The sequence below is a fragment of the Sturnus vulgaris genome, chromosome 9, assembly GCF_052056855.1.
Source record: "Sturnus vulgaris isolate bStuVul1 chromosome 9, bStuVul1.hap1, whole genome shotgun sequence".
NCBI lineage: Eukaryota > Metazoa > Chordata > Aves > Passeriformes > Sturnidae > Sturnus > Sturnus vulgaris.
The window spans coordinates 28,043,277-28,154,061 of NC_142251.1; the positions used below are offsets into that span (position 1 = coordinate 28,043,277).

The 110,785-nt window shown below is 45.8% G+C and overlaps 3 protein-coding genes across 18 annotated transcripts; all 3 read right to left on the reverse strand.

The window, feature by feature from the left end:
* Positions 1 to 1,134: 1,134 nt before the first annotated feature.
* PRRC2C (proline rich coiled-coil 2C) lies at positions 1,135 to 69,779 on the reverse strand. Of its 14 annotated transcripts, none has more exons than XM_088170268.1 (36): positions 69,642 to 69,779; positions 53,530 to 53,697; positions 52,220 to 52,397; positions 48,836 to 48,942; positions 45,781 to 45,912; positions 43,689 to 43,864; positions 43,252 to 43,331; positions 42,523 to 42,656; positions 42,354 to 42,441; positions 41,948 to 42,089; positions 40,889 to 40,963; positions 39,568 to 40,177; positions 38,592 to 38,758; positions 37,763 to 38,009; positions 36,492 to 36,705; positions 33,524 to 35,890; positions 32,703 to 32,911; positions 31,976 to 32,130; positions 31,198 to 31,537; positions 30,643 to 30,728; positions 29,528 to 29,716; positions 26,751 to 27,002; positions 22,093 to 22,182; positions 20,290 to 20,391; positions 16,120 to 16,327; positions 15,118 to 15,321; positions 14,434 to 14,555; positions 13,761 to 13,897; positions 11,885 to 12,119; positions 11,379 to 11,501; positions 9,689 to 9,907; positions 8,833 to 8,907; positions 7,615 to 7,718; positions 6,267 to 6,393; positions 5,063 to 5,287; positions 1,135 to 2,967 (listed from the first exon to the last, which is right to left on the reverse strand). In XM_088170268.1, the coding sequence occupies exons 2-36, from the start codon at positions 53,642 to 53,644 to the stop codon at positions 2,701 to 2,703; spliced, it is 8,301 nt and encodes a 2,766-aa protein (XP_088026394.1). In that variant the 5' UTR covers positions 53,645 to 53,697; positions 69,642 to 69,779; the 3' UTR covers positions 1,135 to 2,700. The 14 variants fall into 14 exon arrangements, with proteins under 14 accessions (XP_088026394.1, XP_088026398.1, XP_088026395.1 ...); XM_088170272.1 differs by having other exon boundaries at positions 31,976 to 32,049; positions 38,592 to 38,761; XM_088170269.1 differs by having other exon boundaries at positions 14,434 to 14,546; positions 38,592 to 38,761.
* Positions 69,780 to 70,623: 844 nt separating this feature from the next.
* On the reverse strand, positions 70,624 to 76,447 carry LOC106852250 (dimethylaniline monooxygenase [N-oxide-forming] 4-like). 3 transcript variants are annotated; one of them, XM_014874738.2, is made up of 8 exons: positions 75,921 to 76,447; positions 75,476 to 75,664; positions 74,998 to 75,160; positions 74,395 to 74,540; positions 73,506 to 73,705; positions 72,969 to 73,321; positions 72,530 to 72,599; positions 70,624 to 71,344 (listed from the first exon to the last, which is right to left on the reverse strand). In XM_014874738.2, exons 1-8 carry the CDS (start codon positions 76,050 to 76,052, stop codon positions 70,975 to 70,977), a joined length of 1,623 nt encoding a protein of 540 aa, XP_014730224.2. In that variant the 5' UTR covers positions 76,053 to 76,447; the 3' UTR covers positions 70,624 to 70,974. The 3 variants fall into 3 exon arrangements, with proteins under 3 accessions (XP_014730224.2, XP_088026406.1, XP_088026407.1); XM_088170280.1 differs by having other exon boundaries at positions 74,998 to 75,217; positions 75,921 to 76,195; XM_088170281.1 differs by lacking the exon at positions 75,921 to 76,447 and having other exon boundaries at positions 75,476 to 75,914.
* Positions 76,448 to 77,776: 1,329 nt separating this feature from the next.
* On the reverse strand, positions 77,777 to 84,646 carry FMO1 (flavin containing dimethylaniline monoxygenase 1). Its single transcript, XM_014874741.2, has 9 exons — positions 84,369 to 84,646; positions 82,840 to 83,010; positions 82,527 to 82,715; positions 82,277 to 82,439; positions 81,818 to 81,960; positions 81,336 to 81,535; positions 80,514 to 80,869; positions 79,885 to 79,957; positions 77,777 to 78,755 (listed from the first exon to the last, which is right to left on the reverse strand). The coding sequence occupies exons 2-9, from the start codon at positions 82,963 to 82,965 to the stop codon at positions 78,413 to 78,415; spliced, it is 1,593 nt and encodes a 530-aa protein (XP_014730227.2). The 5' UTR covers positions 82,966 to 83,010; positions 84,369 to 84,646; the 3' UTR covers positions 77,777 to 78,412.
* Positions 84,647 to 110,785: the final 26,139 nt, after the last annotated feature.

A 110,785-nucleotide genomic window follows, 5' to 3' on the forward strand; every position in this document is an offset into this window, starting at 1 on the left:
TGGCCTCAAAGGCAGCTGGCGTGGTTTGGGTTTTTGGAGAGGCACACATCAAACCCAGGTTATTTGGAGGCACATAATGCCCAAGCATTTACTTTTAATTAAACTTCTGCAGAAACACTCCCCTTGTTCTGCTCTGAGCACAAAATAGTCCAAAGCCTGGTACATTCCCACAGCCAGCTGTGGGAAATTCCTCTGACTTCCCAATGGCTTTATTGCTACAGAAATAACATTAATCCTTTCAGCAGCATTTCTTTAAAAATAGAACACTCTGGGGAGTGAGTTCCCATTTTTGGGGTGTCCTTTTAAAATGCAACAGGCTGAATACAACCTCAAAGCAGGGAAACATCACCACAACTGTTACTTTTATAGCATATTTCTATATGGAAGCAGTGTCCATCCACATTCAGTCAGTCCCCCATGTCCACCCTCCTTTCCAAGCATTTACTGCAGCTCCCAGAGATCCTTGTGAAAAAGGTGATTTACCCTGAGTGTTACCTGCTCAGAGGTTCCTTCTGCCCACGGCTGCATTGTGGACCCCAGAACCTTGGATTTGCTCCATATTACTGCAGTTTTACCCTGAACAAAACCAACCTGGGCAGGAAAGGACTTCAGCTCCTGAGGTGGCCCTAAGCAGCTTCCCAACCGGCCCAGGGTTGGCAGTGACACCTCTGACCAAAGGTCATCCTGCCCAGCTCCTGGCGGTGCTTGCAGAGCCACCCCAACACTCCTGGCTGCATCCTCCCTGTCCTGAGGCAGAGCCAGGCAGGAATTGCTTCTGAGAGACCAAGACACCAAAGGCTCCTGGTGTTTGTGGGAAGCAAGTTCCCTGCAGTGGCCAGCTGTGCCCACAGCCTAGGGGGCAGGGCAGGCTCAGGCCAGGGCTCCTGTGCCTTTTCTTGGTGCTGCCACTCACCGGCGTCACCCCAGCTCGTGCCTGGAACAAGCCCCAGCTCCACCAGCTGGACACGGAATTCCCAGCAAGCCCCCGCAGGTCCTTCTGCTCCTTCTGGCCACGTGCTGCGAGCCCCGGGCTGGAGAAGGGTTGGGAAGTGCTGGGATACACATCTTCCTTCAGGTGCCTTTCCCTGGGAGCTCTGCTCACCTCCTGCAGCAATCATGAGAGCAGCCAGGGGCTTTATTTAGAGAATACTTTATTAGTTTCTGTAATCAAACCCATGTAAATAAGACCGTACATATTTCATACAGTGCGTTACCCCTGTACAAATGGAAAAAAAATTAAGTTTAACATTTCTAGACCAATATGGCTGTTAATTTCTGTACAATGCCAACTCACACTACAAGTGGGATACTTTTTTCCAAAGTTGACATCACAGCTAGTTTCCAAAAATTCAAATTATATATATATTTATATAAAAAGATAACCAATAGCAATTCACTAGGCATCAATAGCAGCAACAGCCTTTCCAGCTTCTGCAGTCATTTGAACAAAATTATACACATTAGACTTTCAACTCTTCCTTCCAAAAAACGTAAAAAAAAAAAAGAAAAAAAATCCCAGAAAAAACCAGCAAATTCTGCTACTGATGTGGTACCTGGTGCTTTTTATTAGCTTTTTCAATCATTGTCTGGAAAAAAACCTCTAGAATAACATTATTAAAAACAGCTCCAGTATAGCACAGTCACTACTACATATCATAAGCAGGTACAGGATATCTTACATTCACAGAAGTATCATACAGTACTGTCCTACAGCTAGAATACTAGAGGATACAATTAAAAAGGCATTTATTTGACTTGATTCTACTTTCCAGCACACTGTGGGCAAGGAGGTGGTGCGATGCAGCTCTGATATAAAGAATGCACCTTTGAGATAAAACTCTCGTTAATCTGATAAGGTTTCTTTTATTCTTGTGGCACAGTTTAAGTGCTCGTTGCTGTGTTACAGACAGAAACTGGAAACCGTTTAGGGACCACTCGCATCATCTAAAGACAGCTGGACAGGGGTGAACGGAACAAATCTGACTATTGATGCAACGAACCTTCAACTCCAGGGGTGAGAGCCACTGAGGGGGCAGCGGGTGGAGAGGACACAGGTGGCCAAGTAGCTTTTTCATATGGTGAACTAAATGCAGTAAATTGTCATCCAAGCAGCAGCAGCCAGCAAAGCACTGCCTTCAGAGGGAAATCCGACACTGCCAGTGTTACTCTGTGTTAGGTTAAACCTCGTGTGGCAAATATGTGGATCCCTCTGTTTATACAAGATAGAAGCTTCTTAAGTCACTAAAAACTTAGCACACATTACTTGGCCCAGCACCATCTTCAGATCTGCATGTTCTCATACTCATGGGTTTAGAAAAAGATAAATAGCAGCTGAAGATAAGAGCCTGAAGAAAGTAAGAGAAGTCATTGTGTCAGCTAGGAAATGCCTCCCCACCGCTGCTGCTTCTCCGTGCTGTGGCTTTGGGAAGCAGGCGGGTGCGAGCCAAACGGGGCACACACGTGTGGGACATGCACACCCCAAAGCAGCCTTCATGCTGTTAGAGCAGATGGGAGCCCCGGGAGCCTGGGGGCTCAGCTGGACACACAGCAGCTGCCACACAACTGCTGCTGGCCTCTGTGCCCCGTGGGGCTGCTCAGAGCCCGGCACGGAGGGCAGGCTGCTCTTCATCCTTCGGGCCACCAATTGCTGACACCTCGCCCACCCTCCCCTCTCCCCCCACCTCCACGGGAACACAGCCTCTAAGATTTTGTTTCCTCGGTTTTGATTGCCTGAGGTTTGATTGGTCCAGTTCGAACAGGTTTCGGTGTGGCAGCAGGAGCAGGGGTGGGCTTTTCCTCGGCTTTGTCCTGGCACACTCCTGCAGAGTCAGCAATTGCCTCGCTGGGTTTGCTCCCGTTCTCCTCCACTTTCGGGGCTTTGCCTCCTATGGGTTTGTTCTGCTGCTGCTGCTGCTGCTCAGAAAAGAATCTCTGGGTGGACTGAAGGACCTCTGCTCTTTGCTTTGCCTTAAGAGAGGGAGAAAATAAGTTTACTGAAGAGAGGGCACTGGAGTTGGAGTGACTTCACAAGTATTTCCCACATGAAAGGGGAAGGACTGATTGCAGTGACCAGACTTTCCCAGAGAAGCAGCGTCCATCCTGCTGCTTCCCTGGTGTCACCACGTCTGGCTGCCTGGCTCCTCAGCAGTAGTTTAACATCTAGGCTTCCCTTGCTCTTTCTAATCCTTGCCCACAAAAGAGGATCAGGGACAACAGTTTGAAGCATTACCTAACCTCTCTGTACAGCATCACCATTGCAGAGCTGTACAAGCACGAACACCGCTGACAGCAGCTGCAGCTTCCCCAGAGCACAGGTCAGTCCCCAGAGCACAGGTCAGACATGAACTGTGTCTGCACGACCCTACCTGGGCCCCGAGGGCCACTCCAGCTGCCCCTGCCCCTACTGCCCCTCTGAAGCACAGGGCCCCTCCCAGCAGCACAGAGAGCATCCCTTCCTCCTGTGGCTCTGGGCACACACTGAGCCTGCAGCTGGGATGGGAATGAACCAGGCTCAGAACTTTGCTGTGTGTTAACTGCAGCCTCATCTGCTTCCCACTGCAAGCAGGCTCTCATCCCAGCCAGCACCAACTGCCTGCTGCCTCCCCTCCTCTGAATCCTACCAGCAACCCTGACCTGCCCCTGTGGTGGAATTCAGCCTCTGTGAACACATTCCAGTTACAGTTTTGACACTGTGCAGATCAGACACTTCAGAGCAAGCACTTGGCTTTCCTGCCCAGACTGCAGAGACTCCATTAAGAGTTCAATCATTTGGAAGCAGAACAACAAAGCCCAGTGCAATCAAACACCTTTTTATTTTAAATTAAAAAGGAGTATCTTAACACAACCAACCCCAACTACCACACAGGCACTAAGCCTCCATGTACCTCTCTGAATATTTTCTGCTTTTTTACAAAAAACGGGGCTAGGACACACAACAGGGAGACAGAACAGCAGAAGTCTGGAACAAGAGGCCTTGGCTCTTATACTTTGTAGTTGCTCCAAGTAACTCAAGCAGCAACAGAACAGAAAGCAAACCTGTGAACTCTCATTTGCAGGACTGCAGCAATAGCCTGATTTTACTGGAGCCAGATGGACACCTGAAACCTTCTGTCCAAATTTCAGCCATCCCCTGAGGTTAAGGCTGGATGACTTCATCACCAGTAACCAAGTGTGACAGAGTAACTCTCACTGCTCTCAGCAGTGTTTGCAGGAGATTAAACACACCAGAACTGGGTCAGTATTTGCTCTGACTGGCTACATTCAATCCATACTGCACACTCAGGACAGTATGTTAAGCATCACCTGGTAGGCATCTAAAGGCTGCATGAAATGGTGGCAGGAAATGAACCAACCACCTGGAATTGAAGGATAATCGATCCTCCCCCAGCCATGCATGACCAGAACAACACTGTCCTGCTCTGACACCTCAGTGCACAGGTTACAGGAATGGCAGCAGATGGAGGAGCCCCTAAGCACCATCTATTCAAGACTCAGTGTGCAGCAGTGTCCCCACACAGACGTCCCACACTGCAGCCTTGCCTTGGAAGAAGTTTGCCTCGAACTGAAGGGTCCCAAAGTGCTGTAAAAAGTAAGGGTGGCTGTCATCACCTGCTACTGAAATGCAGCTGCCTCTTCTGCAGAGAGCACCAGGTACTGTACTCTAGCCCACAGGCACTTCAAACCACGGGGAAAGGACTCTCCAGAGTCCCCAAGGAGTGAGGCTGGCTGGAACAGGGTGAAAGGACAGCTACCAGCCAGGAGTGCAGCTTCACTGCTCATTCCAAGCAGTGCTCCTGACAACTCACTTTGCCTTGCACAGCAGTGGCAGCTCCGCAGCTGCTGACCACAAAAGACCACTTGAGACAGGAAGCTCCCTACAAACATTTTAGTCTAAAATCCTTATTAAAAAACACCAGGGCATAGAGAAGGTCTGTGTTCAGCTGTTAAGGGCCTGGCTTGGGGTCCAGAGGCACTTTGTGAAGCCATGCCTTGCAGACACATCCCTGCCCTGGGGGCTGTCAGACTGAACTGCTGGTAACAGCACTGCTGTTCACATACTGACCTTCACATCTCGTTCAGCCTTGGCCTGAGTGCCTCTGGCTCCAGGTACTGATCCACAAGGACCTCTGGCCACACGTGGTAACTGAGGGTGGCTCATAAGGCCTGTGCTCATCTGATTCGGCATCTGACTATGCAGAACTACTGGCAGCCTCTGAACAGGCGCTGGGAAGGTGTTAGTAAATGGGGCTCTTACCAATGGAGGGAGCAGGTTAGGCTGAGAGAGGATCTAAGTGGGGGAAAAACAACAAAAAGAGACATTTCTCAATTAGAAAACTGCCAACTTGACTGCACGTTGGCGTAATATTAAAGGGGAAAAGTTGCTACTCTGCTACGAAATGAATGTCAAGGAAACAGGCTTGAACTGCAAGAGCAGAACAGCCCTGCAGTGCTGCTGGGCCTGAAAGCAGCACCAACAACTCGAACCCAGCTTGTGAGCAGGGAAAAGACCCTCACAAGGCAGTGGAGCAGTCACTGGTGAAAGGCAGCCCCGGCAACGTGAGGCAGTTTCTGCCAGTGACAATCCAGAAATCAAATCTCAAGTCCTGCAGTCAAACACTCCAAATGCTCAATGAAAGCCAGAAATATCTTTTCTGTCTGAAATGAACTTTTAGAGAGGCTACATTTCCCTAGCAGCCTGGCTCCAGTCACCTGCAGCAGAGATGCACCACCCTTGTAAGCTGTGCTCCCTGGAATGCCAAAGCAAATCAAGCCCTCTGCCATCAGCCTTGCCTTGTATGGACCGTGTGACCTCAGAGATCCTTCCTACCTCAGCTGCTCCTTCAATATTTCAGAGCTGCAAATCTGCTTTGTCTTTACACATGTGAAATATGCACTGGGACCCTTCTGAGACACGAAGCTTCTCCCCTTCCCCAAGCAAATGATCTGTTTCTGCAGCATGAGGGGCATTACAGCTGCCTGGGGAAGGCACCACATTTTCTGTTCTACATCACTCACAACCTGTATTAAATTCCTCAGCGTGCACAGAACTCAGAATTAAACACCACAAAATCAGCACTACTTGCAAGCAAGATCAGAGAGGTAATTTTTTTTGCTTTGATCTTGACATGGTGTTTCTTACACCATTTCATTTTCAGGATTCCATTTTGTATCTCCCCATGATAAAGCCTGAGGAGACACAGTCGAGTCAGAGCCACCAGGTCATACACAGGAACAAATCTGTCTGTAGGAAGCCACCAGTCACCTACCTGTGGTGCAAACTGTGCAGGAAAGGGCTGTGTCATTCTCACAGCTGCAGCTGCTGACTGGAACTGCTTCTGGTAGACAATGCTGTTCATTTTATTGGACTGATTGTTAGGACTTGTAGAACTGGCCCTAAAGGAAAGAACTCCAGTTAAAACCAACTGCTTTCATTCAGAGGATGTTTCTGCCCTTAGTTACAAGTTAACTAGAAACTCAGCACTGAAGGGGGGAAGAAAGTTGGTAAAGCTGGTGTGAAACTTTTTCTATATAGAAGCTTCTACGTGCAAGAAGACCCAGAACTTCAGAATTCAAAGGGACAGCATAATCAGAAATATTCAGGCTATGAAGAGATTCCAGGGCATGTCTGTATGAAAGGCTCTTTTTCCCCAGGTACTTAGGACACAAACACTCACGTTAGATTTGTGATGTTTGTCATGTTAGATGCAGTTTCCATCCCTGCTATCTTATGTTCAGCCCTGCTCCTCTTCAGTCACTCTTTGCTCTATCATGGCAAGGTCAGAGCTTGTCACAACAGGCAATGAACATGCAGCTGCTTCTACTCTGACCTGTTGTCAAATGTTTCAAAACGCACTTGAACAGACTTCAAGAATTCACAGAAAATGCTCTCCTTGTTTTATTTGGCTAAGAACGTGACCCTCTGTTAAAGCTTCCACGAATTACATGAAGCTTGACTGATTATCTGGGGGAAGGGCAGCAAGCAGCCCTCAAAGAGAAGAGTGAACAGAAAAAGAAAAAATAGTGAACAGCCTTCCTTAGGAAACAGAGCTTGCCTTGCAGAGAGCTCCTGTGCAGAGGGTGTGGGTGATGCCCTCCTGGCAAAATGAGCACAGGGGCACCAGTGACAGGGACACCAGCTAAGCTCCACACACCAGTACTTTGTGAGCTTAAAGGAGTCTGCTTTGTTTACTCATTTCACTTGTGAGCAGCTTAGAGACCTTGCAACAACACTTGTTCCTCTAACAGAACTGCTGCCACAACTGCTGTCTAAGCCTTGAAATGTTCTTTACTTGGAACAGATCAACTGTCTTTCAGTTTACTTACTTATCTTATCCCAAATTACATCTTCCCTGCCACTTCTTGTTTAGTTTCATTTACCCAAAGAAATATTTTTCACCTTTTATTTCAGAGCTATTTCCTTTAACTACACCTTCTGCTGTTTAACTACAGCAGATGTGGTGACCTACTGGAATGCTGCTCATGAGCTCAGATTAAGGATTGTATTGTGTATCAGTGGCCCCTCACCTCATACCTGCCAGAAAAGGCTGCTCATGCATGACTAGGTACATTTTCTAGCTCTGGTTTTAAGGAATTTTGAGCTTAAGGGAGATTTACCGGAAGGGACTGGAGGTTGGGGTAGTACTCCTGCCAGAAACTGGTGGTGTTCCAGGTTTGACATCAATGCCACCTCCAAAGGCCTTCAGGTCCATTTCTGATATCTGAAAAACACAGCAACTGACATGTTAATTCTAATTAAAAAAATTACATTTGCTGAGCAGTTGTTAGCTTACCTCAATGAAAAGAGGTCACTTAAGTGGAGATGAAAGCCTGACTGCAGAACAGCCTCTTATAATTAGGACAGGCCCAGCACCACAAGCACCTCTGTGTACAATTTTCCTGCCCTATCTGGCACTTGCAGCAATGGCATTGGCTTTCTAACTTGGTCCTCCTGCATAATGACAGGGGGTTTGAGAGTCATTTCATCTATTTGGCCCTAAAAAAAGGAAAAAAGATATGTTTTGGAGTTGACACCTCCAAGACTCCCATCTCAGGTACCACATGAAAATATTTAGAAATAATCCTGAAAATGCCGAGAAGAAAAATACCATAATAATCCAGGTCTATAAAATAAACAAATCCAAGGCACAGCAAAATGGAGCTGTCATTCATGCCAATAGAGCTCCAGACTAACTGGAGCAATGACTCTTGAACGCTGTTTTGCAGATACACTCAACAGAATAAATTAGTCTTGGGAACAGTGTATTTCCACACATGGCCATGAAGCATAACAGCAACAATAAATCACTTTAAAATGAGAGGCTGTTTTAAGTTGACTTTCTTTAGCAGTAACATGATGGGAATCTTAGAGCAGGGCAGGAAAGTCATCTAAGGCCAGCAATCCACTGCAGCTCTTCCCTCATTTTGTGCTGAAATGAGCGATCATTTTCCAGCGACAACTGCAGCAAGAAACATTTTTGCTGCCGCTTGCAAAATGGGGCTCCTAACAACTGCAAAGACTTGGCCAGATCCCATGAAGCTGGAAAAACCACCATACACACTCTGGGGGTGAGGAGATGGAAACTTCCTCTAGGTGGTCTGAAATTCTGGTTGCCATTCCTGTCCAAGACGTGGAATTAACACCTGAGATTTTTATTATCGCAGCTGTAAATCACCGGGACTGGGGCTTTTTTTAACAAAGCATCCTAAAATCTGGGCCAGAAGCTGCAGGGATTTGAGGTGCAAAGGTAGATCAGTCCCTGAGGTGGGAGGGCCCTGCTGTTGCTGCCAGTCAGCTGAGCTGTGTCCATGTGCAGGGTGTCACCCACTGCTCACCTGGAAGCGGACTGCAACTGCCGAGTGCTGCACACTATCCGAAAATCCCCGGTGCCTGTAAAGCTGGGATTCCATCTAAGACAAGAGACCTTGTGATTGGAAGCCAGCTCCACACATCCCCTCATCAGCAATTACCTTAGCAGCTTCACATAAAGGAGAGGAGAGAATTCCCCCCATGATACTCGAGTTTCTTGCACTGTTTAAGTGTTACTTCCTTACTGTCCCTCAGTTTTCCTGAGCTGCAAGACCAGGCTTTTCTTTTTTCATTACAGAAAGAGCCTGTCTTGCATACAGTGCTACTCTTAATATGCACCATGCTGTGCTATTCAGAAAGGAAAGGCAGACCCCCAGCAATAATGGTAGAGTTTAATTCTGGCTTAAGGTCATGGCTGATACAGAGTCCACTGAAGCCCCTAAAATTCCCCTTTTTGCACTGGAAACCTTTGAACCCAAAAAACTTGCTCTGGTTTGAGTCCAGAAGCAAAGCAAGGAACTCAAGCAGGCCCAGAATCTGCCACCAGCCCTGACAGAGTGGTGGTGCTGCCCTGCTGCTCTAACAAAACCTCAGTACTGTTTTCCACATGGCTTCTACATGAAATCCCCTGCTAGTCCATGGTGTCACTATCAAACCAGGCATTCCTGCAGGGCGAATGGGCCAGCACCAAAACCTCAGCTAAATGCACAGACCCAGTCCCTAAGGCATTAACCCACACTGGGTTCTTTATCTTTTAAAGCTGAGGCAGATTTTTAAGATGCAAGAAGTCAAGGTGAGTTGCTGTGCTGGTTATAGAAACCAGCAAACAGCCGTGCTCCACATGAATTTCTGTGCTGTAGCTGTGGCAGTTTGTGCTGTTACCTTTCCAGTTGCAGCAATCATGCTGTGCTGAGTTCCTGCTGGGATCAATCCTCTGAAAGGCTGGGTCACTTGGGCAGGTCTGCTCAGGTTTTGAGCCTGAGCTTGTGGTGGGGTGTGCTGTAGTGGTGGCTGTAAGGACTGGGGCAGGGCAATCAGTGGCTGTGCTGTGGATCCAAAGTTGGGCAGAGAAATCTGTGATCCTGGCAAAGGTACTGTCACCTGGAGACAGAGCACAAAACCACCAGTAACAGAGACATGTCACCTTCATTACTAGCTCTATTTCAGCTTTATCCCAGACAAACAACTTAATGAGTTCATTTATTTAACCAGAGAGCCGCCAGCAAATAAGTGAATTTATTGCTCAGTTTGCCTTTATAATCAGTTCTAATGGCATTTGGGTATTTGGTTTTCAGAAACAAAGGTGCATGAGATCTCCTACCTCCATCATCATTCAGCATGATTTCACTGTGTGACAGGGAAATTTAATTCAACCCAGAAAATAAAAGCAGAACAAAATAACCAGTTTGGGGGTGGGGGGACAGGACAAGATTTGCTTATTTGTTTACTTCAAATAATTTTAGTCATCAAAGAACACTGGGATAAAAATTAGATTTTACTTCCCAGGAGTTCCATCAACCAGCAGTTTGAGCTTAAAAACAATGCCAAAAATACACAGCCTGTCTCTTGCTTGTGTTTACCAAGGTGCTGTGGGCTGAAAACAGAAGAGAGTGGTAGTGATAAACATGGAAATACAACAGCAGTGACCTGACTGGCAGGAGTTACTGCATGTCTTGGTCTGACAATCCACTACCTGCAAAATGATATTCTGAGTGTGACGAGGAGAATGAGCTGAGACTCCCAAATGTGAAAGGCTTGCTAGGATTCTGCTCTGAAGGGAACAGATTAAAATCAGAGAGACAGCCAGAACTGAACACGCTGAAAGTACCAACTCTTCCAAAAGGTCCTTAAAAACTGTGCTAGATTTCCTACAGATAAGATCCAATCTTTTGCAACTCTTCTAGATTCTATCTTGACAACTTCTCCTGTGTGTGAGGTGGGCTATTATAATAAATCAATTCATCACAATCTTTTTTTTGGAAGCCATTTCAATAAAAAAACGAATCAGATGTCACTAGACAGTATCCTGTGAATATGACAGAATGCTGGCACAGAGCAATTTAGCAGTTCTTTCACAAAAGAATGAAAAAACCTTCAAATCAGTGCAGTTCTTTTACTGACCTGGCTGATCACCTATCTGCTGACTTCTCAGTTATTTTCTGTGAGCACTCCTGGGTTCCAGTTCAGTGAGAACTGATGTTAACATTTAGTGTGCACTAAGCACCTGGAATTTGCCCCCCTCTCTCTCCAGCACTCCTGGTATCTGCTTCCATAAAGGCATCACGTGCCTCACTCAATTAGCAACAGCACTGTGCCAATTAAATATCTGCCCATCACTGACAAATTCAAGAGAAGGATGCCAGGGGCAAATGACAAACATGAACTACAGGCCATCCAACTTCTGAGCCATTCAGTTTGTGCAGTGCTGCTGCTGCAGCCCTCCTTCACTATTAACATTCCATTTTTATTTTGGAAGAATTAAAGGTTGTCTCAGCCCTCCCTTCTATTCCCAGCCCACAGACACCACCAACCACGCCATGCTTTTAGGAAGAATACAACGCAGGAAATTTACCATGCCATAGTTTACCTGCTGGAGAGCACTGGGAGACTGTGCAGTGTTGTAGAAATTGCTCTGGCCAGGCTGCTGAACTTGCCCAGAGTAGAGATTGGAAGCCTGAGTGAGAGTAGCTCTGGCCTAGGAAGAGCAAGAGACACCATCCCATCAGGAGCATGCAGGAGAGCAGTTCTCTGGTGCATCAAGCAGTGCAGGAGAAACCCCAGCATGGGAAGCTGGCAAATGTGAAGGTTTCACTTTGTGATCAAGCTCTGATTTTGCAGGTGGTGGAACAGCCCTTTATCACCATTAAGAGAAATTAAACCTGAGCTCTAATTAATGACAGAAACACAAGGAACCCTGTAATTTGGGGAACAAGCCTCAATTCAGAGATTATGCTAATGTACATTTATTAAATTAAAAGAACATTCTCCTCCAAGTTTCCTGCCAAGTTGATCAAGACTTGATTTCCTGTATCAGCCCACTGCAGAAGGTTTGCATGTGGAAATGTGAACATTTCCTACCTGCAGGATGTGTGTATCAATCAGCTGAGAGCCTCCCAGTCCTGAAGCCTGCCCAAGCTGATGCTCATACAGGATAGGAATAGGCTGAGTATTGGAAGTCTGCTGGAATGCCAGGCTGGACTGTGCCTTAGCCAGCTCCTGGTGTTGCACTGCTGGGAAGTTGTGTAAGGCTGTGCCAGACAGAACCACTGGTGATGGCTGAGACAAACCACTCTGCATGAAAGCTTGCTGGGATCTGCAAGAGATTAGAGTGTCATTCATAAAAATTCTGACAGAGCTCAGCAATGAGCCACCAAAAATGAACACAGGATGCTTAGCTCTACTGGACATATTTTCACCTGAGAATGTCAGATTTTTTTTTTTCAATTTACTCTGCACACAACAAAATAACAGCTGCTGCTAAAGGCCACAGGAAAAAACGACGAGGCTTCTTACTGTTTAGATGTTCATGCTGCTATAATCCTTGGATAACTTAACTGCAACATAGAAAAGCTGCCAGTTCTTAGTTCCTGTGCTACAAGGTAGGATGGGAAAGCACGTGTGAGTAGCCCCACTCAGTCAACTGCTGTGTTCTCTTGACTCCACAGAGCTCCACAGTCCAACTTCTAATACAGTTTAAATCACTGGATGCTGATCATGGTAGCTTCCAAATGAATGTTTTGGTTTCAAAAGACTTCACAGCCTTTAATTTTAACCAGCTATTCAATTCCTGTCTCAGCAGCATGGGGAAGTTGCAGTTTGTTTAAAGCAGACCGAGGCCAGTACAGCAAAGCACCACAGACAGGTTTAGTCCAGCAGAGTATTTATCTGAACATTCCCATTTGGAACTTGGTGAGCAGCCACCTTCAGACTGAAGAACCAAGAGGTTTTTAAATAAATGCTCCTCTCAAAGCTTTTGAGCTCAGAGCAGAGTGTTTTTGATGTGCAAACACCTTTTACTTTACCTGCTGCTGGCTGTGTCTGAGCACAGCACTGCTCCTGTTCACCTGCTGTGTGGTGGGGTTTGCTTGTGCCCACAACCTGGGGGAGTTCCAAACTTATCCTTTTCTGCACATTTTCTTTGTGGGAGAAGCACTCACACTGTTAGAACTCCATTAATGCCATGTTTGGGTGTGATCAGATTTATTTAAGCTGGACCACATGCCAGCCTGATTGTGTTTCTGCAATTAGCCAACTGTTTGCAACAGCTTTTGTCAGCTGTAGCAGGACAAGCAATATTTGGTCCCATAAAGTCAGCCAAGCACCAAAGTCAGGAGACAAATGTGGTTAATTAAACCTTATGTGGCCTCAGCCTTCTACATTGCAACAAGCAGATTTAACTACAGCCCATGCAAAACTCTCTAATTAAACTCCCAAAGCAGCTTTCTCAAAGTGGAACTGACAACATTTGTCAGAATTATACTGCTGTGAAGCAGTTTTGATAGGAAGTGCAAGGAAGCTTTGAAAGCCTTATAGTAGAAGCCTGTCTATCAGTGCCATTGGAGATACTGGATTTACAACCTTTTGCAGCAAACAGAAAATATCCTAAAACACACCATGCAGCCCCTCTACATCTGCCATGAGGTTTTTACCATCTGCAAGTTCAAACTGGAACTTCACAGTGCTTCAAGACTGCAATGTTGGTTTGATTAGGAAAAACAAATTGCTGAACTAAAGGGACAGACATTTTCTGTTCTCTTAGTATAACAGACTGCTGCTTTCAGCTCTTCAGCCTGGGTTCCTAAAGAAATAACTATCATGCATCATTTTTTAACCCACAATTTTACAACTACATCTGTACAAGGCAGACAACCTGCACACAGAGTAAGTCTGCAGGGAACCAAATTCAGTAATTCTGACACTAAAAACCCCACAGAAATCTGCATATGCTACCTACCTGTAAGGTTGTAAGGAGGAATTGAACAACTCTTGGGCTTGTGAAACAGCTGGTGCTGCTCCTAAACTCAGCTGAGCTTGATGCTGTCCTTGCAGAGGTGCATAGATGGGGATGGGGATCTGCTGAACTGAAGCAGGCTGCATAAAAGAGAAAACATTACCATGAAGTTAGAAAAGCAACAGTTAAACCCGTGCTAGGATTTGTGTAGCATTATGAAATGTAAAATAAGAATGTCAAATCCCAAGGCTGCATGCAGAGCTAGTATTGCTGCCCCCATGAAAATTGCTTTCTAGTTGAACTTTACACTTTTCCTCACAACCAACCAGAAGAGACTGAGTGAAATATTCAGATCTGTATATAAAACAACTGCCTGAGATTGCATATAGTTTTGTATGACAGAAGTTGAGTAAGCCTGCACTCACATGGCCACAGAAACACCTCCCAGGAATATGAACTTTCCCATAAATTTGTGAGTGGAAGCTTTTTCTCTCAATTTTCACAGCAAACCATCAAACACTGCCTGCATGCACCACAACGGGCAGCATGACCTCATTTTTTGCAATCTTTAATCTCACTCTCCCCTGCCCCCATGATCTAAGGATCATTAGTAAAACTTTAAAGGCAGCATGGATAGGGAGAGAAAAAAAAAAGAGAATTAGGAATGCCCAAATACCTGAGAAAGGCCTGGCTGGAAGCCTTGCTGCTGGGCCAGGGAAGGAGGTGCCAAACGGGCATGCTGGGTATTGAACAGGTGACTTGTATCCATATAAAACGCTGGGATTTGAGCTGTAGTACCTCAGGAAGAGCAATACAATTAGTACCTGATTCCCAACACCTCCCAGAAAGGTTTCCATCATGCAGCTGCTGTCAGCCCCTCCCACTGTACCAGCTACCAGAGAGCCTGGGAGAAGGAGCAGCACTGGAGAGCTGAGTGCCTCAAAAGCTTTGGTGTCTTTTCCAATTCACCCCCAGAATCTTGCACAGGTATAATTAATCTCCCACAAAAACAGATTCTGGCCAAAAATAGGCATTTGGGTGAAGGAAGGGTAAGAACTTGTTATACTGTCATGTAATTTAACTAGGTTGTTAACTAGATGTAGGATTTTCCTTAAAGAAAAAAATGTCAGTAGCATTTTAAGAAAGAAATTAAAACTAAATCATTCCTGATCTTAAATAGCAATTTACAATTCTGCAAGAAAAAAATAGTACATGAAGAGTCTCCAACTTAATTTCTTCAACAAACTAACACAGCACTACCTTTGTACTTCCTGATAAGGCACTACAGATTTAGACTAAGACTCTCCAGCTTCAAAATAAAAAAGCAGATGTGTGGCCTCTCAGCCACAAGCACCATTACCTGCTGCAGACTGAGACACATAGACCTGGGGACTCTGCTGCTGCTGGGCAATGAGGGATGGCATGCAGCTCAGCTGGGAGAAGTGGCTGGCAGAAGCCAGGCTGCTTGTCTGCAGCTGCTGGGGTTTCACTTTGCAGATATTAGGAGGGTCTGAGGTGCTTGCAGTCTTTGTACTCAGTGAAGAGGTTGTGTATGTTCCAGCTCCTAGGAGGAGAGAAGCAAAGGATGCATCAAAGACATTTCAAAGCCTCATCATTCACAGGTCAGCTGGGACAGCTCTGTAAGCACAGCCACAATTGGTAAAGAACACTGAAACTAATGCAGCTGTTTCCACCAACACAACAAAAACATGGAGCCAGTTGTGCTGAGTTCACTGTGGGAAGTGCTGCAACCCTGATACACGTCCCTTCTCAGGCACAGGAGCACAAAGAAGTACTGAGGGAGGCAGCTTGGTCAGTTTATGCAACAAAACATTGCAACCCACAGTGGCTGTGCCTCTCATGGAGATGTATTCTAATATTCCAAGGGAAGATTTAACCAGATTCAGCATCTTTTGTTTGCTGCCAAGAACCAAAGTGGCAACCAGCACTGCTTGTGAAGAGCAGCTGGACATTTGCTCTGCTTTTTGCAAATAGGTTTTGGTGGTATGAGTTCTTGAAGCTTTAACTTAAAGGAAGTAAAACTTAGCTGGACATCAGAATTATTCTCTGCCACAAAATCTACGTGCTTGCCTCCATCTGGCTGAACAAAATGAAACCAGCAGACAAGAGAAGTTCAGCTCCCCTTTCAATGTAAGTAGCTTAGGCAGAGACATCTTACTGTATTCAGCTGGCTGAAGTCAGTTAACAGCTCATTTGGGGAGTTGCTGTTCAGCTCTGCCATTCCATTTCTAGCACAAACCTTTTATTAGCTTTGCATTAAAGAATTTCAAAGGGAATCAAATCCCTCGAAACACAAGCAAGGAACAACACAACAGGACACTACAGCTTTGACATGTGGTACCTGAGAGGGATGTTGTGGGGGTAACTGAGGCCACAGGAATAGGAGGCATTGATGCACTCGAGAAAGAGCTGTAAGTGCCACTGCTTGGCCCAGTGTTGCTGCTGCTGCTGCTGCTGCCACCAGCAATGGGAGACGCTGCTGAGGTCACTGGTGAACTCTTCTCCCCCATGGTTGGGGAATTCTCCCATGCTTTGCGTGCAGACTCCATCTATTTAAAAGAAAAAAAAAATTTCCTCATCTATTAGGAAGTTTCAAGCAATCCTCCCTTCTCTTTTAACAGTTCTTTTTAGTCAAAAGGCAATTCAGGCTTCATGCCAGCCTCTTTTGGAAGTCGCTGTAATCGTGCAACTCTGTTCATGCAAAAAGCAAACAGCCTCAAGTTGGAGCTGCTCATCTCTTCCATGTGCACAGCTCATCATCTGAACATCCAATGCTCAAAAGAGAATTCACTCACGCTAATTTGGCTTGGTTTTGTTTGACATGAAGAGCAAAGACACAGTGAGCAAAAGAAAGGGAGAGCCCCCCTCTAAATATTTCCATCAAGTCCTTTACTTCCAGGTTACTTGGGCCATTTAAATGAAGCAGCCCCTTGCTTTCTTGGTCCATCATTCACTTGGAGTGACCACACAGATAGCTACTGCACACTTCAGTGAACATGACAGCAGTCAAGTTTAGATTTCCAAAGCAACTGCTGCTCAAGAAGCAACCACAAGCTGGCACAGCTTGTGTGTGCTGCTTTATGTTAAAGCTAAAAATGCTTCGTGCTCCTGTATTTCTGTAATTATGAGCTTATGTCTTGCACAGCAAGGGAGATGAAACTTTAAATATTATAGACACAGCTACCTTCCACCAGAAGTGGAAAAAACCATTGTTTTACTGCAGCCAATAAAATCTAATTCTTGCTACATTAGACATGCAATGCAAAATCTAAATTGAGACACTTCTGAGGGCTCAGTGAACAAGAAATATTAATATTTAGACTACACTCACTAATTTATAAGTTCAAACATGGTTCATGGACTTCTGCACAACCTTCAGCTGTCTCCAGTAGAAACACAAGTTTTGCTAGCAGAGCTGAAATTGCTCACTTGGAGGTTTCTGGAGACCAGGTGCTGTCTTTAGTGGTGGATATTAAGGGGCAAATATTTATTCACCACACACCTGCCCTCACTGCCTGCTCAAGAGAGCCCCCCTAGCTGGGACCTGCAGTCTCTCAAAGCCACACATGTAAACCTGCCCTGCTTTACATGAGTTAGGCAGAGTCTGGACAGACCAAACATGACTTAGGTTATTTGTCTAGATGCTTCAGAAGTGATACAAAAGCAGAGCAGTATCAAAAGAAGTGGGTCACAGGTGATCAGGACACACCTATGTGGAAAATGGGGTTTTGGACTCCTGAAGAGAATGAAGGGGAAGGAGGGAAACTTAGTTACACATGAAGTCCTCTGGGGGCAAGTCACCTATTTTCATTTTTGAGACCATCCTCCCCAGCAATCATGCACTGTTTCCCCTCCACATCTTCTTCCAAACTGGTTCTGATTCTTACAGACAAGGCAAACTTCACTCACCACTAATGTGCTGGAAATGCTTTTGTTTAGGTGTATTGCACTGGCATTGAGAGAAAGTGAGTAAGTACCTGTGACTGACAGACTAGAGAAGGTGTAGAAGGTTCTATGTTCACTGGGTTTCATGATGCCCTGGAGAAACTACTGATAGCAAAAGCTACACACTGCATTTTGTCACATCTAGGGGGCATGTAATAGAGTCCTCAAGTTTCCTTTTGGAAAACAGCTTTGCTTTTGGAAAGCTTCTTAGCAACCTCTAACTTCTATAAGCTAGAAAAAAAGATGCAAGAGAGATTGATACTCTAGGAATGCCTGTGCAGCACCACCTACAGCCCAGATGTGGAGGAATAACAGGCTCTAAACTGAGTGAGACTGGGGACAGTGCTGAAGTTTCACTGCTCAGAAAGGGCAACAAGGAGATCATGGCTGCTTGAGGCTTCTCTTCATCACTGATCCACTGGGGCCTTCACACTGCAGTAACAGTCCTGCCCATATTACCCAAAACCTCCACTGGAGACAAACCCCAATGTGCCTCTCCTTTAATACACCAAAGTCAGAAAGAAAAGTCCAAACGTGTCAGATTCTGGACCAGATGCCTACACAGCAATCTTACATGAAACCTTGGACATGAAGAGAACCAAGCAGCTCAGTCTGGGATTGCTCTGGACTTTCTTCTGCTCAGCTCCTTACCTATAACAGCCCTAAGAGCCAAGTCCTTAAGGGGATGACTGAGTAAAGGACTGAGCAAAGTTACTCCAAGGAAATGAGATCTCAACAAGGCTTCCCATATGAGCACCTTGTACCTCCACCAAAGAATGATGCCAAGCAGTGGGAGCAATTGTGGCCAAGTTCCCTACAAGTGTCTTCACAGACAGCTTTCTGTGACAGGGGATGGAGGGAAGAGGATGTGCAAGGATTCATCCTTTATGCAGGCAGAACCTGGACATTTTGCTCTTTTAAGAAAACAAAGGAAATGCTTTCCTCTCTCCTGCTCCAGAAGTACCTTTTGAAAGATGCAAGGGTTCTACTGAAGAGGATGACAAAGAGCAGAGCTGTGCCTGGGCCAGAAGGCCTGCTGTGACAGTGACAGTGTGTGCTTCAGAACAAGCCTGCTGCATTCTGCATTTGTAAAAAGGAGGAAGAGCTCCAGTGGCTGGAATAAAGAAATCAGGGACAAAGCTGCTTCCAAATAGCTTTCCATCTAGATTTTGGTCAGAGGGTTCTTCAAGGTAGCCTCAAACCATGGATCTTGGACCTATTTTGTTAGCACACATCCAAAATCTACCATCCCCTGAGAAATCAGCAACACCACAAGAGCAGGAAAAGAAATGCAGGATGAGTGAGACAGACACCACGGTCTGCTCTGTAACTGGGCAGTGTCCCACCCTTTGAGGTACAGCCCTACCTGTATGACATGGGATTCCATCTCCAGCTGCCACACAGGCAGAGACTATTTGAGAACAACACTTTCAGACGCCAGAAAGTCACATCAGGATAACTCATTACACAAGAATGCAGCAGAAAACCAGATTTTTTTAAACTACTTGTCCCTCCACAGTGCTCTCCCCATTTCTGCAGGTCTACTGTTTGCAAGAGGTGTTATACTATTTTTAGGAAATAAAAGTGTTAACAGAAGAAAAGCAAAGATTCAACAAGAGAACATGAGTATTTTTCATCTGTAGAGAACACAAGCAAGCAGCTGTCAAACTGTGCCAGTGAGACAAGTCTCACTGGGATTGACAAGCAAGTTCCTCCAAAGCATTAGTTCTGCATCCAACCTCAAGTTTCATTTCTTCTTTTAAAAACTTAGACTAAGGTCAAACACCACTAATTCCTTAATACCAGAAGCAGCAACAACACTTCTACTGGCTCAGTCACCTGCAGTCACAATCACAAAGCAGATCTAGGACACCAAATGAAGAAAATCCTCATCAACTTCTAAAAATATAGTAGCAAAGCTAGAGCCCAACTCTGTGTTAGTGAGTTATACAATGCACACAGTCCAAAATCCAACAAAACGGGAGAACAGCACTCAAAATATTCTCCATACTTGCTCTGCACTGGAAAGCAGGAAACAACAACATTTACAACACAACAAAACACGTTCTGACTCTGATCTAACTGCCTTTCACAGACACCAACACACCATCTACATGTCACTACCTGGAACTTCAGCCATCCAACTCAAAACCACACTATCACTGCACTAAAGTCAAGCTTGGCTCACCAAGTAAATCCTCCAAGCCTTTACACCAAACCAGGCAACTTATTTTAAGCTCAACACTCAAAAAACCTCAGTCAGATTCTGATGGTTTGCCATGAGCACTGTGGTCCAATGCTAAAACTCTAGGATCTTGGTTTTTCAGGGCAGTGGGAGCCAAGATTGGTTGAGATGCCAAGTGTTAATGCAAAACGGGGTTAGAAATTTATGGTTTAAATGCATCCTTCGATAGAGTCTCGTGTTTCAGCCATCCATTTATATGCAAAAGCAGTTCAGCAGAGGAAACAAAGGAAGGCTCTAAAAAAAGGTTCACCAGCAAGTTCTCCAATAACTTTTTTTCCCCTGCATGCAAGAAAATGACCCTTAGAGGGATGTGGTACATACCTTGAGGGTGAGGTCGACGGTAGCGGGAGAAACTGGAGTTAGGCTGGAGCTCTGTTGTAAAGTCTCCCTCCTAGGGAGGGGAAGGGTGTGGGGCAGGGGCACCTGAAAGGCAGGCAACACACATCACATTCTAACTACGTCTACTAGAAAAGCCCCAGAAAGCAAAGCTCAAGCTTTATCAAGTGAGCTATAATTTCTTCAAGGCTTGAGCATTTGGCAGGGAGACTGGTAAAATAAGGTGAAAATTTGGTAGGCAAGGAAAGGCCACTCAGCAGGTGCCAAGATGCTTCTGTGCTCTCTAAGAGGCTGAAGATTAAGGTTTTAAGGTGTCCATGTCCTCTGCATAAACACCAACTGTCTGTTTGGGGATTTCATGTCAAGTACCATTTCAGTTTACTGATATGCAAAAATTCTTCCCAAGCCAGGTTTGTCCCTTTTTGTACCATTACAGTACACAGGGCTTTGTGACCTTGAGTTCTGGGATGCAGTTTCTGAAAAGAGGAAGCTTTTATAGACCTGCAAAATCACAGGACCATGAAACAAAACTACAACAGATTTGCCATCCAATAATTGAATTCAGTTATTTTCTCTTTCAAAAGATCAAAGATGTGATACTCGGGGAAATAAACCTGACATAATGCTACTGCTATCTTTGCCTATGAAAATTCCAATGGATTTCCTAGAAGTTTTAAAGGAAATGAATCACAAGTACTGCAGTGTCCAGTCTGTTACTCCTAACTATTCCTCTCTCTACTCATAGCATAGCTAATAGACTTCCACTGGATGAGATAAAGCTAATCCAAAAGACAGATCCTGAAGCTTTGAAGCAGGGGATGGCACAGATCCTTTGTGGCCAGGAACCCCTAATTCCTGTGTTAGAAATTCAGCTCTAACATCCACAAGGATTGGACATCATTAACACAAAAGAATTCAGTCTTCCACACTAAACATCAGAGTCAAAAACCACAACACTACCAGAAAAGCCAGCAGAAGAGCAAGAAGTTCAATCAGTACTGCTTCAACACGGTGCTGCAGTAAGCTGAAAAGCATTTTTAGATGGAATTCACAAGACTTCATAAAAAACTGAGATCCTGCTGTATGATTCTTCTTTCCCCCATCAACAAGTGACTCAACCCTGAGCTAATTCTGCTCCTAAACAACAAGAATCACAAGATCCAAGCTCCCTGATGGCCCAGCACACTCAAGACAAACTGGATTTTGCTACAAGTCACAACCCAGCTGGTTCTTCTCAATTGCTGTGCCACGCTCACAAGTCAGGATCACTGCACTGGCTTTGAGGGCTGCAAACATCTCATCTCCATAGCAACTGAGCACCTGGAAGCCTGCTGCCTGCTCTCACAACCATTCAGCTGCTCCCTTTGCATGCACTGTGCTGTGATTTCAGGCCACAGCTCAAAACTCCTTTGTTTGTAAGAGCCTTTCTTCAAACTCGGCCTACAGAGCTTTGCTGCTGGTACCAGGCTCAAGTGCTGCCAAGAACACACTCCCTCATTATGCCTATCTCTGCTTTTTTTCAGAATTGTCCCTATCAACATCTCCACTTTCTGTGCTCTTTAGCTCACTGTGATTGTTCAAAAGACAAGAAAATACCTGAAGAATTCCAGAGCAGGTACTAATCAAACCAAATGTCCTTCAGAGTAAGATTACTGGAAAAAGCCCAGCTAGTTCACATGAAAGGAACCCTGTGGCCTTGTTCACTGAAGGCACTATTTGGTGCTTTAAAAGAAGTGTGAAAATATTTTCTTGTCTTCAAAGTCAAGACGATCACTGCAATGGACTTACGTTCGTCACCAAAGTCTCCTCCATTTTTGTACTGCTAGTAGCCACTGTGTTAGGATGAGAAGAAGGTGTAGTGTAGTCTGTTACAGACTCCTGTGAAGAAAAACAATTCCATTAAAATATCTCCCTTACCTAAATTCCATTTCAGTTTCTTGGACAGATGTTAGCCTTTCTACAGGAGGAGCAACAGAACCAAGCAACAGAAGATTAGAATTTCACACTGCTTTTTCTTACAAGTCACGTCTAGAAATCCTTATTGCAGAATTGCTACTGAGGTCAGGAGGATTCCTAGAAGATTACAGTTTACCCCATGACCTCATAATATACATCTGGAGAAAAGTCAAAATACAGTCTGTAAGGCAAGAACATACAGAGCAATGTATTGCCTGGGCACTGCAAAACTGGACTGTGCTGGTACAACCAATTATCATTTGTCACCCAAGATGCTTCAGCCACCTGCAGGCCCTTTCAATCTACTGAAAAAGTAAAATTTCTGTAGCTTTAAATAAATACAGAAATTTCTTACTGTGACAAGAAAGGCCCTCCAGATTAAAAAGAACACAAAAGGATGGTTGTAATTTGCAAAACAATTTTCTTTCCTGGAAGTTTTGTCTCTGAAAGTCACAAGACCCAGATTATCTGGATGGAGCAGGCTACCTTCTGATTTCTGAACTGGGAAAGGACTTCAAGGAAGAAAAGAACTGAGGTTTCCAGTCTCCTCAGAGGCTTTCCTTTCTCCACATCTCAAGTTTTACATCCCTGAAGCCCAGGAAAGGCTCCACCACCTTTATAGAACCAACCATCACAGAAGAACAAATCAGCAGAACTGTTATTGAATGTCTGGACTTGCCAACCCATAATGATAAGCTATTAAAAAAAGTGCACACTCAATTTACTCCTCAGGCCTGTGGCAATGCCTCTAAAAAAGTAATTAGAGCACTGAGATACTGACAAATGACAAAGAATCCTCCTAAAAACGATGAGCTCATTTTGGTAAAAGACCAGAACAAGCTAAACCATAACAGGGTGAGGGAGGACAATGTGCACAGTGATTTATTTTTATAATTTATGAAGAAAATAGAGAACTCTTTCTCTCCATTTATTTACTTCCTTTACTTGTTAAGCTGGTGAAATACAAGAGATATGGTGCTTCCCACAATCCCAACCACCAAACTGCATTAGTTGCACATTTGCACTGGATTCCAACAGGCAAACTTCATCTAGGTAGAACAAGGCAAGCACACAAGGCTGTTCTAATCACAAAGGCCTCCTAATGAAGTAATTAAATGGCTCCAGATTTTTAAAAGGAAATGTTTTTATTAGATTTCCTTCAAGGTCAGGATGCAATTTTTTCAGGGTTTCAGCAATGAAATTCCTTATGCAAGAAGATGGATCAAGACTACTGCTAACGTTCTCTTATTCTGCAAGCTCACAGCACACAAAGAGCTTTTTCACTAGAATTAAACCCAACCCACTGTACCAACTCTGGTGCCCTTACAAGAGCAATGCTGAAGCACAAGGGTGGTTTATGTGCTGATCATGCAGACAAGACAATGCTTTAACCACATGAACACCACACCAGGAACTGTAGATTAATCTCCATCCTCCATTTCCTGGTACAATCTCCAGAACATTTCCTGTTTGATGTGGCTTATCACCACAAGCTTTTGTAATTCAGTTAAAGTAGTGATTCTCCTGTACATCTGTCTGACTGAAGAAACCAACTGATTCCTTTATTATAAATTAGTAACATCTAGAGCAAAAAGCTCATGTTTATGCTTTTTTTGGAGTTTTCTACAAATTGTTTATACCTGAAGAAAGAAAAAACAGACTTTTTGTAACTACCTCCTTCAAAAAGATGAGATCACAAAACCTCAATGACTTGATGAACAAAGCACAAGGCAGAGCTCAGAGCTGGCCTTGCTGTGAAGGATCAGGCTACTTTATGGGATGAATTAGCTATTTGATTTCTTCCTGATTTACATAAATCATCCAAATTGGAGCTTGAAATACACTCAAAATCTTCTGAAAAACCAGTCTGTGTGTCCTTTTAGACATGATCTGTAAGACACAGCTGTTGCTATCTGTCCAAATACTTCACTGGTGTCCACAATCAGCTCTTGATCCTCCTGACCTGATCTGACAGGTTCAAATGGAAGGCTGGGAAAGACAAGGGCTAAGATGTTTTACCCAATTCACAAACTTACACATCAGACTGCCTTCACTACAAAAATACTGCAAAATCCAAGAGAAACAGCTGCAATGGCTTCTGAGCATCATACTTATGGACTAAACTTCAACATCTCACTGCAGGAGCTCATTTATATTTATACAGTTTCTAAGCAGTCTTGTATGATTAAATGCACGTGCTCTCATCAAGATATTTGTTTTGGAAGGGATGGGGTACTCTTACAAAGCTTCTGAGGGAGGACAGCTGGCTTTTACAGACATTTAAATCACCAAACACATCACAAGCATGCCTTGCTGGAAGCTGAGCAGTAGTCTCTGAGGGGGATGTTTAAGACTATCAAAAGAAAAGCCATTTAGGTTTGCCAAAATTTCAGTATTTGACACTGAAACAACAGGTTAAAGATGTCAACACTTCTTCCCTCATGAACTAGCAATGGAAAGAGTACCAAAACAAGAAAAAGCAATTGCAATGTAAATCAGTACAAGAACTCCAAGGCTGGAGCAGTATTTGAACCCCTTTTAAAAGCCTCTTAAAAAAATAGAGACATTTACTGCAGGTTTATTCCTGCAAAACCTAGATGAAGGTTATCTTATCCAATAAATTTGCATGTTGTTGGTTAAAATTCCAGAGATGTAACTCTATTGTTTCAACTTCCACTTCTTTCCTAGAAAAAGCAACTTACTATTGCCTAAGGAATTACTCCTAACAAAAGGAATTTAAAAGCAAACCTGGTGCTGTTAAGACAAGTATTTAAGCCTATTATTAAAAGCTTCTTTAAGCAACCACTCAGCAAGGAAATTATTGAGAATTTTCATATGCAGCACAAACTGGAAAGCTTCTTTCCACTCTGGTCTTCCTTCCAGAAGACAGAATCTCAGTGCTTTAGTACTTAGTCTAAAGAACCTTAGCAACCCATGTTAAACTCAATCTAGACTGGCACGAAGTCCACACTTTCCTTTTGAAAAACTCATACTTCAAAAACACAACTGCAGAGAGGAAATTCTGCTGATTTCAGCAGAGCTACTTGACTACACTGAGTCAGCCTGCAGTAATGAAAGCTGTGCTTCCTATTCTGTTTGTGGCTTAGGAGAATCCTCTTCTCCTGCCCTGAGCTCTGGCCACAGGACTCTGTGGGACCTTGGGAAGCACAGGACACAAACAGGCTCCCCAAACACCTGAGCAAGCTGCTCTTCACTGCTCCACACTTCTCATTCTCACACAAAGACACTTTATCAATTTCTGGCATGAACATAAACCACTCACATCTACCTACAAGATGGAAAATAATGTGAGGAAGGATGAGAAATCCCTGCACTGAATTTTCTCAAGCCTGCAGCTTCCATACTGAACACAAATATCCTCCCTAACACTTGCTCTGTAGCAACACTTCACTGAGACAGTATCTTTTTCTGGCAAAAAGCTGACAAAGCTGCCCTTTGTTTTGGGTTTTTTTTTCCCTAGCTGTGGGTGACAAAGATGAAATGGAAGTGATCCACACTTCACATTCTTCAGCTATTAATGTACCTCTTAAAGAAAATCAGTTTTCCTAAAGGACATCAGAAGATTTCTGCTTAAGACCAGGATGGTTGAGACAGCAGGCAACCTGAGTCTACACTTAGAAAACTGCTTTTCAAACCTACAAAGAACATTTTTCCTCTACCAAAGCAGGTATAACTATTAAGGAGTAGCTACTTAAACTGCATGGCTTCTTTACATTTGAGAGATGACAACCAGAGTACCTGATCAAAACACAGGCAGAAAGGAGATGCCTCTGGGGATGTTCTTCAGTCACATCTAAGAATTGAGCTGATTTGTACAGAACTCAGAAAACAGAACTGAGCTGAACAGAACAATGAATCCCAACAGCAGATCACCATCTCACTGCTGAGCAGTTAGAAAGAAAACAGGGGACTGGGATGAGTGCTAAACACTGTAAAGTTCTGCAAGGAATATCTAGACAACATCCAAGCCAAGAGAATACACATGACCATTTAGGGAAACAGAACAAGCCTTACCCAAAGCTTTAGCACCTTCCTAGTTCAGAGATTTCTTTTGTTCACAGAACAGCACTTAATTCACAGCTTGAGGTAATCCATACACTCAAGCATCAATCATGCACACAACTTCACTTCTCTGCTGGAAGTCGTCTTGCACACATCACACTGATCTGAGGCTACAGACTCTGCCTACACCAGGCTCCAGTGCCACTCTCCACAGCAGGGCTCAGCACTGAGTTTTCCCATTCAGCAGAACAGACTTGCAAGCTCATCTGTGCTCAGGGCTGTGACAGAACAGCATGTCTCTGTAGCACTGTTGAATTCAAGCAGTACCAATGTTTCCTATCTGCTACTCAGTGGGCTCCAAGCACCACCAGCAGGCAACCAAGCATCAACCACCTCGCTGTAATCACATTTCACATACAGTGCTCAGTAATAGTCCATTTTATTTTTTCTGGCAATGTGTTTCTTACCTTGGTGTTCGTCCCAAACTCTGGAGCAGACACAGATATCATGGTTCCTATCTCCGTGCTCAGCTCGCTCGCTGCTTTGGTCTCCTTTGTAGTGACAGGCTCTGGGCTCCTGACAGAGGTGGGGGATGGCTTCTCCTGTCCCTCAGGCTCTCCCTGCTGGGCATCCTTCACCTTCCTGTTCTTTAAAGAGCGTTCTTTGCCAATAGGACCGGGTTTATACTCTTTGTTTTCTACCGGGCTCAAGTCTGGAAGCTAAGTCAGTGTTAATTTGTCAGTCATGCCTTCCTCTCTGTGTCCTATCCAACAAAAATACTTTAACATGCTATGTTTAAACATAACAAAGCTTTCCAAATGGAAGCATTTTCTATCAGGTAAGGCATTTGAGACTAAGTTAGTGACAGGTACATGAAATACATTGATTTTGAACATCAGGAATCTAAACCATTGTTTTCAAGCAGTGAATTTTTTTAATGTTAAGTGGCAGAGTTCAAATAAAATACAAAATAATGTCAGTTTGACTGTCCTTACAAGAAAAGCATAAAAAAATACAGAAACCACACGACTTTGTATACCTACAGGTTATTTTTTATTTTCAGAGATGCAGGATTTTATGGGGCCCCAGGAAACTAGAACAGAAGACTCTACCTTTATTTGAAATGATCTTGACATATGGATGTTGGCAGCGTTTTTCCCTGGAAACTGATCACTAAAGGGATCCAGAAAAAATAAAACACCTACACACAAGTGTTGCATTATATTGCAGACACCATGGTTGGATCACTGCTGCAATTCAGCAGTTCTTTTCTGTGCAGCTGTATTACAGCAGAATGAAGGGCCCTAGGGAACCTGAATGCTCTGCTGTTTCAACAGCCACGGCCTTTCTGGCTGAGACTCTCAGCCCACTTCACTACTGAGCAGCACAAAAATCCCTTCAAGGCAGTCCTGAAAACCCAATTCCTTAAGCTTTGATAGTGGAAAGACAGAAGCTGCTGGTAATTGTTTTTCTCAATACCAACCAGCAATTTCAGGAGTGCATGAAGACTCTAAAATACGATGGTTCTGGGGAGGGTGGAGTTTCCCAAAGGATTTGGTACCCTCAGGAGGCCAGCAGAGACTGGCTTTCAGAGGGAAGGGAGGAACCAGCAGAAGCAAATGCCTGAGCTCTTAAATGCTGCAATCACGAGCATCAGGCTCACCTCACCCCAAATAATTTTTTCCCTAATAGTTTAGAGAGGCTAAAATTCCTTCAGTCACTTAAACCTTCACACTTGAATTGCTTTGTTACAAGTATGGTCCTCTTATGTTGCCCATATTAATTCGACAATACCAACCTCCAATCCTGAACATAAGCTTGCATTTAGGATTCACAGCAAATAATACCATCACAGGGCTGGGTGGGTGAGGAAGAATTGTTTGTTTGTTGAGATTTATTTTTTGTCATCAAGACAGTTTAAAAAGATTTATAGTCGCCTCACTCAAAGGAGTGTAAAACATTACCCTCCAATGCATTTACTATTTAGTCACATAAGTGTTCTTCAACAAAATCTACAGAAGTCTTGATAGCTCAAAACAAGGAGAAAAAAGGAACTTTCTACGCAGTGTCAAGTAGACTGTCTCTCTATGTACTTAACTTTGGAGTTCAGTATGTGAAAGTCTTTTTACTGGGCAGTTTTAGCATGCTGCAGTGTATCTGAGACATGGCTTACTGCAATTCATCAGCAGTTTTAATTAATGCATATCTCTCTGCTGAACAGGTTTTATATTCTGCAACAAAAGCCATGAACTGCAACACAGCCTCTCAGTGTATCATACAGCAGAAGTTAAATTCATTCTGTGTGACTGAACTTTCAGATTTCAGCTCTTTTTTTGGAGGAGGGAAAACCCAACAACCAACCAACACAAAGAAAAACCCACTCTTCTAGAGAGACAAAAGGGCTTTAATTATATCAGGACTGCTGCCAAATCTCAGAGATCAAGAGGGACTGGAATAGCTGATGCTCTAAGTCACCAGACAAGTTTATCTGCTATAACCTTCTCTTTCTGAGAATTAGAAGCTGGTGCTGAGTGCTAGTGATGCACAGATCAGTGTGCACTGGAGGTGGAAATAACAGAAAAATCTTTGGAAGGCAAGCAACAAGCAGACTTATTTTTTAAGCTGATATAAGTCTGATTAACTATTTAGTATCAGCTGCAAAAAATGTAGTTATTCAGACATCTGAATAATTAATTCAGACATTTGGAGACCTCAAACTAATGTCTCTAACATTCCTCCCTTTGCTCAAAACACTTCTTTTTCTGCAACTTCATGTACTGATCAACTGAAAACCTGGCTACAAAACCAGGGCACCATTCACCACGTGAAGGGGGCAAGGCAGGAAGAACCACTGCACCTGCAGACACAGCCAGAGCACACTCAGCTCTCAAGGCTTGAGTGAAGCAAGCTCAAGAAAAAACAAAAAACTCAAACTACAAACAAAATCCAAGCACTCCACCACATCCACAGTTTCTCAACAAAGCTATCACAAACCCAAACTCCCATTCCTGGCCACAAACACAGAACCAATGTGCAGCCTCTGCTGGGCTAAGATGCTGTTTAATTGCCTTGCACATTTTCTCTGCAACAACCACCTTGCTGATTGTTTTAGGAAATATAAAAATTTTTATGCCATTTTTTATGGGTCTAGTCCTAACTCAGTGAGTATTCTATTCTGCTATTTGTAACTCTTTTTTGACTGAACTTAAGTTTACAGGTTTGTACTGAAATGATGACCTTTTACCTTTTGTGCTTTGATGGGTCCAGCCCGAGGCTGTTTCTGTCTCTGCTCTTTGGGTTCTGGTAATTTGTCAGTGGATTTCTCAGAAAGCACAGGACCAACTTCATTGTCACTGCCACTGGAAGCTGGGGCTCCAAACTGAATGGTTTCTATACCAAGATCAACTCCACCTTCTTGTCCAGGCTTTGTCCCCTGGTTAAAAAGCAAACATTTAACCCATTCTGAAAAATTTCTCGTTCAGTACAATGACAATGGCTGAGAAAAGAGTACAAAACATGCTTAGCTGAAAACCACTAGAAGGGGACTTTTATCTTTTGCCAGAGGTACATTCGTGACTGGAACACATTTGCAAGAATAAACAATATCTGAATGTACACTTCCTCCTCCAAGTCTCTATTGTTAAAGGAGCTCAAAAAAAAAAAAGTAGTGAAGAAATATATAAACACAAAGATCAAGAGAACAAGTGCAATTCAGATTTAGTCTCACAACACTCTGTGGGAAGTTCAAAACTTAATGCTCAATTCAAGAGGAACAGTAAGAAATATGAAAGTATTTCCAGATCTCTTGTGCAGTTCAAGTGGTCTCCTATGACAGCTGTCACAACATTCTTGCAGTTTAAAACAATTAAGACCAACAAAGTAACAGGAGAGTAAAACCACAGCACTTTAAATGTAAATTTTAAGGCTGTGCAAATTCCATGGGAATACCCACAGATAATATAGTTAGAAGGCACTGACTGCTTTGTGTAACTCCAATTTAAGGAACACAAAACCCCTTCAGTTCCCTGGAGACATCTTGATTCTGTTTACATTACTGAGCCCTACACAAACAGGCAAGCTGGGCAGCATTTTTACTCTGGAAATGCAGTGAGGAACAGATATCAATAGGATCTGTGAATGGCTGAGTTATTATCAAGAGAATAGCTTTTCCATGCTGCAATTATAAAACCACCAGCTTACATCCCATGCTTCTGTAGTATCTCCTGACTTCATGGAATTCTACACACATTAATTTAAGTATCTGCACTCCTGGATAAATGGATAATCTGTACCCAACCCAAATGAGATATAATTTGGGTAAGCTTCACACACAGCTACTCTTCTTCCCCATATTCTTACCTCTGGAGATGGAGCTGAACCAAAAGATGTCAGAGGCTTGTTCCAGGCACTGACTGAAGGTGGCTGAGGTGGGCTAATGGGTCCCACTGGCAATTAAGAAAAGAAAGAGTTAAAAAACCCTTAAATGTTGCTAGACGTATTCAAATCAATGTATCAACTGACTGAGAATTAAATTACAGATGTCTTGAGTAAATAAGCTTTAATTAAGCTATTCAGTGGTTAAAAATGCACTCCTTATTCAGCTGCTTTCAAGTTGGGGCAATAATCATGTCTGGAACAATAACCAAGTCTGACAAAACAGACTCCTCAAGGGAGTGACAGTTCCTCATTTCTTGTGAACCAACAACACATAAAATAACATAAAACACTGACTAATATTATACTTAAAAACCCTCTTTTTGGAGGTTACTATGCTGCACTTGGGTATGCTGCCCTCACTCCCTGTGCAGAATCCATCAGCAGATAAAAAAACAAGCAGAGAGCCAGCTGGCAATCAGCTTTCTCTAAACACCATGCTTGCTTGCCCCCACCCTAAATCCAACAGGCAGCACTTACATTTTTTGGAGATGTCATTCAGAACTGCTGTAGGAGGCACTTTGTTGTCCCATAATTCAGCTCCCAGGCCGTTGTGAGGCTGGGTGTTCTGCAGGACTTTGCCTGACACGGTGTAGTCCGTGCTGGCTGTCCCTCCTGCAGCCTGGCTTTGTGCTGCAACGGGAGCCTGTGGCTGGCCTGGAGACTGGGCTGGGCAGGGAGGCTGAGCCTGAGCTTGTGCCTGAGCCTGAGCCTGCTGTGCAGCTGCAGCTGCTGCCTGCTGCTGCTTTTTGGCAAATCTGGGGGGCAGCTTGGAATTCTGACCTCGGCCTTTTTCGCTCGATCCTTTTTTAGTCCAAACCTGTAAGGAGAAGTAAATTTTATTCTTCTAGCAGACAGCAATTGTAGAGTGCAAAAAGCAAACTGATTAACCCAGCCTTACAGGAAATTTTTTTGGGGGAGGTATTTAACCACAGGAACAATGATTTCTCATCCTTTTTTTTTTTTTTTGGAATCAACTGATATAAAAGCAATAGGGTAAATCTTTATCCAAGCATGAAAAATGGTGTTTTTATCAGTTTGCCAATTCCACCTGCCTGACAGTGCCCGATTGAGAGGTACAGAATCCCAAGGTGACTAATTAATTTATATTTAATATTTAAGTTGTTCATTAAATAAACTAAGTAGTTATAGTCAGAAGGAGAAAATACAGCTTTTTTGGAAGGAAGTTTGTGCACCCTTGACAACATTCCCAGTACTGCAAGCAGCTTTTTCCCCACTAGAAATGCTGGTCTTGTACCTGCACTGTTTGTTCTTCCTTCTTTCTGCGCTCTTCATCTTGCAAGCGTTTTTGCTGCTTCTTAGACACCACTTCTGTGAAACCATCATCATTCAAGTTAGATTGGGAGTCTTCAACTACTGTCACTTCAGGGTGATCATCAATGATCACAACACCTATAGGAAAAGGAAAGGTATAGATGCTGCTGTTTCAACAGCTTCAGGTGCAATGCACCAAGCCAAAATTGGCTTTGGAGTGGAAGTTACTTCCCCACAGACACAGATGGGGGCCCTGATCAATGGCAAGCTTCTGCTTGCCAAGTGCTTTGCTGCTGAGCTCAAAGGCAAGGAGTTCATATTTAAGAACCTTAAAACTGGAGCTTCCTGTATCAGATTCTCTATGAAATTACTAAAATACAGTAACAAATAACGAACAGCCCTCCCAGATATCAGGTCTAAGCTTAGCAGTGATAACCACTGCCTTTACTTTTGATAATTAACTGAATGATGAGAAAGTGATGGAGAACATTAGGAATGAAAGGTTATGACTGTGTAAAATTGTTCTCATCTACACCTAACACACTATTAGGTTTGCCACCTTTTAGAGGTACACACATTATTAAGCTCAAAGTATACAATTATTCTGGTGCTTTAAAAAAATCCCTTTTAAAAGTTTTCAAACATCTAACTCTGTATGCAACAAAACTAGCAGAACTATCAAAAATTATTAGAATATTATCAATACATACTTGCATAATTATTAAGGTCGAATTGAGACAAGGCATCCACTTTTTCCTTAGGCTTCTTTGGACCAGCCTTTGGCTCTTCTCTCTTTTTGCCACTTGCATCCTTGGTGGTCTTCTGTCCTGCAGCAGTGACACCTCCATCCTCCTGATGTACAGAGTTGCCATTGGCGGGATCAGCACCAGGCACAGGTGCTGCTTGCTCTTCAAATGGCCTGTGTTAGAAAAAACCATTTCAACATTAAGCCACAGAGAATGCTCAGGAGGAAGCCAACAATCTAATTCAGATCCCACTATAGGGCTGTAAGTGTTTAATGACTTCTTAGTAGGGTCCAGACTTTACTTTCAGCTCCTAATGAGAAGCTCAACAGCAAAAGCTGTTTTGGGGAAATATCAAATGCCCTGCTGAATTTTCCATCAAATTAAGCATATGAAAATATCAAGTTTAGTCTAAATGGTAAGCATTTCTCAACCTGCTTGTCTGTGTTAGGTGATTATCTAAAATGCAATGTAGCAATTTATATATGAACATCCAAATTGCTTGCATCCAAATCTCAAGAAACATAGTTCAACTCAGAAAGAGCACTGCAATTTTTTAAAATTAGGCTTTTTTAGCATTGTGCATACAAGAACACTCCACTCTCAGCTTCAGGTTCCAGGTTCTGCATATGAACAGAAAAAGCAGAAATTACAAAGCCACAGGTGCACGCAGCAGTGTCTTTTCTACCATTCTACAGATCAAAACTAACTGCTGATGGTTTCAAGCCACAAGAGGACAAGACAAGACCATCACCCTGTGTGCTTCCTCACAGAGGCTGGCTACTCACCCTCTTTTTCCACTCCTGGGGGGAGGGCCACTCCGCCTTTCACTCCGGGGCCCTGAGAAATTCCTCCCTGGCTTGGCTGGCCCGTTGTTGCCGCGTCGGTTCTGACGGTCTATTCCAGGCCGCTGACTAGAGAAGCTTCTCTTGGCTATTTCCCTTTTTGGAGCTCCAGCGTTTTCTCCTGCCTTTGCAGCCACCTGTGCTGCTGCATCTGCCGTTTTCTTCTCATCCCTTTCCCGCCTCTCGTTGAAGTCGCTGCTTTCCGAGGCTGTTTCCCACTCTTCATTTGCCTGGTCTGAAGAATTCTGGTTGGACAAGTCTGGTGTCTTACTTCCTGACACATCCAGAGCAGGGTTGGAGGGCTCATTAACTGCATTACTGACTGTGGCACTCGTCGTGGAGCTGGTCACCACCTCACTGATTTTGGATGCTGCCTCTCTCTCTTTTAGGCGCCTGAAGCGTGGTGGCTTATCCTGCCTTGGAGGCCGGGCAGGCCTCTGTCTTCGTGGCCTCTCTCTGTTTGGATCAAACTTTCTCTCAAATTTCGGAGGTCTTTTATCAATCGGTATAGGACCGTAATGCTCATTTCTTCTTGGAGGCTGCTCCCCATCTTCTGTTTTAATGATCTCTGCTTGCCTGGGGTTCCACTGGTTGTCCCTGTAGGCCGGTCTCCTTATTGTGGAGGGACGTGGAGGACGTCCCCCAGGATCCCTGCCCCCACGTCTGTACATTCCCCCTCTGCCTCGTCTAGAAGGCTCTCCTTTAGGAAGAAATCCTGGTTTGGGCTTGCTTTCATAATCTCTGATGTATGTTTTTTCTAGGGATCTGTTGTCTACTCTGATATTGTTCTCAGGTTTGAACGACAAGGGCTTTGGAGGCTTTTTGCCATCAGCTCTTTCCTCTCTTTTCGGGTGCTTGCCCTTGATGATGCTGTCTTTGTCTGAGAGCAGGGTGTCACTTGCACTCTCGTGCACTTCGCTGTCAGAATCTGTCTCCGAGCCGTGCTGGCGTCGCCGTTTCGGGATTACTTCAAAGTCAGAACTCTCACTACGAGTTTCACTCTCTTCTCTCTGCCTAACAGGCCCTGAAGGCACGTGCTCTGATCTAGGCTTAGGATCTCTGTAGTGTGGGTACTCTCTGTTATGGCCTCTACTGCCCCGACCACGTCCCCCATAAGAACCCCTGTAACTACGGCCCCTAGAATAATACTCGCCACGACCTCTGCCTCTGTAGCCCTGATCTGGGAACCAGTCCCTATCCCTGGCCTCTTTCCAGTACGTCCTAGGTGGCAAGCCAGGCTCTCTTTTCACCGGCCTGGTTTCTAGGCGTGGTTTCTCCACCACCTCCTTGCTCACCACCTTCTCAGCCTGCTTGTCCTCCTTGCTGGCGGGAGCGGGGGGCTGTGCGTGGGCCGGGGGCTGAGCGGCCGGCGGGGCGGCCGGAGGCTGCGGGATGGCCGGGGGCAGCTGGCCAGGGGCTGGCTGGGCAGCTGGGAGCTGCTGCTGGACTGCAGGGGCAGGGGGCTGCACCACAGCTTTAGCTGCTGCCTCGGGCTGACTGCCCTCCTGGCTTGCTGGTGCCGGGGCAGCATCCTGGCTTATCTTCTTAGCCAGGGGAGCGCTGCTGGAGGCGGATCTCTCGGGCTCAGCCTGAGACAGTGGCACTTGAGGTGCTTCCTTTTTGTCACTTTTTTCAGGCTTGCCTGGTTTTTCACTAGCTGTCTTGTCTCCTTCCTTCTCCTTTCTCTGCTCACGCTCTTCTCTCTGTTCACGCTCTTCCTTCATATCCCTAAGCACAGGTTTCTTAATAGGACCTGATCTTCTCACTGGTCTGTCGCCACCTTCGTCTCGCCTGCCGTAACCTGGTCTAGGACCCCATCTTGTTTCGGACTTAGGTTTGAAAGTTTTCTCAGGTTTTGGTCCTTCTGATGTTCTATTAGTGATCAAAATTTCTTTTTTCGGTTTAATCTCAAGTCTCTCAATTGTCTCCTTTGTCTCAAGAGGTCTGTTACTTAATTTAGGGATATTTGCTGCTGTTTCATTCCTCTGGTCTTCTGATTTTAGAGAGTGACTTGAACCATGGGAAATACTTCTCTTTAATGAAGAGTGACTTTCCCCCACAGGCACCAATTCTTCTGGAGAACTACGTGTAACTTTCTCACTCACTCCTTCAAAATTAACTGCTGTGTTAGGTGTGTCAGTTTGGAGAGGTTGTACATCGTCCAAAGGCCTGCTTGGAAACTTCTGTACCTCTACCTCTCCCGATTCTCTGAAAAATTCTGTCTTTGGATGAGAGTCCAACTGGTTGTGTTCTACAGGATAAGCACTGGCAGGGACAGCAACTCGTTCTTGCTCCAAGTGTGCCTCAGACCTAAGCAGAAAGCAATTAAGTGTATTAGTATGGGGGGAAAAGTTTATTCTTTTTATACTTAATTACTCAAATCAAGTAATTTTCTATTTAGGATCCATGTCGGCTCTAGGAAGTAATACGAGATAATTTTTAATGGAGCTGCCAACTATTGTCCAGATGGCAGCAGAGCAAAAAGAATTTCTGAATACTTCTAAGAAGCAGAGGAAAATCCTGAGCATTCACCATGGCCAAAAAGACTTTTGCTTAATACCACTTGTACTTAACACACCATTTCTGAAACAAATACACATCGGACAAAAGTTCCCTAAAATGGGGAGAACAGAGTAAATGGAGAACAGAGAACACTGTAAGAATGTTCTACACAACTGCAAATTCAAAATATTCTGGCAGTCATCATTCATCTAGAATAATGATCCTAAACAAGGAGTAAATTGTCTAATTGTCTACAAAGCAGTCATGTCTTCTGTTTGGTACAAGAGCACCAAGCACTCTGCATCTCCCAGTCACAACTCCTCCTTTCAAGTGTTGTGTGAAGCTACAACCCAGCCCATCGAAATTTTACAACCTGTGTGGCTTGGAGAGTGGCACAGCCCAGGCTTACCTCAAATCATCAGGCTCCTCTAAGACCTTGGGAGGAGAAGTGGACTGCTGAGACTCTGCGTGGGGGTAGGGCTCTGAGCCCCACATCATGCGTGGCTCTGACAGAGGCACGCTGTGCTCCCTTGCAGAGCGAGCCATGTGCTCAAACGAATCTGACCCAGCTGCTGAGCCCTCCAGCTGCTCTCTTCTCATCAGTGGTTTGGGAGGCATCATTCCTGTGGCAGAGTGAAGTTCAACAGTTCAAACAGATTTATCATTAGAAAAGAAACCGACCTCAATACAAACAAAGCCTGTCAGGAGGTACCAAGGAATGCTATTCTCTCTCCTCCAATCTCCTTCCCTTTGTCCGTGCTGAAACCAAATATCTACCCCTGCCAGCTGACCTCAGTTTGGCTAAATCACACTCAACACTTGTATCCCATATCCCAACAAAAGGAAAAAGCTGTCTTCTTTCACTACCATGGGAAGAACCAGGCCTGTGGACCCATAAACTCATGGATGGAGTTTCTGCTTTAACATCTGAATGGCAAAAGGCAAGATGAGTGTATGCACAGGCAGTTTTTTATACTCTATTATTCCAGCTTTTTCCCTCATACCATACAAGAAATTCTGTAGTTTTCACTATCTCTGCTTAGTCTGCTATTTCCTCCCTTCATTCCTTGCACCCACTGAGGATACCCTTTCCCCTGCTCTTCAGCTGGGCAGGTATCTCCATTACATCACACAACAGACTTATATTATTTATGCCCAAGAGCTTTACTAACTGCAAATCAGATGGCCACTCCACAAATTAAAAAGGACTTTTTAGGGTCAAGAATCCAAAACCACAAATTTATTAAGACTCTGGAGCTGGTAATGTGTAATGTAAAAATAGCAACGTTTCATGGGATTTTTTAGGAAGCAATGTAGTGCCAAGTGTTAAGATGTAATGAAACACAAATGGTAAATACACTTTTTCTGAGTCAACCTAACTCTTGCCAGCTTTCTGTCTGTAACAAAGGAAGGGTTATGCTGACATTCTCAATCATCTTTACTGTCACTCACATGCCTGCAGTGTGACAGCTGGTATTTTACTTTATAGTCAAAAGTATACATTCTTATAAGACTACAATTTTAGTCACATATGACTACAATCTATTTTGTCTCAAACAATAAACTAATATTGATTTCTTCTTAAAAACCCACCCACTCACTAAACAGAGTGTGGTTAAGGAAAGACTTGTATTTCAGAACCAAGCAGATTCAAGAGCCAAAAAAAGTTCCCAGATTTACCAGGATGAATAGGAGGCATATCCATGGCAGGTCTTCCTGACATCATCCGTGGGTCCATGTAGGATTGCATCATGAGCCAGCGGGGGTCAAAGCCCATGGAAGCCAAATGCTGGGGATGGGGCTGCATGGGCTGGTAAAGGGGTCTGTGCTGGGGTGGTGGCACAGGGCCACTGGAAGGCTGGGAGGGAGCAGACTGTGGAAGGACACCTTGCTGCTGCTGCTGCCACTGCTGCTGTTTCATTTGCTCCTGCAGATCAAAAACCAGGATTACAGGACTTTTTGATAAGATGAAGACTTGAGCACGCCTCTAATAACCCTTGGAAACAACAAGCACTATTATCTCCAGGACAGCAAGCATTCTGAAAGTTAATTGCAAACATGCATCAGGATGAGCTAGGAGCAAAGGGAGAAAAATCAGACTGGACAATTTACAACACCTACAACTTAAGTGGTGTGCAGCTGAGGCACAGAACAACCTATACTTTGTACATTAAGTGCTCCTCGGACCACAGGACCCATGTGCAACTGTGAGTGTCACAGCCTTTTAGGAAAAGCTGCAGAAATAATCATCAGCCTTCAGGCTCTACAGGCAAGCCCAGGGCAATGCCAGTGTGGGCCAGCTTCAAAGCCTCTCTTGCCTTCTGCTCACTTACAGACCCTGCAAGTGACAAGAAGCGTTTGAGGCAGAGAATTCCTGCCAATACCATTTTCTAGAAGCTGGGAACCAAAAACTCAAGAATTTCTTAAGTTCCTATGGTCACCTTCTTCAGAATAAGGCAGAATACAACATTCTTTAAATGAGACTCCTTTTAATGAAGTGGTTTGTTACCTGCTGCCTCTGAAATCTTGGTGGTAATGACTTCTGGAACTGCTTAGAATAGCCTGAGGAAACAGCAGGTCGAGGCTGAGATCCTGAGTCTGGCTCATTCTCATGAGTCACCTGTGAAACCTCTTTCTCATTCCGACCACTGTCTTGTCGAGTAAAGACTGCTTGATCTTCTGAACAAAAAAAAAAGAAAAACCCCACCTATGTGAGACAATGGCCAACTTTCAAATTGGTAATTTTACCAGAATGTCAGCTGAATAATGTTCTAAAATGCCTGCCTTCTATAATTTCACACTCTCAGTTTCCAAAACCAGCAAAGGCACAAAAAGTCAAGGACAAGCCCTCAAAACAGAACAACTGTTGTTAATAATCTATCTTTTTTAAACTTAAATACATTGGGAAACCAACCACTGGCATTTAGGTTGCAGCTATTATGTGATTTAAGAAGTGCTGTATCAATGACACCACATCGCATTTGGATCTATGTTTTTCATGAACTAAGGTTTGGTTTTACAATCAATTTTATCCATTTAAATATAATAAAACCTTACCAAGCATAGTCTAACAGTTTTCTCGTGGTATTCAAGTTTCAGTACAAAAAATGCACCACATTTAAATAGGTGCCCTTTGTGTCTACTTCTCTAGGCTTGCTGAAAGAACAGAATAGCTGAAATAATATGCACTGCTTTTTAAGCAACATGGGTGGCTGACCCTTCTTTAGGAAGAGAAGAAAGCTTTCTTTTCTTTCTGTATTCCTCAAAGTTCAGCCTAAACCACAGAAGCCATTTTCTTCCCTAATCTTTTGATGAGCTGGGCAAACAGGCTTAGCTCAAAGGACAGTTATCAGCTGTAATGCACCAGGAAAATAACTGGTCTAGATGCACTAGGTAATTAGGTATGCAAATGAGACTCCTAGACAATAGCTGTGCTCTGTGACTCAGCTTTAAGGAGGACAACTCCTACTTGTGTGCAAGCATACCTTTTTCTTCCTTGTTATTCTTGGTTTCACTTTCTTGTTTTTCTACTACAGGTGTTGCCACAGGTTCTACAGGCTCAGGAACCTCATGTGCTGGTTTCTCCTCTTCCTTCTCATTCTCCTTCTCTTCTTTCTCCACCTCTTTTTCTTTCTCTTTCTCCACTTCTTGTTCTTTTGCCTTCTCCAGTTTTTCTTTTTCTTCTTTTTCCTTTTCCTTCTCCCTTTCCCTCTCTTTTTCCTTTTCCTTCTCTCTCTCTTTTTCGCGCTCCCTCTCCCGTTCCCTCTCCTTTTCCCTCTCCCGTTCTCTCTCCCTCTCCCTCTCTCTCTCCCTTTCCCTCTCCCTCTCTCTCTCTTTCAGAGGGTCTTCCCGGGAGGGTTTAGTCATGCAGCCGAATTTCTCGTTTAACCGTTTGAGCTTTTCAGCACAGGCTGCTTTTCGCTGCTCTTCCATTCTCCTCTCTTCCTCTTCTCGCCGCTTCCGGGCTCGCTCCACAGCAGCTGATATCTCTGACTGCTGCCTTCTCCTCTGCTTCCAGATTTCATCTTCATCTGGAACTGGTTTAGGGGGAAAGGGTCCCTGCCTGCCCATCTGGCGATCAGGGGGAGGAGGGTGCTGCAAGGAGAAAAATCAGTCAGGTTGAACACGTGTTACATAGGTAGGCAGCTGAAATGTGCATTTTAACTATTTGTCAACACGTGTATCTGCACGACATCTTTCAAAAGCAAAACGTGGAAGAAAAAGGCAGCCCCCACCTTCCTGATCTGGTTTAGACTCTCACAATCTGAGCTAAGAAAGGAGAGGTAGAGAATCACCTGGGCTCACGTGAGCTCCCCATCACCATCAAGGCAAAGTGACAGCAAAGAGCACAAACAGATTTTAGATTTGGTTACAGGCTGCTCTAAATCTCAGACAAAAGCCCCTCAAGGAGCCAAAGAATTTCAAGGTAGCTCAAGACAAGAGAGATTTGAGTTCGCATTTCATTTGGGACTTCATGTCCTCATCTGTCTTGGCACCCCTCCCTCCAGCACTGTTCTCATGCTCTTGTCTTCTCCAGTTCCCAGGTGGGGCTGGGTAACTAAAAGCCCTCCAAACTCCTGTGCATTACACATGGCACTTCCAAGACAGGGCAGCTTTAAACAACTGCAGCATGGCTGTGTTGGGGTCCCATTCCTGCCAGTCCCAGGCACTACAATCATTTTACTTGTTAAAGGAAAGGTTTACCATTATGTGAAGCATATTTTTACTTTTCTTCGTCTAAATCCCTCCACAATAGCATTAAAGAATTTAACTCAAGGAAATAAGGACAATTCCAATCTTTCTTACCGGTGGTAGAATAGATTTTGGAGGAGGAGCAGGGCCACCTCTTTCATGTATAGAAGGCTGTGGTGGACCTCGATCCTGTTGAGTCAAGTACAATACCAGGGTTAAGCAAGCTTCTAACCACAGCCAAGCTGAACAATTTTAGATTTACTGTTTTCTACTGCATTAAGATACTACACCTAATGTAGAATCTTAATGTAGAATGAATGTAGATACCTAATTCTGCATCTGCATTCAACACATAACTGCATGCAAAACAAGGGCAGGAAGATTTTCACTTTTATGTACTGAGAGCTGAACAATTTGTGTTCCTGCACCATTTTTCCTTAGATTCAATGTAGCATCAAACCTTATAGAACAACGTGATCTTTAATACAGAGAGCAAGTGCAAGTAAAACCAATCCCAGATTTCCCATCTTCCTTACTACTGATGTCAAGAGAAAATATTTCTGGGCAATTTTCAAAACCAACAGTAGCTTTTCCTAGGGGGGTGGGAATAGGGCTGTAGCAGGCATAAATTAAGGTGGATTGCAACATTCCTGTGCTAGAGGAAACCAAAAATGTCTGAGCTGATGAATTCTACATGGTCTGTATAATATCCATTAGCATGAGAAGTGAACTCACATTACAGCTAAGCTGCACTGCAGAAAGTGGATGATGATAGTAAAAAAAGTCCCCACACCCATTAAAAACTGTGGGCTATTTATCCACTGGAAAACCTGATACACACCAGAATGGCTTCATTCAGTTGCAGGGATGGACAGACAAGAGCACTGAGCCTGTCAGCTGAGCCCCAGTGCCTGATGCAAGAGCTCTCACCCCTCAGGGGTGTGGGGCAGGACACTCTACATAAAGCCATGCTATTTTTGTGCTGTGACCAGAGGCAGCTAAGTTGTCTGAGCAGCACCTGATCAGCTAGCACAGCTCAGATAATGCTTTCAGCAGCTAATGCCTCCTTCATGTTCATAACCTTAATTGACCTGACAGTTTGGAAAGACACCTGAGTCAGAGCTCTCCTGACAAGGCTGCTGCCACAGGAGCTGAAGAGAAGAGCACACAAACCTGATCAAGCTGAGAGCTTTTGCTGTAAGGCCCTTTGGCTGCTGCTGTGGAAACCTGGGTGGCAGACTTGGCATTTGTCTGTTCTTCTGTTTCCTTCTGGCCATCAGGACTCTGGGAATCTTTTGATGGTGTTTGTTCATCACTACGTGCAAAGAAAAAAGAAAAACAGAATGTGTACTCCACATAGGTATTTGGTGATTTATCTCCTAGCCTCAGTGTTTCTTAGACAGGATAATTTCTACTCCACACCCAGCTGACTGGAGTCTGCAGGCAGTTTATGCAATTGAATACAGTATTAAATTACTGGAATCAGTGCTATTGGAATGAGTACTTGCACTCATTTCATTTAATCTTTCCAAAGTCTAGTTAAGTGACATTTCACATCTAATTGGCAACACCAACTCACCCACTTTCCTTCTCTTTCTGACTGCTTCCTTGCTCATCATCATCACTGAAATTCAACTGCTCAGTGTAATCCACTTCACTCTGAGCACCTGACACATAAACAAACGTTCAATTAATCTTTCAGAAACATTCAGCATACAAATAACAGATCATTAATCTGATGTTCTTACCTGCCCAGCCTTCATCAGCCTCAGCATCTAGATTATCAAATTTATCAAGCTCTTTGAGCTCACTAGCACTGAGAATGGATGGGCGTTCAATAGGTTCTGAGCACCATGAGGGTGGGCCTCTTCCCCTTGGGCCTCTAAAAACGAGAGAAACAAAAGCCACTGTCACTACTTATCCACAAATGGCAGAGAAAAGGTCAACTTGTATGGAATTATTTGAAATATACAGCACTGTTGTTTCAGGCACAGTGAACTCCCATCCACATATGTGACTATTAGAATTCAAATAATTACTCTTGCATGTGCACAGCTATCATCTGCTATGGAAAGACAAACAGAAAAGTGGAAAATTAATTTTACAGTGCATCAGAGCTCAACTTTAATTGGAAAGCATCAAAGTTGAGAAGCAGGAATTGACTATTTTCACTGTAACAATGGAAAAGTCCTTTTATGGGCAAAATACTGGTTTAAGTTTCAAAGATGTTCCTGCAAGTGACTCCTGCTCAATCAAAAACCCTGTAATATGCAGAACTGCCTCAAGTTTTGCAGTTGAGCTCTCAAACTCCAGACACTCCATGGCACTGTTCCACATAAACAAAACTTGGGAGCCTGACCAGTGTCAGTTCTTATGCAGCGTGTAATCGAGAAACTCAGTGCAAATGATTTATTTTAAAAATTAAGTCACAGAGTTCATACCCAGACAAAAACCACCACCACTTGTAGGTTTCTCACCTGCTAGGTTCAGAATTAGGAAATCTTGTTGGACCTTGCATGGAGGGAGGATATGCCATTCTGGGATACTGATTAAACATCTAAAAAGGGATTAAAAACAGGAACCGTCCATTAAAAAGTATCACTGCATTAAGTACACTGAGACCATCAAAGGAAGTAATGGAAATAAAGTGAGACTCTTCACTCAAGACAGTTTGCTTAATATCACAAGGGGGTGACATCAAGTACCCAAGGGGATGTGACTGGAAGTGTTAATCAACTCCTGACAAGTTCAAACTCCATGTAGCAATAGGCAGCCACATCCTGTGGGTTTCAACCCTGCCCTTCCAGAACTGATAAGAATACCATGGAGGGGAGAGAAAAGGACATAAGAAAATCCCACTAGCCAAAACCCAACCCCTGCTGCTTTAAAAACCACTCATGCAAGCATCACTCACATAAGGAGGCATCATTGCTCTGTACTGGGATGAGATGGGTGGCTGCTGCTGGCCATTCAGCTTGGGCTGAGGGACCTGTGGCAATCGCACATCCCTCTTGTCTCCTGCCTTCTGGCCGTCATTTTCTGCTGGTGTAGTGCTGCCATCTTCCTGTCCCAGAGCCTTAGCTTCCTGATCTGTTGGAGAACCAGGAAAGTTGTTTTAATTAGCCCCACGCCTCCAACCAGCATCTGCATGGACAGAATCAGCTCAAGAAAAGCCAGGAACAGACTTTAAAGTGTAGATTTCCAGCCAGAGATGGTGCAGAACACGTTGTTCCCATGCAGTTCTTGGTGACACAGCAGACACACGCTCCTATCTGCTACTGAAAAAAAGCAGTAGCCACTAAAGAACCAACAGAAATTGCTTCCTGATCATCTTCAGCCCTAGGTCCAGCTGTGTTCCTGAAGGGTCAGAGCTAAATTTATGGACTGCTCTACTTGTCTCATTCTACCTTCCAAAATACAGTGCAATTTAGGAAGGATACTGATTATAGCACAAGAAAGAAAACAGATTTAGCTGTGCTAAGTGGGCCAATGTTGATTCAGTGTGAATATGCTGTCAAGGCAAAGATCAAGGTTCCTAAGTAGCAAAGGCCTACCAGGAAATTCTCAAGCAGCTCAAAAAGAAAGGCAATGCACAAGAATATGCCCAAGTGAAGACAGTTACATTCTGGTTTGCATCTCTGCCTGATAAAGATGGAATAGAAGTGATAGGGGCTGTACTTCCAGCGTGAGTGTCTAGCAAATTGTCCAGGAAAAGTCAAATTTTAATGACTTCTCATTTGTACCAAGCACTCCATTCTTTTAGGAGTTTCTGCCTGCAGAGCACAGGCTAAGACAAAAAAAACCCCACCAGAGTTAACTTAGCAGCAGTGCTCAGATCAATGGATACCCACAAAAATTCAGAGATACACGCTGTAAATAATGTTCCTTTAGGGACACAAACCCTTTAAGCAATGTTAAACTCTGCTCCTGAGTATCCATTACACTTCTTGCAGTTATCTTTGCTGGGAAGCACAGCTGCTAAAGGGGGACTACTTGCCAAGTTCATTTAGCTTTCTGCTGTCAGACAGGAAAGAAGAGCTTAATATAGCATGTACAGTGCTGACCAAAACTGCAACTGCCTGCAGGAGGCTGGACAGACACGGAGCTGCTCTCATTTGGTGCTGGACATCTCCCCCATTTCCTGACAATTCATTCTTTAGATCAAAATCAAGAGAAGACATAAACCTTGGTCTGCAGGACCTGACAAACAAATCAAGGGAAGGAGTTACAGATTCCCTGAGAGCCCAAGCTCTCTAAAGTGCCCATCACTGGCACAAGACAGTGCCAGCCACAGTGCAGGATCTCTAGTCCAAACCTCATCAAAACCAAACTTTTGAGGGAGAAAGGAATCTTGTTTTCCACTGGTAACAAGCACAATCCCAAATACCTTCCCATTAAAGGGATCTGGGGAAGAAACACACATTTCTTTCCTGAGAGATGTAAACTCAGCACTGTTATGGTTGTTTTCACCAGATCTAATCCCTCACTGCTGAAACAGATCCAGCTGGTCAGAGCACTGCATCCAGGAGCTGAAGATGCCAATGCCTTTCAAGGCACAACCCACTCTTTTGGCATCCTGTGGACCCAACTTCCTCTTCAGGAATGTTCAGGCTCCATTCTTATAAGAACTAAGCACTTAAGGCCAGCCCTGATCACCATTTGTGTAATTAGTTAATTCTAGGAGAGCTCTTTAAAGAGGTATCTCACCTGCTGTGACATCAGCAGCTGAAGTAAGAAAATGTCAGTACTGTGCAACTAACACGTTCCTCAGAGCACAACTATAGTATTGAGTAGACTGGGAAAATGGGAAGTGATAGGATTAAACATACTATTTTCCACACACCAGGAACACAGGAAAACAACATAAAGCCCCAAATATCCATTTCTTCCGTGCAGGAGCGTGCTGATTGAAACAACACGTTCATCAGTTTCTTTCGTACAGGACACAAGCAGTAAGTTCCACACAAACCGATCCAATTTCACAACAATTTGTAGCTCACACTTACTCTGTGGTCGCAGGTTGGCTCCTGATCCATCTTCAGCTGCATCCTTATCTTTGCCTGACTTTTCCTGATCCCCAGCTGCCGGCAGACTGGGGAATTCTTGCTGGAAGTAACTATTGATTGGAATAGGTGGACCTGCACAGCAAGAGATTCACAGAGTCACAACTTGCTGTAGTCAAAACAGTTCAGAAAGAACAAAAGCAAGAGAAGCCTGATCATCCTTTAGAAGGGAACATTAAAGCTTGAAAAGAAGGAAAACATTTAAATGTTAAAGCCACAGTCATTTACTGGCAATATAAGGGGTTCACATTTGCTACCAAAGTTATGACATTTACTAGACCAACTATCAGAGCTGTTGAACATGAGAAAAATCCAGAAGCACTAGAGAGCAACAATGGACAATGGAACAAAACTTAACCCAGGGAGCACCTGGAGTTCCTCAGCTCTGTAAACACTTTTCCCTGCTCCTTCCTGACAAAGATTTCCTTCTTTTCACTCTAAAACTATAGTCAAGAATGGGCAACTATGTAATTGCAAACACATTTATGATTAATTACTGTTCTAGTAAGAAATCTCCAGGACTTTAAAAAGCCACAGCTTTTACATTATGAGAAAAATATCAGAACGACATTCTTTGATTTTTATAACATCATACTCAAGATTGGAATTCAAGATTTCTGTTGTACATGGTATGGAAGCCACATATATAGGTTGTCTTCCTTGTCAGAAGGTTTTGTTGGCATCTGCTCTGCACCAATTTCCTCCCCATACACATAATGTATAGTGACCTATTAGATCAGCAGCATTCCTGTGCCAAATCACCAATCATCTGAGTGAGTGGGCATTTCTATTCCAACAGCCTCAATAACAGCCTGTTCCTGTACCTGTCTCTGCTACTGACTGCTGCAAGGGATGTGGTACTAGGCTACATTATGGATTATGGGAGAGGGCAAACTCACAAACCAGGATCTGAATATGCTGTGTCCAAAACCCCCCAGTCCCGACCATGGGGTTTTTTTTTAATAGAAAAACTTCTGTTCTCTCCAATCTCTGAAAGAATCACTCACAAAGATAAAATGCAGGGATCCCAGTGGGCTTTTATATATTTGTTAAGACTTAAATGCAGGATAAATTCCTTACTCTGTGCTTTGTAAAGGCATGTCAGCAAATACCAGTATTTATCCCTGTGTCTACAAATTTCCTTGAACTCTTTCAATTTTCATTCTGACTTCACATACTACAGACCATATTAATTTGGTTTTTTTTTTCCTAAGGGACACTGGACTGTTGCTGTTCCCAAGCAGTTACATCCAATGACTTGCTCAATGGGAAAGAAAACCAGTCCCATTAACCAGATGACCTGCCAGGCACGGGAGCCCCTTCTGACATCCTGTGGCATGCAACATTCATGAGTTTTATCAATCTTGAAAAAAATGCTTTCTGCTCAAGCCTACACGGTGAACAACAACATTTTAATGGCAAAGTAACAGCACCAGGGATCTCCTTGACTGTGTTTAAGCTACAAACCTGAAATAGCCAGACTGGCAGCCAGCAGTTCAGAAAGAAGTTAAAAAAATCAAAGATATTTTGGCAGTAATTTACTCCAACCTTTAGCTGAAGCATTTCATGAGTCTTTCCCTTCTCCATGGCCACCAAGAATATCAGAGAAAGGTTTAAGCCTTGCCCCACTCAAGTTTTACAAGAGCATGAGGCAGCTGGAGAAACTGCAAGTTCTGAGAGCAAACTGCAGCTCGGGGAAGCAGGAACACAACAGGTGGATCTTGGGTTTCCAACCCAGAACTGCAAGCAGCTGCTGCCAATTCACATCCAGGGCTGCATTAATTGAATGAAATGAGGGTGCCATCTGGGCTTGGCACACGAGCTGCCATGGTAACTATGAAATAATTAGCTAAATGCATTTTGAAGCTACTGAGCCGAATCACTATTTCCTGTGTCATGGAGATGATCTTATCAGTTTCTGCAGGAAGGCTGCTATGCAGATCACTGCATCAGTGTTAATTATTTTTTTTTTTTTTTTATTCCACAGAAATCCTATTAAAGCTTAAAGGAGAAAAGTTTCTATATCTGACAGCAAAACACTGAACATTAAGCAGCAGGAAATGGAGAATCTAGAATTTTCACGTCTAATTCTTAGTGCAAAAAAAGGCCCAAATCATTAGATATGTGATGTTAAATTCCATATAATATCTGCAAAATTACCTCCATTACATTAATATTTTATTATTTTAAGATGCCTATTCAGAAAATAACTCAATTCTTCAACTGGAATGCCTAAACTCCATTTTATAGCCATGGAAAGCTCACAACTCTCAAACTTAAGGAATAAAACACGTTGCAGGTTATTTATCATAATGGAGACAAAGCAATTTTAAGTTACCTCTCACTCTACAAGTATTTTAAAAAATCTGCCGAAGATTTAGTTCTTATCTTACATCTGTAATGAAAACACTCAAGCTAAGAGTCACACTGGTGGAAACAATTTTCCATCCTTTCATCCAATTATGCTGAATAACCCTCAAAACACACCTTTAATGTTTTTCCCAGAAAGAGAACTACTTAAACACTATTGCTTTGATACTAAAACAACCAAGGAATTTATAAAATGAAGGGAAAAGTATTGCTGTTTCACACGTTTAAACAGAAGCAAAACCAAACACACTTTGCACAAAATGATCCTAAACTATGATCAGAACAACCACCAACTGTTTACAGCTCTTCTTTCCATGCCAAAATTGTTTGAATTATAAGAAGTGACTGCGATTTGCCCTCCTCACCCCAACCACACTGCAGATTTTATGATGCCACCATCACTTCCCTGTCAATTCAAAACAGGTGACTACACCTGCCTTGTCAAAGTCAGTCAGAGCTGCTGATCAATCCAGTGACTGGGATGGGCTCATTTCCCAGCCTGGAATGCTGCTTCCACAATCCTCCTCAGTCCCAACAGGCCTGGCCAAGCCTCAAGGGACTGCCGAGTGTGGGGCTTTCTCCCAGCACAGTCCCAGCCTGCTTTCCAGGGCAGACCCTCTCCACTCACCGTCTTGTCCCCCTGGCTTGGTGTTGGCCCAGGATTTGGCAACAGGAGCTGCTTCTGGAGGAGCAGGAACAGCAGGTTTTGGCTGTGTCTGTGGCACGTCTGGCTGTCTGGAATGAGAGGAAAAGCACTTGTGAATACAAGAGGATGAGCACAGAATGTCAGGATGGCTACTGCAAACCAGGGAATAAAGTAAGGGAGTTGTGCAGCTGAAGAATCAATAACTACTATTCCTCAGAAAAGGCATTTTCTTGCATAAAAGGAGTTGTTATAGTAACAGTTAAAAAATGGAATAAATTAGCTAATTATTTCAAGATTCTGTTCCCCAAAGAGGAGAGGAATGAATGAAAATGGCTGGGCAGAAAATGCAGCCAGGCATGAACTGAATTACAGCTTCTAAAGAAGTGTATTGGACAATCAAAAAGCCCAATCCATCTACAACCATCAAAGGGAATAATTTGGATTAATGTTCTCTTGCCTTGGGAGTTAACAGAGGAAAGCACTTCAAGACCACCATGAACTGAGAGAAAGGAGGCAAATACATGTCAGAAATTACCAAATAAAAGGAACTGGTAAGGAAAGTAAAGACTCCATGCAAAACTCTATGGGTACTATGAACTGGAGCCCAGAACCTTAAGTCTTTAGAAATGGTCTCAGTCTCACCATCTTAACAGTGAAGAGGAAAAAGCACTCTTTTTGTCCAGTGTAAAAACTCCGGTTTAAACAAGCCCTTTCTAGCCTGCAGATTCAGTCATATCAATCAACCTCTTTCAATAAAGGTTATTTCTGAAATCTGCATATTCAGGTAACTTAAGACTCAAAGCATTAGTGTCTAAAACCTACTGAGCCTGATCCTCTAGTACGGTTAGTAAGAACCTACTCCTGAGTAGGAACTTTTGATAAAACAGGAACTATGGGGCCAATCCTGTAGTCTAGAATCACTTTATTACACCAATGGAGAGAGCAGCAGTGTGCTATCCTGTCATTTAACTGACAAGAAACAACTGTAAATGCTTCAAGTAGATCCTGAAGTGATCCTAAATTTCTGAGGACTACCACTAAGAAATGGGATCCATTTGGGTTCTGCAGTGACCAACCAAAGGACTACACAGGGCTCTCAGAACTGACAGAGAAGCAAATACCATTAAAAACGTCACTGCTGGGCAGGAACACACAAGCTTCTCATAGGGATAACTAAATGCAATTTTCATGTTCTAAGAGAGTATTACAATCTAGAAAAAAAAGCCCAGTTCTCTCTTTTTTTTTTCTGTTTTTCACTTGTATTTTCTTACTGCACATTTTCCAAGCAGGCTTTGGGGAATTTGACTTACATGGCTGTGCTTTGTGACACAAGCAAAACAAGGAACAAAACTGTTAAAGAAACTACTCCGTGAATTTATGTTTCAAACACAAGCCCATTTAGAATCTTAGTTATCCAAGCAGTGCCCTGCAAATATGGATGAGGGAAAGAAATCAGCTGAATTAATCAAATCAAATCAATACACAACAGCCTGCACTATCCAGGAAAGACACTGAGGCAATACCCACAGAACGAGTGACAACTCAAGAAAGCAGTAAAATAATTTTCATCATTACAGGGAACAACACATTTATGTGAACTCCAATGCAATGATACAAGAGAAAAGGCATTAAACTCAAGCAAGCTGGCATCAAGATGTAACCTTTATCAGCAACACTTTTGAGAGGAACAATAAAACACTTCACGTGTAAACAGCAGCATTTCAAGCACACTGAAATATCACAAACACAGCAGTAGTCAAACAAATGATCTTAAGACCTGAGCAAACACATGAGATGGTTCAAATTTAGGAGAATTTCCTCGTGGCTTGGGCATACACACCTGCTCCTGGGGACAAATCTTTCCCCCACTAGTTTTACTTATATGTAAACTTAAATTTTACTTATATGTAAACTGAGGCCTTTATCAGAGTAATACACATGAAAACAAAAACAACTTCCAGCTGCAGATAAGGGACAGCTATTTATTTGTTTGTAAACAGAACATCAACTACTGATGTTTTCTGACACATGGCTATGGAAAGGGCTGTTTGAGTCAAACAAGCCACCAGCTCAACAACAGGGCAAAGTGTAAGTGACCTTGAACTACAGGGAGATGTTGTTCAAGTACCAAACAAAACACAGGGTAGAAAACTGAGAATCTGTAGTGTGAGAAGTTTAAAATAAAAGGCTAAACACAACACAGTATTTCTGAAGTCTAACAGCTTTTTAGAGAGATGTCAAAAATTGGTATTTAAATGTAGGAATGTGTACAAAGGAAAATAAAGAGAGAAAAAGATGGGGAAGAAAACCTTTAAGCCTCATCTTTTGCTTTCACAAGCACTAGGAACATACAACCACTGTCCCTAAATTCCAGTGTTTCTTAGAACAATTTGTACAAAAAGAAAAAACACTTAAACCTTGCTTCTACTTATGTACTGAGAATCACATCCTATTTTAAACTTACATGGCAAAAATAACTGCTTCAAAATACTTTCCAATTAGAAACTGTAAAGTTTCAGTTTCTATTTAGTTTCTTCCTGTGCAGGGCCAGGAGTTGGACTCGATGACCCTGATGGGTCTCTTCCAACTCAGAATATTCTATGATCCTTTCATTCTATTTTCTTTAGCTGTACAAATGTGAAACAAATCTAGCACGTGAAACTGCATTGAGCCTGGGAAATTTGTACCATGCAAAGTATACAACAGTGCATCAACACTGCCACAACTTCTGCCTTGTTTAAATCAAGTACTGGAGGAGTCTAGAACAACAGTGTAGAGCTTAAGATAAAAAAATATTGAAAGTCTGTAGAATTTATGGCATTCTAGGAAAAAAAAATTCAAGTGCAAACGTTAAGAATCATTAGGAAAATAAAGCAGAGATTTAAACAAACATATGCAAACCAAGAATTTTTGAGTTTTCTCTGCCATACATCAGCACAAGCACAATTAAGTACATTTTTGCATGCTCTCATGAACTTGCAAGCTATTCTCTGATTTTCCTGTTGTGTTCCTTGGGGTTTCAAGAGAATTTTATTTAAGGAGATGACACTGAAATTACAAAAACGTGTTGAAGTATTTCCTGTCAGCAGACATCAAAACTTTTATGTCCAAGCAAATATTCTTCCCTTCATCTGGAATTTATAAGCAGACATTTTCAACTTAAATATGAGGAGCTGTTTTGTTTTTTTTCTTAATTATCCCTCTCCTAGCAAGATTCCTCCTCACAGAAATTGCTAGTGGTGCTATTTCCTCGGTGTAGCTACCAGAGAGTAAATATTTTTTTCCCAGGTCCTGCCAATTCCAAGTTTTGTGCAAACCTGACAGAAATGGTGCAGCAATTCACACCAGAGCTCAGTGCTCACTTACTTCTCTTCTTCGTGCTGTTCTTGTTTTGAAGCCCATCCTGTGCCATCTTTAGGCACAATGTTCACATTGGGGTCGTTGCCTTTGTTCTCTGCTTTGAGGCTGGGCAGATTAGCTGGGGGAGGCATCCTCCTGGAAATAGCAACTTTTCCAAGACTCTGCAATCCATGGCGTGCAGCAACTGCGTGCCAGAACACAAAGTGCAAGTTAACAACTCTGTTTAGGCAGAGTTACAGAAAAATGTTTTGTAAGAAAGTCAGAAAAATTTAAGACTGTTAAGAATTAAAAATTTAAAAGGCTTCAGAATTTAATGTTTTAAAAATGGAATTGAAAACACTTGGTTTGGGAAAACCTGAGTACTTTCTGTGTGGTGAGTCATTATGGTTAGGCTATTCCAGAGATTCAAAAAGATATATGGCTCCACCTTTATACACAACATTCAGTGACAGAAAGCTAAAGAAGCCATTTACAATATGATGTTAATGTCAAGCATTATTCTCTTGCTCTTTTGGAGCTTAATGTGCATTGATGAGTCCAGGAATACTGCTACAGGTCCAGCCCATTTTTTTTTTTTTTTGCTGCAAATTCTAGCTGGCAGATGCTGCCCTTGCAAAAACATTCCTACAAATTGTATTTACTCCAGACCACAAGCACGAAGCTAATGCACCCCACAGGACATTCAACCTACCAAGTAACCAACTCAGGGAACAGGCACAAATTACTGCCCTGAGTAAGCTGTATCATAACAAACAGCTCAGTTTCCACACTTAAAAATAATATTGTTGCAAACTTCAACAAGCTTGGGCTTTTTCTCTTTTACACACAATTTAGTCAAATTTGTCAAGTTCAAAACCTTCAGAACATCATTTCCCCCTGGTTCTCCATTCAATGACTCATGAAAAAGCAGGCTCATAGACACTTTGAGATATCAGTTTAAGTTTTATCCAGTGTGTGTCCAAAAACCAAATCCCTGAGCTGGAAGTGAGCATTGCCTTTCCCTTAATTAAACACTTCCAGCATGACAAATGTTAATGCAGTAAAAAATGCACAGCTGGGGAATGGCACATCTTTATTTACCCACATTCTACTTCCTACCAGACTGTAAATGCTGTGTCTCTGAACTGACACTCCTGTTTACAGCTAAGCAGGAACTCTAATGAATGCTGCCTTCCACAATCCTTCCACTTCACTGCTGCACCAAGCACTTACGAAAAACCATGCTGTGGTTAATTGCTCATATACTCTGCACACCTAATTAGCACTGCAGTAATGATGAAACTGAAAGAATGCAACTCTAAAGAGAGCTTACTCACCTGTGGTTTTCTGAGTTTCCAGTGACTTTCCCTTGTAAGTATTAAACAGACTGAGTGTTGCATACTTTGTTTTTCCATCCTTTGCTTTTGTACTCTGGCCTGACTTTTCCGACATTTCGCTGGAAACTCATCGAGTCTGGTACCTCCCGTTCACTCCTCAAAATCTGCCTGTAAAGAAAAACAACAGAAAAGTAAAGCAACCTGAAGAGGAGCCAACACTTAAGTCAGAGTTCACAGGGCAGAAGTGGACAGCATATTTAACACCATTAGCACTGTTTCATTTAAGCATTCTGCAGGATGCCAAGGAATGCATTAACTCCAGAAACTTTATCCTTATGTAACACCAGGAATTTTGAAGTGTTTCTATCTCTTCAATATGAATGTCACAAAATCAGGAGGGTCAGCATTTAATTAACATCAAACACTGTTAAAGTGGTAAATACCGTCCATGATTTCACTAGAAAAATGAATAATAAAAACCCAATCCCAAACCCCACAAACACACGGAATTTCCACCAGCAGCTCTTTCCCCACTGGGGAAGCTCAATGACCTCACCCACTCTGGAAGCCAAGTACTGAGACACAATTAAGAGTTACTGCACTACAGCATTTCTGGAATTTGCATCTTTTTCCTCCAATTAAAACACATGAAACATCATAAAACACAGCAGAGAGAGACTAAATAGAAAAAGCAAGAATTTTTCGTTTGTTAAAACCAGAACACAGTATGCTCAGACAGGGAGAGTGACAATTCCTTAAACCCAGAGTTCCACTATTCTTCCTGCAGCAGTAAATTACAGGGCTGGTGCAGCAGGTCATTTCTCTCCTCCCTCCTTCCCCCAGAATAACAGGCCTTGAGAAAAAGAACCCAGTAATTAACTGTGATACTTCTCTAGAAGTTCTTGGAAGGAACTTGCAGAGCTGCTGCTCATCACCAGGCAGGAACACAAGTGAGCATTCACTCACACAAAACATTATTATACAAGTCGATCTCTTAACAGTCAAAAATTTTTGTTTAAAGAGGGTAGCAGGATTTATCTATTTCTAGATGAATTCCAGAAGAGTTCTACATGCTCAAACACTCGTGTTTCATTCTAAAGCAGGCAGCAAGAAGCAAGGCATCCTGCTCAAATCCTTGAGTGATCAAACCTCCCATGAGAAACTCAGAGCTGCAGATCTTCAAAGGGAGCTTGACTGACATGAAAGGTGCTCATGGATTAAGAAGAGTCTGCAAGGACAAGCAGTCTAAAGAACAAAGCACTTAACTTGGTCGTGACAGACATTTAGCAATGTCAAAAGACCATGGAAATTTCATTTATATAGGTGTGGTAACATTTCCATCCTCCTCTGCCGTCTACCTCAATTTACAAGCCATGATTGAAAAGAAATTAAGATGGCAAATAACCTTGGGATGGTTTAACTTCAGCACAACTTAGGCCAGCAGCTTTTCTATTACAATCCATGCAGACTGCTGCAAAGGGGACAATCTCCAGCCCTGCATGGGGCCACATACATGGCCAAGAAATATAGTCTCCCCTCACAAAAAGACAGCAACTCCCAGATTAGTCAGCATTTGGCTATTTCAACAGCAAGTGTTACACCAACAGTTATTCTATGTGTCATCCAAAAATATGAAATGAGGGACAGGAGCAGGGTGAACCCAGCCCACCAAGCAAAACAGACTCGGGCTAAAAATTTAAATTTTATGAAATAAAACTTAAATTTTGCACTGGAAAGGACCTGTGAACATAGTGATGGTAGTGTATGACTTGATGCAGTTAAAGCATCACCTGAAAGCTGGCTGGGCACCCTGTGCTCCTGGCAGCTACTGCCCAGTGCCTTCTCTGATGCTCCAGGAGGATTGTGGTGACTCTTTATCATAAATTCGAGGCTGGGAACAGAGAGGAACAGAAGAGTGGAAGGGAAAATCTTCCAGGTTCTTTCACAGACATTTCACTGAACAACCTATGGTAAACTGAGCCTCCTAATAGTAATAACAAATAGTAATAATAAACAGTAATAATAAAGGCCAGTGCAGAGCCTCATGTCTGATCTAGACTCAGCCTGATGAACGAGTCTGCCTGGATTCAGGTCTCCAGACAGGCTGAAAGCAGGAGCCTGGCCATGAATAATACTGGGCAAAGCTTGACATGTTGAATTGCAACGAAGTATTGGGGCAGCCTGAAGGGTTGCTTGAAATCTGCTCAGCTGATAACTCCAAAGATAAGCTTGCCTAAATTCATGTTTCAGGCTGGCTGGGTTTTTTCCTATAAAGATATTTGAGTAGTGAGCTCTGGCTTCCAGTGAAACCTTGTGGCCTCAATGTAGTTTTTTTGGATAGAGATGAGGGATAGCCTAGCAGTCAAGTCTGTGGCTGGAATCTAGATCATTTATTTATGATAAAGAGTCACCATAATCATCCTGGAGCATCAGAGAAGGTACTGGGCAGTAGCTGCCAGGAGCACAGGGTGCCAAACCAGTTTTCAGGTGAGCCTATAACTGTATCAAGTCATACACTACCATCACTATGCTCACATATCCTTTCAGGTGCAATCAGCTCATCCACAGTTTTCATGTTTGGCCCAAGACTCACCCCAGCTAAGGAGTTTGAAAACAAGAAGTAGCTTCACAATGGTGCATAATTTAGAAACTGGCAAACAAAACAAAAAAAATTTAAAAAAAGACCATTTGGGCCTTTTTTTTACCCCCAAAATTCTCAACAGCAGCAATGCCCCAAGAGATACAGACAGAGCAGAAAGCAATTTGAGGGTGCCTTAAGATAATCTTCTGCCAGGTTTTCCAAAGCCTGCACCTCTGGTAGAGATGAAACAAGGAAAACCTTAATCATAATCGTAGCACTCTTCTTTTACAGAGCAACACAGACTTCAGACTTGGGCAGACCTTAATTGTCACAACTGCTCTTTCTAGAACGTTTGACAGCTTTAAGAACAGAGAACACCTTTTCAGTTTTAATTTAAAAATTAAAAAATTAGTCTGCTCATTACAGCTAAGCTCTATGCCTTTCATACTACTGAAACTGTTTGACAAGTTTTTCCCAACCCATAGAAAAAGAAACGGAATGTTTTACAATGATTAAAACTGCACATTCCTCAGTAATCTGACTTGCACAAAATAAGTAACTTCAATTAGGCAAGTCAATATATTCAACAATACATAATATCTAAGGACATTTAGCCCCAATAATGGTTGCCACAAAAGATATTCTTGCAAAATTAGACTTTAGACCAGGTACTCAAGCCAGGGATGACAAATCCTCCCTCTGAAGAGCCCATGTGGCTTTCAACAAACATCCTGGCGAGTCACACATTAAACAAGCCCTCAGTGCCATCTGACAGCAGGTATGAACACACAGCTGCACGATCCTGAGCCAGCCCCAAGACCTCTGCCTTTTCACCCAAACCTCAGCTGTGTTTGTTACATTCCTGTACCTGAGCACTGCCATCACTCCCTCTGGACAGAACCACCGGAGGTGTTTCAATATGGGACACGCTGAACTTGTGCACACAACACTTTCTTCACCAGGTGATTCCCAAGCTGCCCAACATTTCCAGATTTTATTATTATTATCAAATTCTTACAAGTGAAGTGCTGCTGTGCACTAGGTTTAGGCTGTGTGCACCTCTGAAAACACACCCAAGATGTCAGCAGCATTTTCCAAGCTAAGTAAGCACTGTGACAGCCAACAGAAGGACAGGAACAGCACAAGCCATAATAGCACTTGGCAGGGCTCGCTGCACCATTAAGAAATTTAAGCAACTCAGCTGTTCATTCTGAATGATTACAGTTATCAACTGCAGAGAGCACACTGCTCCCAAAATTCTGGAGCAAAAATTTACCTTTCAGCTCCTCTGCAATATTATTAAATAAGTTAACTGAACTTCACTGTGGCTTGAAGATTTTAGGGTAAAAATTAGTACTAATTTCTGTACCAGACTATTTTTTCAGGATCCCAGCTGGTTGACTTATTTAGACCCTGCAAGGAACTCAGAAGCTTGTGTACAGAAAATAGCACACAAAGTAGCTGCCACAAATTCTAAATATCCTGATCTCTGTTAAGGAACATTTACTTGTACCCTCTTAGACATTTAGAGCTGGTACAAGAACAAACTGAATGTAGTGGATTCCAGACTGCAAAAAACATGTTTTTAATTGTAAAACCCCACACACAGCACACAGGTCTTTTCCACTCAATTCCCAGCTCTCCTGATCATTTCAGAACTCACCTCTATGACTTGTTTAGAATTTAATGAGACAAACTGTAAACTTGGCATAGTGTTGCATTAGGGCCAACTGCAGATCAAAAAGATGTCACCTCTGCTTCACAAAAAAAGGTTTTACTTAAACAAGGTAAAAATATTACATATTTTGAGTCTTTCAGGACTGACTGGTAAGAAGTACAAAACATTTAACAACTTAACTCCTAAATTTTTCTCTGTCCGGGTGACAAATTCTCTCAATCCATATTTTATACACTGCATTTTTAAACCCCTAGCTAGACAAAAAATGTCTGATTTTTAGTGTAACGTGTCAAGAAACTTCTTCAGCAGTATTAGTTAGCTTTAACACAGTTTAAAACCTTTCATCTTAACCTCCCATCCCACAACTCTTCAGCCTACAAGCACTCAATCAGAACAGGAAAACTGCACAGGAATTTCCCAGGATTTTTAAGTCTTAAAATATTAAAATACTGGAATAATTCTCACAATTGCTATTCAGCACAGCAAGGATATCCAGTCCCTGTCATCTCTGCTCCAAGGGCTGTGTTTTGGCCAAATTTGGAGTTAGATGCACTGGAATGACTTAAGGCAAAGAGAAGCATTCAAGACTCAAACCAGCTGAAAATTTGAACTCTCAATGCCCATCTGTGAAGTGAGAAACATCACAAAAAATACTACATGAAAGTTTATTCCTAACTGGGACACATTAGCACCTCTCTCAAAACAGAAACCAAGAAACCAATCCAGAAAGAATTTTCATACACTATTTTAAGAACATTGAAAGTAGTTAAAGGGTAAAAACCATCATATACAAATCTGTTATTTGTAACTTCACTTTTCTAAGAATAGCTTTGTTTCTGGGACACTGAACAATGTGGTTCTGGCAAATTCTGGAACCAAATACAACTACTACTAAAAAATAGAAATTCAACTTTTTAATGACATATTCCATTGGTTTTAGAGGCAGATGCTCCCAAATCATTGTTAGTAATTTAAAAAAAAATTAAAAATTCACTGCACACAGAAATGTGCCATTAAAAATTTCAGACAAAGTTTTCATTTCAGCTTTAAGTCTGGCATATTCCAGAACTGAAGAAACTGCCCACTACTGCAAAACCAAAGCATCATCTCCAGCTGGATACTAATTTTTTCAAAAACAACTGTATGATCTTCAGAAAAAAGACCAATTTAAATCAACTACAGAAAGAGAATGCCAATTTTAAACAAAGAAACAGAGGATACTGGAGTCAAAATACATGGAACCCAAGAAAGACTTTTTTGTGCTTTTTGTAACCCATTCTCAAGGAATCCTATTATTTTAAAAGGACACTCCAAAATACAGTGCAATTACTGAATACATGGGGTTTGGATGTGGGTTTGAGAAGGCTGCACAAATAAAAAAAAGAGAATTACAATTAAACAGCCTGACTTCACTTCTCTGACATGGATGTTCATAAACAACACACATCAACAGTCTCTTCTTGATGGCTTTATATTTTCAACTCTGGGACCAACACTTTTAGCCCAATTTTTTAAATAAAAACATAACAAAACAAATAGGAGTTTCAGCCATTTATCCCACTATTAAGAACTCTTAAAAACTTGAGCACTATCAGCTTGATATGACACAAAAACAAGTTTGGAGAACCTCCGGTAACACTTGGGTAGCCAAGAGGTCTCTGTCAAATCTAAGTATCTAAAAAAATCTCTCCAATCAGGATTTCCCTTCCCTCCAAGAGCCACTTCAGCAAGGTTCATTCTCAAGCAGATTGCTGCCAACAAGCTGAGAACTGCAGGAAAATTTTGGGGACTCCAAGCTTGTTTTTTACGTGCCTCCATCACGGCTCTGTGACCGACAAGAAGAGAAGCTCTTCAAATCTTTAATGAGTTCTTGGGTAGATCTCAGTGTAATTCATTCTGGAACAAGACCTACACAAGTTTTATTTCCTTACAAAGTGTCACTAATACACTTTTCCATGTCTAGATTTTGGGCTCACAGGTTTCCAGCAACAGCTTGAAAGAGGGTACAGAGCATTGATTGCATGGACTCTATAAAATCCGAGGAGATTGGCAGCCAAGAAGGACAAGAAAAATCTTTAATCACTATTTCTTTGCACCCACCAGCTCAGTGGGAGAACTGCAGGATGGGCACAATCTACAGAGGAGTTAATAGCCATCAAATGGAAAAAAAATCCTATTAGTTTGGCTCTTCTGAACCAAACCAAGACACTCCACCCTGAGACAAAGCTGCAGCAATGCAGGCTTTGAGAGGTCAATCATTCTTCAAATAATTCCTTTTTCGAGTCTAAGAAAGTATTTCCAAAACAGTACCAAAACTGAGTCTGTCAGGTGGAAAACACACCATGACATAAGACAGCCATTTTAGGGCATTATCCCCACAGATGCATCTATAAAAATGGAGTTTGTGGATGCCAGAAATGAGCATCCACAAATACGTCTGCATCAATTCTAACAGACATCCAACAACAGCCTAAATAGAGCTGCTAAGCTAAGCAATGAAAAACAACCCAAATTAGCCACCCACCAAAAAAAGTCTACTCAGAAACTAACTTCACCACAAAGCATATGTTACTGTGAACCAGCAATCTATGGAGCAAGCAAATCTGCTGCCTTAGAAAGCCTGCAAGGCAGAACTTGAACTGATTTTTTGGGAGAAATGCTAATCACCTAAACCCTGGCTTTTCAACAGGAAAACCAGCAACAAACCACAACAGCTCAGGGGACTTTTCTTCAGAGCATTTTAAGACTAACACGGCACTAACAAAACTTTTAGGACATATATTGCAGAAAAAAAAATTATCTGTCAGTTCTATTCTCTTTTTTTTGAGAACAGAAGAAAAATAATTAAAAACCCCACAGATCCAAGTAAAGCAAACCTCAATTTTGTCTCTGTCCATAGATTTTAATATACATTTAACTGAGGGTGCATGAATACTTCACATATTCCTGTGGAACAGCCCTGCCAAAAGAAGCTTGATGAGTAGGATCAATCAGAATCAGCATGACTTAAATGTGTCCACATAACAAGGGATTTAAAAGCCACAGACAGGTTAAACTCACATTGGCAATAAAACTGTCAAAAATGCACTGAATATTTTCATGTGTCACACAGCTGCTTTCTTTCATTTTAAGATCATTTCTGGTATTTCTACTGCTAATTTCTCCTTTTTAGGTGACCTCAGGTAACAGAGAGATTCTGGTCCCATCCCCTCCCCTACCAGGCAGAATGATGCCAGTGCAGATATTTAAGAACTCTGGGTGGAAATAAAGCAGTTTTAATTTCAATTTAAATTTTTTTGCATGTTTATATTCAGAGCATCAAATAAAGCTGTTCAGCATCCTGACAAATACTATCTAAATATTACCCAGAACAATGCAGTTATCCAGGAATTCAATGTTTGTCTCTTTCTTCCATGTTTTACACCAATGGCCCCATTTTGGTCTCCAGCTTCCTACTGGATAAGGGAAGCTGTTCATCAAGACACCTCTTGTATTTACTTCTGCCTTTACAAGGAGCTAAAGAGATAATTTAAAGATGCACTCAAGCATAAATAGAGTTCTTCTTAAAACAAAATGCTGAAATTACAAAGTCCCTCCCTAAGAATTTTATTCAGTTCTCAATTACTGCACACGCATAAGGTGTAATACCCCTGTCTGCTTTAGCTTTATAATTAAATACTGTTATTTGTATTTTAATGATAACTTTACAATTAAAATAGAAATTGATTTTTAAAAATATCGATTTTCAAATTGGAGTATCAAACAAGGTCAAATTAAGAAACTCCCTTCAGTGAATTTTGTGCCTGGTAATTCTTTGAATTTCCAGAAGTTAGAGAATGAAGAATGTACAAGTATCACCAGAAAGTTTTAAAAGCTCTTCTATTCTGAATTGAAAATCCAACATCTGCCACATCAAGTAGCAGCACTCTTAAGCAAGTGACTCCTACAGAAATCCTACTCTGGTAGTTAAGTACCCTGAAGAAGTGAAATATATGATGCCCAGACTCAGCCTTAAGGCTCAAGTCCTTAGCAAAAAAAACCCCAAAAACAATTGATGACTGGCTTAAAAGATAAAGTGATTTTAATTTGGCGTCTGAGTTTTAGAAAGTTTACTTTGGTCATTTTTTTTCTTTGCAACATGAGGAACAGTTCTTTAGGCTAACAGGCTGATGGAGTTTGCATACAATCAAAGTCTAAAGAGAAGGGACTTCAAGGTTGAAGTTGGACCTGATTGCAGAGGCACCACAAAATCATGGGGATCAGAAACCCTGGATGTGCCACCAGACCAAACACACCCTGGGTTCAGCATTCCCCTCTACTGGAATGGTCCAGACTGGTCCAGGTAGAGACACACCAGAATATATTTTATTCTGCATATTCCAGCATATCTTATTCTGTCTGTGCAGTCAGAGCTTTGTAAGGCTGCATTTGTCCCAGAGAGCTCCCCACTGCTGATGGAGGTGATGTGGAATCATGCTTAATAAAACATTTCTCCACATGTCTGCTTTTAGATTCCAGGAGTAACGACCATCACACTTGTCCAGCTCTGTCCAGAGCAATTCCCAGTTTAGATGGAGGCACAGCAAGGCAGCAGTGCAAAACAAACCTTATTTCTCACTGACACAGGAATAAAAAGCTTCCAGAGGCTGACTGCAGGATGAGAACACCATCGTGGAATACAGGTAAATACAGCACAGCCTGAAGGCACTGCACATGTCCAGTTCCTTTTCTCATTCCTTCTACAGGAACCAGAGAAGCTGAACACCACAACCACAGCTCAAGTGTAAATGAGGAGTAACGACCAGTACCTGTATTAGAAAGTTCCTTCAAGTGTCAGCCCTTTTCAAATCATCCGAGTTTCTTTGCCAGAAAGGATTTTTCACGACATTGCAGTGAAGAGAGTGACAGTGAGTGTCCCCCCAAAGTCAGAACCAGCACTGGACCAATGCACCAACCCAGCACAGCTGTTCTGGCCGTGTGCTGACAATCCTCAGGCACAAATTACAATTTACATGTTTCACCAAACATACTGCAACTAAAAATTTATTCTTTTCTGAAAACCTAACATCCTGGATTTCTCTGCAGGTCACTTTCAGAGCAGGCTATTCTATTTCTTAATATTAGCCTGACAATGTCTTCATGAGCCTTTTCTGACTTCTCTGACACCAAGCATTAAACATATTTTTTTTCCAGGACAGATTTCTGATTTTCCAGTTCCATGCCGTTGGTTAAGAAACTTTCATAAATTGTGAATTTTTAATTGAGGCAGAAGTTTTGAAGTTCTGGAAGGAAGCCAGGGCCAGAAAAAAACCCCAAACAGCTTCTATAGAATTAAAGAGAGCATCATAATGATATGCATTCTCATTATTTCTGGGAACAGAACAATATGAGTGCTTTCACCCAATTAGCTTTTCAACTTGCAGATGCCAAATGAGACTTATTTTTAAGATTTTCAAAACCATTTATTAAAGAAATTTCCATTATTTGGAAGAATGAGAAAACTTCAAAGCTCAAGAAACTGAATCGCTGCCTATTTGAGCACAAGATAAGGGAATAAATTAAGGCAAATTCTTGCAGAAACAAGCTGTGTACCTGCTGTCAAAGTGCAGGATTCTAAGAGCAGCCTGGTAGGCAGCACTTTTCTCTGAATACAGAAGACTACCATGACCTGTCTTACCTGCCAGGGTTACTTCTAAATGAAAAAATTACAACTGTTCACCAGGCTTCTTAATAGCTATTTTAGATCAGTTTATCCAGACCACAGCAGCTCTCTGTAAAGGCATCTGTTAATGGTTAGGATCACAAACAATCCCTTAAAAAATTACAAACACACTCAGCACACTGTCACAAGCACCACTTGGTTTCTTGCTCAGCTCAACCACACCATCCAGCAGAAGCCTGGAAAGGCAAAAATATCAGCCAAGCCCTTCTCCCCACACATCAAGTGATGTGGGGAGTGCCCTCCTTGGTGGCATCCTGAGCTGTGGCTGCCGTGTCAGGCTGAGGAAAGGGGGAGCGAAGACAAATGCACAGCTCCTCTGCAGGAGCTGCCTGGGGGAAGTTAGCACGAACAACAGCTGAGGTGAGCAGGAGGCCACTCCTCAAGTAGATCCCAGTGATAAGTGGGTGCAAAACACTTCCTTTTAGGAAGCTGATGAAAGAAAATCAGTAAGTACATGAAAAAAGACCAGATTCCCAACAGATGAGCAGAAGTTGCAGCCATTTACAGCCAATATCCCATCTTTGCAGTGTTTCATTTTTCCCTTTCACTTTAATACTTACTGCACAAGCCCCTTTAATAACAAACCCCTAAAAGCATTTTTTTACAAACCCTCACTGAGCCAGTGGCACATTCTCAACCCTTCCCACCCACCCCATGTAGACTTGGATAGTGGAAGACAAGGGGACAGATTAGGGGAAAAAAGTTTAACCACTCTTTCGCTAGGAAGTAACTCAAGGAATCTCTTTCAAAACTTCCATTTCCTGCTCCTTTACCACAATTTCCAAGCCCCACCGAAATAATCAATTTTTCTTCACAGAAGAAGTGACACCTTTTTTTCAGTGTTCTTCCCCAGGAACAACAATGTTGAGCAGTAGATTTCTCTCCACATCATACTTCTCTGCATCTCTAAAATATCCCTGACCTCAACTGCAATTAAATAAAAATTTTTATAAAGAACTTGTTTTTCCAAAGCCCCTATTCATAAGTTAATCCTTAAATAAGAAATAATTACATCTAAGGGATTTTATTTTAGAAATTTGTTAGAAGTTGCTTTGAAATAACATCCAGGCAAGCTCCTCTATTCATGAGCTCCTTCAGAATATTTCGACAGTGCACAAGAACTACTCTAGAGTTACATCCTTCAGGATTTTCCCTCTTCTTTAGAACACGTGTGCCAAAATTAATCCCTTTTGTCAGTTTTTTCCTCCAATTCTTTTCTGTTCATTCTCAAGGTATCTTTGTTGTTGAAAGGTCCAACCTGAAGCACTTAACTGTAGGACTCTACAGAATAAGCAGTTTTGTAGAATCTTGTACAACCTCACCATTATTTAAAAAAAAAGTTCAAAACAGTTACTCTAATCAATTATGTAATGACTTAAGCTACTTGTCACCACGTTCAAAATTTCCCACCTTGCCCAAATTCTTTGCTGCCTGTTACTCCCATCATATTCCTAACCCGACTCATGTACATCAAAAATAAACATAATTTCTTCTCTGAATTAAAGAGATGTTACAGTGCATTTTTAAGGTTTTTAAGATACTCCCACTGATAGTGAGAGCCAGGGTTGCCACATGCTCCAGCTTGTAACACACTGACAGCACCACTGAAAAAATTTCACTCCAATGCATAGAAAGTTGGTAGAATTTTGCTCCTTGGTCTGGTGCAGCTTGGAGAGAGCTCACAGCTGCTCAGTCTTTTCTACCTGCTGCCCATTATCCTCTGCATCTCTGGTTACATGCTTTTCCCTCTGCCTCACTAATTTCTTGGAACAGACACATCTTGTTCACTGAAGAATGCTCAGCATGGAAGAGATGCAGCTGCCAACACCACACTGACAACAGCTCTGGACAACACCAGTTAATTACAGTAAGGGTTGACTTCAGACTGGATCTGACCACAAAAAAAGGGAAAACAGAAGATGAGAAGCTAAATTTAAAAAGCCTTATCAGCACAGCCAGCTTTATGCATCTGTCTCTCAGCACTACAGAATCCATTTTCCATGGAAGTTAACTTGCATCTGCCAAATGGCTGCAGATGAGATTTAACATCTTCACTTGCTCTTGGTTCTCTGTTTATTCTGCTCAGAAAAAAAAACAGAAACAACCCACACGTCCCTTGACACTTTGCTTTCAAGATGCAGTAAATAATTCAGGCACAACACAATATCAAAATACTTATCAAGGAACTTTCTGTTATCCAAAGCTCTGTGTGTCCTACAAAACTCTGTCCATGCTGGTAGCTTCATCTGTGGCATGAAAAGCATTTCTTAACCAAGGTGACTCCAGCAAAGCAACCACTCAGAAATGCCACAAGCCAAAGGCAAGCTTTTCTTGTTAAAACACATCTTTCTTATTTGCATTGTGTCAAGGGAAAATGTTGTTGCTCCTTTTATAAGGGGACTTCTGCTGTGCACCTAGAAAAAGCACACAATGTCCTAAATATGACTAAAAAACAAGCCCTGTAAATCAGTTTTTTTGGTTTGTTTTTTTTTTTTTAATGAAAGCATCAATTCATTGATATTAAGACTGAAGTCATCTGGTGAGTTTGAAGCAGAAGTCCTAAAGCAGTATCAGGCCTTTAACTGGGAGGAAATTATTGGCTTCTCAAACAAAAAGCAAATGTTGCTGCACTTCCACCTTAACTGGAGGTTCAAATCAGTTTAAGTACATCTTAAATCAGCACTCCTGCAACCATTCCTTAAAATTATGACTGTAGATTGAAACTCTAAGTTAAAATTTACAAACAATAAAATCTAGCAACAGTCACATGCTCACAAAATATGAGTTTTAAACCAAGGTGTAGTGGTTTATATGATTTCATGAGGACAGCCTGGAAAGGCAGAGAAAAGTTTGATTTGCTAACTTAAGCAAGCAGTGCAGCAAAAAATCGGCAGCCTAATCACTGCCAAACTATAATTTATAGCCCAACTAGGTAAAATCCGAGTAAGGCAGCATTTCACTTAGGAATCAGCTGTACATTGATTAAATTGGTATTTAAGAGACCCCTCTTCTCTCAGTTACCCAGGACTGGGTGATGCCCCAGTTCTTCAGGCAGCACTTGTGCATTTGTTGTAGCTGAATATAAAGTGCAGCCATTCCTGTCTCTGATGCTGGAAGACCCTGAAAAAGAAGCCTACATTATTTTCAAACACTCATCAGCTAAAATTTATCCCCATCATCCTTCAGACTCTAGACATTTAAGGCTGATTCTGCACTCTAATTTTCCCGTTAATCAAGACAGTGTCAGATAATTTAAACCATGAACAATGTGAATGTTAAACAGTTTCTCCCTTCAGTATGTGTTTGCAATCTGTAACAGACGAGCTCGTTAGCATTTACTTAGAATGTTATGTAATGGCTGAGGTATTTGTAATAAAAACAGTCTATTTCTGTTAGCCTGTTCTTCATAGACATAAAAGCTGTCTTCATCTGATTTTTATTAGGACTTCATCTTCCTCTGCTCTTGATGCATTTTTTAAGACTCCTGTGCACTCCATTTTCATAGAGTATGATTTTCTCCCACCTCCTCACACGGATTTCAGCTTTAATTTTTACACTACTTTCACCCGGAAGCTTCTGCTGGCTTTCGTAAAACCCAAACGCAAGAAACAATGAGAGCGTGAAGCTGAGCAAAGGAAAAATTTCCTGCAGAAGATGAACTGGTTCTACCAGTACAACACCACCAGCAGTCCCGTCATTACAAGCCCAACATCCATCCTCAGCTAGTGGGATGGTGCTGCATTTTCATGTGGTGGTTTTTTGTTTTTTTTTTTTCCCCCTCAAACCCTCCACTACTGTAGGAGCCTCTGGAGACGTCAGCTGAAGGAAGAGAAGTGTTTTTCCTTCTGTCATATCCCCAGTCCACTACACGAGGGTTTACTCCTCTGCAAGAGCACACTGTGCAAGGCTTTAATTCTTCTGCAAGATTTTTATCTCCTCGTTTCATCCACACCACCCCTTATATGGTATTTAGTCTCTGCTTCCTATCCTCTCTCCACACTCACATCCCTGCTGTTCCTAAGCCTGGAAATCAGCCTGGAACAAAGGAATTGTGTTCCCAGTACTGCAGGACACCTGGCTGAATTCGACATCGTAGAACAGAATCCTTCCATTCTTTCTCTTAACTGGCACCCAGCATTCATTCACACAGCCCCAAGCCCACACAGGAGCTCCCTCTGGAATTGCATCATCTCTCCCTTGCTCACTGGGGCCTGCTTCACCTTCCCTAGGAAAACAGGACCTATGGAAGGTGCATCCCATAAATCTGTAGCATTGCACCAGGAGGCCAGGTCAAAACCGAAGACTGATGTAACTGCTCTGCCCAACAAAAAAAACAGGGTTCTCATTATGGAAAGTCTAAATGAGAGCAAAGATATTATAAATTGCTACTAAACTGCCAAGACACAGAATATTTATATTACCGAGAGTCACAGAAGCAACTGTATACTGAGTTATACGTATTTCATGGGCTATTATCTACAAAAGCCAAGAACTTCATACCAGGAATCTATCCACACACCAAGCCAGAGTTTGAGGTGGCAGACAAGGGCCTCAATCCTGCTCTCCAAGCAGTGGCCTACGAGAGAACCAAGCTCTCACTCCAGTTTAAAGAGTGACCTCTCCAGCCCACATCACCAAACCACCTTTCCACTGAACATTCATCCAGTTCAAACAACTCCCCAAACTTTGAGATTCTTTATTCTCAAGGAAATGGTTGCAGAGCTGCACCAAAACACTACTAAATTAACGCAGAAGCAGAATTCTCTAGACTATAGAACTAAAAAAAACCAACTTGATAGCCACATACTGCTCCTGGCAGTCAGTATTTAAGGTCAATCCTTTTGTTTCTCATACATGGACAAATGAGATCATGTCCTGTTTCCTGCCCCTTCAAAAGCAGTTTCTTGTGTGAGCAGAGCTCTTTAAGATGAGACACCAAGTAGGCCAGGTGCCTCATTGCACAAGAAATAAAGCTATTAAAAATTTATTAAAAATTACAGTCCCGTTCCTACTGCGGGAAATATCGCTAATTTCCAGTAACATACCTATCTAACCCAAATATACATGGCAACAAGGAGACCTTGAAGTTTTCCTTGAAGATACTGAGTCCAAGACGTTCCACCAAACAATACATTGACAGAACACCCACGTGAAACACAATTAAAAAAAAAAAAAAAAAGAAAAACCACGATGTTCCATTCAGTGCCCAGCACCATGCGCTCATACATGTCCCCTTCCCCGGGAAAAAGGCCCGAACTGGAAATTATCTGGGCCACTTTTAGCCTCAGTATTTTCAACGCCTCCATCCCTGGGTTATGCCCACTGCAGACCAACTGCCTGAATTTCAGCCGTGTCATCTCACCACGCTCTCCCCATCCTTTAAGCGCTATCCCTGAGAACACCCCTGGCTCTGACCACCCCCCTTACAAATCCTGGCCCCGGGAGCACAAACAATGCCTTCCCTCACTCAGCCCTGCACCAAACCACCCAAGAACCGCCTTTTACCGTAAGCCTAGAGTGAAAGAAGCGTGGATGCGGATTTCCGAGCTGGAAAACCGAGGCGCCCTGCCTCCAGCACCCCGCAAGGAAAGGCTGCTCTCCCCCGCGCGTTTCTGCGGGAAGAATCCCGGCCACGAACTGAACGCAAATGCACGCAGGGCTCGGCGCGTTCGTCCACGAATCTCCAGAGGACAGAGAAAGGGAAGGAGAGAAGGAAAAGGGAAGAGCGGAAAGGGGAGACCAAGCGGGGATAAGGAAAGGGGGAAAGCGGGGGGTAATAAAGAAGGCGGGAGAAGGAAGCAGCACCCCCGCACGAGCGGTCCCAGCACAGCCGCCCCTCCCGCCGGCCCCGGGCGCGGCCCGGGCTGTGCCCGGCGGGGCGCGGCCGGCCCCGGGCGCCAATGCGGGGTGGCCCGGCGAAGCCCTGGCCCAGCTGCCCCTTCCCGCTCCGCCCGGCGGCGGTGCCGGCCCGGGGCGCCCCTCACCCGCCGGCCGCGGGCCCGCTCGGGCGGAAGCCGCCCCCGCCCGGGGCCATGCGGCGCAGGCCGCCCGCCCTCTCCTGCCGACTCCGTGCCGCGACGCGGGCCCGCGCTCCGCCGCGGTGAAGCGAAGGACCCCCCACCCCCGCTTACCGGGCGCGCAGGGCGGCGCTCGGCTGCCCGCGGGTCCCGGTGCCGGCGGGGCCGCTGCTTCTCCCGGCGCCGCCGACTCGGCCGCTTGCACACAGGGGCCAAGATGGCGGGCGGCCAAGCCGGGCGCCAACGACGTCTGACGTCACCGCGCACAGCGCGCGCCGCCGGCCCCGCCCCCGCGCCGCCGGTCACGTGAGCGCGCTGTGCCGCAGTCGCGCGGGCTCCCGGGGATGGGTGCGCCCCCTAGCGGCGCGGGGCGGAGGGCGGGGCCGCGCGGGGCCGGCCCCATCCCGGTTCTATTCCCGTTCTATCCCGAACCCATCCCGGTTCTATTCCCGTTCTATCCCGAACCCATCCCGGCTCTGTTCCGGTTCTATCCCAGCCCCACCCCGGCTCTATTCCTGTTCTATCCCGAGCCCATCCCGATCCGATCCCGGTTCTATTCCAGTTCTATTCCCGTTCTATCCCGGCCCCATCCCGGCTCTATCCCGACCCCATCCCGGTTCTATTCCGGTTCTATCCCTGCCCCATCTCGGTTCCAATCCCGGTTCTGTTCCGGTTCCTATCCCGACCCCATCCCAGCCCCATTCTAGTTCCTATCCCAGGCCTATCCTGGCCTCATCCTGGTTTCTCATCCCAGCCCTACCCCAGTTCCTATCCCAGGCCTATCCTGCTTCCCATTCCGGTTTCCATTCCCATCCGGGCCCTATCCCAGTTCCCATCCCGGGAATTCAGGGTTCCCTATAATCCTAAGGTTGCTTGGGCAATGGCAGGGATGCTTGTTTGGTTGGATTTGTCTCTGTATGTGTAATTTATTATTATATATCAATATATTAGCATGTATAACATTTCTTACCTATCTTATTTGTTGATATTTCTATCTATATAATGTATAGATTGTATAGATACAAGGGCAAGACTCTCCACTCTGCTACAGGTCCACTTTATATAGCCTGATAATAAAACCATTAATAAAACCATCTGCAAAGACCAAATCTGTGAGGTTTATTTGTGGCTCCCTCTTTCACATCCCAAAAGTTACCAGACACAGAAGCAGCTCTCGACAGCTCACGTTTCATGAAATCTCAAGGTGGTGTGGGTCTTGCCAAAACTTTTGGGAGCAGGGGGAGGAAGGCTGGCCTCATGCTTCACCAGTTCATCCCAGAATGGTTCAGAGTGAGCACTCCTGTCACATCAGCAGGGGCTGGGTGGACACCAGGCTGCCCCAGGCTGCTGCTGGTGCCAGCTCCAGCCCTCTGGCAGCACCTGGCACAGGTGGCACAGCTTTGCACCGTCCCCAGATCACCTGGCATTGCGGCTCTCCAGGTTTCTTCTACAGCTGGGGACCTGCCCAGGGGTATTTGGAGAAGAGAAAACCTGCAGTGAGAGCAGCTGGCAGAGCCAGGAGGCACATCCAGCACCAGCTGGAGGAGCTGTCGGAGCTGTCAGCCAGCACCCGCGTTCTCAAGGGCTTCAGCGTGCGCTGCCACTGGCTCAGGATGGCAGCTCTGGCCCCGCTCCAGCTGCCCCGTCCCACCAGCCTGTACTGGTAGGGTGAGCAGGGCCCAAAAAAGATGGCCAGGGCCAGCTGGGGGTCAGTCAGGAGCAGCCTCATCACGCTGGGCTTGACGCCGGCACACGCGGCGATTTTGTCCACGTAGCTGATAAAACTCATCTTCAGGTTCTCCCTCTCAGATGGATTCCTTCGAGGGGACAGAAGAAACAAAAGTCAGATGGCATCATCCTATCTCAGTGCCCAGCTCCACGGAAAGCAAAAGCCTCAGGCTCAGACATCAGCTGAGCCCCAGTCTCTCTCTTAGCCCCAAATTAAGCCAAAGGCACTGAAAGAGCCCTGGTGGGGTTGGTCCCAGCAGTTCCCAGGGCAGGGGATAAGCAGAAGCTTGTTTTGTCACTGCAGCATAGCTGTGGCTTCAAAATCAGCTCTAACTTAGCAGTACCATCACTGTAATGCCACAAGTAGCCGTGTCCTTCCCTGAGCTTCAGGGGTGTGGATTTGGCTGATTTTGAGAAGCAGAGATGGGGACTTTCAGAGATAAGAATGCCAAAGGGACAGGGAAAATCTGGGAAATGCAGAACGCTTCCCATGCTGGGAGGGATGCCCAGGATTTCTGCTTGAAACCTTATCTCCTTCACAGGAGGGAGGATGTGCTGATGTGCTTCAGGAAAATTTGAGACAGCCTCAAGTTTGTTTCTCTTGCACCTCAGGCATCCATATTTCTGTGTAACAGCGTCGTGGTGGCTCCTGGTCATAATCCCTGTGGCTCTGTTTTGTCCCAGCCTTTCCCCAGTGTCCCATGAGCCAACCCAACCCAGCCTGAACCCTGAGGTCCCCTCCTTGCCCCATCATCATCCATCCCACATCCTTGTGGACACACAACCTCCTGTAAAATCCCAGTGCCAACGAGGCTGGCTGTTAGCTCCCACACACAGAGCTCACTTTGACCTGCCAAAAGGGGACAGAAAAAGGGACACCGGGTTCTGGACGGAACCCAGCAGTCCCCACTGCCTGGATTTGGGAGGGAGAAGCCACGAGATGGCACCGTTAGTCTGGAGGAAACCAAACCTCCATCCTGACATGCTGGGAGGCTTGGAGGCCTGGCAGGGAAAAGGCAGAAAGGGAAGGAGCAAAGGAGATGGGAAGAGAAGGAAGGGGAGCTGCAAGCCCTGGTCTTGTCATCAACTGCTCCAGAGAAGCTCACAGTGTCTTGTTCCATAAAGGAGACCATTTTCCCAGCTCACTGTGGGTGGTGGGGTAATAAATGCAGAGTTGGGTGTCCTAAGCAGGTCCCTCTCATGTCTGCCATCCTTCCCTGAGCTTATCCTGGCACACAGCACCCATCTCACCCCAGCGCAGGTGCATCACACACCTTTTCACTGGTGGCTTGCTCTTCAGAACCTCAGCCATCATCCTGCTGGGGGGAGGCAGCTTGTTCCAGCCTGAGAACAGAGAAACCAGCCAGCTCCAGAGGCTGAACATTTCCACCTTTAGAGGAAATGTTCATCCCCTTCCCAAGGTCCCAGCACCTTTCCCAGGCAGCAGGGATACAGGGATGCAGCTGGTGTGCAGAGCCTACCCATGGCTAGCACGGAGCTGAAACATGCCCTAAGCTCTGTGGGCAGCAGCTCAGGCTGCCCCAAACCTCCCACCCAGAAGATCTGGATGTGTTTAAAAAAAAAAAAACAAGATGTGGCACCCAATGCCACGGTCTAGTTGAGGTGTTAGGGGATGGGTTGGACACAATGATCTTGAAGGTCTCTTCCAACCTAGTCATTCTGTGAATTCTGTGAATCTCCCCCATCTCCTACCTGCAAAAACCCCTGTGACCCAGCGAGCCTGCATTTCTGACCCCACCATGATGGAGCCTGTCAGCTGGATCAGGCCAATGATGGCCAGCGTGGGCTTTTCCAGCTGGGGAGGGAAGATGCATTTGTAGAGGGAACGGTTGTTGTGGATGGTGCTGCTGACAGACTCCTCGAGGAAGGGGAATGAAAAGTTGTAGCCCGTGGCAAAGAGCACCACGTCGATGTTTTCCTCTGTTGTCCCATCTTCAAAAACAGCAGAGTTTTCAGTGAATTCCTTCACGTTTGGCTTCAGCACCACAGTCCCAGAGAGGAGGCAGAATGGCAGCTCTTCATTGATAATCATCTTAAATTTGGAGCTTGCAGTGGGGAAAAGAGGGCAGCAGTGTTAGCATCTGGGAGGGACCTAAAATGACTTTTTTTAAATGGTCAGAATTCCCCTTCGATGATTTGCTATTCCACAAATATCCCCCAAAAGTGAAAATTAAGCATTTCGTTTATAAAGACCCCCTGACCACCCAACAAAGCAATCAGAAAAAACACCTTTTGCTGGAAGCCAAGCCATAGTTCGTGTGGTTGAACCACGAATTGAACTTCCGAAACCTGATCCTCCTGGCGAGGGCTGATGGCAGAAGCCACTCCAGGAGGTGATTGAAGCGGGTGGTGCCGACCATGTCGAGGGGGAAGCCCTGGTCTGACACCCGGCTGAGCACCCACGTGTTGCTCCTGGTGCTGAGGAACACCTGGGGAGGAAGGCAGGGCTCAGCCTCCTGCCCAGGCATCTTGTTGGCTTGGCCCTGAGTGGCAAATCCCATCTGCTGTACTCAACACAGGGTTAACCCAAGGCAAGGAGATGACATCCAGATGAACCAAGCAGCCTTGGTAAAGTGGTGGCTTTGCCTAAATTCCCACAGCTGCTCAGTTGCCTGTCCTCAGGTATAGTAGGACCCATGGCTGGTCTGTGGGCTAGAGAGGGTTAATGAATGAGGTTTGTTTTGAGAAGTATTCTCTGACCGAGGCTGTTGGCATGGAGACCGAGAAGACAAGAAGGAGAAAAGAAGATAACCAGAGAAGAAACTTTGCAGCTGGGGAAAATATTTTTAGAAAAGTCTTGGGAAAAACAGAGGTGGAGAATTTTCCACCAGTGATCGTTTATGTTGACTTTTTGTAGCCAATAAAGAAAGTGCAAACTGTAGAGAGGGTATAAAAGGCAGCATGCTGTTGGAATAAACAGGTATTAGCCTTCTGAAATGTAGCGTGCCTTTTCGTATGTCACACCTGCCTCTACAGTGACACCCAGGCAGCCCAAACTCTCCAGGAATTGCACAGCTTCTTCAATGAGAAGTGGAATTTATCGAGGAACCTGGGGGTGAAGCTCCCTGTGCCACCCTGGGCTCTCACAGTCCGTGTTTGGGCCACCTTGGAGCTGTACCTTGGCAGCCACACGGCTCAGCTCCACGGAGAGGTCGCCGCCAGTGTTGCCGATGCCGACCACCAGGACCCGCTTTCCTCGGAAATCCTGCACGTCTCTGTACTCCCGGCTGTGCAGGCACTGCCCTTTGAAGCGACTTTCAATGCCTAGGCAGAGAGCAGGGAGCATCTCCTACTGCCAGATGCATTTACCCAGTCCAGCCTCATGCCCAGATCCCCAACTCTCCTCCCTCCCACCTCCTCTTGCAGCTGAGAAGGTTCCCTGGACCTCCTCAGCTCAGCCTGGCTTTGCAAATCCTGATGGAAAAGCCTGCCTGCACCTTTACAAGGTGTTTTCCCTCATTTCCCCACCATTTCCATGGGGTGCTCCAGTGTGGGGGCTTCATGGCTATCAGCTCCCACACGCAGAGCTCACCTTGACCTGCCAAAAAATGACACAAACTGTCCCCCGCCCACACTGCCCAGCTCCACGGGGGGTTCTGGATGGAACCCAGCGGTTCCCACTGTCTGGATTTGGATTTACAGAGGAAAATACAACCAGGGGACCCATGGGTGCTGGGGGGAAACCCTGGGGGGGCAACCCCCCTGCTGGGACAGGGCTTACCTGGGAAAGAAGCCAATGGCAAGTAGGGCTCCTGGTAATGGCCAGTGCAAACCATGACAGCATCGAAGACGTGGGACTCACGGACACCACCAGCCTCGGTGACCACCTCCCACTGGCCTGAGGTGCTGAAATCCGGGCACCTTCTCACACTGAGAACTGTTGTCTTGCACAGAAGCCCAACAAAACAGCAGTCAGGGATCAGAGATGCCCCTGTGAAAGGCTGGGGCTGCCAGGAGCAGGCTGGGTCCCTGGGGTGCTGCATGTCACGTCTGAAGCTGTTAAATCCCACCCTGCACCTTCCCCCTTGGTGATGGCACTGGGGGGCAAGCCCCTGTTGGAGCAGCCTTATTTAAAATGTGGGACTAAAGCTGCGTTCAGGACACAAAAGCAGGCTGGCTGGCACCCAGCCCGGTCCCTGGTCATGCATCTGCAGGTACCCATGGCTCTTGTCCCCGTGGGGTTTGGGGTCCCTGCTCACCTGGAAGCGCACGTGCCGCAGGAGGTCGAAGTGCCGGGCGTACATCCTGAAGTATTCCAGGACGAGGCCGTGGGGCAGGTAACTGGGGAAATCCTGGGGGAAGGGGAAGTCACTGAAGCAGGACATCTCCTTGGAGGTGTTGGTGATGACGGAGCGGTACACGCTGACCCTCCTGCTGTCTGTGGAGTCCTGTGTGAAGCCAATGGTGACGTTTCCACGTGTGCAGGGAAAGATTTCCCCCCATGATGTACACCAGTATTTTCCTTCCTGTATTTTGGTACAAGGACTAGCACCGGGTGACAATCTCTGCTCCCTCCGTTTCCTTCTCCATCTTGGGGTCAGGAGGAGCCCCATGAATGGGATAGGGACAGTCCCTGAGGGTGTGGCCACCCTCTCCTCTTTGAGATCTTCCAAGGCAGGGGACAAACCAACCCAAGGCACTGACCGTGTAGCGCCAGATGCCGCCGATGTCCTCGCTGCTCTCGAAGCAGGTGGGCTCCAGCCCCTCCTCCAGGCAGCACTTGACAGAGACCAAGCCCCCAGCCCCAGCCCCGATCACGGCCACCCGCCGGACCATGCTGGCCTGCAGCAGGTGACACAGGCTGGTGGGAGAGCAGCTGGAAACACAAACACAGCCCAGGGATCAGCAGAAACGCCGGTGTTTTCTTGCCATCCCCAGCAAAACACCCCTGGTCTTCTCTGGCAGGTGTCCCCGAAGGAAAACTGTCCTGGAGAAAGCCATGGCCAGCTCCTGGTTCAAGTGCTGTGCACAGATCCTGCTCATTACCCTCCCTGCTGTGCTAAATCCACAATGAGGGTCCAGGAATCTCCCTCCTCCATTGGGGAGGAAAAAGGAGGCGCTTTTAAACCTCACTGTTCTGCTGCTTCCATTCATTCCCTTTTCCAGCCCAAACTAGGGAGTGCAAAGAAGTTGCAGCTATCTTCTTCTGCCTGTATAAAGTGATCCTCCTAAGACCTTTGTAAGAAAGAAACAACTCCAGCTAAGCTGGCTCGTTTTCACGCTTTCCTTTTTAATTTCCCATTAAAGAGCAATCTCTTGTAAACAAAAAAGGGTTTAAAAAAAAAAAAAAGGGGAAAAAAGCAAAGCAATGCCTGACTGAGCAGGAGCACAGCACACCCATTCAGAAGTTAGACAGCTCTGTGAAAGCACGGCTGGGATTACAGGATATACAAAAAGTAAGAAACCCAGGAAACGCTGGGTATAAATGGGAGGAACTCAAAGCTGGGGAGTGTAAACTGAGCTGCACCCAGCTTGACTGGGAAGCAAAGAAAACTAGGAAAAAATGAACCCACATGAACTTTGATTAAGAAATACTCCTACTGCAGAGTCTGCAGAAAGAGTAATTTATAACTTTTCCTATCAGTTTCATGTCAAAAAGTAAGTTAGCGTAAATAGAAACTGGAGGAAACTGAAGAAAGCCGGGGAAAAATGAGGGAGGTGCAAAAAAACCCCTTTGGCATCCACAAGCCTGGCCTGAGCCACTCCTTGATCTGCAGGAACAGGGCAGGACATGCCCACAGCCGCCTGCCTCGTTTCTGGAGCCTTCAGGAAAAGGCAGTGAAACTCAGGGAGCTCGACTCACCCCACTTTTACTGGTTTTACTCCAGAGGCTCCCTGCAACACCCCTCTCCCCCCACCAGCAGCAAGGCAAAGCCAGCAGTGAATGCCAAAACCCTGGAGAGCTGTCTGCCCCCTCTCCAAGCCTGCCAAACCCATCCAGGAGGAGCGAGGAGCAAACCTTGCAGCTGTGCTGTGCCTTCACTGCTCAGCCCTCGGCAGAATCTCTGTGGTGGATTGGAAGGGAAGGCTGAAGTCCAGGCAGCTCTCCACAGCTCTCGCCCCACTGACCTTTACACCTGCATTCCCCCGCCCTTCTGGGCTTAAATGCACTGGAAGAAAGTTCCCAACCTCCCTGGGGCAGTGCCAAGGGAAAATGCAGAGATAATCCCAAAGGGAACGTGCTTGCATGGTGTAACTTGTCATTGCTCCAGCCCAGGCAGCAGCTTGGGCTTGTCCTGATCGATCCCCTTTTGTGGTGCCTGTGCTGGGCTCCAGCTCCCTTGGCATCCCCAGGAGATCAGGACATGCTCCCTTTGCCAGCAGACAGCGTGGATGTGGGACATGGAGCATTGTGCAGCCTCATTTTGGGGAGTCAGGGAAAGCCCTGAGAGCCCCAGCCTTGGAGCTGCCCACAGCATTTGGTGGCACAGCCCCAGCTCAGACACGGGCTCTCCCCCCCAGCTCTTCCCATGCACACAAGGACAGGACAGAGAGGCATCTGCAGCACACTCCCGCCACAGCCACTGAGATTTTATTCATTTACAGTCTCTCCACGCACAAAACAAAGCCTCAGGATTGTCCAGTGGTGGGGCATGCAGGGAAACAAAGCCAGGAGTGCTCAGCCCCACAGGCTCACGTGTGACAAAGCACCACAAGCACTGCACTGCCAAGATGCACCAGTTCAGCCCCAACTGGGATTTTAGGGTCACAGTGTTTAGGCTTGGAGAAAGGGACAGCCTGACCTGTGTGCACAGCTCAGATAATTCCTGGGTACTTTTGCTCCTGTGCCCATTTTCACTGGTGTTGTCCTCACTGCAGCCTGTCTTGTGTGATCCAGGCACAATTGTGGCACCAATCCCTGCTCTGCTCCTGGCAGCAGGCAGGGGAGCAGAGGGGCAACAGACACTTGGGCAAGGCTGCCACCCCTGGCTAATGAGGTCTGCAAAGCTGTGCTTGGGCTTGAGCTGGAGCAGAGGGAGGTTTATGCTGCAGGTTGCAGATTAAAGTTTGTTGCCATCTCACTGAAATTCTTTTCCCCAGTCCCGTGGCACACTGAGGAGCTCTCTGACCTGGGACAACATCTCTCAGGACAAAAGGAAAAAAAAAAAACCAACCAAACAAACCCACTCTAAAAGCTATTTGAAACCAAAAATCACAGCAGCCAGGAGCAGAAGGAATCCCACCACAACCAGGAGGGAAGGGAAAGAGCTGGAGGAGCCAGCAGGGACTCGTGTTCTTGTGGGCTTTAAGACACGGTCCCACTGGGTGAGGATGGCCTGTCGTGCCCCCTCCCAGCGCCCAGGACCCCCCAGTCTGTACTGGTAGGGGGAGCAGGGGCCAAAGAAGATGGTGAGGGCCAGCTTGGGGTCTGTGCAGAGCAGCTCCAGCACGCTGGGCTTGGCACCAATGAGGGAGGCCAGCGTGTCCAGGTAGATCAACGACTCGGTTTTGAGGACTTCATCATAGGTCAGACCAAACCTGAGTGAATCAGAGGAGACAAAGAGGCAGGAGAAAGATCAGTATCAGCAGGGCTTAGAGGAGCTGAGGTCCTCTGCATCCTTGTTGTTATTGCACCTGGAATGCAACTGGGTTCTTTTTAGGAAAGGACTGGATGTACATGCATATCTGGACACAAATCCTGTCCAGGACACAGCACCTGCAAAGTGATGCTGGCTCATGTCAATCTTTCCACAAACTGCACTGTTCCCCCCTTCCTCTTGGTGAATCTTTGTTAACAGACTTTGGCAAAACAGTTTCGGGTCTTTAAAAAAAAAACCCAAACAAAAAAATCCCTCAAACCCAAATCTCTTTGCTTTTTGCAGAAAAGTCAAGTGCAGCATGAGAAAGGTGGCACTTTTTAGTACCCCTCACGTTAATTTGCACCAAATATTGCAAGAATACATGGTGACTTGGAGAACTGCTTCCAGTTCACCTTCTCGGCAGAATTCACAGCTTCATGTCCCACCTTCAGAGGTCTGAAAAAGCCCTTATCCATTTAGCCTTGTATTGTACAGCAGCTGTTCTGTGCAATTCTGTATTTCACTCTTCTATACCTTTTCTCCTGTAGCTATTTAAGTGAACCATGGATTTATACATCACCTGGTTCACTCACACATTCATTCCCTAATCCTTTTTAGCCTTTTGCCTGCCTGTGAACCACACACCAGTGTGCTCAGACACCTGCTCACAGTGAGTCAGGTCTCCATGCTGAGAGAGGAGACAATCTGTGTGTACACCTCCTTGGTTGTGGGTTGGTTTTTTCCCCCCAGCTGAATTACTTTGCATTTGTTACCATTAATTTCTCTGCCATTTTATCTCTCAGTCCCTGGGGATCCTGATGTTCTTCCCCAACTCCCAAGCAAGATGCAGCCTTGATACCCTGAATTAAATTCTTCCTGTCACCAACAGGCAAAATATCAGTGTTAAATCAAAGGTTAATGGCTCTTTGCAAGTGAGTAAAGGGGAAGCTGGATCTGGGAATCCTTCCCTGTCCTCTGCCATGTGTGCAGGAACAGGCACAGAGTGAGAGCCCGTGTGTTGCTGCTCCAAAAACTCCAGGGATTTCTCAATCCACCAAAAAACCTTTGGGGCTCTGGGAATGACTTACCATTTGACTTGGTTTTTCTTGTTCTCATTTACTTCGTTCTCCATGACAGATTGGGAAGGCAAGTGACACAAGCCTGGAAGAGAGGGGAGAGCGTCCTTGGGGGGGAACTGTGAGCTCATTCAGTGATGCAAAATGTGGGAATCCCTTCCCTGGGAGGGCAGGAAAGTCTCATTGCTGGCAATTTATTCAGCAGTGGCAATCCTGCCAGAAACCAGCCCTCCAGTATTCCAAATTCACCCACACCTTTTCCTGCTCTTACAGATGTGTGCTGTCAGGACACAGGCAGGTGATGTGGGGTCAGATGGGCTCTGCAAGCCCCAGAGAGGCTCATCCCAAAGAGAAACCCCAGAGCTTCTAATCTCTGTGGGGCACTCCTGACCCAGCCCTCCAAGAGGTTATTCTTACTATTTTTATTAAAAACCCCAAACAAAACACCAGTAAGTTTCTTTCCTCACTCCTGTTGCTGCAGCTTAGCTGAAGTGAAATAACTTGGGAAACCTGAGCCTTGAAAATGCTCCATTGTCCCCTCTGAACTTCTTAGCTCTGGGCTGTCCCTGGCTGGAGGGATAAAACGTGTCCAGCCTGAGCTGCATTTTGGGGCACAGGAGGGCTCACATTTGCTGCCCTACCTTTGAAGACACGGCTCACCCAGCGTGCCTGCATCTCTACCACGGGCATGACAGGTCCTAAGGGCTTAATCAGCCCCAGGACAGCCAGAGTGGGCTTCTGCAGGTGGGTTGGGAACACGTGCTTGTAGAGGGACGCGTGCTTGTTTTCCACCTTGATGATGGATTCTTCTAGGAAGGGGAAGGAGACGACGTAGCCCGTGCAGAAAACAACAATATCAACGGGCTCCTCCTCAGGGCAGTTGTGGAACAGCACTGAGTTGTCCTTGAACTCCTTCACGCCCGGCTTGATGGTGATCCTGCCTGTCAGGATGTAGCTCTGGAGGTCGTCGTTCACCAGGGCCTCGCGGACCAGGCAGCTGTGGAGAGCCAGGGGCTCTGAGAGTGGGACACCACCACCAAGCCTTGTCCCCTGCTCCTCCTCCTCCCCAGGCCCACCAGCCCACACCTCCCAGTGTCATTTCCTCTGAGCAAGCAGCCCTCCAAACAATGACACGTGTCACCAATGTCACCCTGTCCCACAGCGGGAGGGATTCACGGACATCACCTTATTCCCTTCTCTCCCTCACTCTTTAAACCATCTCTTTCCAGAACTGATCCATGCTTTAAGCCTTCTCCTCTTTACCTAGAGACCCTCACAAGGAAAAGTCCTCTGTGCCTTCCTGAGCTTTTCCAGCATGCCCAGTATGTCACCACTTCAGGGAGCTACAGCTTATTTTCTCTTTCCCATTGGAGATGGGGCACTGGTTGATGCTGGTTGTTGAATATCCTGCTCTGCCCACACCACAAGCCCATCTGCATGGGATGGGAAGCATCAAGAAGTACCTGTTGTCCGGTTGAAGGCCATAGTTTGTGTGGTTGAACCTCTTGTTCACCTTGGAATTAGTCAAGCGCCACGAAAGGGCTCTGGGGAGGCTGTTTTTGATCAGGCTCTTGAGGCGAGTGATTGAAACCATATCCCAGGGGTAGCCACCCTCAAACACACGGCTGAGCAGCCAGGATCCTCGAGAGGTGCTAATGGTCACCTGGAAAAGAAGAATCAATGGTTCAGGCAATGAATTTGCTGCTTTTCCTTTCTAAAGAAACTCAGAGGGGCATGATGCAAAGAGCCGTGCACTGAAAAAGCAGCAACAGCATCTTCAAGACCTCCTGGCTGCTGGTGATGGAGGTGAAGCAGGAGACAAGAAGAAAACCAGCTTGCTTTCAAGGTAGGTTTTTGACCAAAAATTCAGGTCACATTTTGACCTGAGAGTCACTGTCGCCAGTGTCCCTCTCCCCACGCCCCTGGGGTGGCAGGCTGGTGGCACCTTTGCAGCCACACGACTGGCCTCCACTGCGATGTCCACTCCTGAGTTGCCCATGCCCACCACGAGGACACGCTTGCCCTGGAACACGTCGGGATGTTTGTAGTGCCGGCTGTGGAAGTACTGCCCTCGGAACCTCTCGATGCCTCGGGGGGAAAAGAAACACAGCTTTGAGCACTTGTGCATTTTCTTGGGTGTAAAAAAACCCCAAATCTGGATGGCAAGAGCAAGGAAGTGCAATCTTTGGCCACCAAGGACTCGGGGAGGTCCAGCCCTCCATCCCATGCACACAGAATTGATGCTTCCCCCCCAGAATGGGGTCTCAGAGACACAAGAAAGCATCGCTGTTCCTGCCAGCAGGTTTGGAGAGCAGAAGCAAGAAAATAAAGGGAGGATTTTCCCCAAATAACCCCTAAATCTTCTCTCCCCAGCCCCTGAACCACAGGCAGCCCCATACCATACCAGGGAAACAGTGCAGGGGGAGGGATGGCTCCGAGAAACTGCCACTGCAGACCATGACAGCATCAAAGACACCTGATGTCTGCTTGCCACCCGCCTCTGTCACCACATTCCACTGGCCCGTGGCGGCAAAGTCGGGGCGCTTACGGATGCTGACGACGGTGGTCTGGAACGTGGAAGTGAAGCAGAGTGACCAAAGGCACGCAGCAGGGGTGGGGAGCAGGGCGGAGCAGGGCAGGCAGCGCTCACTCACCCCAAGGCTGATGCGCTCCCGCAGGTTGAAGCGCTCGGCGTAGAGCCGCAGGTAGTCCAGGAGCAGGGCGTTGTGCAGGAACACCGGGAAGTGCTCGGGGAAGGGGAAGTCGGAGAAGGCAGACATCTCCTTGGAGGTGTTGCTGATGAGTGATGGGTAAAGGCTTGGCCGGCCGGCCTCGATGTGCTCCTGCCACGGCATCACATCAGCGCCCTGCAAACCCTCCCGCACCCACCGGAGCCCAGCCCAGGGCACCCCTAACCCCGCAAAGCTGCAGCTGCCCGGGCCAGGAGCACAGACCCTGGGGGCTCACCGTGTAGCGCCAGAGCCCCCCGATGTCCTGGCTCTGCTCGAAGCACGTGGGCTCCAGCCCCTCGTCCAGGCAGCACTTGGTGGCTGCCAGCCCGCTGACCCCTGCTCCCACCACGGCCACTCTCATCTCTGTGCCCTCTGCCGGGATCCCAGGATGGCAGCGGGGTTTGACCTGGGAGAAACCCCACAGGTGATCATCAGGCTCCCAGCAGGCATGCCCTCCGTTGGGAATTTCTCTATGTGCCGCCCCCGAACCTCATTCCATTCACCAGCATTCTGGGCTCTTCATTTACAAGTTAGATGAAATGTCTTAAATGATAATTTTCTTCTTTTCCCCCTTTATTTTAAAAATCTCTCCACTTTTACAGTGTGCTGCCTGGGCTGCTCTCAAACCCCTGCAGCTGGCCTGGAAACCGACTTTGAAAGTATGTAGTTGAGCTACAGTTCGCCGCCAGTTTTTATTTACAAGTTGGGTTTAAACTCTACTGCCTTATCAGACTCACAAATATTTGTATTTTATCTTTGGTTATCCGCCCCTGCCTCTCTCAGAAATTAAAAAAAAAAAATTAAAAAATGCACTGGGACTATTCAGTTTCTGCTTCTCTGACAGGGTCCTGTCCCCTGTGCCCAGGGAAGATGATGCTGACTTTGACATGAGGCTGACAGAGGGGCTGCAGGTGTGGCACACCTTGGACTGAGGATGGTTTTGTGTCTCTTGCAGGGCTGAAAACAGCTCCACCCCAGGGCTTGAAAGGCGACAGTCCCTGGGTTGACATCCAACCCTACAAAACTCCCAGTGGGGATGACGGATCCTAATATTTGGTAGTGCCAGGACCATAAATAAAACAAGGGGTGATGGCCAGGCTCCGTGGCTTGGGCTGGACAATTCCAGAGCCAGGATCCCCACACGGGTGCCCTGGGGGTGCTGCTGCAATCTGTGGTTTAACCCCAGGGCTGGAGGGAGCACCCTGCTCCACCGAGCTGTTAATTCAGCGTGGCAGGATGTCACTGTGGGTGGTACCACTTCCTCTGGCCTGAGAAGTGCTTTCGGTTTCCACCAGACACAATTCACGGTGCACTCATCAGGAAAAAGAAACCAAAAAAAAATATAATACAGTCTTCAGTAAAAAAAATGGGGTTGGACGCAGTATTTTCTAAAACCCACCAAATCCTCCAGAACTATTTCAACTTTCAGCCATAAAACAACACCTAATGAATACTCCGCTTTCCCGGCTGGAATAAAACCTGGACTTCTTCCTTTGTAAATAAAGAAAGGACTAGCACCAGCTGCTCACCGTTAACTGTTTTGGGGAAGCTTTTGTTTTGTTTTGGTTTGGTTTTGCGTGGTGGGAAGTAACTTATATCACCAACACCTCCCAGCTACATTTATTATTTGACTCCCTACCTCCTTGCAGAGAGAAGTTACAAGTAACACCCAAGAAATATCAATTCTGCCACACTATCCCAAAACCCAGAAGTGCCCGGGTGTGGGGTAGGGAGGGAAGGGAAGGTTTTTCTGGGAATACTCACCTGCAGCCCCTCTCAGCCCCGGGTCACCTCTGCTCTGAGAAGGGATTGGCAAGGGAGGGCTCCTCTCGTTTCGGAGTTACTGGCGAGAGGTGGAGCTTGTCCAGAAAGGCAGGGGGACAAGAAAAAAGCTCTCCATTCCCCCAGCAGTTACACAACCGGCCGTGGGAGGAGCGGCTGGAGGCAGCTGGGCAAGCCCAGATGTTGATCCCTAAAAGGGGGCCAGGGAGCGGAGCGCTCCAGCTGTGCCATGCCTTCACTCGCCCCGTGGCTACTCGCCCAAAGAAGGGGTTTGTCAGGGCTTTGCAGCCAGGGTACCTTCGAGGAAAGAGGGCTGGGTTAGAGGGCTCACGGGGCGTGTGCTATCGGCAGCACCAGGAAAGAAACGCGGAGAAAAGACTCCACGAGCAGCAAGGTTTTAAAGTAGGTGTGTTTTGTTTATCCAGCTCTCTTTATATACACTGCAGCTCATCCATATTCAACAATTCAAATTCAACATTGCCTGTGCATATTCATAACCTGTCCCCGCCCGCTCTGGCTCCGTGTGTTAATCGGATTTTCGTGTTCTGAGCTTTCACACTGTCTCCTGGTGGTCCTGGATGAACTAAATGGTCCCGATGTCCTCTGGATGAACCTGGTCCTTGCACAGCCTCTCTTGGTACCTGGCCATCCTCCAAGGCTTCTGGCCATAGTCCAAAACATAGATCCAGTTTTTACCATTTTTTCGAGCCCTAGTTCCTGCTTTTCAGTCTTAAACAATAGGCAAAATCCTGTTGTATAGCAAATTATTTGCTCTTAACACACTTGATTACAGAGCAAACTAGAGTCTGTTTAAGTTTAGTTATAAGGAAGCTGCCCATGACTGAGAGAACATGAAATGGTCCCAAAACCAGTGTACCAAGGTCCCAGGCACAAAGAAGGGGGGATTGTTGGCTGAAATGGTGCAGGACAGTGTGATAAAGGGGGTTAGGAAGGTCTGATAGGAGCAGATAAAAAAAAAAAGATTAACTGCCTGAAGTATCTCAGACAAGAAATTGGCTTTGTGGGCTGGAGAAACGCCAAGGGTCCAAGGAGCAGGAGTGAGGAACAGAGGTGAAAAGTTCAGTGTGAAGAAGAGGAGCTTACTTCATCTGGAGCCCCCCAGCCCATGAACACCAGAAGCCACTGAACAGAACCAAGAGGAGCCCAAGGTGGGGACTATGGAAATTATTTCCCAGAACTCATTGTAAACAAACCTACCTTTTCAGGGAAAAGTTAGAAATATGTTTAGGCTGTGTTGCAATTATCTTAAATATATAACATTATTATGTTTAAAGGCAGGTATCTCCCAGGAGTAAATGATCATAGAAACAAAGGGGATAAGAGTGGCTTTGGATCAGGCTTTGCCCCCAGATATTCAATATATTTAGGGGTGACTAGCAGGAAAGTATGAAATCCCTGAAAATGAATCCAGCTGGGCATGGAAAATATAGAAGCCATGGAGAGACAGTTGATAGAGGACTTTAGGAAAAGCAGTGTTTAGAAAAAGACAAATATATTTGTGCCATGGTGGTGACAGCAAAACTCACAGAGTGAGAGCAGGGGACACAGTCAAAGCTTTCAGCCCCATCAGGGCCTCACCCTGTCACTGATAAACACATTGCCAGGGCAAGGGCCCCAGATTGGATACCAGCTCTTTTAGCAGTTTGAATAACCAAGAAGTCCACAGAGGAGGAGATGAAAAACCCATCCAAGGTCTGCAGGACAGAGGGTGGTAAATAAAGTATCCAACAGAGATGTCTGCTCTGGCCCTGTATTTTAATTTGCAGAGGCTGAAGGGACATATTTACAAAAAAAAAGAAAATGGGCAGCAAGGCTTGCACACCTTTGACAGTGTTGGGATTTGCACAAGCTCTTTCTCCCAGTTCTCCCTCTCACTGGACCCTTCTCCAGGTGCTCCTGCAAAGATGCTCACCAGCACTCAGCAAAAAAGAGTCAGCAATCCACTGAGGCAAATATGATGTTCTTTACGTGTTTCTGCATTTTTGGAGTTCCTCAGCAGGCATTCAAGTGATTTGCACTTATGGCAGCATTCCAGGAGTGGTGGTAGTGCTTTTAGGAGGGCAGTTCAGGGAAGCTTTCTGAAAGAACAAGTTGTTTTTGGCAAAGATGAGCTGCTGGTACAGAGACGGGACCAGATGCCTTTGGTGCAGCCAGTGAGGCTGGCCCTGACTCTGGTGAGGAATCCAGAGGTGCAGAGTTAGATGCAGTGAGTGATACCATGTGAGTACAGGGTAGAAATACCTCCCAAGCCTCAGTAATCTGCCTTAGGGCTGTGGTGTTCCACAAATACCCCCGGCCAGGTGTGCAGAACAAAGTATTAGAGGAGATGGAGCTGAGATAGCAATTCCTGTGATTTTGCACACACATGCCCAGGGCACTGAAAAGCCCTTGTCAGAAAACACAGACAAATTCTTGCTCCTTTCCCCACCTCTGCTGCTGGCATGGCAGCCCTGGTGCAGCTCAGGAAGAGCCAGGACCAGGGAATATCCAGTGGTGGCTGAGGATGAGACCCAGGAATGGGATATTCATGTGCCTGTCCCTTGTCCCCTAGAGAGGCAAAGCTCCCCAGCACTGTGGCACAAGCCTGGCCTCTGCAAGAGCCTTTGTAATCCTTAAAGCAGAAGTAAGGAGAAACTAAATACATCCATTTAGTCTGAATCAGATGGGAAACCCACCTTCTCTGAGAAACTCTGGCACCAGTTTTACAATTTCTGTTTAAAATAACGCTTTAGGCCAAGGAGGGGCAAATCAAACACAAACAATTGTCAGCACAGCCCACTCTGCTGTTTTCTAGGTTTGTGTCAGCAGCTTTTGGCATGTGCAGTGCTGAAGGGGGAAAAGGAAAACAAAAGTTTTTTTACAAGTCTTTGTAAAAAAGTTTTTTGATGGGATGGGAGGTTTGGGCTTATCAGTGAAGCATTTCATTTTCCCCTCTCCAGTATTATCACTGCCTCCCCTCACTGTCCAGAGGCTTTAATTGATATAATTTAATTGATCCCAAAGGTGACTGCTGCCTCCCACTGCTTTCTGCAGAGCTGCAGGATAAGGCCATCCACAAAGGGATGCACAAGCAGCTGCTGGTGGAAAAAATGTATTTCCCCACCCATTTCTTGGAACCTGGATGTTGATCTTTCAAAAAAAAAAAAAAAAAAAAAAAAAAAGCTTTTCCTCCACCTCCAAGGCCAAAAGGCATTTTCCTGCTCCAAACCAAAGAAAACCCCTCCCCAAACAGGCTGTTTTCCTGTTTACTATTCCCAGCACAAATAATCTCAGTCACAAATACTGCCAGGACACTTCTGTTTCTGCTTAAACTGTGCTAGATATATTCAATATCTTGAACTCTTCCCAAAATCTCTCAGAAGATGCCACTTTTAAGGAGATCCAAAGGATGTACTGGAGCAGACATGGGCTGTAGAATGACTATGGGAGAAGGATTTACTTGTTAAGCAAGGAGGTCTCTGCATGGAGAGCAGAAATGTTTTTTTTTACTCCAACGTTCTTGGCAAAACTTAGCCTGATTTAATAATTCACCATGTTTTCCAGGCATGTAACCTGTGGAATTTCTCAAGGGAAGGCTGCTGCTGTTGTTAAACCTGTTGTGTTAATAAATCCTGCAGTGCTGCAGCTTTTAACTTCTTGGGTTTGGAGTTTTTTAAAATGTACATTTTCCAGCTTCCAAGCCTCGATGGACATTTACACCCTGCCTTTACCAACACATCCTTGTGCCAGGACACAGAGTGGATAAACACACAGCTTCCCTGGGAAGGATCTCAGGCTTTCTCAGCTCTTCTGAGCCATTCCTCAGTGTCAGGAGGTGTGTGCCTGGCATTTCACAGGCAGTACAGCACAGCTACTGGCGAGGCAGTCAGAGCAAACAGGATTTAGGGTTAAGGTGACTCCTAAGCAAAATAATCCTAAGGAGGAGCTGTCTGGAGAGCACAGGGTTAAACCTGACCAGGAGGTGCCTTCCTACCACCACCAGGTGAAGTCATCCATCAGCCCTGGAGTGCTTTCAAAACTTCCACTCAGTGCAGCTGACCCTTCCCAAAAACATTGACTGAGCTCCCAGGCTTGGATCCCACTGGGGATGCCTCCAATTCCTGCTGCCTCTGTGGCTGGGCATCCCCAATCCCTCAGCACAGGAACTCCTAATTCAGGCAGAGATGTGCCCCTGCACCACCTAGGAGCACTTCTGCACATTTCTTCCCCAGAATTAGGGGTTTTAAGAGGACAAACCCCCAAGCCTGGGCAAGGTGCTGCTCTCAGAGCCCTCGGTGGTAGCTGGCAGAGGAGCCAGGCACTGTGGAGCTGGCACATCTTCCACCTCCAAGAGCTTCCCCACTCCCCAGGAGACAGGATGGGAAGGGACGTCTGACCCAATTCCTCCAAATTCAGCTCCAACTGATCTGGACCACCTCATTTCCTTCACCTCTTTAAAAAACTTCTGGTTGTGGAGACTCCCACACAACTCCAGGCTTGCTTTTGGTGGGACCATCGAGTTTTCTTGTCTCTCCACACCCAAGCCACGCTGACATTTGGGGATAACTGAGAACACTTTGCAGCCTCACCCCTGCCTCAGTTTAAACGAGCAATGATTAATGGGATAGAGGAGCTCTGACTGGCTCATTCCTTGGATCGCTAATTGATCTGAGAAGCTGCTGAGCACCCACAGGTGATCCTGCACTCCTGGGGATGCTCAGCACCACTGAAAATGAACCCCACTGGCTATTCTTTCCTATTTGTAACCTGGAGGAGGATTTCTATGGAATAAAAGATTTGTTTTGTCAGAAAACAACACCCAGGAGTGATGCATGGCATGAGAGCCAGCCTGCTCCTGGCCCTGGCATGGGGATAGGAAAGGTCATCCCAGGGCAGAGGGAGAGGAATAAAGGTGCAGGAATAGTTAATGATTTACCTGGATTGACAAAGAGGTCAAGTAACTGAAACAGGAAAAGGCCATGGATCTCCTGACTCATCATTTCCCAGCCGCAGTTTTCCTCAAAAGAGAAAAAACTGCATTTTGGACATTCTCTCCTCTTTGGGAATGAGAAACAAAGGAAAGAAGAACTGCAGGTGTGAGAAGGCAGAGAAAAGAGGAAAAGTTAAGGTGGTCAAATATCACCAGAGAGAGAGAAAAATAAAATCAAAGCTTCAACAGTTCTAATGGCAATAGAGGTAGTTCTGCTCAACATCTGCAAACTTTTGATGGAGTTTTTGTTATGTGCTAAAAGAAAACAAGAAGAGAGGGCTCCCAGCATCCAAAAAAGCACAAACAGTTGGGAAAAAGCACAGAAAATCTCACCTACAAAAGCTGAGGCTGAAGGTGGCATCCTGAGATGCTCAGAGGGTGTCACAGCAGGACAGTGGGAATCATTTTTGGGATGATGCCTTGGAGTGGCCACCTAGAACAGAGGCTAGACAAGGTTAAGAGAATAAAAGCAGGTATTTATTGAAGGTCTTCAAATAGGTACACCTTGGGCAAAAGCCTCTGAGAGGGGCTACACCCAAGAGGGATGATGGTCAGGAGTTTGTCAGACAAATAAAAGTTTGGTCCATTTACATATCAGGGGTTAATCCTCCAATTACAGCTTCAGGTAATGAAGTCATATTCCCCCATAATTCACTTTTTGTTGATACTTTTCAGGGCCTGAGGCTGTAGGATGTCCTTGAGTTTCAGGCCCAGAGAGGAATTATTTTGTCTGAATAAAACATGAAGAGAGTAGCTAACAATCTATATGGAGTTTGGAGTTATACACTGAAGCAATACAGGATTTGAAAAATAGAAAAGCTAAAATCCTAAGGCATCAGGGACAGCCTGCAGTGGCAGGAGCTACATGAGGTCAGTGGCACAGTGTGCCTGTGTGTGTGCACAGCTCCTGTGATTGCAGCTCTGTGTCCTGGTGCCCTGGGCTGCCCATTCCCAACCTTCCCACTGGGAGCAGCAGCAAAGCAGAGAGGAAAACCCCCCCAGTTCTGCCACTTTGGCTGCCTGCAGGGGCTCTCAGAGGCAGGAGCTGCAGGGATGCTGTGCTGCTCATGCCTCGGCTGGGTGTGACACAACACCCACAGATGCTTCCCCAAGGAACATTCCAGCTGAAACAGCTGGAAACAGCTGGACTCCTCGCTGCACCTCAAGGGAATAAACCTCAGCACAGTGCCTTGACCAGAGAGCTGCAGCTGGGCTCACCAGCCAGGGATGACCCAAACTGGCCCAACTGGGAGCACTGGGAGCACTGGGATTCCGTGCCCCACAGCTCCCATGGGGCCAGGGATCGTCCTCTCCTCCCTTTGATGTGCAGCTGCATTGTTCCAGCATCTCTGAAGTGTGAAATGAGAACCATCCTGCGTGGAGGCTGGGCAGAGCCCTCGGGAGCTGCCAGCAGCCAAGGCTGGTCGGGGGGACAATAAACCCACAGCTGGAGCAGCACAAAGCCAGGCACAAGAACATTCCCCTCGCCTTGGCTCTGCTCTAATTGCATCCCCAGCCAGCTCTTGTTTTTGTTGAACGCAGCTTAAAGTCCATATTTCATTTGCTTTTCCACACCCTTCTCCCCCGTTTTTGTTTGTGAGCAAAATCCTTCCAGGAAAGGGCTGCAGGACTGCTCCCAGTAGGTTTGGGGTTGATGGATGGAGCACCCCAAGGGGAAGCTAAGGCCTTGTGATAGGGAAGAAAATGTTTCAGTGTCTCTTCACCCTCCTTAAGCTCCCATCTGCCCTGAAAGTTGCTTTTGCCATTCCCTAGGGAGCTGCTCTGACCCTTCCAGTGGATTTAGGAGCTCTGAGGGCATCACTCACACTCAGCTTCTCAGCTCACCAGACAAGGACAAATCAAACAAAAACCCTACCTTGCCTCTCATGAAATCCCTGTCACACAGAGCAGCTCCACAGGGTAACACATCATCTCAAAGACATCTCTCCTCTTAACCCTCTTCCCCTGCACTGCCACCCAGCCCTGGAGCTTGGTGTCCTGCACACCTCCAGCCCATTTCCACTCCTTCTCTGGGATCTGTCCTTAGGCAGAGCCTCTCTCTGTCCTCCCTAATTTTTTTTTTCCCTTTTTCCTGCCTCTGTGTTGCTGTCTAGAGGGGCTGCCTGGATTCAGGCAGGAGCAGCAGAACCTGCTGAGAGCATTGGGTGAAACCTCACCCAGTGCCACCACCACCATCCTGTCACAGCATCAGCTGCTTCAGGGCACCTGGCTTTTGGGATTCCACCCAGAATAATCCTTTCCTTGGGAAATCACCAGGCATGAAGAGTTCAGCTGGGCTGGGCTCTGCTCCCAGCCTTACAAAGCCCAGCTGAGCACAAGGATTTGTGTCTGAAACGCCTTTGCTCTGTCCAGCAATCCCCTGCCTTGCAAGGGGCTGCAAGACATGGAGAAGCCATGGGATCTGCTCCTAAATACAGGAAATAGTGCCAAGGGTTACCCACCCTACAATAAAACACCTTTCTTCCCCTGGTTGCTTCTCATGCCCTGCCAGTGATGCCATTAGGATTTTAGCTTGTATATTTTTTCATATATTTGTAATCCTGCAATTCTTTAGTGTTATAATTCTATTCCATATACAGTGCTAGCTGCTGTTCTCCCATTTTGGTCAGACACAACAATTCCTCTCTGGAATCAAGGACACCTCACTGCCTCAGGCCCTGAGAGATGGAAACAGAAGTGAGTTGGGGGGAGCAAACTGGGGGTAAATGACTTCATTACCTGAAGCTGTAATTGGAAGATTCACCCCCAATATGCAAATGGACCAAACTTATAAAAGTGTAAAAACTCGTGACCCATCATCCATTTTGGGTGTAGCCTCTGGGGGGGATTTGTCTGCCCAAAACGTACCTGAAGGCCCTTTAATAAAAAGAACAGCTTTTTATTCCCTTAGTTTTGCCTGGCCTCTGTTTTTAGGTAAACCTGAAAAAGCATCAGCAGGATTCTGTCAGTGACCCCCCCAGGGAAAGGGCTGCCCCCTACCACTGATGTGCTTGGGACCCCAAGTCTTGGTGAGGTGCCAGGCTGGGATTTCAAGGTTTGACCTGTTTTTCTGCATAAGGAACAAACACAGCCTTTGTTCAGCAGCAGGACACCAGCAGCTCAGGTTTTAGCACCAAACTGCTCCAGGATGCTTTGTGACCTCACCTGCCTGAAGAGGCTTCCTGGATTTAACAATCACATGAAAGACAATAAGAGATAAACAATAAAGCAAAAGGTTATAACAGCCAAGAGCACACACTAACTCAGAAAACACTTCTTTAAATGCATCAATCTGTTACGTATTCATAGATCTTCATGAATGATTCAAAATCATCCCCCCCAACCTGTAAATCAGCTTTTTTTTTTTTTTTTTTCCTTGTGGCTTCCTCCTGTTAACTGAAGATCAATAAATTCCTTCCCCGGGGTTCTGGTGTCCGATAATCCAAGAATTTGAAGAATTTCCTGATTATCTTTTTTTACCATTCTCTGAGTTAGTTACATGAACAAAAGCTTTTTACATCACCACGTTATAGTCCAAAAAAAAAAAAAATTATCACACTACTATTTCTAAGTTTTGTTAATAGCAGAACTACAAGAAACTATATTCATACAAGTTTTCCAACATTATAGAAGTTACACCTTAAAAAACCCTAAAGTTCATCTCGAGCTCCCTCTTGTGACTCCTGCTCTAATCAGGGTTTGGATAAAGCTATCCCACTGTCACTGTGCGAGTATTTATAGCTCCCAGTCATATCTTAGTATTACTTAGCACACAATTAAAATAAAATGTGTCCAGATGCTTAAACATCACACACATGATCCAGTTTGTCCTGCTGCTGTGCCAGGAAACCTGGGAGAAACTCTGAGTCAGCAGGTGAAATATGACTGCCTTTCCCATTCCAAGCCCAGATCTTATCACACAGAAGAACACCTTGCATTTGGGTTTCCATATCCACACTCTCATTCCAGCTGGGTCTGTCCTTTTGGGGTGCCCCAGGGAAGGCAGCCCAGAGGAGCTTCCCCACCACACATTTGATTTGCCCTGGAAATTGCTTTCTCCGAGTTGTATTTGGTCACCCCATAACTCTGTGAGCTGGTTTATGTATTTATATCTTTTATAACCTCCCCTTATCACATACTCAAAAGCAATATGCCTAGAGTTAGGATGTTTTTATGTTGTATTATTTGTTCTGCTCACCTCGACACCCACAGCCTGTTTGCACTCCCAATTCCCATTCCCAGATGGTCCCTGATGAGCAGATGGGCCTGGAGGCAAAAGCACCAAATTCCTGCTGGTACAAAGCAAAACACTTTGACCAGCAATGGGTGCAACACAGATCCCTTGGGTTTGGGACTTGCACTTCAACCCACCTACAGCATTCTGCCCTTTTTTTTTTGTCTCCACTGCCCATCTCCTGAGTAGGAGCTGGCAGCTTTTGGATGGAGAGGATTTGTGGCTGTCACTCGTCCCCCAGTGCCTTCCCACAAGCAGCTCCCTGCTCTGTGAATACATCAGCCCCTTGCAGCCCAGGAAGCTGGAGAGAAATATCTCTGCATGGGAAACTCTGCTGGGGCTGTTCCTCTGTGGTTTGTTGCCCCAAGAGCTGTGGATGAGCAATTCTCCATCCCAAGCCCCACATGAGTGGGACTGATTTCTTTCCATGCCTGTGCCCTTTTCCCATTGTCTTCTTACCATTGCTCTGCCTGTTGTGCAAAGCTTGCAGAAATAACCTCAGAACAGTTCTTGGCCTTTTTTTTGCTGTAGGGATATTGCTAAATCATATTATTCTTGCTGTCATGCTAGAAAAAAAAATTATCCACTTCAGTACAACCATTAACCATAATTAGTGCTCAGTTGCACACACAATCTGGAATGAAGGGATCTGATCCTCTACTACCAGTCAATAAATCTCTCCAAATGCACAGGGAGCAGACAGCAAAGTGAGCAATCACTCATTTCTGCTCCTGTAACTACTTTTAAATGCCCTGCCAACAAGCTCACAAGAATATCCCCCCCCCCCATTTTCTGTACCAGTGGTTTCTATTCACAGCCAGCATCTCCTGCTGGTGGATTTCTCTGGATCAACAGCCTGGGAAATTAAGAGCCAGCCACTTTTGGAGCCTTGACAGATGCAGCCCTAAAATCCTTGGGTATCTAAGGTAGAAAATCCCCCCAGTCTCATGGCAGAATGCTCCTGACCCATCCCCTGCCTCCTGGGTGTGTCTGGGACCCACAGGGCTGCTACAGCATCTTCTGCTCCTTTCCAGCACGTCCTTTACATCACTGGCTGCTCAATAACCATTGAAATAAAAATAAAAAAATAAAACCACGAAAGTACTCACTCACCCTGGTTTGGGGAGGCACCCTATCCTTGAGAAGAGAAAAACCCCCTAGCAATAGAAAGTGTGTCAACCCTTCTACTCACAATTAAGTGCAGAATTGAATTTTTGGCTTGAGAAAATTCTCAGGGAAGAGAAGAATTTCTGACCCTGGGCTCAAGTGGGACTCCCAGCACTGAATGTGGTTTAGGGGGGGCCCAGCTCAGTCTCCTTGGGGCAATCAAAGCCCAACAATCCCTCAGAACCTGGACACTGGGCTGATGAATTCAGTTCTTCCCTTAGGCTTTATCACAGCACAGAGCGGGTGAGAAGCATTTTGGTGAAATAACCTGCCTCCTGTCTGAAATGGGCTTTGGAGGGGAAACCTGTCAGTTCTGCCCCAAATCCCACCCCCTGCACAGCCCAGACACCACACATGGGGAAGGGGAAAGCACATGGAGCAGACACTCAGCATCCCCCTCCTTTTTCCACCTGCGGGCTCCAAGTACCAGGCACTGGCTGGGCACCAGCTCCTCCAGCAGCACCCACAAAATATGTGGGGAGATGTGATGGCACCTAACTCCCCTCGGCTTGCTCTTCAGCCCCTGCCCCTTGCTCCAAACCTGCCTGGGGCTGAGTTTTTAATGAGCTGCTGTCCCTGGGCTTGTGCCAAGGTGAGAGGAGTGGGATGAGACACTGGCTGAGCACCTGAAGCCATCACCCCATAAACTGTGGGACAGCCCCACGTCCCCCTGGGTGACAGCATCACCCCAGTCCCACCATTCCTGGGAAGTCAAGGCTCGTCACCATCACCCTGGGGGCTGCTTGGAAGCGCCCCAGCTCCAAGGTGGGGGAAGAAAAAGAAATCTCAGGGAGATGTTTCTGGGCTGATTAAAGTTAATGAGCTCAAATGATGCCTCTGAAGGGAAATGTTTTTTTATTTTGGGTGCCTGCCGACTTGGGCCCAAGCCTGGTTTTCATAAGGCCAGTAAGTGCAAACAGATAGGGCCCTTTCATTGGAAACAGGCAGAGCAGGATATAATTAAAGAAGTATGCACTGGCATGGCAGAGAACCGTTTTCAATTACTGCTATTTCAAGGGGATTAAGGGGAAATATTTTAAACAAGACCACTGCAAAAATAGATTTTGTTTGTCATTAGCTTCCAAATAATATTTGACTTCAGGGCTGAAATTTCCATGTGCCAGGTCTGCCCCTGGTGGTGCAGGGGCTGGGAAGAGGATGATTCCTAAGGCTCCTATTTCCATAAGTACCCTCCTTTTCCCCCTCTGTGCACAGGGCAGCCTCGGAGGTGAGGAACACCCTGCAAGGGGCTGGTTTGGTGCCAGCCTGCACTTGGGGTGATGTGGGAATACATTGCCACTGCCTTTGGAAGGGAGTGGATGCCCTCCTGCAGAGGGAGTGGTGGCTCCACTGGTCCCTGTGCTTTTCCAGCTGGCCCTGGTTTGCTGCTGTATCTTTGCACAGCTCATGGCTGTGAATTTGGGATGCTCTGTTCTGCCAGTGGCCACACAGGTGGCCTGGGAGATGCTGTCACTGTCACAAGAGTAGGACAGCCCAGCCTCCTCCATCTCTGCCTCTCCCAGACTGGGCTGTACCTTCAGAAAAGGGATGGAATTGGAGCAAAGCACCTTCCTGGGGTGCAGGCTGGAGCTCTGGAGAAACAGGATGAGATGGGTTTGCTCTGCTTTCCCTCCCCACCTTTCCCAGCCTGTGAACAGGATGTGCCTGAGGTATGAAACCCGTGGCCACTCCAAGTGCTGTCATATCCCCAGGTGGGGCAGGGACCACCTCACCCTGACCCTAATTCTGGACAGAGTTTAATGAATAAAGCAGAGATTTATTAAAAGGCCTTCAAAGGATTCATCTTGGGCAGTTACAAGAGCCTGGCTGTGGCTACACCCAAGATGGACTCAGAGTCCCAAGTTCTCACACTTTTATAAGTTTTGGTGCATTTCCATATTGGGGTTCATTGTCCAATCCCAGCTCCAGGTTCTGCAGTCCCATCCTCCCAGATTCTCTCCTCAATTCCCTGTTGTTTGCACTTTTTGGGGCTGAAGCTGCAGCGGTGTCCTTGGTTGTGGGGCTGGCAAAGGATTGTTTTGTGTGCCTGAGCTGTGAAGAGAACTTGTAACACTTTGTATGAAGTGCAGAGTCACACCCCAATGCAGTGCAGAATCTGGAAAATATAAAAGCTAAAGCTTAAAGCATCACCCCCACCCCAGAGATCGGTGGGAGCACTTGTTGAACACCTTGTGAGATACTTGTCCTAGGACAGACAACCAGGGGAGTCAGTTCCTATCCATGGAAAGGGATCCCAGAGCCACTCCTGCAGATCCACCACCCAATGATCCAGCAGCCTGAGATCAACGAGGGGAATCCAGGATTCCTCTGGCATGTGCAGAACAGGCACATTCCCCATCCCACTGGTGAGGAAAGGGCTGTTTCTCCCAGCACCTGGGCTCCTGGCTCCCCAGGGGCTCCTCAAGGCCAGTGTGGAGGCAGCAGCACGGGAAGGGCCACAGAGGGGTGGGAATGGCTCTCTGCTGACATTTGCCCAGGGAGCTCATGAGGCTGGAGCAGCAGAAACGCTGGCCTGAGTGGGATCATGAGAAACCATTCCTCTGTGCTATTTACAGCACCCAAGGACATATTTTTCCTTTTGGAAACACCACAAGGAGGATGTTTCTCATGGCTGTTGGGAAAGAGGGGTGCACCTCAGGGAATAGCACGGGTTGGGGTGCGTAGGCTCGGGGCAGCGAGGCAGCACATCAAAGGGAGCCAGGGACACCAAAAACGGAGTTTGGCCACTTCCCTGTCAGAGGGCAGAGCTGCTGGCACCAGCTCAGGCTCTGGGATGCAAGAGGAGTCAACAGCCTGCTGAGATGTCCAACAAGCAGAGGCACCAAAAGACAGCTCCTCTCCAGAGGCATTCCCAACCATGTGGCCCAGAGCACACCACAGCTCCACTGATCCTAAAGCAGCTGCTGGGCAGAGAAAAGGCTGGAAGGGGTGGGATTCCTGCCATGCCAATGGGGCTAAATACCCCAAAGGGGCACCCAAAGGGCTTTTCTTGGGTTGCAATACAGGATGTGACCAAAACTATGTATTCTATCACCATCTGTTAAACCAGGTGAGGCAGTGATCCTCACCTCTGTGGGAGATATCCTCTGCTAATCAGCCATCTGTTAAAACCAGGAGAGGCAGGTATCCTTATCTTTTCCATGACCCAATCCTCCCTCCAGGAGATATCTCCTGTTAATGGCCATGGAGTCCCAGGGCATGGCTGATAAAATTCCATCATCCCATTGGGAGATGCTCCACCCAGGGGGAGGAGCCAAGCATTTCCCACCCAGATCAAAGCTGAGATTTGGAACATCAGAGCAGCCTTTTCCCACTGCATTCCAGGGGAAAACCAGACCCTTCCACATCATCACTGGAGCTTTGGAGGAAAACTGCACCTTCTCCAGGAGCACTGCTCCAGCAGAACCACATCTGTCACTGCAGGAGGATGCAGCCACCATTGAATGGGACTGCACCAACCCCTGACTGACTGACGGGGGTCAGCTTGGATTCTGACTCTGGCAGTGGTTTGTTTTTTGTATTACTATATATATTTTTTTTTTTTTTAATTTTCCTAGCAAAGAGCTGTTATTTATCTTCCGATATCTTTGCCTGAGAGCTCCTTAATTTCAAAATTAGAATATTCTGGAAGGAGGGAGTTAACATTTTCCATTTCAAGAGAGGCTCCTGCCTTTCTTAGCAGACACCTGCCTTTCAAACCAAGACATCCCAGCAGGCAGCAGAGCCCAGAGAAGGGGACCCAGCAGACACCCTGCTGTACACACCCTCCCCTGCACTGCTGGGTGCCACCCACACTGCCAGTCCCTCCTGACCACTGGTTTCCTGTGGACACACACATTTAGAGAGCTAGGGAATTACAGCTTGGAAATTCTTTTCAGGCCTGGATTTCTCCTGACTCTCAGCTCCATTCCCAGGCTGACAAGCTGACTGCAGCTTCAGTTAGGGAGGAGTCTCCCAGGGTGATAATATGGTGACAAACAGAGTGGAATTCATCATAAAGATTAACACCTGGTGTCTTTCCCATGGGATACATCCTGAGGTGCTGTCCCAAGGATGTTTTTCCCAATTGTCCAATGAGCTCCTGTCCTGTCCTAGCTGCACATAACACACTTTAAATACAGACTGTCTGTACAATAAATTGGCCTTTTTTCCCCAAAGAGCTCCGTGTGTGTTGCTGTCCTTTCTCTCTCTTTGCAGTGCAGTGACCACAGTTTCCACCACAGCAACCAGCTTCAAGGGACACTTTCATGGTCCCCACCTCTGCTGCCCCCTCCCAGACAGGGAGTCGTGTCCCAGTTTCCTCATTTCCATCCTCAGCCCATTCCCCATCTTCTCTCCAGAGAGCTGCTGTTTGACCTCTGTCTTTCCAGCCCTCCCATGCATCTCCAGACATTCCCACCCTTCCTGGGGCAAGGCAGAGCTGGGACTGCAGGACCAGCCTTGAGCAGCTCAGGCCCAGTCACTGACCCACGATCCTGCATCAAATCCCAGAGATCAGCAACTGGCAGGAGAGAGGATGACAGCTGGGAGGATTTTTTCCCCTCTCTTTTTTCTCCTGCCCACCTTCTCTGGTCCCTCTGCATCTCTGTGAGGCATCAGCCAAGGGATGTGCTGTCCCTGGCAGAGGCTGAGTCAGTTCTGGTGCTCTCCAAACCTTTGTAGGGTCACAAAGCATCACCAGCTCCAGCAGCAGATCCTCTCGCTGCAAGGTCAGGCAGCCTCTCTCAAGACTCCTGTGAACCCTGCAGGAAATATCCTGTGGAGAACCAAATCAGATGTCAAAGAGCAGAAGGATTTGAGCTCTGGCCGGTGCCCAGAGCTGGGAAGGAGAAAAGCATTATGAAAACACTCATCAGGAGGCAGTGAGAAATCAGATGTAGGTCACTTGAACTCCAGCCCTGGGGAAAGGGGTGAAGCCCCCAGGGAAAAGCCCAGCTGGATGGGAGGAAGCCAGCAGAGTCTATGGAGGAGGAACTGCTCAGTTTGTTAATTTGATGACATCCTCCAGGCTGAGCTTTTCCTTTGCTTGGGTTAACAGGTCTGGACTTAGCACTCCATCCTGCTCAGTGCCTGCTGCTGTGCCTCTCCTTCCAATCCCACGGAAGAGCTCAGGCCTGGATGTGATGCTCAGATTTTGGGTACAGCACTGTCAGAGTTTTATCAGACAGAGCACAAACACTGCTTGCCCAGAGGATGCCAGGAGGCTGGGCACCAAGGAGCCCCAGGGCCTGGCACTGAGCAAGGGGCAGTATGATGTGAGTCCCCTCTGAACACATATTCCCAGGACTGGGGAGTGGTTTTCTGGCTGCTATTTGACAGCCTGTTGCACACACCCAACTTCCACTTTCAAAACCAAAAAAGTTGTCTCAAAGGGACCTTGTCTCCCAAGAGAAACCTCCTTTTGAATCAGCCTCCTAGAGCTCTTGGGGCATTTGCAAGATGTTCCACTTTTATACTTTACATCTTGAAAGGGCTGAAATTTCCATGTGCCAGGCCTGCCCTTTTCCCTTTGGGAAAGAATGTGTGGCAGTGGATAGGACCCCATGTGCAAATTAAATTATCAGCAACCCTTGTGTTTATTTTTAACTGTGGAAAAAAACCTCCTTTTTTGCTTTCAGGAAATGAGAGTGGCTGCATGCACCAACTGAACTCACAAAATGTTTTGATTATCTGGTCCTGCATATTTTGGATGTGCAGGTTAACTGATGGGTTCACCTCTTGAGATCTTCCAGTAATGTTGCAAATGGTTTTTTTTTGAGAGAAGCACAGAATTGCTGCAGACAAAAGAGAAGCATTCATTGGTTTTGGAAATTTGGCACATCAGGGCAGCTTTTTTTCCCCACTGGATTCCAGAGGAAAACCAGACCCTTCCACATCATCACTGGAGCTTTGGAGGAAAACTGCACCTTCTCCAGGAGCACTGCTCCAGCAGAACCACATCTGTCACTGCAGGAGGATGCAGCCACCATGGAATGGGACTGCACCAACCCTGACTGACTGACGGGGGTCAGCTTGGATTCTGACTCTGGCAGTGGTTTGGGTTTGTCCTCTGTAATATTGTATTTCTATTTTAATTTTCCTAGTAAAGAACTGTTATTCCTATTCCCATATCTTTGGCTAAAAGCTCCTTAATTTCAAAATTATAGTAATTTGTAGGGAGGGGGTTTCCATTTTCCATTTCAAAAGAGGCTCCTGCCTTCCTTAACAAGACACCTGTCTTTCAAACCAAAACACATACACTGCATTTCCCACCGTCACACCCAGCTCAAATCCTGGCGCTTCCAGTCCTGCAGGGGAGGGGCTTTAAATCTTCCCCAGGCAAACACAACAGGGCTGTGGCAGCGTTTGGATTCATTTTCCTGCAGGGGGAACTCCAGGGATCCTTGCACAAAGAGGCTCTGCAGCCCTGGCTCAGTTTCCAGTGCCTGCAGAAGGATCAGCTCCCAGGAGCTCCCACCACAGCCTGTGAGCACCCAGATCATCCACTCCATCCTCCACTGCAAGAAAAAGCAGAGTGTGAGAAGAAGGGAGACTCCCAAGGGGGGAAAGGCACCCTGCTGCAGCTGCTGGAGGAGAGGGTTACAGGAGGAGATGCTGTAAATCCTTGCCCTTGGCTCTCTGGGCAGATTCATGACTGTTCCAGCTCAAGACAAGGATTCATTTGCAGTCTGGGATGGTAAAATATTGGCACAGAAAGGCTTTCAATTATTTTTTTTCCTACCCAGGCTGTGAAAAAGCTCCATTATTTGTTACTTCACCGTATCAGTACATGGTTTTTCAGCTTGTACCTCACTGGGTTTTTGGAGCTGCTGGCTTCTCACCATCCCAGCCCCCTTCCCAAGCACATTTATCTCTCTTTCCTGAGAAGTGGAAGCTGAAAATGCCACAGCACCACCTGCCTGCAGCACAAAATTGGTCCCTTCTGCAGCAGTGAGGCCGATGCCCCAACTCCTCCCCTGCACCTGAACTCCTGTGTCTGCTCCTCCTGGCCATGTCTCTGCTTCTGGAAATTAAAAAGCACAGCCAAAAGCCCTAGACCTGTTTATGACTTGTACGAATGTGATCAATGACTGCTGAGAAAACATCCCTGAGCTGCTCCCCTCTGCATTTTAACAGGCTGATGCTTGGGAATACTTAAGTAGCTGTCTTGACTTGTTTAGCTCGATAGAACCAGACATTTCCCTAAGATGCTGGGGGATTTATGGCTCAATCATGCAGTCATGTTTGGTAACTCTCACAGCTTGGGGCAGATTTACATCCTCTCAGCAATTCAGAGAGGGATTTATAGGGTGACAGGAGGTGGCATCAGGGACACAGAGATCTCTGCACCTTCCTGCTCAAGGACAACCCCTGGGAGAGGCTGAGCCCTGGAGTTCTGCAGCCTGCTGACATTGCCCTGCTAATGGTTTTCATTAATAAAACTGAACACCGAGGGCTAAGGGAGCTGCCTGGTGATGGAGACTCTTTTGGGATGTGTTTCCCTCCTTCCTGCCCCGTGACTGGCCAGGAGAGAGCCCATCCCCACCACCCCCCATCTCTGGGAAGGTGCCAGCAGGGACTCTGCTGCTTCCTTGCAGAATCCCAACCAGCATCAGGAAAAGCCTGAAAGGAGCAGCAGGGTGCCTGGAGAAGGGATGAAACCCAGGAAATAGCAGTGGGGCTACAGCACATCCAAGAGATGGAGAAGGACCACCTAGCCCAAAATCACTCCAAACACTTCACAGCTCAGCTATTGAAGTGCAAACTTGATGAATTTGGGACGAGCTGCACCACAAACAAACATAAATTCAGTGTTGCAGGTGGCTTTTCAGACCTGTCCTGGTCTAGCAGGTCCCCTGTGCCTGGGCTTTTCCAGGGGATGCTGGTTAAGAACAAATCCTCATATCCAGCAAGTTCATGAGATTCTTCTCTCTGCTGGGAGAGCTCTGGAGCATTGCTTTCCTTTAATTTTATTTTCTTTCTCTAACAGAAAATATCCTTCCTAAGACAAACCTCTTCGGGTTGCAATTGTTCCCTCCTGGGTCTCAGCCTGGACATACATCATCAACATGATTAAAATAATGTATTCGAGTGGTTGATTTTCCAAGAAACAGGTGCTGGAGGGAGAAACAAGGCTCCAGAGCAGAGCACTGGAACTGCTGACCTGCAGGATCACTGCTGGGAGCTGCATCACCTTTGCTTTCCCATTGAGACTGGATAAAACAGGGCAGGGTTGATGGGAATCAAATCAGCTTCAGATGTTTCACCCCTGGCAGTTATCAGGAAGAGTTTGGTGCTTGTTTGTGCAAACAACAGCACAGGTTTTTCTGTAAGGAAGCAGCACCATTCCCAATTCAGCCTCACCAAGAGACCAGGACATGCTCTGGCTCCTCTATTCAACACCCCTTTGGCTTGAGGGTACTCAGATATCCTTCACTCAGCTGGCATTTATTTATTATTAGCTGGTTATTATTTATGAAATAATAATTTATGTTATTATTTGTGACTGGATAGATCCATGTAGCATCAGGATGGACACAGGCATTCCTGAGATGATGAGAGATGGAACAGAGCAGTGCACAGCTCCAACAAATGACCAAAAAAGAAGTAGTGAAAGGGTATCAAAAAGTTTAAAATCTCTCCCCTTGCTGCCCAGTTCTCAGATCAGCTGCTCTGGCAGCAGCAGGGGCTCCCTGGGATCACCAGTGGCACACCCCACTCCATCCAGCTCCTCGTTTTCATCGGAGTTGCCATTAATAACCAAGGGGGTGTTCCTGTGTTAGTTACTCATAACAAGGCAAGGCCAACCCTGCTGCCATCCTGGCCAGCATCTCCAAGCTTTGCTTTTTTCATGACCCACACCTTGACAATATCCCAGGAAAAACAAGCATGGGCAGCATCAAATCATCTGTTAGAACTTATTGAAATAGTAACATTTGAGTGCAGAAGAGTTTTGGAGGTGTTTTACACATGCTCAGTCCTCTCTTGAAAGTTTTTGGATATGTATTTTTTGGCCAGTAAAAACATTTTTTTCCCTTCTCTTAACAAGTCCCTCCAGTTTGTTTTGTTTATTGTTTGTGGGGTTTTTTTAAATGAGGAAAGGTGAACAAAAGCCAGAGAGAAACCAGCATTATTGTTCAGCATCTCCTTCCTGTTAGTTTTGATAAAACCATCACATGCAACCAAATTCACTTGAGGCAAGGCAAGGAGAGCACCCCTCCTGCCACCATTAGTGGCCTATGATGTGTTTTTTTTAAATCAGGAGAGTCAGAACTTCGCTGATTTTTCTGTTCCATTCTTGATAACCACTCTTACTGCAATAAACAGCATCACAGCCCAGGCTCCAAGGCCAAGAGCTGTTGATGGGAAATGTTTTGTTTCATAACAGCAGCTGCAGCCAGCAGAGCACATGAGAACATTTTTTTTTTTTAAATTATTTTTTTTTCAGGAACATTGGAAGATTGGCTATTTTTAACCATTCTCCCCCATATTCCTGGTGCTTGGATACGAGATGCACCAGTTGGAACAACAGCATGGAATGTTTAACTCCCTCTGTGCCACGGGCAGGAGCCCAGCCTGGTGGGATGACCATGCTCATTTATAGACCAAATCTTTTCCTGTCTGTCTATCCACAGCTTCACAGACCACCACCATCATCATCAGGATGTGACACGACACTCAGTGTGCCCCAAAATACACATTTGGGGGCTGGCTCTGGGCCAGCAGTGGGGGAAGAGCAGGGTTTTGCTGTGCTGAGACACCCAGAAAAGGACACGAGAGCACAGACACAGGTGTCCAGTGGGGATGGCACCAGGTGGGTGGGAGCTGCCCAGGAGTCACCCAGTGAATTCCCCCCCTTTTTTGGCACCCATCTGCCCCACTGGAAGGGTCCTTGCCCTGGAACAGGGAGCAGAGCTCCTGCCCACCCTCTGCTCTTGTCCCCTTTGGGATGGCTAAGCCCTGTTCAGTGCCATGGCTTCTGCTCCTTAGTGCAGCACAGATCCACCAAAAAATCCCATAGCTGGCAAGGCTGGAGAGGCCCCAGCAGAAGGCTCCAAGCTGGTCTAAGAGCTCCCAGCACAGGCAGCAGAGACACTGCAAACCCAACAGCATCGACACAGACAGAAGTGGCATTTAAGTGCATGCTTGGTCGAAATCATGCTCCTCAGTGTCCAACAAAAATAAGTTCTTAAAAGGAGTGGAGCTAAGTGGAGTCACCCAGAGTTAGGGTTTCCTTTCAGCAGATATTTTATCTTCAGGCTGCCACTTTCACTCAGGCCATGATTAAAACAATAAACCCTGGAGAAGCCACCCTGGCCCCCATCAGCAGCTGCTTCTCCTGCAGGCGCTGTGATGGAAGCCATTCATCACTGAAAAAAAGGGAGATGAAATCAGATTATTGCTATTTTTTATTATTATTATTATTATTCCAAGATGCCATATTTGACCAGCAAGCTGTCCTTGGTGAAGTGAGGTTGGTCACAGATGCAGACTGAGGAGGGAAAAGTCACCCTGTGGTGGAGGAGATGCATCAGAACCTTCACCTCTGGCTTCTTGTGACAGACAAGCCATTGTATTGGAATGGCTTTTTATTCGTTTATTCAATTCATTTACCTCTGAAAATCTTCACGGACATCTGCATTCCATCAGTGAAACCCCACCTTGACAAATGGTTTGCAAAGGGAAAGAAAAAGAAAAGAAATTTAAAAAAGGAAGTATCACGCATTGCCAAAATAAGCATTTAACACATTCACCACGACTCCCAGCCCGGGTTCCTGTGCTTTTGGGGCAGCCCATTCTCCTGGGGTTCTGCTCTTTCCACCCTGAGTTTCAGTCTGGAGGGCACTGGGAGGTCATCATGGTGTTAAAAGATGGGCACGGAGCAGGGACGTGGACTGTCCTTGCATTTGCAAAGCTGTTTTGTCTGTGCACACAGTTCCTGTAAAACACCATCCCCTGGGCTGACCCAGCCACAGGAGACACCCAGAACTGGCCCACAACAGGGAAAACAGCCCAGGCCCTGCCAAGCTCAGGATGTGGAGCATCCTGCTTGGACACTTCACTTGGGGCACAGACATCACTGAAATGCAACAGTTTTCTTGGAGTGGTTTTTTTTTTTTTTTTCCAAAATCTCAACATGTTCCACTTCAGCAAGGCTGGAAAATCTATCGTGTCAGCTCTCCTGCCATGCCTGTGCATATTTGCATTTTCCTTGCAGTATTTTTAGAGATTTCCACTCCTCGGCCTGATCTGGGACAAAGTCAAATATGTAAATCTTGGAAGCTGCCACAGGAAAAGGAACTCCATTTTTCAATCAGCTTTAGATACAGCCTTCAAGCCACAGCAACAAATCTCCTGCCAGCCTGGGGAGCTGTGCTAGCCTCTCAGATAATCATTTAAAACATGGTCCAGAAGGTCCTTGTCCTGCAGCCAGTTTGGGGAGGTGCTGCTGTCTCCAAGGATGGGCTGAAGATTCCCACAAGCTGCTGGCAGGAGGGGGCACATGGCAGAGTTCCCTGGCTCCTTGTCCCATCCAGCCCTCCCAAGCCAGATGAGCAAAGAGCTCAGCTCTCCTCCAGGATATCCCATGAGGGTCCTGCCCCTACGAGGCTCACACCCCTTTGCTGAGGCAAGGGGGGAAATGATGGGGCTGACTTGAAAATAGTTCAAACAGGACAGCTCCCACCTGAGCTCCTCCTCTGAGAGGTGAAAAATCCCCAAATCCCATTCTCACCTTGAGGAAAGCTCATCACCTCCTCTTCTCCTTGGGGGTGGCCATGGAGAGCTCTCCTCTCCTTCACTCAGCAGCTTTTTGGGTGAGTGGCACCAAGCCCATCAGCTGGCCACTGAAATGTGGTGCTTGGTGATGCCCCAAGATGGGTTTATGGCCTGGGTAATTCCAGCATCTCCCATTGGAGAGGAGGGCCCCACCTGGCCCTGCTCTGAAACCACCTCTGGGCTGTGAGACAACATCTGGCAGGGCTGGGACAGGCAGAGGCAGGAAGCAAAGGAAAAGTGTCTGTCCGAGCCTGCTGAGGGACTGCAGCCAGGCAGAGAGCAAAATTTGGCCAAGGTGCTGGAAAGAGTAACTCTGGTCTTTAAAAAGTTATTTTAAAAAAGAAAAAAAAAAAAAAAAAGAGAGACATCATAATGTGCTGGTGGCCATTTACCATCCTTCATCCTTCACTCCCAATTCCTGCCATGGCACAGGGATGTCAAACTGCCCCACCAAAGTCACTTGAGCTTTGTCCTCACAGCTGGAGACCTTGGGGCTCCATCCCAGCAGTGCCTTCAGGAATCCAAGGTGGGGACTGGGAGACTGCAGGAAAAGACAAGGCACAGCCACCTCCCAGCCCCACTGTAAATGTGGCAACTGCATTTGTAAATGTGGCAACTGCAGCACTTAATTAGTGGTTTGTCTGCAGTTTCTTCTGTCTGCACTCGTAGTCAGGATTAAAACACAAAGGAGATGAATTTCCTCGTGTTCAGACTCGGTTGTTTATTAAATCTTACCTAAGGTACAGAGAGTTCTGCAACACTTCTAGCTACCAACTAAAAGTGAGCAAAATGGAGCTGAATCCAGCTGGTTACAAGGTATTTTAAAGCTAAACTGTCCAATAAAGAACTAACACCTATATTATTTATAATTCTGACCCAATAACCAAACTCCTGTGACCCGCAGTGCAGCACTGACTGTCCAACCAAAAACGACTGCCTGAAACCATGAAGAAGGAGGAAGAAGACAGAAAGAAACAACACCCAAAATCCTCCATCTTGTCCCATACCCATTACTATATTCTAAAACCTTCAAATTCAAAACCCATCACCATGTGACACCACACACCTCTATTCTAATTCCACACCCGTGATTTTAACTCCATCACTCAAATTTGGAGCCTTCTCCAAGGCCTCAGGTCAAAAGCAGTGTTCTCCTGGGGGTCAGTGCCAGAAAGCACAGAAAGCTCAAAACTCACAGATTTCTGGGTTCCAACACCCCCTCCTTGGAAGGAGCCACTCCTTTCAATGACCCTTCAAAGCCATTTCAGAATCATCACCTGGCTCTTGGATGATGCTCCAGCCTTGCCAGGGCACTCTGATCCCAGCAGCCCCAGAGATGCCCCACAGCAGCCAGCAGGAGCATGGAAGAAGGTTTGGACACAGCACAGCCTCCCAAAAGTGACAGCTGGCCTGGATGAGAGTGTGGTTTGGTTTGGTTTTTTTGCAAACCTAATTTCTGAACCCCCTTGAGTGCACACTGCTGGTAGGACACACAGGTCCTTCCTGGCCTGTGAAAAGAGCTGGAGTTTCCCCACGCCTTCTGCTCTCCTGAATTTTGCTTTTTTTGTGTGATTTCACCACATCTGATGGACAGGCAGAGACACAGAATAACCCACTTGTGGCACAGCTGGCTGAATTGAGACGAGAAGACGACAAAGAAGAGTTTGAGGCAGCTGAGAGGCAGAAAAACAACTGGTGGGAAGGCTGGGAAAGACAAGAAGGGGAGGCCAGGAGCAGTGCTAAGCCCCAAATCCAGGCTGCAGAGACCCAAATAAGCTGCTGGGCATTGCCCCTGCTCACCTGGGATCTCACTGGAGGGGCAGGAAGGGGAAGGGAGAACTGTAAAGTCCCCGTGGGCAAAGCCTCAGGCAAGGAGACACTTTTCTGTCCCTGAGGGGTGAGCAGGAGATGTGGCTTTGCTATGAAGCCCATCAGGTGCCTGCTGCCATGGTGGGGACACCACAGGTGTGCAGGGCATGCCCAGGACACACCTGGGGGCTGCCACACCCTGCTCGTGCCACACTCCTTGGTGATCCCACTGAAACCCACACCAAAGTGGGCTCATCAGGTGAGGAGCCAGGCCAGGAGATGGACACCTGGCCAAATGCAGCTCACAGGAGCTGGCTGCACGTCTGGATGGACACCCAAGCCTGGTTCCAACTCACCCCAAACCACTCCAGTCTCACAATCCCCTTGGAAGTGATGCTTATTTACAAGCCTACTTCTCTTGGCAACCAAGAAATAAGAAGCAAGAGGGTGATATTATTATTATTGTTATTATTATTTCAGCTTCAGAGCAGGCAGTAATCAGCTTTCCAAGGAATGCAAGCTTGGCTGATTGCCAAGGGCCTTGCAGAGACCCCATGTCCCCTTAACAGGGTCTGCCCTGCTGAAATTTAGCTGCCCAGGGAGGGTGAGCAGGGAAACAGGATACCAGCCCAGATTGCCAGCAGCTGGCTCAAATCTGAATTAATCATGTAGTGACCAAGAAGGGAAGTTGCAGAAGCCCCCCAGCATCTCCCCCCACCCAATTGCAGCTCCCAGCAGAGACCCAAACCCTGAGCACAGCTCAGCAAGCCCAGCCTGCCTTCACCTCTTCAGGAGACAAAACCAGCACCACTCCCACCCCTGCTCTCACTAATTAGCCCTGATGAGCCTCTGAGCTCCTTCTGCCTTGCTCTGCAGTGGAGGGATTTCCCTGCTGAGCCCTGCTCTGTTCACTCCTGCACAGGTGATGGGACTCAACCCTTTTCCTCTCTTTTCTGGGGTCACCCATCCCCAGCACCCACAGTGGGCGATGCCCATCCCTCCCTCACCTCCCTTCTCTGAGGGGAGACCCCTCTCCTCCCCTTCTACCCCAAATTCAGCCCAGCCTGGTGGGGTGCAGGGGGATGGGTCCCCACTCTTCCCGAACTCCATCTCTTCTGGGAAAAGGCTTTGTGGATGTTTCCTGCCTCACGCTGCTGCTGAACCTGCCTGACCCCAAGCCCAGCCCCACCAGCTCCTGTTTTCCCCTACAAGGCTCCAGAGAGTTCCCAGCCAACACTGCAGAACATCTCAGGGCAGCAACACAGTGACACAGATGTGGCAGCTGATAGAAAGGACTGGGGAGTGTCTTCCCCCTTTTATTGAAAATGATCATTTCTATTCTAGTGCAAACACTGTACATTTTACATCACAAAGCAAGGGGTAATTTACAGGATACACTTCCATCTGGAAACCCAGCCTCATCAGTCACCCATCCCTGCCATGCATTCCCACCTCGAGGGAAGCAGTCACCTATTCCTCTGTTGAGAAAGGATGAGCCTGAGAAAGCAGAGTAGGCAAGAGGAAAATGCCTGAAGACGCATTTTCTCCCCTGGATGGTACCCAAACTTCATGATAACCGCGGTCACCATGGCAACCTCCCAGAGCTACGACTGAGATCTACTGAAACCCTGGAGAACTCCACTCTTTGAGGACAAGGCCCTCGATTTGCACACATATTCACATGGTTTAATAAAATACAGATTAAACATACACAACTCTAACATTTCGCTTTGGCTTGATGGAAAAGAAGTCTCTGTCTTTTTGCTGAGCAAGAAAGAAACAAACACCAAAAGCTGTCTGTTCATCCAGCTGGACTCTGGTTAGTAAATCCACGTAAACAAGGCACTATTGGGTCACCAGAGGGGATGTAAAGGTCTCATCTGAATGACAACAGGTCAGATAAGGATGTGGTGGCATCCCTGACCACGCAGCCTGAGCCAAGGCAAGACCCAGCCCAAACTGGAGGTGCAGAAGTTTCCACAGCCTTCCTGCAGGAGGTGTGAGCCTGAGCCTAACCCTAACCCATGCCAGACAATTCAGATGAAGTGAGGAGGCTGAACAAGGGCTTGCACAGGCATTTGGGAGCCCCCTCATGTGAGCATCACAGCATGGGGATGATGTCAGCCCACAGCTGGGGAATGGGGCACCAGGAGCTCCACGCCCCTTGATAAGCTCACAAAGTGATGTCCCTACACAGACAACAACAAAATCTGCCCAGGGTGGTTTTTTATACTGCAGAAAAGACTGGGGGGAAGCCCCAGGCCAGCGAGACACTGAAGGAGAGAGCTGAAACTGCAGGGTGAGGGCTCAGGGCAGCACAGGGCAACTCATCCAGGCTGCTGTCACTGCTGGGATAGGGGCGGGGTGTGGAGGAGGGCAGCAAGGCAAGAAGGGTGGAGAGCACCAGCTCAACAACCAGTT

Excerpts from the sequence above, each read along its gene's own strand:
- PRRC2C (XM_088170267.1), bottom strand. The coding sequence starts at position 53,644 with ATGTCGGAAAAGTCAGGCCAGAGTACAAAAGCAAAGGATGGAAAAACA. Across the intron at positions 32,131-32,702 it reads CGACCTTAATAATTATGCAA|GTGTTGTGATCATTGATGAT; the intron begins GTATGTATTGAT and ends CTTTTCCTATAG. Across the intron at positions 22,183-26,750 it reads AGTTTGGGACGAACACCAAG|GAGTCTGTAACAGACTACAC; the intron begins GTAAGAAACACA and ends TTTTCTTCACAG.
- LOC106852250 (XM_088170280.1), bottom strand. The coding sequence starts at position 76,052 with ATGGTCCGGCGGGTGGCCGTGATCGGGGCTGGGGCTGGGGGCTTGGTC. Across the intron at positions 74,541-74,997 it reads GCCATTGGCTTCTTTCCCAG|GCATTGAAAGTCGCTTCAAA; the intron begins GTAAGCCCTGTC and ends CTCTCTGCCTAG. Across the intron at positions 73,322-73,505 it reads GGCTTGGCTTCCAGCAAAAG|CTCCAAATTTAAGATGATTA; the intron begins GTGTTTTTTCTG and ends CCCCACTGCAAG.
- FMO1 (XM_014874741.2), bottom strand. The coding sequence starts at position 82,965 with ATGAGAGTGGCCGTGGTGGGAGCAGGGGTCAGCGGGCTGGCAGCCACC. Across the intron at positions 82,440-82,526 it reads GGGAGCGCATCAGCCTTGGG|ACCACCGTCGTCAGCATCCG; the intron begins GTGAGTGAGCGC and ends TCCACGTTCCAG. Across the intron at positions 78,756-79,884 it reads AAGAAAAACCAAGTCAAATG|GTTTGGTCTGACCTATGATG; the intron begins GTAAGTCATTCC and ends TGATTCACTCAG.